Source organism: Xyrauchen texanus, chromosome 7 (genome assembly GCF_025860055.1).
Source record: "Xyrauchen texanus isolate HMW12.3.18 chromosome 7, RBS_HiC_50CHRs, whole genome shotgun sequence".
NCBI lineage: Eukaryota > Metazoa > Chordata > Actinopteri > Cypriniformes > Catostomidae > Xyrauchen > Xyrauchen texanus.
Genome location: NC_068282.1, coordinates 6,056,539 through 6,188,348, shown reverse-complemented (window position 1 = coordinate 6,188,348; position 131,810 = coordinate 6,056,539). Strand labels below are relative to the sequence as shown.

Sequence of the window (131,810 nt, the reverse complement as noted above, 5' to 3'; positions counted from 1 at the left end):
TTACACTGGTGCCGAATTCCGGAAAGGAGGAGGCGAGAACCGGCTTGACAATATAAATAATATAAAACTCAACCAAAAAGACAAACACTCACACAGGTGTCGGACAGCTGTCCGTAAATCTCTCTCTCTGTCGCACTGGCGTTCTCGGTCGGCCCATATCCCTCTCGTGTGGAATCACGACCTGGCCCCGCCCTCCGCTCTGCCACAGCCCCATTCACTTCCAATGTAAGTGCCTCATTGTAACAGTTTTGTTTTTTTAAAGAAAAGGAGTGACAAGTCAAAATAAGTGGTAATCAACATTATGCCACAAATTCAAAATATTTCAATATTTGTGTATTTATATCATGAATAACAGTTAAATAACAAGGGAGCAGTTCATCTAGATAAGCGAAATTCTGAGAACGGCATTTCATTTTTTGGAAGAGGTTAGATGAGAGAAGAGGTTGAAGAGAGATGGAAGCGGAACCCTCAGATTCACTGACTATTTCTCTTGCGAGCACGCTGGGTCTCTGTGTGCAGTTTCAGGTGTGATCCTATTATGATATCTTGACACATGTATGACCAGCCCTAGGTAAAACATGGGGCACTGCAGAACGCCTTTATTATCCTCAGCTTTAACAATTATCTTTTTCGATTTCTTTCCAATGTGGCATACACGTGCAGTACTGCACAAACATTTCCAGGTGTCACTGAAACTGGATTCTCTCATAACATTGGCAAGCCACCCTGTGGGTATATTTATTTTGTCCTTTACATTGTGTTTTATTGTGTTTATTGTAGTATGCCAGGCGTGTTCGCTCCTTACACTTGACTAAAATGGGAGCTGAGGAGGCAGAATTTACATTAGAACTTATAGCTTGTTGAAAGATGAGTACTATGTCCCATAGCACTGATGTATAACACATTGTAAGGACGCAGGCGAGAATATTTCAGGCCCAGATCCGGTTTATTTGGTTGATGGAGTGGCAAATCACACAAGTCATGCTTAGTGTAATAAACGTTATTTATTGTTGTTCAATTATAGCCTTTAGGGGCCCAAGAATAGAAGGGAAGTAGATTTCCAACACAAAAATGGGTTCCGCTGGGAATAACATGGCTCAGTATCAACTGGCAAATGAAACCGAGTGGTGCTTGTATTGGGATTTCTAGAGAATACAGGTATGTTTTGTTATAACTTATTGCATTTGGCCAAAGAATGAAACCTAAGCCTGGTGGGTAAACATACAGTTATGCCATGTAAAACAATGCCACAGCGTTAGGCATTGAACCACCTGACGTTCGTGTACACAGTGATGTCATTTCCTGTGTATAAAATGTGTGTGCACCCCACGTAGAGTATGAGTTGAAATATATTATATTGTAAATTCCTGCTTAAAAATGCTGCCAGCAAATGGGTCAGTTACTCAACCTGCCTTTGTCAGGCATAGTTCATTCTGTCATCATTTACTCATCTTCATGTTGTACAAAACCCATTCTTCCATGGAACATGTATAAAATGTGTATTAAAAATTATGAATATAACTTAAATAGTAAAAGTTCCTGGCAGCATTTGTCTACACAATGAAAGTGAATTTAGAAGGGGGCTGTTAAAATCCAATTGAGAATCATAAACGTACCATAAAATTAATCCATATGACTTGTGCATTATATTCTAAGTCTTCTGAAGCCATATAATAGCTTTTTGTGAGGAACAGACTGAAATTGATGTACTGTAGCCTTGCAATCTCATTCACACTTTGGCTATTCAAACTTCACTGCGAAAAAGTATTATCTTATGGAGTATTTTTGTCTTATATACTGTTTAAAATGTCTTAATATCCTTGAAACAAGAAAAATGGCATGAGATATTGCATCTTGTTTTTAGCCAAATCTAAATGCTTAAAACAATAAAAAGAAAAGTAAACTTGTTTACCCTTTTTTTCTTACCCCATTGGCAAATATTTTGGTCCCATTTTATATTAGGTGTCTTTTAACTACTATTTGCTAACATCAAAATGCATACAATACAATTGAATTACTGTGTAACTTCATGTTGCTATGCAAAATTCTCACAAGTTTCACATTTGCTGCTACTGAGGTTGAGGTACAAGTAGGTTTAGGGGTAGGGTTTAAGTTAGGGTTTAGTGTAAGGGTTGGGGTAGGTTTTGGATAAGGGTTAAGGAAGAAGATTAACAGTGTAACAACAGTTGTAATTAAATGCAGGTACTTTAAATGTAAGTATGATGCAACAACACGTATGTACATAATAAGTATAGTGTATCAATTGCTTAAAGGGATAATTCACCCAAAAATGAAAATTCTCTAATAATTTACTTACCTTCATGCCATCCCAGATGTGTCTAACTTTCTTTCTTCTGAACACAAACAAAGATTTTTAGAAGAATATCTCAGCTCTGTTGGTCCTTACGATGCAAGTGAATGGTGATCAGACCTTTCAAGCTCCAAAAATCACATAAAGGAAAAATAGAAGTAATCCATACAATTTCAGTGGTTAAATCCATATCTTCAGAAGTGATATGAGAGGTGTGGGTGAGAAACCATTCACATCTGAAAGTGAAAGTTAAAGCAGATATTTAGAGTAAAAAAGGACTTAAATATTGATCTGTTTCTCACCCACACCTAACTTTTATGTTTCCTTTATGTGATTTTTGGAGCTACAAATTTCTGATCACCCATTCACTTGCATTGTAAGGACCAACAGAGCTGAGATATTCTTCTAAAAATCTTTGTTTGTGTTCTGCTGAAGAAAGAAAGTCATACACATCTGGGATGGCATGAGGGTGAGTAAATGATACTATATCCCTGTAGTTGAACATTTATTTATGCATTTCCAGTTATGCATATGCAGTTGAAGACACCTAATAGAATGTGAGTCCAATATTATAGGCAAATAGTCAGCAGATATTTGACCATTTTGCAATTATCGTTTACCATGTTCGCTTGGCTGATTAGCAAGTGTGTCAGTAGATTTGACAATGGATAGTCAACATTTTCTGCCTGCAAATTTGAGGAAATAGTCCATAAAATGAGTGTTTATTTCACTTTAGAAATTTTGTGTACATCTAATTTGCTTTTGTTAAATTGTATTATGTTTATCAGCATTTACAACGGCCTTTGGCCATCCAGCTCTATAGATATCGGCATATCGGCCATGTGTAATTGGCAAAAATGTATGGGTGCTGATCGTTTTATTGCTTAAACCATTTATGACCTTACCCCGATAAAAGAAAGCATTTACTGCATTTACATGACCACACACATTGTCGGATTAAGCACAATCGATGTAAGATTTTGCATTTACCATATTTGAATACACTCAACCTTGAATGTACTCCCTGATTTGCAGTGAATAACGTCTTATATTTTGGTATGTTACTCACAAAAACATATTAAATGGCTTCAGAAGACTTGGAATATAGTCGTTTTATGGTGGTTTTCTGTAATTTTTGGAGCTGTACTGACCAAGTTCCCAATAATTTTCATCATATAAGAAGTTTGTGCACATCTCTTTTTGTGGTCCATGGAAGAAGGAAAGGTTCAGAATGATGACAGAGTAAATGCTGACAGAATATACATTTTTGGATGAACTATCCCTTTAACTGCATTCGTTGACTGAATCATATATGTGCTGCACGCCTCAATGTGATTTAAGACTGATATTAGAGTGGAGTAATACAAGTCAAATTAATATTTCAAAACTGTACAGAGCACAGGCGCAAAAGTCTGGATCTCGTATGTCCTTTGGAAGCTTTCCAGTCTTAAATTCATGGCTAAACAAATGAATAGATACAGAATAGTGAGGGAACTTGAACTTGTGTCCGGCAAAAACATAGAGGCACTTCTGTTCAGCAGGTTGAACAGAGATTGATGGATTATAATGACTTCTACGCACAATTTTGATTTGGCATCAGGTAGATGTCATTATTTAGGTCTTCAGAAGTGTTGAAAAATAATATTTGCAGGGTCTCGGCTGTAAGTGTGCCTTCACACTGTGTCTTTATACCTGGGCATCATTCTTTTCCTTCCCTGCCCCGCATCTGTTTAAAGACCCGTAATCAGAGCTTTCGGAAAGCGCAGGCAATTCCAATCGAGGCTTTTCCAGTGCTAACACAAACATGTCCTTAACTTCTCCTGTTATGATTGGCCATCATATTTCAACTGGTCACACACACCGGTATAAGGGTAGTGTGTTTGTGACGCACAAGCTTGGTATCTGGCAAACACACTGACACACAGTAGTTTGGTGTCATCTTAGTACCTGAACACACACAAAAAGAGATTTCATCAGGGCACTCTTATTTGTTTTTATTTTTTTTACCTTTATTTTACCAGGAAGTCTCATTGAGATGAAAATCTCTTTTACAAGAGAGACCTGGCCAAGGTAGCAGCCATACATAAACACAACATATAAAAAAAAAAAATAAATAAATAAAATGTTATACATATATACATACATACATACATACATACCTACAATCATGTAAAACAAAAAATAAGAAATCATTCAAACACAATGGCCTCTCAAGAAAAACAAGCACATGTCTCCTTTACCACATTCTGTATGATGCTCTTAAATTTATCAATTGATATACACGTTTCTAGTTTAAGATCTTTTTGCAAATTATTCCATGCCCAGGGTGCAAAGTATGAAAATGCATTTTTTTCCCAGATCTGTCAAAACCCTGGGAACATTAAAAAGTAACCACTTGGAGGAATATAGCTGATAACTAGCAGAACTGAGACAGAGGAGAGAACAGAGGTAAGCTGGAAGTTTACCTAGCATGGCTTTATATATAAAAATATACCAGTGTTGTTTTCTACGGGTAGTCAGTGCTGTCCAACCCACCATATCATAAAGAATGCAATGGTGAGTGAGGGACTTTGCATTTGTAATAAAGCGTAGAGACGCATGATATACTGAATCAAGGCTCCGTAAGATGGAGGAGGCTGCGTGCATATATAATATGTCACCATAATCAATCACAGACATAAAAGTAGCTTCCACAAGTTTTTTTTTGGCATTGAAAGTAAAACTAGATTTATTTCTAAAATAAAAGCCAATCTTCACTTTGAGCTTCCTAACTAGATTAGCAATATGTACATTAAATAAAAGTTTGTCGTCTATCCATATACCCAAGTACTTGTACGTGGGTACCCTTTCAATGGATTTACCATCAGACGTAAAAATGCTAAGATCATCAAGCAACTGTAGGCGAGCTTTTGAAAAGACCATGAAATTTGTTTTCTGAGGATTTAAAATCAATTTTAAATTAAGCAGAGCAGTTTGTAATGACAGAAATGCAGTCTGAAGCTCTTGCACAGCCTGTGCTATGGAAGGAGCATGTGTATAAATGACAGTGTCATCAGCATAAAAGTGTACTTTTGCTTGAACATCCTTACCTAAATCATTTATAAAAATAGAGAACAGAATAGGTCCCAAAATAGACCCCTGGGGACCCTGTTCGATATCTCAAGAAACTCAGATTTGTGGCCCTCTGCATGGACACACTGAGTCCGATCTACAAAATAGTTTCTAAACCATTTAACAGCATTAGGACAGAAACCAGCATTCCTAAGTTTGTTCAGCAACAATTCATGATCTACAGAATCAAACGCCTTGGCTAGATCTACAAATAAAGCAGCGCAATGCTGTTTTCTGTCCAAGGCACAGATAAGATCATTTATTACCACCATAGCAGCAGTAATAGTACTGTGGCTAGTTCTAAACCCAGATTGAAAATTGTTTAAAATATTATTATCAAATAAAAACTGTTTTACCTGTAAATTTACCTGGGATTCAAGGATCTTAGCCAGGATTGAGAGTTTGGAGATCGGACGGTAATTGTTTAGCTCTGAGGGGTCCCCACCTTTAAATAATGGGAGAACATAAGCAGCTTTCCAGATTTGGGGTATTGAATTGGACATAAGACTCAAATTAAAAATGTGAGTAATAGACTCAGCAATAACATCTGCCGCCACCTTTAAGAGATAAGGATCCAGATTGTCAGGACCTGCTGATTTTTTGTGGTCAATGCCTTTCAGAGCTTTACAAACTTGCGCAACTGAAATAGTTTTAAAATCAAACAAATCCAGATTTCTATCAGTTTCAATGGTTGCAGAACATGGGACAGGTGCATTTACATTTGAGCTGTCAAATGCAGACCCAACACAGATAAAGTGTTTGTTTAACTGACTGACCATATCAGCTTTATCCTTTATTTCATCTGATCCAACCAGAATGTGTTCAGGGAGGCTTGAGGCAACATGTGTACCTGACATAGATTTAATTACTTTCCAGAATTTTGAGGGGTTATTTAGATTCTCTGTAACTGTCTTCAAATAAAACGCTGATTTGGAATTTCTTATCATCAAGGTGCACTTGTTCCTTAGGGTTCTAAACGCAATCCAATCAGCAGCGGAGTTTGAAAATCTAGCTTGGGCCCAAGCTAGATTCTCTGAGAGAATGTCTGAGAACCAAGGATTTTCCCTACCACTGATCCTAAACTTTTTAATGGGAACATGGTTATTAGAGAGAGACAGAAAAATTGAGTGAAAATATTCCCATGCCAATTCAACGTCTGGAATCAGAGTTACTCTGTTAATATCACTATGATATAAATCATGCATGAAGGCCTGCTCTTGAAAACCTTTAAAATATCTTTTAAAAATGAACCGGGGTTTTACCTTGGGAATTTTTGTATTCCTAACACAAGCAATTGCACAATGATCACTAACATCATTGCAAAATATTCCAGTTGAGGTGTATTTGTGAGATGTATTTGTTATAATTAAATCAAGCAGGGTAGATTTATGTTGTGCTTTAGGATTTAGCCTTGTTGGAGCATTAATGAGTTGCACTAGGTTTAATGAATCACACAGTTCTTTAAAATAATCTGACGTCCCTGAAAGCCAGTTCCAATTTAGATCACCCATAAGGATGAATTCAGAGTCATTTAATTCATGTAAAATATCTGAAATAGATTCGAAAGCATCCTTTGCGGCAGACGGGGGTCTATAGCAACCAACAACAGTGATGTAAGAATCCTTTGATACGCCTACTTTGATGGCCAAGACCTCAAACTGTTTAGCTTTAGTAATTGACAGAGTTACAGAGCTAATGAGCTTGGATTTGACATACATGGCAACCCCACCTCCTTTACCCAACCGATCAGTTCTATAGATTTGTAACCATCAATCAGTTCTATAGATTTGTAACCATCAATAAGAATTAAGTCATCAGTTACAGATTTCTTAAGCCAAGTTTCTGATAGAACCATTACATCTGCATTTGTCGTATTTACCCAGATCTTGATCATATCCATTTTAGGGACCAAACTTCTAACATTTAAATGTATGAAACCAAGGCCTGATCGACTTTTGAAATCTGAGGGAGTAGGTAGACATTGCACAGAGGTAGTAGGCCCAGGATTTGGCTGAACATTTCCAGATAACAACAATAAAAGCATCACTATACATCGCAGTTTTAGTTTAACAGGAGATGAATTATCAGAACCGCTGTTACCTGCAAACTGTGAAAAAAAGTCCTCTTTAACAAAAAAAATAGTCAGATAACAGCATTAGAGTCTGAAGATACAGGACTTCTTTGACTTGCCCTTCAGAGTAGTAAATCTTCAGTTGATGAAATGGACTGATTGTCTGATGATGTGTCTCAAGAATTCTCGTCTGAAAAATTGAGAGTTGCCTGGAGTGTAACAAGTACGACAAAGAGTCACTCTCCACATTGTGCCCAGTTGGTACATTTAGACCCGGATTACAATGAATAAGCATCAGAATTATAAAGAAATACATGATATCAACTTATCTGCAGTTTTATTGCAAACAGACGAGGTAGCAGTGTGGAATCTCAGATTGAAACAGTGGCTGTGGGCAGATCTACAGACCAGGAGAAGTGCAGTCGCTACACCTCACCCAGGGTCCACAGTCTTGACAGTCAGTATGCTACTAGGCCTTACAATCCAAACCCCAGCAGCAGGAGCGAGTCCCCATGTAGAAGATCCACAAAGTGTTATGTCCTTCCTTTGAGCTGTACAGCAGCAGGTGGATTCCAGGTAGGTCTAGGCCTCAAACAGACCAAACTTCCAGAGTTCTGTGACAATCCAAAGGCATCTAATAAAAAATGTACCATCCAAAGATCCAAGCTGAAGGAGAGTTGTTTTTCTTGGAAATGTCCACTCATTCAGGCCCAAATGACATAAAATATCTTGCATAAAAACATAAGAACTCAGATCTCACATACTAACACACAAACAATTGACTGCCTTGGCTGCCATCTTGGATTTCTGCCGTGAAATCATGAAATAATGATAGGTAGACAAACGTGTGTGTGTGTGTGTATGTGCCACATAAAGCGCAATAAAGCCATTAAAGGCACAATTAGTGATTTTTTTCCTGATATTGTGCTAGTGATATGTCTTGTACTAACACTAACACCTAGTGGTGTGGATTCAACATCATTCAAATGCAAATGTTTCAGTTATGGGGCACTAAGAATATTTGGTAATGCCTTTTGGACTGGTCAACGCCCCTGCTGTCTTCCAGGGGCTCATGAACGACTAACTTAGAAATATGGTCGATTGGTTCATGTTTGTTTATCTAGACGATATTCTACCAGAATATCCAGGAACATGTGGAGCATATCAGGCAGGTGCTCCAGTGACTGTATGAGTATCGTCTTTTCATCAAGGCAGAGTAGTGAGCTTTTCATATACAGTCGGTTCCTGGGATTCATCGTTACATCTGAGGGAGTGTGCATGGCTCCAACTAAGGTAAAGACTGTTTCCGATAGGCCAACCCCAGATTCTCGCAAGGCCTTGCAGAGGTGCCTGGTGTTTGCCCATTTTTATATTTGTGGTTTATTAGGAATTTCAGTCAGCTTGTCACACCTTTGACGGATCTCACCTCCACACGCACTGATTTTTGTTGGTCCCTGGTAGCCGAGGGTGCTTTTTAAAAATTAAAGAAACGGTTTTGTACCACATCTATTCTAATTACTTCCAATCCCGCAAATCAGTTCATGGTGGAGGTGGATGCATCCGAGTGCTTTTTTCCGCATTGTTTAACACCATATGAACGGAATTACGATGTCGGCAACCGAGAATTATTGGCTGTCCGGTTGGCCATGGGTGAGTAGCGACACTGGTTAGAGTGATTGGGGGTACAATTTCATGGTCTGGATAGATCATAAGAACCTAGAGTATATTTGTAGCAACAAATGCCTCAACTCTAGGCAGGCCCGCTGGGCATTATTTTCCACATGCTTTAATTTCATGCTGTCATATTGCCTGGGCTCTAAACACATCAAGCCTGACTCTCTCTGTCAATGTTTTGAAGTCGAGACCTCCACTGCTCCCACTGGATACCATTCTACCCTCCATTCGCATGGTGGGCATTGTATCCTGAGAGGTGGAGGCCAAAGTCTGCATGGTGCTATGCAACACCACGTCTACAGCCATGTGTCCAGCAGGACAGTTATTTGTTCCGCGATCAGTCTGGACTCATGTCCTACAGTGGGTTCACTCATCTAACGTTGCATGTTGTCTTGGGGTGACTCATACCCAGACGCTCATTAGACAACGATTCTGGTGGCCAGTACAGGATGAATGTCTCTTCATTGCAGCTTGCACCATTTGCACGACTAACAAAACATCCTCTGAAGCCCCAGTTGGGCTCCTCCAACCGCTGCCATTCCCTTCGAGACCCTGGTCGCACATAGCCATGGATTTTGTAACTGGGCCCCCACCCCCACCCCATGGCAACACAGTTGTTTTGACTGTAGTGGACCAGTTCGCGAAGGTGGCTCACTTTATTCCCCTCCCCAAATTACCTACAGCGGTAGCATTCATTAATCATGTCTTCCGCATTAATGGCCTCCCAGTCGACGTGGTTTCTGACAGAGGCCCCCAATTCCATCCCAAAAGAAATGGGCAAGATGAGCGGGTGAATCAGGAGCTGGAGAAAGCTCTGCGTTATGTGGCCTCCTGTAATACGTCTACTTGTAGCGATCATTTAGTATGGGTTGAGTACACACATAGCTTCTTGCAGTCGTCATCTACGGGTTTATTGCCCTTCCAGTAGTGTCACGGTTCTGGTAAGCCCACAGGTTTGTTTTGTTGTTTTGTCATTTTCTCTGCCTCGTGTTTTGCAGGCACGCTTCGACTGGCATGATCAGCGTTTCCATGGGAGTGTTCTTTGTTCTCTGGGCGGTGTCGATCATGCCACTGATTGCTTGTCGAGCAACACCTGTTCGAGCCTTATTGCACTCCCTACATATGCCCTTATGCTTCTCTGTTTCTTATGCTGAGTACTAACATCACTATTCTTGTCTAGCTGGTCCTGTCTTGTCACTCTATTGGTTTGCCTGTGTGGTTCAGGTAGTTGTTTGCTTTCAGTTTTCACTGAATTCAGCCTGGCAATCCACAGGGGATTTCCACTCTATGCCCGTGTGCTGGGGATCTACTCTTCTGTTGTTGCTCGCATTATCTGCTGGACATCTCTCTCATCACCAAGCTTCTAAGGAGGATTCTGCCAAGCTCCTCCTGACATCCATGATGCACACACTCCGCTGATGAACACACTACTCTCTACTCTGCACGGTAGCACATTACTGACTATATAAATAAACATTTTTGGAACTGTTACCTCTGCTCCTGGGTCATTCTGTCCAGCATCTACATGTTACACAAACACTTTGTTAGTATTTGGTAGCATTGCCTTTAAATTGTTTAACTTGTGTCAAATGTTTTGGGTAGCCTTCCACAAGCTTCTCACAATAAGTTGCTGGAATTCTGGCCCATTCATCCAGTCAGAACTGGTGTAACTGAGTCAGGTTTGTAGGCCTCCTTGCTTGCAAATGCTTTTTCAGTTCTGCCCACAAATTGTCTGTTGATTGAGGTCAGGTATTTTTGATGGCCACTCCAATACCTTGACTTTGTTGTCCTTAAGCCATTTTGCTTGGTGGTATGTTTAAGTAATTGTCCATTTGGAAGACCCATTTAAGACCAAGCTTAAATTTCCTGGCGGATGTCTTGTGATGTTGCTTTAATACATCCACATAATTTTCCTTCCTCAGAATGCCATCTGTTTTGTGAAGTGCACCAGTCACTCCTGCAGTAAAGCACCCCCACATCATGATGCTACCACCCCCATGCTTCATGGTTGGGATGGTGTTCTTCGGCTTGCAAGCCTCACCATTTTTCCTCCAAACATAAAGATGGTCATTATGGCCAAACAGTTACATTTTTTGTTTCATTAGACCAGAGGACATTTCTCCGAAAAGTAAGATCTTTGTTCCCATGTGCAATTGCAAACTGTAGTCTTGCATTTGTATGGCAGTTTTGTAGCAGTGGCTTCTTCCTTGCTGAGCAGAATTTCAGATTATGTTGATATAGGACTTGTTTTACTGTGGATATAGATACTTGTCTACCTGTTTCCTCCAGCATCTTCACAAGGTAATATGGTGTTATTCTGGGATTGATTTGCAATTTTCCACAATTTTTTTCTGAGGTCTTGGCTGATATCTTTTGATTTTCCAATGATGTCAAGCAAAGAGGCTCTGAGTTTGAAGGTAGGCCTGAACATACACCCACAGGTACACCTCCAATTCAGTAAACATCCTATCAGAAGCTAATTGTCTAATTGTCTAAAGTCTCGACATAACTTTTAGGAATTTTCCAAGATGCTTAAAGGCACAGTTAACTTAGTTAATTTAATTAATGTAAACTTCTGACCCACTGGAATTGTGATATAGTCAATTAAAAGTAAAACAATCTGACTGTAAAATATTACTTTTGTTTTACAGATTGTCATGCACAAAGTAGATGTCTTAAACTACTTGCCAAAACTATAGTTTGCTAATACTAAATTTGTGGAGTGGTTAAAAAATTTGTTTTATGACTTCAGCCTGTGTATGTAAAAAAAGTGTATGTAAACTTCTGACTTCAAATGTATACCTTTACATACAAACTGAGTGTGTTCAGTGTCACAGCTCGATTCTGTTGCATTATTGATTTTTCTGGGCATTTTTGCATTTTCTTGCTTTCTTTTACGCTGTATCAGAAACAGGTGCCATACTTCAAAGCCACTCCAGTGGTCCCCGTTGAATGAGTCGAGTAAGAGATCTTAATAAGTGTGTTTTTATCTACTTCATCTGTACCCGGCCGTGAACTGCTGCTATCTGGGGGAATAAATCATGTAAGAAATCAACTTTTGTTCATCGTGGTTTTCTGCAACGTGGCTTCGACTAACATGCTGACAGTTTCTGCATCTGGCACCAAATCTTAAATTCACTCATGGTAGAGCAGGGCCCCAGGCTGCACACACACACACACACACACACACACACACACACACACACACACACTACAAGATTCTGCTGACATTCTTACCCATTACCCGTCATTAAGAAAACAGTGCTCTCTCTCTCTCACTGCAAGGTGCTAGGCAAACATGCCGGCCCTGAAATATGAAAATATCTGCACTCTCCAAAGCAATTTTCTTCAGCACAGCTTTGCACTAAAGAAAGAAAGAAAGAAAACATTCTCGGATGTTTCTCCTGGGAAAAAAGACCCCAGTAATCTCACATGTGTCTCCTCTTGAGTTTCAGAAGAGATCTCAACAACATCTCAAACTGTGCTTTGCCAAGATACCAAAATCTGCAATCATTCAGATATTTTAATATGGTTTACATTTTATTTTACAGTGTCCATGTTACAGTGTAATTACACAAGTAAGTATTGAGTAATATTCATTCACAACATGTCCAGTCAACCATATGTTTATGGTTAGGGTTTGGTTTAGGGTTTTTGCTTGTAATTATGCATAATTTACTGTTATTACTGTAGCCATTACATGTAATATGTGTAAGAAGGACACTGTAAAATAAAGTGTTACCTTAAAATGTTAACATTACTTATTCACTTTATAAAAGACCAAATTATCCACAAAAATAATTTTCAGTATTACTTTATAATAAAGTTTCATTTGTTAACATTATTAAATGCATTAGGTATCATAAACTAACAATGAACAATATATTTGAATAAAAAGACAGCTTTAGCTTTGAATGCTAGTGTACTCTTAAAAGTTGACAGATATGAACTTATAGCAGATATTCACACTTATATTCTCCTCTGGGAAAATGAACCAAAAATATTGATGACTCATCCTGTACTACACAGATTTTTGTCCAATCAAATGTTTTGTAACTTATTATGGTCCCTCCCCTTAAAATCACCTGCAATCAACTAGCAACTAGTGTTCCTATAGTCACACTGTCTGATTTTAACACATTTCGGGGATTGTAAAGGATTTCTCATTGAAGGGCAAGAGAAATCAATATTATTCCACAAATACAGTAATTTGAGCTTAACTTGTATTGAACCCAGAATATTCCTTAAAAGCCTATTGTGGGTCAAGCAATTGAATAAGTCCAACCATAACTTCCAGTTTCATCAAGATATACGTCATCACAGGAAAGAAATCTGTGCCCATCAAACCATTTTATGGAGTCTGAGAGAAATCTAATTTGTGAATTTTTTTTTCTGATGGGTGGGCGAACATGGTTACAACTGGTTTCGTTTTAAGATAAGGTCATTTAGGGATGCTGAGCAGTCTTGACGTTAAGTACATTCTTACGCACTATCAAAGGCGAGCATGAGGTGTCTTCAACAAGGATCACAGGAAAAGATTCCTCTAATTAGCTGACTCATGACTCAAACCTGATGCCATCACCACATGTACAACACATATAGTAAACACTCTCTTTGTATACAGCCACACAAACACACAGCATGGCAACCATTCTCCAAGACATTTAGAACAAACAACAACAACAACAACAGTAGTGTATTCCTGAAGGATGATTCAGAGGGTAGTGTTCAAGGTAAGGTCTGGATGATCTATATCTTCCTCTGACTTTAGAGGTCTATGTAGTAAGGAAAAATCACAAATGAGATCTTGAATATCTCAGTTGTTTCTCCTAGACAAATGAGATGAAACGGCAACATGGTCACAAATCAACATATTGCTTCCAGACCATTTCAATTTCACGTACCCTGAAATCAACCCCATTCAGCCGAATTACTGACAAGCGGCATTCCCCATTAGAAATTTCAGAATAATTTCAGACGTGATCAAACCTTTTCCTCTAGCCCTACAATAGCATGATACAAGGGCAACAACCGAGACATGGGTTATGGTCCCATTAGAACCAGGAAGTAATTGTGTTCACATAATCAATTGTTAGTGTGATTCGTCAGTTGTATTTTTGCTCTAAATGTACATTTTGACAGTTATGTTTAGGGATGAGGTTTGGTTTAAGGGATTGGGTTAATAAAATATGCATTCTTGTTGACTGTATTACATCATTCATAACAAAAAAGAAAAAAAAACCTTGCTTTTGGTGCCACTCTGTGGACATTTCACCTGGAAACCTGAGAATATAGCTGCAGGCATTACTCCAAAAAGGGGCGGGAGCTCCAAACCAGCATTAACGAAATAGGGAGCCCTTACCTAACCCTTTCCTTAGCCATGAGTGGAAGTGGCGCCCCCTTTTGGAGTTTGCGCAACCTCCTTTGTGGGTAACCACGCCCCCTTCTAGAGTAACCCCGCCCTTTTTTGGCCTGCAGCTATACCTACTTGCAGCAATTGGAGCTCTCACATTCCCCATACATTCAACAACATTTACATCTTTGCCCTCTGGGGGCAGTGATTTGAATTTTGGTAAGCACAGACCAATTTCAGCGGCAGAACTTTCGGCCTACTGATGACGAATTCTGGAAATGGTGATCGAATGGAGACTTCTGCTTCTCTGATGTTTTTTTTGGGGTTTTTTTGAGAGTCAAAATATGTGTCTCCTCTACAGTTTAATGATAGCTTTCAACTGTGTCTCTTACTGTGCTCAAATTTGCCAAGATACCAAAGTCTGTAATCAAAAGTCAGGGATCTCAATATGAACTCAAACATTCCTAATTAATTATATCAGACCAAAGTATCTAAACTATGCTAGCCACATTAAATGTATAGTTCTATACTCTTACTTTGTCAACAATTGAGATTTTAAGGAGAAACATCTGAAAACTGCTTAAAGTCTCCTGAACCCGTTCCTCTGCATCTTTGTGAGATATATATGCATGTTTATTTTTATACAGTATATGGTGCACGGACCATACTAATGGTCATTTACAGTATTTGTAATATTTGAGTGGTATTCTAGAATTTGGCTACAATAGAAGAATTTCTATCACACTGCTAATTTTACAGATGCTTAAGGTTTATTTTCAATCTGCATTGAATTTAATGGACAAAATAGATGAAGCAATAGTTGAAAAATACAGGTTTCATGTTTAACAAGCATAATTCGTTGCTGGACATCTGCTCATAAAACAAATTCTTGTGTCTAGTCATCATTTACTCAATATTTTTTTTAATGCTTTCCTAGCCCACAGAAAGTTTCCATTACCAGTCAGAAAGTACAGATAGTTTGTACATAAATAGTCACAGAAATTAGTAAAACAGGAAATGTGATTGAAACATAATTCCAGAATATCTTATTCCTATTAAGAACGGGTAAAGCCATTTTGAAATGCATGTAATAAATCAAGCTCTTTACCATGTCAAGCTTCATTTGTTATTATTAGTAGACAACAATCAAATCATAAAACAAGTCATTTATAATCGGTTATGACTTTCACTTGCTTCTTTCTTTTTCCACTCAGGATTATGATTGTGAGTCTCTTTGATATTCTGCTTCATATGAATATTGTCCTATGGAATGGAAGGACCATGGGGATTTTTTGTACCTGTTTTATCATCCACCAGACCAAAATTGTATGTCAGTTTGTCTTAAAATAAAAAATATTCACACTTTTCACCATCTCTTATTTGCACATGATATGTAATTAGATATGTTTTGGATTGTTGGTGAAGGATCTAAGCGTCAGTCCTGACATGCCATAGAGAGGGTTGTGAACACAGTTTGCTCCAGACTCCTGGAGTTCAGAGAGCACAGTCCTCAGTCTCCCACTAAGAGATCCACTGGCCAGTAGCCAATAACTCTATCCTGACTGTCTCAACTTCACCAACAAAAACCAGATGAAGACTGGTAAAACAAAGCTGTGAGCCAGCACAGGAAAGAGAGAGAGATGCGCATGCGCTGCAATTTTGGGATTGGCACTGAAAATCTTGCCCTCCGCCAGCTTTCAAATCTCATTTGCACTTGTGCACGTTCAAACATGGCACATTCAAGGTTTGACGTCAAAGGATTCCAAACATTTCTCGTACTGATCCTCAATGTTGGTGAAGCTATTTTTAAATGGTAACTTGCCAAGCTAGAAGCTACACAACATTTTAAGTAGTTCAACCACTTTTACTCTTTTGAAAAACTAGATAGCTACACTACAAGCTACTAACAAAAATTAGCTAACAACAGTAATCTACATTAGGTCAGGAGGGGGGGTTTCACGGTCCCCTTCTGTATATCACGTCCCTCTTCGGCATATCGCGGCACCGTTTTGCTGACCACTTCAGCTTATTGCAGCCTCCTTCATCATATTGCCAGCTTGTTTCGTGGCCGGCCCACCGGGAAAAGTCCCAGTTCTCCCGATGGCCAGTCTGCCTCTGCAATGGAGGGTAATTTTTAAATATAGAACTTGTATTATTCATAATTTCATCACAAACATATTTTTGTGCCCAAATAAAGAGCGAGTTTACATGCACATCAGTGTGCTGATGACTTCCAAAAATCGTCTTGTTCAAAAAGTCAGACAATGCAAGAAAAACACATTTACATGAGACTTGAAATCATTAAATTATTCTTTGCTTTTGGTGTCAAAATCTAAACACTTGCACACACTGGACATGCCAATAAAAACGTGTTTACATGCAATCCGAAATCTTGGTAATGGGCAAAAATCTATTACACTTTAAAAACCTTTACCGGCATTCTCATTGACATAAAACTACTCGCACGCTACTGACTTAGCTATCATTTGATTTCAGAAGACTTGGAATATATCGCACAACACTTTTATGGGACTTTTTGACCTTTTTGGTCCTCTTGCTCTGTATGCAGGTGTTAGGAATATGAGAGATGTGTATTTAGGGGTGTTGTTGAAGTAAAACCTGAGGTGTCACAGCAACACAATTGATGTCTTTGTTTGGTTGGCATGATTTCAGTGACTATATGAATCTTTGCTGTGAAAAACTGTGCTGTGTGTGTGAGAGAGAAAGGGAGGCAGTAAGCAGAGAGGTTGATGGAGTAGCACCCTAAAAGAAAGGACTCCTTTCACACAGAAGTTGAGTTAAGTAGTAAAGAGAGAACAGAGCCGCAGTGCTGACTGAAAACACCTGAAGCTGGCACGTGTAGCTTCAGTTTCTAAGTGATAATGTCCACAGGTTGGTGCCAAAAGCAAGTTGTTTTTTTAGATGTAGGTAATGTATTATAGTCAGCAGGAATGCATATATAGTGCATTTTTTCACATTTTGTTATGTTGCAGCCTTATGCTAAAATACTTCATCAATCTACTTTCCATTCTCCATAATGACAAAGCAAAAAAAAATATTTTTGATAACTTTGCAAATTTATTACAATTAAAAAACTTAAATATCACATTGATATTTTCAGTATTCAGACCCTTAACTCAGTACTTAGTTGAAGCACCTTTGGCAGCGATTAAAGCCTCAAGTCTAATTGAGTATGATGTGACAAGCTTTGCACACCTGGATTTGAGGATTTTCTGCCATTCTGCTCTGCAAGCTCTGTCAGGTTGGATGGGGACCGTTGGTGGACAAACATTTTCAGGTCTCTCCAGAGATGTTCGATTGGGTTCAAGTCCGGGCTCTGGCTGGGCCACTCAAGGACATTCACAGAGTTGTCCCTAAGCCACTCTTGCATTGTCTTGGCTGTGTGCTTAGGGTCATTGTCCTGTTGGAAATGTGAACCTTTGACCCAGTCTGAGGTCCTGAGTGCTCTGGACCAGGATCACAATGTATTTTGCTGCATTCAGCTTTCCTTCAACCCTGACCAATCCCCCAGTCCCTGCCTCTGAAAAACACTCCCACAGCATTGTGCTACCACCACCATGCTTCACCGATTAGATGGTATTTTGCAGGTGATGAGTGGTGCCTGGTTTCCTCCAGACATGACGCTTGGAAGTGAGGCCAAACAGTTAAATCTTCATTCCATAAGACCAGAGAATCTTCACAGTCTGAGAGTCCTTTAGGTGCTTTTTAATGTGTCTTGCACAAAGGAGAGGCTTCCGTATGGCCACTCTGCCATAAAGCCCAGATCGGTGGAGTGTTTCAGTGATGGTTGTCCTTCTGCAAGCTTCTCCCGTCTCCACACATGATCCCTGGAGCTCAACCAGAGTGACCATCAGGTTCTTTGTCACCTCTTTAACCAAGGCCCTTCGCCCCTGATTGCTCATTTGGGCCAGACGGCCAGCTCTAGAAAGAGTTATGGTTGTTCCATATTCTTCCATTTAAGAATTATTGAGGCCACTGTGCTCTTGAGAACCTTCAATGCAGCCAAATTTTGTTGTAGCCTTCCCCAGATCTGTGCCTCAACACAATCTTGTCTTTGAACCCCGCAGGCAGTTCCTTTGACCTCATTTGAATGCATTTTCAGCTGTGAGCCCTCATGTCCAATCAATAGAATTTGCCACAGATGGACTCCAATCAAATTGTAGAAACATTTCAAAGATGATCCAGAGAAATGCTCCCAACCCTATACTGTCTGAGTGGAGTAAAAATGTAAGCTTAGAGGGAAAATGCACTAGGAGAAAGGTATTTAGCTTTGAATTGATACAAAATATTTTTAAGGCATTTTAAGCAGTCACATTTGAAAGCAGTTCCATATAGACAGCATAATTATGTGAATTTAAGTGAAAAAGGTGACTTTAAATATACTTATGTTTAATTCAATACTATGAAAACATGACTGTTTTTACCTAGTGTTTCTGAAGTCACACCGCAGTAAACCATACTTCTGGGTTCTTTCAAGTAGCAGATTTCAATGGTGGAAATAGGCAGCGCTGCAGTTTTAAACGTGTGAGGATGTGCATTCACCAACATGTTACATGTCCGACATAATCATACAGGCCCACTGAACCAAGTTTAAAATAGTTTTTACGAGATATCATAAAATAACCCAGATAATTTCCTTACTGTAAACCTTAGATATTCCTTCATAATAACTTTTATTAACAATAACAGACATTGCATTCTATAAAGCTTAAAATATTATTAACACACTTCTAAAGCCTAAGACTGTGGGCACTTACAAATAAAAACTACCATCAGACAAACTGTTTTAACTGCTTAAATTATTAACCCACATACAATAAATACTAATATTGTACTTCAATATGATCATATTGCATGTCGAAACTTAATAATAGCCATTTTTGATTGAACACTATTATTTACAGCATTTAAAAAATAAATGCAAAGACATCATTTTAGCAGCATGACATACATTTGATTCACATATCCTTTCACAAACCGTAGTCCATGCATTGATGTGGTAAAGATAAGTCCAGTTCCTCCTGTTATATAGTATATGGTCTTGATCACCTAAGATCAACTTTAGATCATATTTGACCTCATATCTGTGCAGTCTCTAGGCACGATCAGGATTTCAAGCTCGATTATTAATTGAGCTTGAAATCAAGATTGTTCCTAGAGACTGAAATGACAAGATTTGCAATGAAAAAGGTAGTTACATTCTCTGTAACTGTCTGTTCTCACCCATAACCAACTGGATCACTTCTGAATACATTGATTAAACCACTGGAGTTATATGGATTTCTTTAATGCTGACTTTATCTCCTTTTGGGAGCTTGAAAGGCCTGATTACAATTCATTGCATTGTATGGACCTACAGTGCTGAGATTTTCTTCTAAAAATCTTAGTTTGGGTTCTGCAGAAGAAAGAAAGTCATACACACCTGTGATAGCATGAGGGTGAGTAAATGATGAGTGGATTTTCCTGTTTGGGTGAACTATCCCTTTAATATTTGATGAGGTAAAGAGCAAAATGTGTCCATTTGCTTTTAATAAAAGCACACCTTTTGAAACAGCTCTTTGAGTAGAGTTGACAGAAATTTGGATTTGAAAGAAGAACAGATGTAGGCCTGAGAAAAAGCACATATTCCATTGTGTCATTTCAGTCAGCCATAGTGTAGTTCAAGCAAACTATACACAATATGCCGCAATTGGACCATAGGATTCTCTTAAGTAACTTAAGTAACATGGTATCATGTAAATACCATGTTACATAAATAGGTAATCATTCAGTACCATAGTATATATAAGAGTACCATGGTATTACCATTTGAAACCATCACAATTCTATGGTACAATCACGATAAGGGTCATAAGGTCTTCATAAGGGTCAATCAATGAAGTGATTTGTCAGTTGCAGTGTAGATGGTGTTTTGGGCACTTTCTTTACTCACAAATTCCCCAAAAAACTAAAACTTTCCTTGCTTTTACCAAGCTCCATCAGTCGAGGAATTAGAAACATTGGCTTTCTGTCTGCAAGCGAGAGAGAGAGAGAGAGAGAGAGAGAGAGAGACAGAGAGAAATAAATCTTCTGGTTTTTCATTTGTCCTTCTGCCAGCAAAAAACAGTTCCAGCTGTACTCTCTTTAGCTCTTTCCTAATCAGGTTTAAGCTAATTATGAACTTAGATCAAATTCTATAAACAAACACGGCGCTCAAATCACTTACTTACAATGTCAGAATACGGTTTCTATAGGTTGAAAGAGGGACTGTATAGCCACCTGCCCCCCACCCAATGCAAACCATAAAAATGGAAAAGTTCCCTTCCTTCCTTGATTCAAATCAAGGGGGGAATTCACCAAGAATAAATTGTGCCTGCTCAAAGCGGCATTTATTTGCATGCACTGTTGTATTGCCTCTTAAATAAATTAGTAAAATCAGGTAACAGTACAAATGCGGCCTCAAAAACAGTACTGAATGCAGTTTGCATTTAGCAATTTCTGATATGTCAGTTCCTTAGAGTTGGTTTGTGTAGGATGCAGAAGATTACTGCGATCTGGAAAACTTTTCTTGGACTGTACAGCATCGCTCCACTACTGTGATCCAGACACCTGATTTGTCTCTTTAAACACACTTGTCTACACCACAAATGTGGGTATATCTTTGTGCAAGTTATTATAATTAGGTTTGTAAATGCACAATTTCAGTTAGTGTTTGAACATAATACTCATGGAGATGAGAAAGCAAAGATTATAAATATCATCGTTTTTTGGAGAATAAAGGTGATGATAATGATGAAGAAAAGAAAACACAAAGCGTATGTCCTCTGTCATTCTGTAATTCATTACAGATTCTGCAACTGACATTTTGCCTGGAACGGAGGAATGTGGAGTTGAAACAGTAAAATAAACTATCTTAGCATTGGTTTTCACTTGTCCTTTAGAGTCATTTATATAGCTTAGGTTAGAATCACTGTATTGGGACTGGCAGTAAGTTTAGAAATGACTAACAGCACTTGGCATTCCATCTGGGTTAAATGATGTGGACTGCCCACTATGTTCCAATTATCATCTTTCTTAACAATTACCAATATTTTACAAGAACCGCTCTCCAACAAAACTTAAAGGATGACTTTGGGTATGTATCTACTGTTCAAAGACAAGAAAAAGCCTACTTTAAGAAAAGGAAAACCTAGCCTGATGCCAGCACCTGTGAAAAGTAATACTTGATGCTGTAGATGTTTTTTAATGCAAAATTAACCCAGTACATGCACACTTGCACGTCTATTCTATGAACAACTGTTTGGTGGATAATTCCTACATATATGTAATACATTGTCATATGTCTTAATATAATACAGTATATTAGATATAAATATTAAACTCAATTTTTAATGGTGCTGTGCCTTTTTCTCTATATCAGCTTAATATGAAGAGACAACTATAGGTAAGCAATACAAAATGTTGTTATACTAGTTGCACAGTCATGTGACAAAACAACATGGAGCCAACCAAAGGGGAGTTTGTCTTTGGGAGAATGTCAACAAGACGGAATCTGGTAAAAACCTCATTAAGTTTTTACACTGAAACCTGTTTGAGTCAAAAGAGTCTCTAGTTTCATACGATATATATAAACTATATATCTGCAATATAAACTAATGTGTACTTTGGTGCATGATACTGTGCATATCATCACATTGATAATCAATGGGTTTATCCAAAAGCTGAAAAATGTTGCTTTCAGAAGCTTTATATGTAGTTAGGATGAAAATAATGTGCATTTCTAATTGTTCTGTGACCAGTGCAGAAAGACAGCACACTGGAGGTCATTATTCACTAAATAGGGACCAAGGGAGCGTTCTATAGCTCTCTATGCAGTTAAGTGCATTCAATCCAAACTTCCTAATTAAAGACCAGTTTCAGGCTTCAGATGATGTTTGGATCAATCAACATGTTTGGCAGACATGGGAAAATGGTAATCAGTACATAGATTCTGAATTTATAATGTATGATTTAATTTTTACATGGTTGGCATTGATTGGATGATGCTGGCAATTACTTTGAATCATAATAAAGTATGCTAATTTCTAACATAATAACTTAATTTAAGCGGTAACTTAGTCCCGCTGTCCACATATGTAGACACCCATTTTTGAGAATTTTTTTTTTTTTTTTTTTGCATGTTTATTAGGTGCTTCTAGTTACAAATCAAAAAGGGAAATTGAAAACTCACACAGCAGTCATGCTTGTGTCTCAGGAGGTTAAATATGAAATCATATTTGTTAGTTCTTTTATGACAATATCACAATTAAGCATAAGCAATTATAAGGAATTTATAGAGTATCCTTGGTTCAATACAATTTAGCTCAACCGACAGCATTAATAGCATGATGTAGATTACCACAGTCAATATTTTTGACCCTTCCCTTCCCTTCCCTTCCCTTCCTTCCCTCATTTATTTAAAAATCGCGGTTACAGTTTAGTATTTACAATGGAAGTGAATGGACACAAGATGTAAACATTATATGTGTTAGCATGATTTAAATATGATAAAATCTCTGTTCTATGTAATTTTAGTGATATTGGGTTTGACGGTGTTGGGACAAAGTTGTATTATTGGATATAACTTTACACCGATAAGGTTATTAAGCAATTCTATCACATTAAAATAATGTTAGCACATATAATGTTTACATCCTGTGGCTATACTTTTGAAACAGTGTGTATTTTAATGTTAATGAACTGTCCACATTCACTTCCATTGTAAATGCCTAAGTCTAAACATGATTTTTGCATAGTCTTTTTTATTTATTAATTTATTAACAAGTATGTGCCAATATATGCCTCAAATGCTGTCCATTGAGCTTAACTTGTATTGAACCCTTAACATTCCTTCAATCCAAGAAATTGTAGCTCTATATCTTTTAGCTCTTTATCCATCCTGTTAGGTTCCATACTATTATGCGTCTTTTAGTTTTCTCAATTATTTGCGTGTAGTTGTGTGTAAATAATCACATTAATGTGAATGAGGTATGTTTCTGAGCTTGGACAGAGTGTATCTTAAAGTCTGTTTTACCCTTTTATGCTTCCAAAATAACAACACCAGCATATTCATTTTGGGAAATGTTACTGAGTTAAAAATGTACTGCATAACAGGAATGACCCTGGAGTCTGGAATGTCTTTTACTCGGTGTTGAAAAAGCCATCACTCTCAATAGAAGCAGATTTGCAAGGAAACAGGCCTAAAAACCCCACCACAAGCTGTCACACGTGACTTTGTGATGGTCTAAAAGGAAGCCTTTAAATATTAATCTCATTCTGCTGTCAAACACAATTTACAATACTTCAGACAATGCAAGGTAAACGAACAAGGGTTCTTGCAAAATATTCCATAATTAATTCAAGAATACACATTTTTTGGAGAAAAACAACTTGTCATGATAGCAGCTGATGTGAATTTCTGTTCAATCACAAATGCGCTCAGCATTTGGAAAGGAAACAGTTTAAAAGATTAGTTAAAACAAAGACTCAGTTGCCCAATTAAGTAACTTGAAGAAATTGGTTAACCTCTTAAACAATTAAGAGACTCATTTAAATGCACATAATTTTCTGATTAAATGTATACTCAGTGGTTTTGTTATTTTATCTTTTCTTTTTTTGCTAATTGATAAACCTTTTAACAGAAAGACATTAGTAGTATTTTTGTATAAATACAATATGTTCAGAACCGATTCCTAAAAAATGACTCTAATGTGCCGGATCTTTTGAATCTACAGTGAGAAAGACACAGCGCATCCAGTATAGTCCGATTCCCAAATTAATCAATCTAATGAGCCGTAGGGCTGAAAAGATTAGTCGACGTGATCGACAACTCCAACAATAAAAAACTGTTGACAAAAATTATCTGATGGACACTCTGGCGGGTGTGCTCGCCCCTCGCACATGTTTGCTGCAGCTAGATTGTAACATGATGGCTCGTGATATATTGAATCATAATATACAGTATGTGTCACGGTGTGTATCTTATTGTGTAGAAAATTGACAATACACAGCTCTATTAAGAAGAGAGAGTTTGTTTCTGTGAGTTAAATATGGATCGGAGTGAACAAAAAGATGAGAGAGTGTAGTCTTAGTCCATTATACTCTGCAACAAAATACGTTTTTGAGTAGTCTTTTTTGGCTTGTTTTCCAAAATAATATTTAAAACTCCTTTAAAATGACGTTCATTTACTTTAGGAGCTATACTGCAGATGAAAATGTGCAAACAAGATATTTTTACCTGAGAAGCAACATATAATATATTTAGACTTGCTTTCAGGGATCTTGAATATGAGTATATTTTTCTATAATGCACTGGCAGAAGTGTGAACAAGCGAAGATGCATTCTCTGAAAGTTTCTCAAATAAATGTATCTTGTTTTAAGGATTTTTAGATCATTTTAAATGGAAAACCATACAAAAACTCTTGATAACAAAAGGATTTTTTGCAGTGAATATTTTTTTATTGAATTATACTTAATAAAATAACAGGTTTTTTCCCCTTAAAATTCACTGAATGTCATTTAGATGTATATTTAAAAGATGATTTTGTCCTCTTAATTGTTAATACAGCCTTTTGAAGCTGGTTCCAATTAATGAATAAAAAAACTTACAGCATGTAGTGAGGTTCCTGAACAAATTACTCTTATAAGTCGGTTGTTTTGAATCTACAGCGTGACCAGAGTTGTCTGAATCACTAACAATTTATCCTAATTTGCCTGTTCTTTTGAATCTATTGCATGAAACACACAGCACATTCAGTGTAGTCGGATTCCCGAACAAATGATTCTAATGAGCCGTTTTTTTAATCTACAGCACATAACATACAGACTTCCTAGTACTTGACGCATGCTCAGAGCCTTAGATGGCGCAAGATATATGGTGAAAAATGTGTTACATTTTGGTCTGTTCTCACCCAAAACTGATTGGATCACTTCAGAAGACATGGATTATACCACTGGAATCTTGTGGATTACTTTTATGCTGCCTTAATATGCTTTTTCGAGCTTCAAAATGTATTTCATTGTATGTACCTACAGAGCTAAGATACTCTTCTAAAAATGTTTGTGTTCAGCAGAAGAAATAAAGTCATACACATCTGGGATGGCATGAGGTTGAGTAATTAATGAGAGAGTTTTCATTTTTGGGTGAACTATCCCTTTAAGAGGAATCAGAACCGGAATCCCAATTCCTTACGATTCCCATCCCTATTCATGAGCATGTTGCCACTTGCCACGTGTTGCTCCACTCTGACACACAACTCAACACGAACAACTCAACCCCCAAAACAGCTTTACACCCAAACCTTCAGGCAGCCTCTATTCGAACTCTACGATTCTCGCCAAAGCAAAAACGAAATGCTATAAAACAAAATTTAGCCTTGTCATGATGTCATAGTCCCTCTACTCATTTTAACTTATCAGCTCTTGTTTTAATGACTCAGTAGAGGCTGAGCACGCTTACGTTGGGCCAATAAATCCAGTTTGGAGGAATTTTGATTGCCTTTTTTGACCACATTCCTTTCTTTTTTACTTTGCAGAGTACCTCACTGTAAGAACCAACCACATCGGGCTTCAGGGAGAGTCATGCACCTCTGAACGCATCTGAACACAGACTTTAAAACAGTGGTGACCTTGGAATCAACCTAATCCTAATCAAAAATTTAATTAAATTAAATAAAATAAAAGAGCCATCAAGAGTTCCTTCATATGGCATCGCAAACTACTAAGACTTCATGAAATCAGATGGAGGTTTGTGGCTTTTAGTCCATGTGATAGTTAGTAAGTAAAGCTTCATTTATAAATCACAGTAATAAAACAGTATTTACAAAGTGCTTTGTCATAGCAAATGCTATAATGAAAACTTCTTTCTCGTCCAGGAAAACGGACCAAAAACATTTATGACTCATGATGCACTACTGTTGCTTGTCCAGTCAAATCCACTAAGGAATGAAAATGTCCTTCCCCACAACCAACTAGCAAGTACCAAATCAAGGTATATGGCTGTGATTTAACTAAAGCCTATTGGCTATAGATAATAAATAAATAAATAAAAATAACAGGGACAAGTTATTCAGTATGTCACACTCAAAGTGAACAAAACTTATGATTGTTGTCTGGAAGATGATAAGCAAGTGAAATAAACACATACATTTACATTTAAGAAGGATCGTGAGTCATACCCTGTGGCAGGGCGGAGGGTGTTGCCAGGTTGTGATTATACACACCCGGTCCCTTATCAGGCTAATTAAGCCTCTGAGAGGGATAAAGGCCAATGGCAGACAGTGGTGCGACGAGAGAGAGATAGTTTACGGTCATGTCCGTCATGTGCGTGTTTGTCTTTTGGTTTAAGTTATTCAGTAAAATATTATTTATATTGCCAAGCCGGTTCTCGCCTCCTCCTTCCCATTGCAGGAGGGATGCCCGTCGCGGAGTCCTCGACACTGCCGTCCACCCAGGGGAGCGCTGCTGCTATCCACCGGGGGAGGGAGTAGACCGACCGCCCGGACGCGGTGAACGGCCGCCATCTGCGAGGCGAGCGGGGACTGGACTCCCTGACCGCCTGGAGCGATGGAGCCGCTGCCGGGGGCGGAGGAGAGCCCTGCCATCCCCTAGAAACGCAGAGGGGTCGAAGGAAGACCGCCGTCCACGAGGGGAGGAGGGAAGTGTTCCCCCGACCGCCTGGAGCGGTAGGGCCGCTGCCAGGTGCGGAGGAGTGTCCCCACGAGTCACCGAGAATGCGGAGGGGCGTTCTGACCACCGGGGGTCGTGAGTCTGACTCCGGTCCGCCTGGGGAGAAGCGGCTGTCGTCCGCCTGAGAGGGTGGAGAAGTGATCGAGGACAATGCGACGGTGTATCGGAGAACCGGCGAGTAGGTTTTTTTTTTTTTTTTTTATCTCTCTCTCCTCTCTCTCTCTCTCTCTCTCTCACTGCCGCTCTGCGTTGGCCTTTAAATTAAAATTTTAATTTTATTGTTTTTTTGGGGTTGTACTACACTGTTACAGGAAGTACCCCCCCCCCACCCCCCCATTTGAATTATTGTGAATCGTTGTGCTTTTCCATAGTGGGACAGCTGAATTAGCTACTTGTTATGGGGAGAGTTGTACACTGGAAAAAAATTAAATATAGTAGAAAAGATTAAGTACTTTCTACATTGAATAATTATGTTTAAGCATGAACTTTTAAATATTAAGTAAATATTACATTTGTACTTAAATTTAAACATGTCCAAATGAATGCTGTAGCTTTTAATGAAATATTATTCTTTATTGTTATATTAGCAATGAATCATCATGTGTTAATCTTAAAGTAGAAAACCTTGTCATATTTATTAGCTAATTTGAGTAAATTTCACAGGAAAAGTCAATTTTATTTAACTTTTCGAAGCTGCTGTTTCCAGCATAAAACGGGCTTTAAGAATGTTTTTACTGTCTGCAATGTAATAACAACTGTATTTATTGTTGATTTTGTTGTTATGTTTGGTAACTTCTTGTTTTGAGAAGTCTTAATTTCATTTTCTACTCTAAATTACCCTTTAATGAAAAAAAAGTTAATTGTTACCATCATCGTGTTTTGAAGTGTCAAGGTCTGTGTGCTCACCAGTAATAAAAAGTGATATTGTCTAATAGACTATATAACATGTATTAAGCTTTCCTTTGTTAGGCTTTTCCAATATCATGTAATATACTGTATGATTGACCATGTGTTTATAAGGAAAGTTTTAAATGTGAAATGTTCACTAAATTTGACTACGTTTATTTAAGTATCATGTACATCAGATTTCTATGTAAAAACAACTTTTTAAGTAAAATGTTCTCACTTTAATCAGTATCAAGTTATGACATTAACTAGATTTTACTTAATTTTATTTGCAGTATTTTTATTGAATGCTGCTAGGAGAAACCACAGGATGAGTTTAATATCTGGTTTAATGAGGGCTGAAATGGCTGCTATGCCCATTTACATTCGCAAAAATTAAAAAAAAAACATAGCTGCATGGAAACCCAGCAATAAAAGCCACTGAGGCTGCAAAAACACCAGTCTCAGAGATTGTGCTTATTTACAGTAGACCACCTGCTGGACATGATATGAATACACATATAGTTGAATAAAAAAATTGGTACTGTGATCTAAGTTTTGATACAGTACCACAAAAAACAAGTATAGCAATATAGCGGAATATGTTTGGATTGGCACAGCGCTAGTAAGCACGACTCACATTTCCATTAGAAAATGTACAAACCCTGGAGTCACGAGTTTGAATCCAGGGCGTGCTGAGTGACTCCAGCCAGGTCTCCATAGCAACCAAATTGGCCCGGTGGCTAGGGAGGGTAGAATCACATGGGGTAACCTCCTCGTGGTCACTAAATTGTGGTTCTCGCTCTTGGTGGGGCGTGTGGCGAGTTGTGCGTGGGTGCCGCAGAGAATAGCATGAAGCCTCCACGCGCACTATGTCTCCGCAGTAATTCGCTCAACAAGCCACGTGATAAGATGCATGGATTGACGGTCTCAGACGCAGAGGCAACTGAGATTCGTCCTCTGCCATCCGGATTGAGGCGAGTCACTACATCACCACCAGGACATACAGCATGTTGGGAATTGGGCATTCCAAATTGGGGAGAAAAGGGGATGGAATTTTTTTTACAAACATAGTTAGCAGACGTTGGTTGGTTTGGGCTGTGCTCAGTAGTGGGCAAATATTCTGACTAGTAAGCATTTCTTTAGAAAGACTCTTTTAAGCTTTCTGCAGACGGTTCCCCATCATAATTTTTGAACAAGCCAAGCAAAGAAAACAAAACGTCAAAACCACAATTTATTGCTGCTGCCATTTAAAAGCTTCCTCTGTTCTCGCCAGCCATAGCTCTGAGTTTTCTCTCAACATTTGGTTCTGGATGGCAGGATAGTGAGGTATCTCTCTCTAGTCTAGTGAGCAGCCATTTGTGTTGCTGTAATGTTTCATTTATGAGCCCTTTATCCCGTACCCCGTCTGACATCACTCACTAGTTGAGCTTTACTGTACCTATGCGTCGTTTACACAAGTGTGCCGTTTTATTAGCAGAAGCTCTATTAGATGAGAACAAATTCTCCATGGGCTTTATGGTGTTTGGGGTGATGTTTAGAAGCTGTTCGGACAAAAATATGGGGATTTGTTATATAACCATGCAAGAAATTTCAACAGAAGAAAGAACAGCACAAGCAGTTTAAATGCGAGTTGCCTGAAGGTTTACGTGAGCTATTCAATAACTCACCACATTGTTAGTAGCCTATTTAGAGGGAGTGCTCTCTTCTTTTGGTGTTTAAATGACCATTCAGGGTATGAAACGGGGTTCTGGTACTTAAAGGGGGGTATCAAATTGCCCCTAAAATGGCCTGCTTAATGTCCTCCACTGAAACAGCATTGTCCCACGTTAGCGTAACATTAGCATTGCATTTGGGAGCTTTTTGCTGCCACTGTAAAGAGTCAAATGGGACACGCAATGAAATACAGGCAGCGGTCATAAAACAGCAACTAAACAAGGAGCCAGTGAGTAGCGTAGGCCTCCTACAGTGCTACAGGGAGCAAAGTGCAACTCAGATGCCCACAGCCAAACCAGAGCATGTCTACAAACTGTAAACAGATGCGGGCAAATGTATACTGTGTTTAAAGCGGTTGAGAGTAAGCACTGATTTGGGATTGTTTATTTTAAGGCATGGGAACAATATTGAGATAACGTGGTAGGACGGTAGCACTACTTAAATCGCTTATGCTGTTATTATTTGTAGGTTGCTTTGGAAAAAGGCTTCTGACAAATTAATAAATGTAAATGTTGTAAATGTTTCTATCACACAAAATAGTAACACAAAAACTGGAGAGAAAGCACAAATCTGGGTTCCAGTGAGGGACTTAGAATGGAAGCGAATGGGGCCAATCTGTAAACATTAAAATACAAACTGTTTCAAAAGTATAGCCACAAGATGAAAACAATACAGGATGTGAACATGATTTTAGTGTGATAAACTAACCTTTTCTGAGTAGCATTATATTAAATGTACAACTTAGTTGCCATGAAGACTGTAAAGGGATTTATGGAATGGCGGAGGCGAGAACCAGCTTAACAATATAAATAATATTTAATAATAAACTGAACCAAAAAGACACAAACACACACACACAGGTGTCGGACAGCTGCCCGTGAATCTCTCTCTCTCTCTTGCACTGCCCTCTCCAGTCAGCCCTTATCCCTCTCGGGCTAATCAGCCTGATTAGGGGCCGGGTGTGCGGAATCACGACCCGGCCCCGCCCTCCGCCCCACCACAAAGACATAATGCCGAAACACTATAATCCCAGTAAACGATGATTTAAACAACTTTACATGAGTTTTAACAGAGAAATTAATGTAAGTGCTTTATAAGATGAAAAGCTTCACATTTCTGACTTTAAACCATCCAAAAAATGGGCCCATTCACTTCCATTGTAAGTCCCTTTTTGTAACCTAGATTTCTTTTAAAACGGACGAGTCAAAATTATTCAACTTTATGCTCAAATGCTGTTGATTGAGCTAAATTTGTATTAAACCCAGAACACTCCTTTAATAAAAGATCTTCTGCAAACCCTGTAAGAAGCTTCAGAATGGTTCTTTTATTTTATTTAATAATTTTTTTAAGACAGTGGTGTCTAAAACAAAATTACCACAGTTTTATTATTGTTACAATAACCGAGTTAACAATGGCATTTTGTCGGAAACTATGCTTCACATTTTTGTAAGGGGAAGCCTTTGACATTGTAGTGAAATATCCCATACAATGGAAGCATGGCCTCCGATAGAATACCATAGTTACTAGAGCTATTGTTACTACTGTAAAACCATAATCAATTATAATGGGATCAGTTCTTCAAACAGTAAGATGCCATCAGATTCTGCCATTTAGTTTAATGGTAACACTTTACAAGTTCCATTCGTTAACATTAGTTAATGCATTAGGTACATGAGCTAACAATGAACAATATATTTTTGACAACATTTATTAATCTTTGATAATGTTAGTTAATAAAAATACAATTGGTCATTGTTAGTTCATGTTAGTTCATGGTGCTGTACAGTGCGTCTTAATTTATGAATCCTAAAGGAGAAAACCGTGTCAAATTTATTTGCTAATTTGAGTAAATTGAGTAAAAAAGTACATTTTAATAAACTTTTCAAAGCTCGTGTTTCCAGCATGCACCCGGGTTGAATTATTAATGAGCGTAGATTATTTAAGACGTTTTTATTGTTGATTTTGTTGTTTCGTTTGATAACTTCTTGTTTTGTGAAGTCTGAAGTTCATTTTCTACTCAAAATGTTCTGTTCACGATCAAAAAGATTATCTGCTGATTGATATTGGCATTTTTTTTGTGCGCCAAGTGTTCAGGTCCGCGTTCGCAGATCTGGATCTTGCTTCTATCGCTATTAAAGCAAGGTGATGTTGTCTAATAGACTTCAAAGCATGCATTAAACTTCTTTGAAGCCACCAAGAATTGTGTGTAGTCTTTACTTGAAAATATGGTCTGCTAAAGTTACAATACTTCTTTGAAGAAATTGTTTACTAGACTTTTTTTAAGTAAACCTCATTCCATTTTTTTTTTTCAGTGAACAAAAGGCATTGCAGTGCGGCCTGGGTAACTACCACCTCTGAAGTCGAGAGTTCGAATCCAGGGTGTGCTGAGTGATTCCAGCCAGTTCTCCTAAGCAACAAAATTGGCCCGGTTGCTAGGGAGCGTATAGTCACATGGGGTAACCTCCTCGTGGTCACGATTAGTGGTTCTCGCTCTCAATGGGGTGCATGGTAAGTTGTGCTTGGATCACGGAGAGTAGCATGAGCCTCCACATGCTGTGGGTCTCCGCGGTGTCATGCACAGCGAGCCACGTGATAAGATGCGCAGATTGAATGTCTCAGAAGCGGAGGCAACTGAGACTTGTCCTCCGCCACTCGGATTGAGGTGAGTGACCACACCACCACAAGGACCTACTAAGTAGTGGGAATGGGGCATTCAAAATTGGGAGAAAAGGGGATAAAAAAAGACATTTCAGTGAGAAAAGTTTACCATAATATATGAATATTGCATTCTGAAACTTTGTCATTTTGTTTAACTTCTTATATTGATGACAGTAGCGGCTATGCCAATAAACCACAGGTTTATTGTAGTAACAATACATGTAGCCAATTAGGTGTAAACTATGGTTGACATGTTAAATTTAGCTTAATAAATCATATCTCCATTAGATAATAGAAACAAATCTTATTTCAAGACATTATTGGAATTAGTGGTAATAAGCTGAATGATTTATAGATATTTCCAGAGCTGATAAATTGTTGAGAGTTTCATTAGCCACACGCCTCTCAACAGCACTTACACCTCGTGCAATACATTCGCTTTAACAAATAGGCCTGTTTTGCTTCACAATTAGTGCTGAGTGAGTGTTGCTCAGCTTCGGGCAACGAGTCAGATCTGCCGGTCTCTCGGAGCCTCTTAAACCCTGTGCAGCATTCGCTGGGTTATTATTGTGTTACCAAATACATGAAAGATATGAGGTCAGTGCTGCATGTTGTGTGCAGGCCCCGCAGCGGCTGCCAAACAAAACATGCACGGCCGTGCCACCGTTTAGTCCACATTAAGCGACGCACACAAACACATTCCCGCCAGTGCTGTCGAGTCGCATTTGTGAGGTTTTCAGCATCTCGGCTTTCAGCGCCGAACTCTGTTAATTGATTCTCTGTAGAGTAATTGTGTGATATACAATTTCGGGGCGAGATGTCGAAGTAATTGGTTGTGTTGGAGCGGCTGTTGGCAGCCGCATCGTACTTTCAGGGAGATGTGTGTGTGAGAGAAAAGTGTTTTACATGTTGAAATACCCTAATCATCGTTTTGAAAATTAGCTTGCAGAGGATCGTGCAACTGGAAAATGTTAGAATCACGAAATTCATTCTTGAATGAAGAATTAAAGGGAAAGTTCACCCAAAAATGAAAATCCTCTCATCATTTATGATGCCATCCCAGATGCCATCCCAGATGTGTATGACTTTCTTTCTTCAGCTGAACACAAACAAAGATTTTTAGAAGAATATCTCAGCTCTGTAGGTCCATAGATTGCAAGTGAATGGTGGCCAGAACTTTGAAGGTCCAAAAAGCATATGAAGGCAGCATAAAGTAATCCATAGGACTCCAGTGGTTAAATCCATCAGAAACCATCTTCAGAAGCGATATAATAGGTGTGGGTGAGCAACAGATTTAAGTCCTTTTTTACTAGAAATTCTCCCTGCCCCGTAGGTGGCGATATGCACAAAGAACGAGAATCAACAAAAAAGAAAAGAAGAATGTGAAAGTAAAGATTTATAGTAAAAAAAGCTATCATAACACTTCTGAAGACATGGATTTAAGTCCTAGGTATACTTCCATTTTGACACGAATGCGTACTGTGTACAGTCGAACGCAAGCCTGTCAAAGTATACTCCATATAACTGTGCACACATATACACAGACACTTTCTGTATAGGATTTTAGACCCATAAAGATGTCTTTTTATTCCTTCAGACTGGAGTTACAAATGCAGAACTCCTCACATATGCGCTCTTGACTCGCTTATCAACTGTTGTTGTTTTTACTTTCATCTCTTGATGTTTAGCATTAATTACATATTCTTCTAGTGGTTCTTCGTGACAACAATGGCTCAAAATATAAGTGTTGCCACCTTGTGGACCCACTAAAATCAGGCTGTGCTTTCAGTGCTAGATCACTCTGTTGATGATGTTCTGTACGCGGACGTTATGCGTTTTTATCTGACCGAAGCATACTTTGGGCATTTAAATACTAGAGTCATATGGATTACTTTTATGCTACCTTTATATGCTTATTGGACCATCAAAGATTTGGTCACCATTCACTTGCATTGTATGGACCTATAGTGGAGACATTCCTCCTATATCCCTTTAACCTTATTTGTCCAAATATCTGTTACATTAAAATGCCTGTTCACTTAATTATTTAATGGCTATATGTGTTTGAAATGTGAGCTGGTAGGTATAGTATTGTTGGATAACTGTCAAAGGTATAATCTATCATAAGCGCCATTGCATTTAATATAAATATCAAGGGTTCTAATTGCTGCACTTGTTGGTTGTTGCTCATTTATTAAGAAAATGTTTAGCCTGAAGTTTTGCATTTAACCTCTTTGACATGTCAGTTATCATTAAATGTGTCAATTCAATTTAGGATATAATTGAGTCGGATACAATTAAATTGGAAATGCACATATGATAATGTTAAATTCAGCACCCAAACTGTATTATTAGAGGGATGCAGTGGCGGCTGCTGGTCTTTCAAAGAGGGGAAGCTCATTTTCGGCCTACATTATAAACTTATTTACCCTATTTTTTGCACTAAATCAATCTTAGGTGTTGATCTGCCCTGCTGTTTAATTCTAATTTTTTCCTCGTAAGGAAGACTTTCAAATGGCTTCGCCAAAATCAGGTCGACAATATTAGCACCGTCTGCCATCGTGCGCAGTTTCACCCGTACGACGCTAGCCTAGCCTACTGTATGAATGAATGAACGAACGAACGAACGAACGCTCTAAAACAAAATATATTAAACTTGGTAAAACTGAAACAAGGAATGTGGTGTATAATTGTGTGAAATGTATTATGCAAATTGACTAGCAATTTCGCCAAACAAATATAAAGAAATAGGTTGCAGCAGTTTGTCTTTCGACTACACTTGAGAAATCCGCGATGGGACTGAGCGCGAAATAGCTTCAGTGACTTCTTATAGTACAGATTCGCTGTCAATCAAAAGGAGATGCAGTCTTTCGACAGATCCTCCAATCATCACGCGGAAGCCCGGAGTCCGGGCCAGCCCACTCCTCATTCACCCCCAGAGACGCTGAGCGTCCGTGGGCGGGACATAATCGCAGCATTTATCCAATGACCGTCTATTTTCGGAGCACTGAAAAAAACTGTTCAGAGCAGCCCCATTGAAGTCAATGGACGCTCGGCTTCAACAGGGAAATGCACTGACGCTACGGGAATGTATGAGAAGTAAATCGAGTCAGCCGACCTGCTATATGTAATGTAGCTGATTCTGAACGACCTCGTCTTCGAGATGAACGTGTTCTAACGCATTTTTAATCAATAAATTGTTTACACAATAGTACATATTTGACCATTATTTTTTTGACATTATAGGGGAAGCTGAGCTTCCCTTGCAGTCTTAAAGAAATCCCCACTGGAGGGATGTGATAATTGTAACATATTATGTCAGTATACAGTATACATTTAATGTATATATACTAATGTACACGCCACCAGACAAAATGTAAACATATTGTCTTTGGACTTTTTTGGATTGGCCTTTTTTTTTAAAAAATTAATTTATTGCTAATATTGCTATAATCTTTCAATTACTACTTTTGGGTAATCTAATCTGATAACAGCTCCATCAAACAACATGTCGAACAATCAAAAAATAAAAAAAAGCCACCAGTCAAGATCAGTACCGAGATCTTGTGTGTCCTTGAATTTCACACAGCATTTGTGAAAATCTTCCTCTGTCTAATTGTAATCTATTTCCAGAATTCTTCCTAAATCATAATCTCAATTCAAGTCACCGGGCCAAATATAGTCTTGATTCATTTTGCGGGTTGATAAGAAGCAAAACGTTGCATTTGTACCACTTCTAAAAATAATTTGTCTCAATGCCACATAGTTGAGTGATACCCTTATATACTCACTTGGGAAACTGGGTGGACCTGAATGACCTTTTGCTGTGAACTGAAACCCATAGCACTCCAAGATTCAACAAGGCATGTTGTGAGTAGCTCTAGTGTCAATACTGGCCCTGCCAAACATCCTCGCCATAACTTTGGCCAACCTTACACAGCATGCCGAGTTCCGAGATTTGACTTTCAAGAGAGCGTTGGGATTTGTTGCCAGTGTTTTGCTGTTTATGATTCCCAGCGGCGATTGTTTTTGAGAGCTATAAAATAATGCAAATTTGAAGTCGACCAATTAAAAAAGCATTAGGGCCTGTGCTAACCCCTCGTCACCTCACACCAACAGTTGGAGAGATTCTTGGTGTTTCTCGCCCTTTCCAAATTCCACTTTCCACTTTTCTTGTGTTGTACATTTGAGATTACAAATGTTTCTCATCATAATCTCACATAAAAATTTAATAACTTGCTAAAGGGATAGTTTACCCAAAAATGAAAGTTCTGTCATCATTTACTTACCCTCATGCTGTTCCAAACCTGTATGGCTTTCTTTGTTCTGTGGAGAACAAAAGGAGATTTCAGGCAGTATGTAAGGAACTGATAGCCTTTGTCCACATTCATTTTCATTATATGGGAAATAGAGCAGTGACAATATAATATGTATTCCCTCCCTGTCCTCTAACGGTCTCCTTGGGAATGACTAGAGTGTAAGTAAATGATGACTGAATGTTAACTTCTAGGTGAAATATCCCTTAAATGTATACCTGATGTCATTTTACTAATGCTAACTACAGGCAGTTTATAAAATACACATTTTATTTAATGCTCTAAAAAGACTTCTCTAGCCCTGTTATTCATTGATGCTGAAGCAATATCATTAAACAATATTGATATATGTGATCCATTTCATAATTTGCGCATATCACGTTTGTACCAGCACATTTAAATTAGTGTTATAACAGCTTCGGAACAAGTTTATCCAGCTGTAGTTTGTTATGCTAATTTGTTAGCACAGCTGTCAAGAACAAGCTGTTCGTCTTCAACACTTGTTTGATTGTTTACATCAGTGGTGACAAAAAAGAATCCATTTGAAAGCATTTTTAGCATGAAATCTGCAACCCCACTGAACTCAGGAAATCTTTGCTTGTGGGTACACCTCCACCCTACCTTGCTCGGCTGTACCCCTCAACTCTAGAGCCACTTTATGGTGGGGGTTTATTTTTCTAAGATTAAACTTTACACACAGGGCAGCTAATTAGGCCCGAGTTTGTTGTTTCACCAACTTCTGCGTCTCTTGAGTGAAATATAATGATATGTGCTAACCCTTCAACTTCACATGTGCTGAGTTCTTTCTTTTTATGATATGGACAACTAGACTTTATGGAGAGGTTTTCTATTTCCCATAGGCTATGGCAAAAATATCTATTTTTGGATGTTTTTTCAACGTATTTTAAAATATAGAAACATTGCCCATAAATATATCTTGATAAGGTATTGTTATTGTTTAAAATATTAAATGTTTTAATATACAGTATTTTTGTCTATTTTTCCTTATTTTATTATTATTATTATTATTATTTTGTATATTTAAAATCAAAATATATAAAGTAAATATTGTCCTGAACATATTTAAAAAATAATGTCAAGAAGAGTAAAAAATTGCGGTAACACTACAGTAAGGTTCTATTTATTAACATTAGTTAATGTGTTAGATAGCCTGATCTTTTTTGTGTACAGTACATTTATCAAAATACTATTATTCATTGTTTGTTCATGTTAGTTCATAGTGCATTAACTAATGTTAACATTTACAACTTGTAAATAAAAACAAAAATAGTAGTATAATAGAAATATACATTAACAACATTAATAAATGCTGTAATTGTTTATTGCTAGTTCATGTTAACTATTGTGTTAAGTAATGTAAATGAATACAACCTTATTGTAAAGTTTTGCCAAAATTGTTTTGTTGGTACATTATCACTATATTTGCATATTTATTCATTAGGGAGTTGCTAAAGCAACCTACAGTACATTTTATATATTTTATCAGTATTTGTGTTTCCTGGAAATTGAACCAATGACACTGGTGTCTCTGAGTAGGCTATATTTTGTAATATATTTTTAAATTTAAATGTTTAATTCAATTTTTAAAATATACACAGATGAGCCAAAACAATATGGCAGAAGGATGCACTATGGGAAGAAGGCAGGCGGCAGAGGGAGTGTGATGCTCCGAGTAACGTTCTGCTGGGAAACCCTGGGTCCAGCCATTCACGTGGACATCAAATTGGCATGTGCCACCTACCTAAACATTGTTGCAGACCAGTTACACTCCTTCATGGCAGTGGTACTCCCTGATGGCAGTGGCCTCTTTCAGCAGGATAATGCGCCTTTCCATACTGCATACATTGTTCGGGAATGGTTTAAAGAACAGGATGAAGAGTTCAAGGCATTGCCCTGGCCTCCAAATTTCTCAGATCTCAATCCGGTTGAGCACCTTTAGGATGTGCTGGACCAATAAGTCAGATTCACATGTCTTGGTGCCAGATACCACAGGACACCTTCAGGGATCTTGTAGAGGCCATGCCTAGACAGGTTGGCATTGTTTTGGCAGCGCACTGAGGACCAACAGCATATTAGGCAGGTGGTCATAATATTTTGGCTCACCTGTGTATTTCTTTTAGTCATAATGTTTACAACAGATATATTTTGGCAAGGAAAAATGACAAAAGTGATTGGTGTGGTATCCTTGCTGATTGAGCTTTCAGGGTTTCAAGATAATTGCAGCTGTATGAAAAGCCAAATAAAAAAAAATGGAAGTGCACTCCGGACAAGTCAACATTTATAAAAACATGGTGTTCTCTTAAAGCAGACCAAGCTGAAGCAACAGCCTCTTCATGCTTTCATGACTCGTAACTGACTGTGGATACCGTATATTTACATATATTTTGCAGTTCCTGTGTGGTCTGTAAACATTATAGCACAAATGATGCGTTTCTGGGCAATTCAGGACTAAAATAGTGGAGTTAGAAATTTAGAAATATAGAAAAAATGCTTTTTATAGCCTATGTTTCAATTCATTGACTTTGTTGAATGCATTACTGTGTGTTCTATATGGCTGTATAAATAACGTTTGAGCGATAAATAGATGTGCCACATGACCTCGCTTAAAGGTGTAATTTTCTTCAATGTTACAATTTCCTGTCACAGAAACGTTGACTCATATAATGGCGTGAGTTTGGGGCGGGACTATCTGTTTTCCGACCAATGGAAAACAGGGATTTAGCAAACCTGTTTGAAACAGTCATTATATTTGCAAGTCTGTTTTGTGACATTAGTAGCACTGAAAGTACTTGACTTTTACTGCCAAGTTTTAAAATCGACTAAAGGCAGAAACAAGCTAACTTCCGTCTTAACTACTGATATTTGTTGTGTGTGATTCGTTTTTTCCTTGCCTTGTTTCCAACCTTGTCTCCATTCTTTCCTTCATGCCAAATTGACATACCGACAAAATGGTACACACATACAGCACACACTTGACACACTCCGACTCGCTTTCTTTCTTGCTCACACACACAAACCCATGGAATGCCTGAGCAGGATGGCCACCGCACATGGACCGACACCCCTTATTTATAGCTTTCTTTCCCAAAGTTTTTCTCACAGGAACGGGACCGGAGCAGGAATCGAATGTTTCCTCTCCTGTCTTCATCAATCACTCCTTATTAATCCAAACAAGCAGGAGAAAGCAGCCCATAGCTTCACTCGAGGAAAAAGGCCCATTTTGTTTTCTGAAAGAAAATTTTTTCTCATTGAGTCAAGCCAGGATTGAATGACCTCTCTTAAGCAATAGTTGCTTTAAGAGAAGTTAAGGTATAATACTGTGACGGATATGGCAATCCAGGTGAGCAATTGCTGGATAACATTTATGACAAAATGGGCAAAGAGTCAGAATATTATTGGGTTTTTGGTAGCACTTTATAATAAGGTTACATTTGTTAACATTAGTTAATGCATTAGTTATCATGAACTAACAATGAAAAATATATATTTTTACAGTATTTATGGATCTTTGTTAATAAATGACAGTTCATAGTTCATATTAGTTCATAGAGCATTAACTAATGTTAACTTGTACAACTTTTGATTTTAAAAATGTGTTTGTATGTGTTGAATATGAGTGATATTAGATGCAGTCAGCTAATCAGCCATTTTTTTTTACTAACATTTCATTTTGTTAACTAATCTTAACAAATGGAACTTTATTGTAAAGTGTTACCGGGTGTTTTCATAGCTTCATACTGTGAGTCCCACATTTGGTTTTCAACCACTGAAAATGAGTAAAATGTTATACATTTCAAATGAAGACACATTGACAGCCCCCATATCTCTAGGATTTAACCATATAGAGCTTCAAAAATGAAGATACAATAGGAAAGTTAGTTCTGAACCAGAATTTAAAAGAATATTATGATATTTTTAATATTTCTAGAGTTATGGGCACTCCAAAAATTAGCTTTTTCCAATTTTGGACTGACACCATTGGCATATAATGCAACAAGATGTGCTTAAGTCAACTGATTTTAGAAATACACCTATCTATCTCTGTGTAAAAATAAAGCAATGAGGCTTCCACCTCTCTATGTTTTTTTAACTCATAGTTTTTTTCAAAATCTCAGGCGAAAATGGTCATTTTGTCCCCCTCTTCAAAATTATGGATTACTTAAAATATTGGCTTTCATAATGATTTCTGTTTATCACCAGTAACAAAACAATATAAAAAAAAAATGTTAGAGCCGGGACCATCTGGTTGAGTTGAAACAAAATAACCTTATAGAGACTTTAAGGTTGGTTCTTTTGACTTGGACCATGGGCGGGGCTTCCAGTGCTTAAGTCACTGATGTTTTCCATAAATCCCATAATGTTTCATCTTGAAGTGATGTCAGAAGTAGTGCTTTACTTTAATATTTTAACAATACTCCATATGACTCCAGTGGTTTAATCCATGTCTTCTGAAGCAATCTGATTGGTTTTGGGTGAGAACAGACCATAACTCCTTTTCACTGTACGTCTTGCCATTGCAGTCTATAAGCACAATCATGATTTCAAACTCGATTGCTTTTCCTAGTGCTTGATGCATGCGCAGAGCGCTAGATGGTGCTACAGGAAGTGTAATCAAGCTTGAAATCCTGATTGCCAAGGAGACTGCTGATGTCAAGATATATAGTGAAAAATGTGCTATATTTTGGTCTGTTCTCAGCCAAAACCAATTTCTTCAAAAGACATATATTAAACCACTGGAGTCTTTTGGATTACTTTTCTGCTACCTTTCTGTTGTTTTTGGAGCTTAAAAATTTTGGTCACCATTCTTTTGCATAGTGAGGACCTGCGGAGCTGAAATATTCATAAAATATTTGTTTGTGTTCAGCAGATTATATAAAGTTATATTAATCTGGAATGAGGGTGAGTAAATGATGTGGGAAGTTTCATTTTTGGGTGAACAATCACTTTAAGCCACGAGCCAGGACATTTGCAGAACTCTTTTATTAAGACAAGGTGTCGTGAACCTCTTAAACTTTGGAAAAACTAGCTGCTATTCCTTTCTCATAAGCACCTTTTTTAGCCTATTTAAAGCCTGCTATAACGACCGATGGATCAGTGATATAAAACTGTCAATTGTAAACAATGTGCATCGAACAACAGAAAGCAGAACTTTTTTTGTGTGACCAAAGTTAGTGGGACATTTTTAGTTTTACTTTCAGTTTTAAAATTGTACTATATAAGTGGCATCTCACAGATGTATAATTTAATGTAGTCTATTATATTTCTATATTTCATCAAAGGATGGCCCCATATGTTGACTTGGACCACTAAGCAACCACCAAAAAAACACTAGCAACATGCTTCAAACTACTCAGAACAACTTAGCAATCACATAGCAATGCCCTGGCAACAAGCCACAAATATCGGCATGTTCTGCATAGGCAATAACAAATCAAATTTCGTGTCACGAGTTCGAATCCAGGGCGTGCTGAGTGGCTCCAGCCAGGTCACGATTAGTGATTCGCGCTCTCAATGGGGTGCGTGGTAAGTTGTGCGTGAATTCTGGAGAGTAGGATGAGTCTCCACATGCTGTGAGTCTCCGTGGTGTCATGCACGGCGAGCCACGTGATAAGATATGTGGATTGATGGTCTCAGAAGCGGAGACAACTGAGACTTGTCCTCTGCCACCCGGATTGAGGACAGTAACCGTCCCACTATGAGGACCTACTGAGAAAAAGAGGATAAATAATAATAATAATAATAAGTGTAATAAAAAGTGTGTAATTTCTGGTCCACTTGCACACATTACCCCTTTTTTCATTGGTCAGATAGTTGCTATGTTGCTCTGGCCAGAATGCTCAAACAAACAGAGCAAAGTTTTGAAAGCACCACAGTATATTACTTATAGTTGTCTCTGTATTTTAAGATGAAATAGGTTAGCTACAATACCACCTTGTATGGCACCCCTTCTCTTCCTCTCATGCTGTCTGCTGAAGGCGTAAACACACTAGATAAATATTTCATTGGTAAAAATGGTGACATTCTCCTTCCTGGTGACATTAAAGTTAAAACGTCACAGCTTTGAGGAAGAACCTCTCTCATGGCATAAACAGTCATTCAGAAAGCTATGCAAAGATAACTAAAACATTACCTCACCTACACCCTGCTGTGAAAACTTCCCTAGTTCAAAGTGCTCCAGTGTTTTTGGTACATTTTTGTATGTGCCATACAGAGGGAGCTCCATGTTTCATTTTTCTTAATCGATCATGCAGAAGGGGCATTACCTATTTTTGTGATTTTTGGATATGGCCAGGCAGGAAGTCGCCTCGATGCCCGGATGGCTTTGAACAATTTGTGGACGCAGCAATGCGTAGCCTTGCTTACTTTGTGGCCCGGGAACTGTGAAGTAAGGTACTTATTCAACATTAATCTTCTGAGCAGACTTGGGCAACCCATTCGTCATCTTGGATGATTGGAATTCTCTGTTTAGCAGTCTGCCAGCTGAATGCCACTGTCTGACATTGGCAAGCTGTTCACCAGACGCTGTCAGGCTACTCTGTAGTTCATGCTTAAGTTTGTAATGAAGCTGTGTTGTCAAATTAGAATGGCAAAAATGGGCCCAAAGCTTTGCATAGAAGATTTAGAAGAGTGTTAAAATGAAAAATATTTGGACGATATGGCCTTTTTCATGGACGATGCTGATACCAATATCTAAAGAGCGGGGTTATCGTTGACCTATACAATGCCATGATATACAAAATACAACTTCAATGGATAGTTAACCTAACAGCCACTATAAAGTATAGTTAACATAGTTAAGATAATGGCCACATTAAAGTAATCAATATGACTCCAGAGATTAAACCCATATCTTTAAAAGTGATATGATAGGTGTGGGTTAGAAACAGATCAATATTTATGTACTTTTTTTACTAAAATCTCCACTTTCACTTTCACATTTTTTCACACAGAAAGTGAAAGTGGAGATTTATGTTAAATCTGTTTCTCACTCACACCTATTATATCACATCCAAAGATATGGATATAACCACTGGAGTCGTATGGATTACTTTTATGTGGCTATTTTGTGATTTTTGGAGCTTCAAATGTCTAGTCACTATTCATTTGCATTGTAATGAACAACAAATCTGATATTCTAAATCTGGGATGGCATGAGGGTGAGTAACTGATGAAAGAATTTTCATTTTGGGTGAACTATTTCTTTAATAATGACAAATGAGATGTACAAAAAAAATTCTGAGATTACAAACACTGATTTTATACAATATTTACTATATATATACAGTATATATATATATATATATATATATATATATATATATATATATATATATATATATATTACTGTATACATACTTTACAACCTTAGGCAGGTGGTTTTAATGTTGTGGCTGATCGATGTATATATATATATATATATATATATATATATATATATATATATATATATATATATATATACACACACACACACACACAAACATCACCTACCGAACACAATTTATGCCTCTGTTCACCAATGTAGCATTTAATATGATCAAAACATTGTAAATTATTATTAGTGCTTAAAATAACTCTGAAATTTATAGGCTATATGTTTTTAAATTGCCCCATTTTCAAAAACATTACAAATGTCTTTACTGTGTTTAATTTTTCTGTTATTATGAATTGCTACTCGTAAATCCTAAATTGATGGTTGATAACAGCCTGTGCGCTTCCCACTTCTCAAGTGTGGAACCTGGGCGTTATCTTTGATGCTTAGCTGACACTTGATGCACATATTAAAAATATTTCTAAAACTGCCTTTTACCACCTTAGAAACATTGACCGGCTTAGGCCCTTCCTCTCTCAGGCGAATGCAGAAAGGCTTATCCATTCCTTTATTACCTCTAGGCTGGACTACTGTAATGCCCTCTTTTCAGGTCTACCAGCAAAATCCATAAATAGGCTTCAGTATATTCAGAACTCTGCTGCTTGTGTTCTTACTTACACTTCTCTATGTCAACACATTAGCCCTGTGCTCTTGCAGTTGCATTGGATTCCCATCAATGCATGTATTGATTTTCAAACTCTAACGTATAGCAGTTCATGGGATAGCACCAGTGTATCTTTGACACATTGTTGCACTTTATACTCCCTTTCATCCTCTCCATTCTGCTAACTCACTTGCTCTTCAGCAGCCCTCCAGCAAACTTAAATCTATGGGGGAAAGAGCTTTCTCCTTCAGCTGTGGAATGCTCTTCCTTTTTCCATTAGAAATGCCCCCTGGATTGTTTGAAGAATTTGCTTAAGACTTATTTGTTTGAGGGAGTCTTTTATGAACTTGATTGTTTTGTTTTTATGTTTATATTTTAATATTGTAGCACTTTGAGTGTAAGAAAGTCGCATTATAAATAAATGTATTATTATTACTAACTTTTATAACGAATTGTCATCATGCATCGGAACTATATTCCACACGTCTGCTTTCCACACGGACGTTTTTAATGGCGGGACAGATTCTTTTGACATTGCTGTGAAGGGGGAGGGACGAACACAAACAGTTACACAACGTGTTGGAAAATATTTATTACTGATTCTAGCCTTACAGTCACAATACTTTATTATTGTGACTTTAAGCGGAATCATGTATCGGCGACCGCTGCAGTCCGCCGTTAGACATATATTAAATGCGTCAGCATCGAGAGCTGTCCTCGGAAAGGTAGGTTATACCCACATAAAGCTGATAATATCACTTAAGTGGCTTTTATTGTGGTTATTTTAAGTTTATCCTGATTTATTTAAGTGATAACTGGCTTTATATGGTGGTTTAGATGCATGATTTACATCGTGAAAGTCCTGTTTTTTGAAATTGTACAACATAATGATAGGCAACAGTCCTATACATTCTGACCTATATACATCAGAGGTATGTTCTGTAAATATGTATGTGATAACTGTACATGTTTTTTTTTTTTTTTTTTTACTGTATATCTCACTTGGTTGCTGTAAATGATGCTTGATTATGCATGATTAAGTATATATATATTTTTTTTATTAATATTGCTATGGCAAGCTGTCACAATGTTGTGCCATAAATCTTTAAAGCCTGAATCATACCTATAATGTAAATTGGTATTTCATAACATTTGCATCCTTTCACACATCTTAATCAGTTTGTTTAGTAGTCACATTAAGTTCAATTCAGGGATACATAGGAGTCTGAACCACCATTTGTTTCATTTCAATGACTATAAACTAGATTGGAAAACACTTGTCATGTTTTTGTTTCCCTAGGCCATTGAACAAGATGTGTGTCAGATCAGGGCTTCAGTGGCTTGCCGGATGACCGCAGACGTCTCCAATCTCTCACAATGCCGAGCTCTTCACAGCACGAGCGGGGTGTGTGCCCGTTAGTGTTTGATGACTTTTGACCTTTTCAGAGCAGTATGGCTGGGCTGACCTCAATACCAGTTGTTGTTGTTTTTAAAGGCATTCATAAGGAATGCATGTAGTTGGGCACAATTAATATTTTTGGAAAAACAAGCTCAAAATAAGGGACTTGCCTCAACCAAAATATACAAAAATTCCATTAATAGTTTTTTCCTCATGTGGGGTAATTTTCAGAATAGAAATTATAACAAGCGAACAATACAATTAGCCTATATTCAATTGTAAATGGTCTGCACTTATATAGTGCCTTTTTATTAACCTTAGAGGTTACCAAAGCGCTTTACACTGTGTTCCATTCACACACACATTCACACTCATACACCAATGGCGGCAGAGCTGCCATACAAGGCGCTAGCCTGCCATTGGAAGCAACTTTGGGTTCAGTGTCTTGCCCAAGGACACTTCGGCATGTGGAGTCAACCCTGCAATTAGCGGCCAACCCACTCTACCACCTGAGCCACAGCCGCTCATACATTACATTATTAAATAATGTCTTTTCAATAAATATATCCTTAATATTAAATAACCCCATACCCCCCCCCCCCACCCAAAGGCCCATAGGTATACAAAGACATATAGGTTTACAGATTGCATTATGAGTCACAGCAGTAGTATTCATTTTATTCATAGTTGAAGAAAAAACACTGAATAGTTCACCCAAAAATGAAAATTTGCTGATAATATATTCACCCTCAGGTCATCCAAGATGTACATGACCTTCTCTCTTCATCAGAACAGGATTTAAGATTTTTAGGATTTCAGCTTCATCCAATGCAAGTGAATGGACACCAATTTTTGACGGTCCAGAAAGCCCACTTAGTCAGCATCAAAGTAACCACAAGGCTCCAGTCGATCAAGTAATGTCTCCTGAAGTGAATCGATACATTTGCGTGAAAAACTAATCGCTAATTAAAACTTTATTAACCTAAAAACAAATCACTTCCTGTAAACACTCAATGCCTCTCTGTGTTCTTGCGTGATGTCGTCACATATGCGCTTCCACGTGAAAATTCAGAAGTTCTGCTCTGTTTACCACTTTAAAGTTAAAGAGTTTTAATTAGTGATTTGTTTTCACAAAAACGTATTGATTAACTTCATAAGACATTACTTGATCGGCTGGAGTTATGTGGATTACTTTGATGCTGCCTAAATATGCTTTTTGGACCATCAAAAATTGGTGTGCATTCAATTGCATTGGATGAAGCTATAAACGGGATACTTTCCTAAAAATCTTAAATCCTTTTCTCATGAAGAAAGAAGGTCATATACATCTTGGATGGCCTGAGGTGAGTAAATTATCAGCAAATTAAAATTTTGGGGTGAACTATTCCTTTAAGGTCCTTATTTATAAAAAAAAGTGATACAAAGTCATAGATGCTGCAATATACACTGATCAGCCACAACTTTAGAACCACTGACAGATGAAGTGAATAACATTTATTATCTCGTTACAATGGCACCTGTCAAGGGGTGGGATAAATTAGGCAGCAAGTGAACTGTCAGTTCTGGAATTTCATGTGTTGGAAGCAGGAAAAATGGGCAAGCGTAAGGATCTGAGCAACTTTGACAAGGGCCAAATTGTGATGGCTAGATGACTGGGTCAGAGGATCTCCAAAATGTCAGGTCTTGTGGGATGTTCCCAGTATTCAGTGGTTAGTGCCTACCAAAAGTGGTCCAAAGAAGGACAACCATTGAACCGGCGACAGGGTCATGGGCACCCAGGGCTCATTGATGCACGTGGGGAGCGAAGGCTAGCCCGTCTGGTCCGATCCCGTAGAAGAGCTACTGTTGCACAAATTGCTGAAAAACGTAATGCTGGCCATGATAGAACGGTGTCAGAACACAAAGTGCAATACAGCTTGCTGCGTATGTTGCTGTGTAGCCGCAGACCTGTTAGGTGCTCATGCTGACCCCTGTTCACTGCTGAAAACGTCTACAATGGGCACATGACCATCAGAACTGGACTGTGGAGCACTGGAAGAAGGTGGCCTGGTCTGATATGAGGTTTTCTTTTTTTTTTCATTTGGATGGCTGGGTGCATGTGTAACTGTAGAAGAGATGGCAACAGAGTGCACTAAGGGAAGAATGCAGGGCGTGTGATGATCTGGGCAATGTTCTCCTGGGAAACCTCGGGTCCTGGCATTTATGTAGGCATTTACTTTGACACGTACCACCTACCTAAAGATTGTTGCAGACCACGTACACCCCTTCATGGCAACGGTATTCCCTGATGGCAGTGGCCTCTTTCAGCAGGATAATTCGCCCTGATACACTTCAAAAATTGTTCAGGTATGGTTTTAGGAATATGATAATGAGTTTAAGGTGTTGACTTGACCTCCAATTTCCCAAGATCTCTATCTGATTGAGCATCTATGGGATGTGCTATGGAACAACAATTCTGATCCATGGAGGCCCAACCTCTGCAAATTATAGGACTTAAAGGATCTGCTGCTAACGTCTTGGTGCCAGATACCACAGGACAGCTTCAGAGGTCTTGTGGAGTCCATTCCTCGACCGGTCAGAGCTGTTTTGGTGGCACAAGGGGGACCTACATGATATTAGGCAGGTGGTTTTAATGTGGCTGATCGGTGTGTATATATTTTGTGAAGAGAACCCACATAAGATTAAAAGCAAAAATGCAGCAATATGGAATACATAATGATGTAGTATGTTCCTGGAAAGATCAAAAAGTTTTTAAAAAGGAAATGCTAGGCAGTGATGTAGCAATATCTTATACATCTTAAGAGAATTCATATGAGAAAAGATGTTTCCGTTTTTAAGACATTTTATGCAAATAAATTGCACGTCCTCAATGCTGGATCAGGATTTCTTCCTGAAGTTACTTCATAGTTTTATGTTGGTGGTCAAAACAGATTTCTGTGCTTCAGTGCCAACAATTGCATTGGTTTTGGTGATGGCAGTAGCTCCCAACACGTGATCCTAATCTCATATTTTACTGGTCTGCTTTTTCCAAAAGCATTGTAAGCTTAAGTAGATCGTAGAAACTTTTGGCGCCAACGGTCTCTGCGATCAACTTAAGCTTGCAATGCTTTTGGGAAATGCAGCTCTGGTCATTTCATTGCTGGGTTGAATGGGGAAAAAAATAGACACACCAAAAATAAAAAATAAAACCTTGATTTGTTGGCATGCAAATGTTTGCTCTCAGTGAGAATGGCTTTATAGGAGTTGATTGTTTCTAATCAATATCTTCATAGTGCTAGAGATCGTGATTTGGTGAGAAAATGCCTTTATATGCCTTATATGCCTTATCTGTCTGTGTATATCTTCATTTTGCTCTAGATGCCCATATGTGTATGCCATTGTTTTATATAGCCCTAATAGCAAATGTTTTCCATAATCTTCTTCCAGCTCTGTACGGTTAAAGAGACCCCACAGGCCACAGAAGAAGAGGTGGGGGCCTTCACCAAACTGATTGAGGCCATAGGCTTCACCGGACCACTCAAATACAACAAATGGGTAAACTTCAACTCCTGTACATTTATTTTGAAGGAAAAGTTCAGCCACAAATGAACATTCTGTCATTATTTACTCATGTCTTTACAAAACTTTGTCATTTTTGAATGTATCACTCTTTGGTTGTATGGAAAAGAGCATTTTATATACACTCACCTAAAGGATTATTAGGAACACCTGTTCAATTTCTCATTAATGCAATTATCTAATCAACCAATCACATGGCAGTTGCTTCAATGCATATAGGGGTGTGGTCCTGGTCAAGACAATCTCCTGAACTCCAAACTGAATGTCAGAATGGGAAAGAAAGGTGATTTAAGCAATTTTGAGCGTGGCATGGTTGTTGGTGCCAGACGGGCCGGTCTGAGTATTTCACAATCTGCTCAGTTACTGGGATTTTCATGCACAACCATTTCTAGGGTTTACAAAGAATGGTGTGAAAAGGGAAAAACATCCAGTATGCGGATGTTCTGTGGGCGAAAATGCCTTGTTGATGCTAGAGTTCAGAGGAAAATGGGCCTGATTCAAGCTGATAGAAGAGCAGCTTTGCCTGAAATAACCACTCGTTACAACCGAGGTATGCAGCAAAGCATTTGTGAAGCCACAACACGCACAACCTTGAGGCGGATTGGCTACAACAGCAGAAGACCCCACCGGGTACCACTTATCTCCACTACAAATAGGAAAAAGAGGCTACAATTTGCAAGAGCTCACCAAAATTGGACAGTTGAAGACTGGAAAAATGTTGCCTGGTCTGATGAGTCTTGATTTCTGTTGAGACATTCAGATGGTAGAGTCAGAATTTGGCGTAAACAGAATGAGAACATTGATCCATCATGCCTTGTTACCACTGTGCAGGCTGGTGGTGGTGTAATGTTGTGGGGGATGTTTTCTTGGCACACTTTAGGCCCCTTAGTGCCAATTGGGCATCGTTTAAATGCCACGGGCTACCTGAGCATTGTTTCTGACCATGTCCATCCCTTTATGGCCACCATGTACCCATCCTCTGATGGCTACTTCCAGCAGGATAATGCACCATGTCACAAAGCTCGAATCATTTCAAATTAGTTTCTTGAACATGACAATGAGTTCACTGTACTAAAATGGCCCCCACAGTCACCAGATCTCAACCCAATAGAGCATCTTTGGGATGTGGTGGAACGGGAGCTTCGTGCCCTGGATGTGCATCCCACAAATCTCCATCAACTGCAGGATGCTATCCTATCAATATGGGCCAACATTTCTAAAGAATGCTTTCAGCACCTTATTGAATCAATGCCATGTAGAATTAAGGCAGTTCTGAAGGCGAAAGGGGGTCAAACACAGTATTAGTATGGTGTTCCTAATAATCCTTTAGGTGAGTGTGTGTATATATATATATATATATATATATATATATATATATATATATATATATATTTATAAAATATATTTTTTTATTTAAAGAAGCTTCATACTGCTCTTTTCCATACAATCAAAGAGTGACATATTCAAAAAGGACCATGTCAGAGACATGGTGCTTTAGGTAGTTCTTATGACATACAAGAGCTATTGGATCACGGAGACCTAGCATCAAGTCTTTCCTGAGTCATGTCCTCATCCAACTCTCCCCTCTTACCCTCAACGTCCTGTCTCTCCTAACTTGTGCTCAATATTCCAACGCTATTAAAGCTGGATGGTAGCCTGGTGTGATGAAAATTAACTTATATGTGCATTTGCATTATTCAGACTTGCAACAAACAAAATTCAGGAAGCATTGGGATAGGGTTGATGTCAGTCTCTCCAAGCGATATTGGTTCTTGTGTGTTTCATTACCAATAGTGACCATCCAAGTCTGAATATGCAGAGGTGTAAATTAGATTTTGGAACTATGGAACATTTTCAGACTTGCCGTGCATCAGTCGTTTGGGCTACTTTTATGGTGCAATTATAATTCTTTTTTTGTCCATTTTGGAGCTGAAAGACCTTTGTCATTATATTGTTATTGTATCAAAACATTTGTCGTCCTGAGGGGCAAATAGGGATGCACCGATGCATTGTCTGCCTATATGTATCGGCCAATTATTGACCAAATGAAAACCATTGGCATATCAGTAATAAGCATGAAAATACAGATTGGGAAAAAACTAAATAAATAAGTGTTCCAGTGTAACCTGGAATTTTGCTCTGCAGTTTTCCAGTCATTGAAAAGTCATGCAAAATTAGAAAAATACCTAAATGTCCTGGAAAATAATATTTGTCCTTTTAAAATATTTCAGTGTAATAAAACAATTTGACTGTTCCGTTACATGTACAAAACAATTGTAACAATCGGGACTCCGAATAGGAGTCAATTACACAATTTCGTATAATTGTATCACTGCCGGCGGCTGCGCATTGTGAAACAACATCACCGGTTAATGGTGCTTACACCCTCATGATTATTACAGCAGCGGCTAATCGTGTGCTTGGCTATAGCAGCGCGTGCACAGTGAGAAGCGGCACTTGTGAAACTTCTCATTCTTAAACAAACTGAATGGCCTTGTACATGTACCGGCTGACTGAATGAGGGGGGCATGTTGTTAATTTACGTCAGCATAGGCATGTGAGTCTACCTTGTTCATCAGGTAGAGAAAAGGACAGAAGAGCTTTTAATGTGTAAAAGTGACTGATGTTTATACATGTTGAATTTTTTCACATGTCTTGCTTCAGTGCTGCCAAATACATTAAAGTCTATGGAGTGAATAGCTCCAACTTCACACGAAAGTGTTTTTGCCTCACTGAATGTCTTTGAGAGTACAATGCTACAATAAATATTTTAAAATTATCCAAATTTATGAAGAGATATTGAATATCTCATAATTTATTTTAATTACCTTATTGTTTCAGAGTATCCAGAGACCCCAGTTATTTAACTACAGTAATTGCATAAAAAAAAAGAAAACAATAAGACCTAAACGAGTCCTCTTTTTCGCCGCTCCGTGACACTTTCTGTAACGCTTGTCATGTGAAGAGCAAAGCGCCGCTTGACTCTGTCTTCTATTCTAGTCATAAAAATAGCATTAGCAATAAAAATGCAGAATGTCACAGAATATGACCTATTTGGATGAAAATTTATATTTGAATATACAATTAATCAAATTAAAATTTGTATATGTCCTAGTTTGATAATTAAACTAAAGTGTCTGATTTAATTGAATAAATAAATAATCAGCAAGTGATGCAAGCTTCCAAATGAATGTCTAGATCTGGAGGTGAGAAACATCCATCAAAAACACCAAAATAAAAGCTTGATTTTTGGATAAATGGACTTGTTTTATATTAAATATAACACTTAAAAAATATAATGGAAATTTGTGCCTTGAAATGAGTCGGGACCCTGATTAATTAGTAACACACTTTGTAAAAACTCTGTGAATTCAAATGCATGATCCAGAAATAATAACCACAATATGTAGAAGGTTTGGCAATCCTAAGAACATTTCATATTTCATTTTTATTCTGTCTTGTTCTTACATTTAATGCAGAAAAATGCCATAAATGGCGCACTTTCCTACATCATGTAGCCTATAGGAAAGAATGAAACAAACCAGCAGACTTTGACTTTTGAGGTATTGAAAATTAGATATACTTTAAATGATTTTTTTGGAACAGCGAAAAGCATTTGTACCTCTTTATATAACAGTGATCTGATGACAAAATAAGTTAAGTGGCAAAATATCAGTATTGTTATCGGTTATCCCTTGAGGAAATTGGTTTATTCAGCTGACACTTTTGAAAATATTTTGTAACTAATTCGAACCAGTCTTTATCGAAATAGATTTGAAAAATATTTCTTAGTTTTTTTTCACAATTTGGTTTTGCCATAAAAATTGCCATGGAAGGTGGCATGACTTTAAATCACAAATATACAAACACACTTTGCTGGGATGATTTTAAAAACATCTACCAGGGCCAAACTTTTTGTAATCCGAGCTGACCATTCATACTGGATACTTCATTCATACTTGAGCATGTCTGTCCTATTATGTGGCATATGCTTGGCATGCTAGACCAGATTGAAAACATGCAAACTGTGGTGTCTTGATTGATTTCATCCTTTCTTTCTTTTGGTCACACCGGATGGAGTGGCTTTTTGATCATGTGTGTCACAAATGTCTCTCTCTTCTTTTGCAGAAAATTAAGATAGCTGCTTTGCGCATGTACACATGCTGCGTTGAAAGAATCAACTATGACGAATTCTTTGAAAGTAAGTATTTTTTCTGAGTGCGAGAAGTTTAGGTATCTTTCACAGTGGACAAAGAGTGGGAAAAGAAAGCAGATTTGCATTTGCTGAATATATTTTTAGTGTTTGCAAGTTATCAAAAGAGTTAGTTGGAAGATTTAGGTTTGGCGATAAGCCGCATAAGATCCGTTTTGCCACTCTAATGACACTCGGCACATTTGTTTTCACTCAACTGTTTATGGGAATCAACAAACAACTCAACACCATTTTTTTATGTGAAGGTAACTGAATGATTATTTAAACATATGAAACTAGATATGCAAATAATGGTAAGAAGACCAATCGTAATTCACTATGCAAATATTACGGTTACGTCATCGCTGTATTACATTTTAAATGCTAAACATTCTGTTAATGTTTGTCAGCAGGATATTTTCAAATTTAAAGTCTCCATGAAATCACAGAGAGTTTTGTGGCATTTAGTCCATGTTTGTTAGCATTGAAGCCATCTATATGCTAGTGTACTCCTGAATGACAAAAATACATTTTAGCAGATTTGAAATTTAGAATTTAAAATTAGAACCAAATATATTGATGACTCATCTTGCACTACACAGTTTTGTCCAATCAAATGCTCTCTAGAATATGAATGCTCCTCTTTACCAGCTGTAGACTAGAAAGTGGAAATCTTTGGTTCATGGCTGTACATAAACTGAATCCTATTGGCTATTTAAAAATAAAGGGACAAGCCTATCTATAAGTTGTCTTCCACCGACATGGTTTGGGTTTCTGGGCGAATTCTCGAACTGTTCCGCATGTTTCCACCTCAGAAAAGGCCATTCAATGGCAGAAAAAAAGTTTCGCACCAAAAGCTTGCTGGTCTCTACGCAAGAACCGACTACGTCGGGGCGGATGGCGTGATCATGTTTAGTCACCATGTAAAGTTTTCCAAAACAACAACAGTAGCTACCATCTGCAGCAAGAAGTACTTCATTACTCTATATCACAAACATATCAGACATCAAAGGCTTTGGGGAAACACTGGGGAAACAAGCACTCTACTCACAAAATCGTCTTCTACAGAGATCCAAGATAAAGAGAAAGATTGCAAAGGAAAAAAAGAGTCTAAGAGGAGTTATGATTATGCACGCATGTGTTTGGTGTCCTTTGCAGCTGATCTCAGTTATTTATTGGATTTGCCAACTTTGTTAGCTTTCTGTACAGTCTTCTCATCTTATTTTGTGCATTGTTTTGTTCAGTAAGGGGATTTTTCCAGCTAGTCACTTAGGATGATTGCTGCTATCTGTTTGGTGGGATTCTCAATCAAAACATAAACATAATATTATATGCTTTGTCAAAATTCTACACCATCTTCTACACCAATTTTAATAACGGTTTCACTGTTACAGTTTATAGTACTTGGCTATTCTATTGAGGTCACGTATTGCTCTCCTCAGTCCGGGTGGCAGGGGAAGACTCCCAGCTGCCTCTGCATCAGAGACTTCAACCCACACATCTTATCACGTGGCTTGTTGAGTGCATTGCCACAGAGACATAGCGTGTGTGGAGGCTTCACGCATCCACCGCGTCATCTATGCTCAACTCACCACGAGCCCCACCAAGAATGAACCACATTATAGCGACCATGAGGAAGTTACCCCATGTGACTCTACCCTCCTTAGCAACCGGGCCAATTTGGTTGCTTAGGAGACCTGGCTGGAGTCACTCAGCACGCCATGTTTGTTTATGTTTAAGGTATTCACATAAAGTGACCATGTATTCACTTAACTCGTGACATCACCGTTCGGATTTGAAGAAAAGCGTGGCGGATTTACGATGGGCTCCAGATTGCCCCGGCCATGAACCAGCCAAGCACATGCTCGGCAATTTCAGTGGATTTCTAGATATGTCCTGACCAAATGTCCTGTTTCAAAAGGAAATGCATCAACACAGGAGAGAAAACTGCACTTGTTAAGCAATTTCATGGTGTCTTTAAATCTTAAATTAAAAAGCATAACGTTTACAAAAGAACTAAAGTAGATAGCACACCTAATGTTGAATTTATCTGCAAAACGACATTTAAATAGAGTCTGAATTTTTTATTTTTTTTATCAAAATAATAGACCTGCCACTGTCTAGTATGTTGTTAATTTGTTAATATCAAACAACAATAAAAAGAAAAACGCTTACTGCTCTTGGCTGGATAACTTTAGTAGCTTTAAAAATTATGAATTATAATCATACAGTGAAGACCAGTGATTTAAGTAGTTTTAGGCTACTTGGCTTTTGTTCTTTTGTTATTACAGTATTTGTTCCATTGCTTGTAATTTGTTACGTTTCTTACTTTATTGCAAGCTGTTCAATTGTCTTGAATAATTGCTACAAAACTTGAAACTAGTAGTATTTTTTTTGTCGATATTTGTATTGAGATTTATCAAATTGTTTTCAAATGTAACATTATATATTATAATGGACATATACCATTGTTTATCAGAATCTAATTGAATCAGGAAATCTGAATTTATACCCAGCCCTATGTCGAGCAGAATTAATTGCAAAAGTTTAAAAATTAGAGTTAAGAGTTTAGAACAAACCCTTAACCAGAATATGCATTATCAGTACAGCCGTGGCCAAAAGTGTTGGCAGTGGCAAATTTTGTTTCGCAAAGTTTACTGCTTCAGTTGTGTGGTGTTGATTTACATTGGTTCTAGATTATTGTGAAGAGTGATCATATGCATTTTAAATAAATGCAAAAAGCTTCATTGGCCAAATTTTTTTTACTTTGGCCCTGGCACAAAATGACCAGCTAACATAATTTCACTAATCATATCAGCAGCACCTGGGAAAGTGTGAACGAGTACTAATCAGGTGAAATCACTCTATCGTTCTGATTGGATTATAAGAGTAGATTGATTGCTATAAAAGGAGGGAAGGACTGCTTTCAATCATTGTGTTCTTGTTCACAATGGTTACCTCTAAAGAAAGACGTGCAGCCATCATTGCATCAAAATGGCCTCACATGCAAGGAAATTGCTGCAAAGAATATTGCACCTGAAATAACTATTTACCAGATCATCAAGAACTTCAAGGAGTGAACCTCCAACCTCCAGAGAAGTCAGCTATGGAATCGTGTCACCACCAGTGCAGAGCTTGCTCAATATTGGCAGCAGGTTGGTGTGAGTTCATGTGCTCGCACAGTGAGGTGAAGACTTTTGGACAATGGCCTGGTGTCAAGAAGGGCAGCAAAGAAACCACTTATCTCCAAGTAAAACATCAAGAACAGACTGAAATTCTGCAGGAAGTACAAGGATTGGACAGCAGAAGACTGGTGCAAAGTTATTTTCTCTGATGAAGCCCCCTTCCGACTGTTTGGGACATCTGGAAAATCGATAGTTCGGAGAAGAAAAGGTGAACGCTACCATGAGTCCTGTGTCATGCCAACAGTGAAGCATCCTGAGACCATCCAAGTGTGGGTTTGCTTTTCATCCAAGGGAGTGGGCTCTCTCACAATTCTGCCCAAAATCACTGCCATGAATAAAAAATGGTATCAAAACATCCTGGAAGAGCAACTTCTTCCAACGATCCAGGAGCAATTTGGTGATAATCCGTGCATTTTCCAGCATGATGGAGCACCATGTCTCAAGGCAAGAGTGATAATGAAGTGGCTCGGAGATCATTACATCGAAATTTTATATCCGTGGCCAGGCAACTCCCCTGATCTTAATCCCATAGAGAACCTGTGGTCAATCCTCAAAAGCCGAGTGGACAAGCAGAAGCCCACAAATTGTGATCAACTCCTATCAGTCAGGATTTGGCCCAGAAGCTGATATCCAGCATGCCAGAGCGAATTGCAGAGGTTATGAAGAACAAGAGTAAACACTGTAAATATTGACTCTTTGCATATATTGAATGTTTTTGCCAATAAAAGCCTTTAATATATATTAAATGCTTATCATTGTTTTCCAGTATACCATAGAAACATTAGAAACAGCCACGGCTGTACAGTGCTGCCTTGCAAGCACTGTAAAAAGAATACGTTTTTTTACATCTATCATGCATTATAGCAGCATGGTCTTATGAGTCTTATGTCATGCTCATTTAAATTCTTTGAAAAACTCCTAAACACCCCTCACTTTGGCCGAATCGTTGAAATGAGTGTAAAGGGACCTTTTCAGCAGCACCTGAAAGATTTATGTGCACTTTACAGCTGTGTTATGTTGTTTTCTTAAGCTGAGAAAAAAAACAGGTGTAAACCCAATAGCGGTTTTGGAATCGGAGACCAAGTTTGCATTGGTTTGACTAGATGTTGTGTTTTCTCATTCTCTCTCTTTCTCCCAGAATGCTCTCTCCCAGACACGCTCAACTCCTGGTTTTTGGTGGCACAGCTCCACGTTTGGTGAGTTTTTTGGCATTTTTACCTTTAGAATGGTGATGCTGTGCTATGCAAACTCTTTTGGGAAGTATCGCTTGCCATGCTGTGTAACTCTAAATCCTTAAAGAAATAGTTCACCCAAAAATGAAAATTCTCTCATTATTCCCTTACACTGATGCTATCACAGATGTGTATGAATGGCTTTCTTCAGCAGAACACAAATTAAGATTTTTAGAAGAAGATAGATCTCTGTCAGGTCCTTATAATGGATTTACATGGATGCCAGCGCTTTGACTGTCCAAAAGTCACATTTAGGCAGCATAAAAATAATCCATTCGACTCCGGTCGATCAGTGATTGTCAACACTGCGATTACGGCTGCCACGATTATGTAATCGTGAAAACTGATAATTACAGCATTCAAATTAAGTCTCCTCCTGTTGCGTCAATGGTTTCTATTTACAAAGTGTTTTGGCAGCGGTTGAGTATTCTTACCAATCACTAACATGAAACGGCAATGGCCAATCAGAGGCGCTTAGATTAGTCCTCCGTCCTATCAGCAAAGACAACTGATCCTAATGCGCAAGCTTTAACCCGTCTTAATGCCCAGATGCTTGCTTTATGTTCTAGCTCTGTTCGCGTGGCACACGAAAATGAATACTGAAGAAACATCACCTGACAATAGAAAAGAAGCTGTAGAACAAGAGCGAAAAGCACTTTGTAATTATTTTGGATTCATTACACGTTGCACCGCTTGAACGTAGATTTTAAATGCACTGCAAATGAGCAACAGGACAAGACGCAGTGTAAATAATTGAGTTGTTGTGCTGACTAGACAGCTTTATTTTTATTGAGAGCATTCGCAAAAGTGCAGAACATTGTGCGGAGCATCACTGAGCTTCGCGTCTAAACGCAAGTCTCAAATGATATGGCTTGAATGCCATTTTTCAGGAATCATTGTTTTCGCATCTGCTCTAAGACCCATTATCCACACAGCTGGTATTGGTAGATTTAACATTTTCTTGAATCACACAAACTCTCTGATCGCAAACATGAACAAGATCACCGTTGAAGATCTAACGGGATGAATGGGCACACTTCTCGCCACCAAAGGGCATCTGTTACTGAACAGATTAACTTAGTGAAATTAAATCGGCTGTTAATAAGTTTGAATGTTGAATATGCCATCATACTGTCAAGCTAATTGTCTAAAAAATTGGCTTGACGTTATTTTATGGAATTTTCCAACCTGCTTAAACAGTTATCATAGTGTATGTAAACTTCTGACTCGCTAGAATTGTGATATAGTAAAGTGAACTATTAAAAAAAGAATTACTTCTATTATGCACAAAGTAGATGTCGTAAATGATTTGCCAAAACTATACTTTGCTAATATTACATCTGTGGATTGATAAAAAATGTTTTTTAATGAATTAAAGTCATTTAGAATTGAATTACCTAAATGTATGTAAACTTCTAACTGCAACTATCAAAAAAAATTTAGATCAATATATTTCAATATATTGTCTTATTATGCATGAAGTATTGAATAACAATATTAATTACTTCATATATTAATAAATATTTGTTTTTGCTCTAAAAATGACTTTTTCCTTCATCCATACAGTACGTTTAATGCAATAAGATATTTAATATAAATTTATAGATAAATCAAGATGTTTTCCACTGACCATTCTTCAATAAACTCAAGTGAGATATTTATTTAATTTTAATTTGTATGCGCCGATATAAGTAATTACCGATAATGGCAATATTTACCTATATGTATTTTACTAAACTATTTTAATAATAGTAATAGATGATACACAATAACTTCTGTAAAACATTTTGAGACATGATATTTTGAATCGATTCTTTGCATCAAAATGGACAGTTTGAACTGATTTCGTGGAAATTAATCAACTAATGCTTACGTTTATTAATAATAGTGTTCATAAATAATTGTTTATTAATGTGTTTGATTTTTACATAAATTAATGCTTATTAATTATGATGTTCATTAATGATGTTTTGAATATAATTATATTCATGAACAATTATGTTTGGATGTTTATTAATAGTGACGTTTATCATATTAATCGTGTATCGATTAATTTAATTGAAACAAAGTTTGAACTGATTCATGCAAATTAAATCGACACACAACAGACAATAACTTATGCTGTTAATGGTACTGGAAATGTGTGTAAAAATGAATAAAGGTTTGAATAATTTGCGGAATGTTACAGCTCAATGACTTTGACATTTTTCATTTGTCTTCTTCACCTGTCATTGTCCTCATCGATGGCATTTGCTGATGTAATGTATGTTTATGAACAGGTGATTGATTGATTAGGCTTATGAAAAGACGGAATGTGTGATGTCATCAGAAAGAGACAGATGATTAATGATAGCAGTTTGGAGCCAGCACTCGGTACACATCCAGTTAAAGGCGCTTTGTGTTTGCGTGTGCAGCCCTGCGTGTACGCGATGACTAACTGTGCTTTTGCAGAGTGACATGGACTGGGAAAACTCAGTCAAACTCACAAATGCACAATCTCGCTAACACTCACACCTTCTTATCGCCTACATCAGTTATTTACCAAAAACAGTAGATTTCTGCAATCATATAAAGTTCTGTTTTAAATCAAACTAAAAGGGATAGTTATCCCCGAAATGAAAATTCTGCCATCATTTACTCACCATCATGACATTCCAAAACCATTTGACTCTTAATTAATATCCTTTTGTGTTCCGCTGAACAAAGAAACGTCATATGGGTTTGGAACATTATGAAGGTGAGTAAATAATAACAGCATTTTATGGTGAAATATCCATTTTATTGTCCAAGTTACTTTTTGGGACCACTGATTTGTATTCAGCTGATGATCACAGTAGAATGGATCTCTGAAGTTTCCTGGTTACACACATTGTGACCTAATGTTACACACGTACTCCTTTCACCCTCTTGTTTAAAGAGCAACTGCTCTGTGTTAAGTAAGCACTCTGCTCTTCTCTCATAGGATGTGTCTTGTCCGGATGCGACAGGAAGGCAGAGCTGGGAAGTACATGTGCCGTTACATAGTCCACTCCATGTGGGAAGACGTGGAGCAGAGGAGCAAGATTATGGGGGTAAGAGAGAGTGAGAGTGTTGTATTTACTGCCTCTTAAAAGATCTTGCCATTTTATATTTTTACTTGGACTGTCATTGATAAAAACAAAATTTAATCAAATTAATTACATGATATGCTAATTAATTTATAGAATGCATTGCAACTAATCACATATGTCAATTAGTTCTGAATTAGACCCACCCATATAAAGGTAATTCAATATATAACAAACAAAATGATCTAAAAATGTTATATATAGTGTAAATAAATATACTGTGTGTGTGTGTAATACATATATATATATATATATATATTACATTACACCTTTCAGCCACAACATTAAACCACCTGTCTAATATTGTTGAGGTCTCTCACCCATCTCAACCCGCTTCTCAGAATAGCATAATGAGATTCTATTCTTCTCACCATAATTGTACAGAGTGGTTATCTGAGTTACCATAGACTTTGTCAGTTCAAACCAGTCTGGCCATTCTCTGTTGACCTCTCTCATCAACAAGGCGTTTCCATCTGTAGAACTGGATGTTTTTGGCACCATTCTGAGTAAATTGAGACTGAGACTGTTGTGTGAGAAAATCAGTGGAGATCAGCTGTTACAGAAATATTCAAACCAGCCTGTCTGGCACCATATATACTTTATATATAAATATTATAACTCTCATTTAATGATATTGCATTATTGTGGCCATAAAAAAAAAAATAGAGAAAAGCATTAATAAGAGAATAGAAAAAGTGGCCTTAGAGGTCAATATTTATCACTGGCCTACAGTCTGCTGTTATCAATTTTGCAGTTGAGTCTTTCAGTCTTTAGTCAGATGGACGCTTTGAGCTCACTGCGGTTGCATCGAGTTTCATTGTCTTTAGCCATGTACGCCTTGCTTTTAGGATGCTGTGTCAAGTTAAATGTAGTTTGAAACTTTAAAAACGTCTCGACTCCTGCATGGGTGCATGATTCATTTTTTTAACGCAGTATTTATTTCTTTATATTTTTTAGTGAATTAACGTGTTAAATCTGCAGCCTTAGTTACACACGCTGGTACCTGTCATATGCTACACGTTGCAATCCACATTACTGATGTATACATCGGCCAGGATGATTAATCTGTAATGTTTGGCCATTTTGAGATTAAAGGCATTGGAAGGAAACCATGCCCACGTGGATTATTAACAAAAGGGTTTGCTCTTTGAGTGAATTTTGTGTTTTATTTTTATGTAGCATTTATTTTCGGCATTTTTATGTGTGCATTGACCCTCAAATGTATTTGAACACTTATGCCACACTTAAAAATCTATGAAAATCAGTGTATTACGTAACAAAATATCAAAGCAGGTGGCATTTAATTTCAAGGCAGAAAGCACAAGTGAACTTTAAGCAAAACATTTCACAAAAAGAAGATTGTTATAAAACAATAGGTATACTGTTCAAAATGAAAACAAACAGTATTTGGACACTTTCTGGTTGTTGAACTTGAACTACACCTGTGGTTGCACTGCTTGGACACCTGTGTGAACATAAGGGGAACTGACTTCATACATCAACTAAAAATCAACTTTACAGCAACTGGTTAAAAGTTATGCAAAAATGGCTCAGAAAAGGGAAGTTAGTTCTTCACATTTTTAATGATATTCATGGAGGAAGGTCTAGTCTGTTGTTTGGATATGTTGAAAAACGAGGAAGTTATAAGGATATACAGTGAAATACTGCCCCACACACACACACCCTCGGTGTATAGGATGTAATGACTACGCTCTACAGACTGTGGCGGCATTTGGAGCCGAGCTCTCCAGCGGAGTAGCAAAAGGTGTTTAAATCTCCATGAGGTCAGTAAAGATGACATGCTTCTGCTGTGTGTGCGCGCGCGTGCGCTTGTGCGCGCGTGAATGTGTGTTTGTTTGTTTGAGAGGAAGCCAGCACAAGGCGCCTGAGGGAAACTGCTGTCAAAAAGGGTGGGAACAGACCTCAGCCCAGCTGTGAAAACACTGATCTCTCTCTCTCTCTCCAATATCCCAACACTTCTCTTTCTTGACATCCCCCAATTATTCTGCTCTCTGTCTTAATCATAATAGTAGGAATGAATTAAAGTTGGTGCATTATATAAAATTAAGCAACATTGTGAATATCGAAATTATTTCAGTGCACTTTTTTTAGTTCCCTAAAGACGTCATTAGTCTTACGACAGATGTTTTATGAGCGTCTCTGACATTTACTTCTGTAGCAAAAATGGCATCAGAGTTAAGTTTGATTTATTTCCACAAATCAGTTCAAACTGTCCATTCGTTTAGTGGCATCACTTAAAAACATTCACGGAAGTCTCCATGTGGCATTTTTCTCATATGTTTCTTTTTTTTAGGAAAACCTAGAGTATATTAGGTAAATATTTTAGTATTTACTGGAAAAACAGTTTGGGGAAAACGTGCCTTGATTCTTCTTAAATAGGTTTTTAATGTGTTTTAGTTCTTACGCATTTGGAATCTACTTGGCAACAACGGGTGTTTGTTTAAACAATGGTCCCTTTGATTGAAAAGTATTACCCTTTTAAGTAATTTTAAAGCAAATACATTAACATTTAGATATATACTCAATTTTGTCAAAGGATGAAAAATATTATCATTACACTTCTATCAGGAAGACTCGCAGACTTGAGTGAAATTTAAGGTGACATTTTTTTTTTATGAATATAAAACAGAAAAGTAATGTCTCTCCTGGGCGGCCCGAAGAAGTTGTACTCGGAACCGTCATATCCTGCCGGAGATAGGAGGCAGGGGCGAGAAGCCTTCCCCCGTGCAGGACAGGACTCAACTGGTGGTGGTGGGGTGGTGGAGGTTGCTGTGTTAGCACACTAAAACAGCAATGTGATAGATTGTGAGCAGACTTATAAAGCAATGGCTTACATGTGATTGGCTAGGAATTCCCAGCTAATGGTGCAATGATGTACGGCTGCTAGTCTTCCTGCTAGAACTACGCTGCGATTACATTTTTTTTTGCAAACCTTCATTGTGAGAGTGTTTGCATGTGTAATTAGTTCTTAGGTACAATTTTGTTTGGAGCAGCTTTTGGACAGATGGAGATGTTTTTGGACACTAGGATAAAATATATTTGTAATGCTATACATTTTGATTGCTTTGTCGTATCAACACAACCATTTTCTCAGATACAGTCAACATGATTGGGAACGAAACAAAAGCAGTTTTTCGGAGCCAACTTATTTACATATATGTCAAATAAGGAAAAAAAGTTTAAAATTGTTTTTTTTTTTGTGTGTGTTTTTTTCAGCAGTTTTTTAGGCTGAGAGTCTTTTGATGTATCATAATTTATATCATTAAAAAATGTGAAAAGTTTTCTTTTCAATGATACCAAACATTTGACCCTCCTTTTGTTTTTTGTTTTTGTCGAGTTCTAAGCCTTTAATTTTGAGTATGCTACTGAAACAGGAAATCTTAAATCTAATCTGAAAACAGGAACACCATCAGAGCTTAAAGTGGTAAAGTTCAACTTGATTCAAGGCTATGCATGTATATATTCTCTTATAAGACTTCTGCAGTGGCCTGGGTGTTGTATTGCATAACCTTGTGAACTGGTTAACATGAACTAGATCAAACCAGCAACAGTTAATCAGTCACTGCAAGCACATGGATATGCCAGCACATAAGAGAGTTGGAGCCGAGCCAAGCATTGACTGATTTCATTTGACCGTCATTTAGAGTATTAGCCATTTTGAGTCGTAGAGTACTGTGGGGAAAACTCTATGGTTTTACAATTTAGACTTGAGGATAGAGGAAGCTTTGTTCTGAAAAATATCTAAACGTTGATTTGACAAGTATACAGCAACAAAGTTGATGAAGTGTGTAATAGTTTTGCCGCTAGCGTCACCAAACATATTCCAACCTGCCTGACGTAGCAACTCAATGGCTCAACCAATGGCAGATAGGGGGATTGTTTTGGGGAACCTGATGGCACCATTTTTGCAGTTCCATTGATGGCAATGCAAGTGGTGCAGAAATAGCAGTCTTCACCTTTAACCCAGGTGTAGCCAGGTGAAGTTTAGTGTAAAATGCCTCTTTTTATATGACCTGTCTCCCATTGTATTGACACGAAGCCTCTGTGGAACTTATCCTTAAACAAGCCAGGAAAAGGTTTAATATTAAGAATATTTTAAGGTAGTGAGAGAATTTTTTTTACATTTTGATGGTAGGTTTTAGAGTACTACTATTCGAGTGCTTCAGTACTACACTTTAAATGTGTTTTCAATAAAATCAGCACCACTCTTATGCCATGTTGTGGCAAGGCTTTTTCCATTATGTAACTTTTCCCCCCTCTCTCTAAGCCCATAAATCAAAAATCTAAATTTTTATTGAGGGCTCTTAATATTATTCTCTCAATCTTATGAATTTGAGATTGAAATTGCAGTCATTTTTATTTAATAATATGCCTAAAATGTAAAGACAAAGTTATTCCCCTGTAGAACTACTTTTCTAGCAAACACCATCTTTAAAGTCTTAAAGCAAGACTCGAACTCTTTTTGCCTGCTTTAGGACTACGGCTAAACGTGAGAGCGTATTCATTTTGATTTAAACCTTGTTTATTAAAAGAAAAGGCACTTACAATGGCAGGGAATGGGGCCAGTCCATAAACATAAAAATACTTATTCTTTTAAATCATAAACACATAAACATTAGACATGATTGTAGTGCAGTAAAATCGCTTACAACCTTATCTGTGTGAAGTTATATCCAATATTGCAACTTCATTGTCATGATGACGTAATGGCGGTAAATCCTGTAATCCCAGTAAATTATTTTATCACACTGAAATAACATTTAACGCAAATAATGTTTGCGTCTTGTGGCTACACACCTTTCAAACGCTGTGTATTTTCACTTTCTTGTTCTGGCCCCATTCACTTTCATTGTACGCGCCGTAAGACATAACATGATTATTTTTGTATTTTTTTTTTAAACAAGGGACAAATCAAAATAATTTTTTAGGTTATCACATTATGCCACAATGCTGTTGATTGAACTGAATGCAGTGTTCCTTGAATGTTAACCTTTTAATACAGTTGGTTAATTCTTAGGAGACTGTGCCATCTGTATGCACCATGACTTATTGCTGACCTTTCAGAATTAATACGTTAACGCATGCAATTTACTTTAACACCTTAATTTTTCATAATTGCAAATAATGCATTTACCGTGAATAAAGCATAAACCAGCATATACACTGGTTTGAAGTGCAGAACCTTTGCGACGTGTCTGCCTGGAGTCATTACACTGACGCACACTTCACAACCCACACACTCCTTGCTTTATGTCAGTGATCAAATGATCGAGAAAGGAGCTTTTAACACTATTTGATGTACAAAACAAGCCCAGATGTGACTTGTGATAGAAATCAATTATTCATCAAGTATCAAGTATGGTGCAAATCTTAAATGTCAGCAGAATGCAGAATTAGACGTTTTTGTCAGCAAGCGCTTTTCATATGGTGTTCAATGTGCCGCTTGACATTGGCTTTGCCGCCCCGACGCGAATCATGAATGCGTCGTCACGATTACTATAGGAAAACGGATAGCCACAGCCTACCAGTAGATTAATATGTAGAGGATGAGAGTTTAAGGGATTTAATGCCCATTGCAATGAAAATGCAACCTATGTAGGGACTAATTCTTTCAATTAGTCAAACTCCCACTTAGACTTTGGGAAACGTTTATTGTTACTTGAATTGGTGCTATTTTAGTGCATTTCTGTCTTTTATACTGTGGAAGACTTTGTTTGGAAAATGTTAATAATGCATTATATTGTTACATATTGTGCCCTCTTTTAAGAGCACAAGTGTTATGCGTCAACGCAGTGCCTTAAATCAGTTTTGGTAGTTTTGGTATTTTCATGCAAGCATACGTTAAGTCCAGGCACAAGTGGGTTTGGCAAAATCATGTGCGCAACACGCAAAAGGCTATTCCAAATGCAATTGAATTCTGAGGTTCTTCTCCGGTTATTCCAGTTTCTGCAGCCTATTATATAGTCCATTCTTTCAAGCACCAACCATATATACAAAGACAGCACATTCATAAGAAGTTGGTAGTGTAAATGGGCTGTATGCAATTAATTAAAAGATTAGAAATATGGACTTCCGTTCTTTCACGCATTAACTGCGTCCTTGATGAATGCCAGGTATATTTCATTGACAGTGACACATGCTCCTTTTACAGTGCCTCTGGAAAGTATTCACTTCACTTTTTCCACATTTTGTTATGTTACAGCATTATTCCAGAATGGATTAAATTCATTATTTTCCTCACAATTCTGCAAACAGTACCCCATAATGACAATGTGTAAGTAGTTTGAAAAATAAAAAAAACTATCACATGTACATACGTATTCACAGCCTTTGCCATGACACTCAAAATTGAGCTCAGGTGCATCCTGTTTCCACTGATCATCATTGAGATGTTTCTACAACATGTTTGGAGGCCACCTGTGGTAAATTCAGTTGATTGGGCATGATTTGGAAAGGCACACACCTGTCTATATAAGGTCCCACAGTTAACAGTGCATGTCCGAGCACAAACCAAGCCATGAAGTCAGAGAAATTGTCTGTAGACTTCCGAGACAGGATTGTATCGAGGCACAGATCTGGAGAAGGGTACAAATACATTTCTGCAGCATTGAAGGTCCCAATGAGCACAGTGGCCTCCATCCGTAAATGGAAGAAGTTTGGATCCACTAGAACTCTTCCTATAGCTGTCCGCCCGGCCAAACTGAGCGATCAGGGGAGAAGGGCCTTAGTCAGGGAGGTGACCAAGAACCCGATGGTCACTCTGACAGAGCTCCAGCGTTTCTCAGTGGAGAGAGGTGAACCTTCCAGAAGATCAACCATCTCTGCAGCACTCCACCAATCAGGCCTGTATGGTAGAGTGGCCAGACGGAAACAACTCTTCAGTAAAAGGCACATGACAGCCTGCCTGGAGTTTGCCAAAAGACACCTGAAGAACTCTCAGACCATGAGAGACAAAATTCTCTGGTCTGATGAAACAAAGATTGAACTATTTGGCCTGAAGGGCAAGTGTCATGTCTGGAGAAAACCAGGCACCGCTAATCACCTGCCCAATACCATCCTTACAGTGAAGCATGGTGGTGGCAGCATCATGTTGTGGGGATGTTTTTGTGGAGATTAGTCAGGATAGAGGGAAAGATGAATGCAACAATGTACAGAGACATCCTTGATGAAAACCTGCTCCAGAGCGCTCTGGACCTCAGACTGGGGCGAAGGTTCATCTTCCAACAGGACAACGACCCTAAGCACACAGCCAAGATAACAAAGGAGTGGCTACGGGACAACTCTGTGAATGTCCTTGTGTGGCCCAGCCAGAGCCCAGACTTGAACCCGATTGAACATCTCTGGAGAGATCTGAAAATGGCTGTGCACCGACACTCCCCATCCGACCTGATGGAGCTTGAGAGGTCCTGCAAAGAAGAATAGGAGAAACTGCCCAAAAAAAGGTGTGCCAAGCTTGTAGCATCATACTCAAAAATACTTGAGGCTGTAATTGGTGCCAAAGGTGCTTCAACAAAGTATTGAGCAAAGGCTGTGAATACTTATGTACATGTGAATAAAAAATAAAAAAAAATGTTTTTGTCGTTTTTTTACTTTTAACAAATTTGGAAAGATTTCAAACAAACCACTTTCACGCTGTCATTATGGGGTATTGTTTGTAGAATTTTTAGAAAAATAATTAATTTAATCCATTTTGGAATAAAGCTGTAACAACAAAATGTGGAAAAAGTGAAGCGCTGTGAATACTGTCCGGATGCACTGTATATGAATGGAAAACGCGGAAGTATTATTAATCATTTTCATCTGCTGAGACTCAAATAATGGCTAGCATTAACAGTGATTGTATCAGAATGCACTTTCAATACAATTTTGATTTTAAAAAAAGAAATGCATTTATTGAAACAAACAAATTAAACAAAATGTTTAAATTCAAATTACACTTCAAACTAAATGAAAATATCATCAAAATAACAAAGTGGTCAGAAAAAATCATACGAAATCCAAAAATGTTACATGGTCCAACCTCTTCCCTTTTGCAGGAACATAAAAATCACAAAAAACATTTTTTATAAATTATATCATAAATACAATTTTAAATATAAACAATGATAATAATTGAAAAATAAGCCATGATCTTTAGATAGTTTAACACAATCTCATAATTATAAATTTTTCTCAAAACTGCTACAACCGTGATTGTCAGGTACTTCGAATATTGTTCCACTATATTTTAAGATTTTGGACGTTATCCATTTCCCATTGAAATGTCTTAACTCTTAGCTCTAAATTCATAGGAAAATAGCTAATTGTGCTTTGCACCACTTCATTTACATATACATATTTACGCTTACACCCACAGTAGCGCAAACACTCCCGCCCTTGCCCATTTGCACCTTGCACTGGCATGAAAATTGCGCTTCGATTAGCGCTCTCACAAAAATTGGATAAGATGTTGCGCATGGTCATAGCGCATTGCACCGCGCTTTGTGCACTCACAAAAATAGACCATTGTTTTGTTTTCTTTCCTAAGTTGAAAAAAATGCATTTTGGCAGGAAAAGATGCACCAAGTATTGTCAAATTTGAGCACTTGAGCAAAAAATGTATCAACTGACAGCAAAACTTATTACTGATATAATTAACAGTATACTAAACTTAAAAATTATTTTTATTTCTTTTTTATGTTTGTTTTACATTAGAATAACAGCTAACTTGTATGCTGCCATGCATCACTTTTACAATTGAATACTCTTATAACTCTTATGCAGAAAAATTACAGTAATACATTTTTACTGGAAAAAAATATTGTAATTGGCAATAAATAATGTGATATTCGGGAGCTAAAGCTGTTATTATATATTTTTGCAATGATCTTCAACCCTGTAACAATCAACCACAGAACATTTTAAATGAAACAGGGTTGAGACAGAGAAATGTCATGGGTTATTAGTATAATAATGTCATTTGTGGTTATGGCCCTGGATCTTTGGCCATGCGGTGCGAAAGTATGTGGCGCAAATGGCAAAGTTTCCTTCAGAAAAACAAAAGTCCCATTTATGTACAGTACTGTGCAAACGTTTTTGGTAGTTTTCAAAATATCATGCCATTAATAGTTTTCATTTATACATGCAAAGTGCAGTTAACATAAAAAAACGAAATCAATATTTTGTGTGAACACCCTATGCATTTAAACTGGCTCCAATTCTCCCAGGTACACTTGTGCACAGTTTACGTATGTTAGCAGATAAGTTCCAAGCATCTTAGAGATCTTCATTCTATGTATTTAGGCTGTCTCAATTGCTTTTATATCTTTTTGTAATCCCAATCTGAATCAATGATGTTGAGAACACTCTGTAGGGGCCATACAATCTGTTGCAGCACTCCTTGTTCTACTTCTGTTCTATTCTGTTTGCAAGAGGAATGTTTGAAAATCTAAAATTGATATTTATTATTGAAACGCTAAAGGTGCGTACACGCTGAGCGACTAACGGAAGCGACAGCCAATAGGAGAGAAGACGGGAGAGCTCACGTGATCCTTTTCTCACTCTCTCAGCTCCTGCATTAACGGAAAGATGGATGAAAGGCTAATTCTTGCTGTTAGAAATTTTCCAGTGCTCTATGATATGTTTCTTCCCACGTACAAGGACATTTTTAAGAAAAATACTGCGTGGAAAGATGTATCTGAGAACGCGGGAATTTTGTGGTCCCAGACAGACCGGCATTTGCATTTTCGCCACAGATAAACAGCCGCTATGGCAAACAGCACGCCTTGTTTCTCATTCATCTTTGATATAAAGCATTTTATGTATTGATTCCATTTATATTTAGTCTTTTCACTCCAAAATGTTTGTTTTTAGTGGCAAGAAAAGAGATTCGCTGTCAACAGCAATGGAATGACATCCGTGAATGTCATTTATAAACGTTACTAGGCAACCAGTAGTGGGAACGCCCACTAGCAACTTCACCGCCAGCCGCTGGCAGTGTGTACGCACCTTAATGCAGAAGAGATCAAATAACCATCTTAAGACAAATGTTTTTGTGAAACATCTAATGTGCCTGATGGCTGCTTAACATGATAATGACAAACTTTAAGCACTTAAATAAACATGCCCGGCCATCCACTATGTCTAACGATTCAGATCAGAACTCATTTGCATATTTTATGAAATGAAACATGCATGAAATGGAATAGATGTTTAACTTTTGACTTTTCACTGATCTTAGGAACTCTCCCGTCATGTGTATGAAGTTGCCTCCGTGTTTGCTGAGCACGTATGTTTGTGCGATGTGATTTTGTATGAGATGTGAGTGGTGTGCGTTTTGGCTCCGAGATCATTTTGGACTGAAGACATCTGACCCCTCGGTCCTGGCAAATGCCATCGAGTGGCACTGCAGAAAAATGACCTCATTTTCCATCACAGTCACTCTGCTCTTATTGGCTTGCTTTCTCGCTGTCTCTCCTGCAGAGCAGGGTCAGTAACATTTTGCATATTAGCAACAAGGCAACGTAGGCCCTGATTCTTTCATTTTACAGTGGTCCCAAATTTTTGGCACTTAAAGGGTTTGTTCGCCCAAAAATGAAAATGATCTAATTTACTCATCTTCATTACATCTTAGATGGGTATGGCTTTCTTTCTTCCGCAGAACACAAATGAAGGTTTTTAGAAGAAAATCTCTGCTCTGTAGGTCCTTACAATGCAACTGAATGGTGATCAGGCCTTTGAAGCTCCAAAAAGGAGAATAAGTCAGCATAAAGGTAATCCAAAAGACTCCAGTGGCTTAATCAATGTCTTCTGAAGCGATCCAGTTGGTTTTGGGTAAGAACAGACCAAAATGTAACTACTTTTTCACTGTACATCTTGATGGCAGTCTACTCGGCAATCGTGATTTCAAGGTCGATTACACTTCCTATAGTGCCATCTAGCGCTTTGCACATGCATCAATTCACTGGCATTGTATGAACGTACAGAGATGAGACATTCTTCTAAAAAGTCTTTTTTTTTTGTGTTCAGCAGAAAGAAAAAATTAATATACACCTGGGATTGCATGAGGGTTAGTAAATGATGGGAGATTTTTCATTTTGGGTAAACTATCCCTTTAAGCTAGATTCATTTACAAAATATCAAATGAAACAATTGTACAAATAAAATATCATCCAATGGGGTTTGAGTTTGGGGTGGGAATATCTGTTTTCTAACAATAGAAGATGGGAGGAGTGTTTGGGGAAACTTGTTTGAAAGTTGCAATTTCGTTTGGTGATGCAAATTACACACTTCACCTATAATATTTTCGGCTTAGGTCAAAAATCCAACAATTTTGGTACTTGCTGTTTGTGCAGCTTAGTTTCAATAGATGGTCCTTTTCGACTGAGGATGAAGTTTTCAGTTTTTTAGCTATGTTTTTACATTGAACTAAGAAAATTCAATTTGTGACTATATTACCCCTTTAAATTTGTCATAGCACCATTAATTCATAACAAAGTGATAATGGAATTACCCTGAATGCCAACAGCTTGTATTTGCAAATGTAACCGAGAACGTCAACTCTGTAAAGACTGGCACATATGCATATATTCTGACCTGATGTGGAAGTCTGTTTTCACAGGTCAGAATTGAGGAGGTATTTCCCTTCACCGTTATTTTTTAAGCTGTGAAATATCGTGTGTAAACGGTGTGTAATCAGTGCGTCTGGCAGGTTTATAACGGGTCCGTCCTGTTTTATCAGGGTACGGTTACAGCACTGGAAATGGACGGACCCCCGCTCACTCAGTCCTCGCCACGGTTAGGTTACTTCTCCTAATTGTGCTAAAATACTTGTCATTTGTGCCATGTTAGACCAGCCCCCCTTGAACTTTCTTCCACACACACTCACTTTTGAGTATGCCGGGGCGTGTGTGTGATTCAGCTAGTTTTTCTAAGCCTTAGTAAAAACAGTAAAGTGAGATATGACACTAATTTGGCAGGGAAGGGTTGAGATTTTGCCTCTCCAGCAGTTTTGGTCCCTTGGCCTGATTAGTGCAGGGATTAAATGTCCACGCCAGGTTTTAGTGTCCTGGGTCAGAACACGGGAAAGGAGGATGGAAGGACAAAGATGGATTGGTGAGAAAGGTCAGGGTGGATGCTTGGAGGAAAACATAAAGAAGGAGCAGGTGAAGAAAGAGAGAGGTAGGCTATGCAAGTCACGAATGTTGGGTGTTAGCATTCTACATATTTTGCAATAATGGCAGATTCCAAACAGGTTTCCTAAATAAGCTGTATTAAATATGGTATATTAGGGCTGTCAATTTAATGTGTTAATTCGGTGTGATTATTTAAAAAAAATAACATGTTAAAAAGTAACGCAATTCAACCTGTTTTCTCCAGGGGGCAGTAACAGTAGGTGTACATTGACGTGTCCTTAGATAAGCCCCTATAATAAATCTTAATAAAACTAATTGACAAATTAAATTGCAAAATTGATCTATGTTTTGGATGCCAGGAATGTATTCGTAGCTTTCACTGACATGGTGTAAACTGTAGACTTTTGGCGCCCTTGTATTTGTGTTCACGTACTTGCGTAGAATATGTTGTGGTCCTTAAGGAGAAACACGGAATGTAGAGAGAGCGTGCAGAGAAGACGAGGAGGGTAGAAGAGTTAAAACACAGCCAGATGACATTGATTATTTGCAGGTCTGTGTAATTATGCACAGGTGCTTTACAGCCCCATGCATACATGAACACACACACAATGACCCAATGCACTCCAAGCATGCCGAACACCCAACATACAAGACTTCAGAATAAACAGACTTGTTTTGACAATCTCCCTACCCAAAACCTCCTAAGGGCTGGTGTCTGTGGCCAATATGTGCGTATGTGTGTTTAGAATCAGCACCTGGGCTCTTCAAATCCATTCCTGCTTTTGTTTTCAGGGTTAATATTGTTGCGTTATTGTCCACATGTTGCAAATTAACCTCCAAAGACAATTCCAGCTCTGACTGAATGCATTACTGTGATCTCAGAGACTCAAATTGTTCCATCACCTGTTAGCATACAAATGATGTCTCTAAAATTAAGTGAAAGGTCATGGGGAAGAATCACCACTCACATTTTATTAATGTTCATTAACCAAACATGATCCTACTTTTCAATTTCTGGTTGATCTGAATGTATTGAGGTTAATTGTAATGGTCAACAGTTATGGGTTTCTTTTTTTACATTCACATTTCACAACACATTTTACATTAGCCTGGATAAATATATCACAATGATGTTTATTTTTATTTAATTATTTTTTTTTATTTGGCCATTACATTTCTAAAAGGTCACATTCCCAGTGGGTCAGAAGTTTACATATACTTTGTTAGTATTTGGTAGCATTGCCTTTAAATGATTTAACTTGGGTAAAATATTTTGGGTAGCCTTCCACAAGCTTCTCACAATAAGGTGCTGGAATTTTGGCCCATTCCTCCAGACAGAACTGGTGTAACTGACCGAGATTTAACTTACCGGCTGAAGTCTTGTGATGTTGCTTCAATACATACAGATCATTTTAATTCATCAAGATGCCATCTATTTTGTGAAGTGCACCAGTCCCTTCTGCAGCAAAGCACCCCCACAACATGATGCTGCCACCCCCATGCTTCATGGTTGGGATGGTGTTCTTCAGCTTGCAAGCCTCACCCTTTTTCCTCTAAACATAACAATGCTCATTATGGCCAAACAGTTCAATTTTTGCTATATCGGACCATAGGACATTTCTCCAAAAAGGAAGGTCTTTGTCCCATGTGCACTTGCAAAGAGTCCAAACTAGTCTGGCTTTTTATGGCGGTTTTGGAGCAGTGGCTTCTTCCTTGCTGAGCAGCTTTTCAGGTTATGTCGATATAGGACTTACTGTGGATATAGATACTTGTCTACCGGTTTCCTCCATCATCTTCCTTTGCTCCTTTGGTCCTTTGCTGTTGTTCTAGGATTGATTTGCACTTTTCGTGCCAAACTATGTTCATCTCTAGGAGACAGAACACATCTCCTTCCTGAGCGGTATGATGGCTGTATGGTTTATACTTGAGTGCTATTGTTGTACAGATGAACGTGGTACCTTCAGGCTTTTGGAAGTTGCGCCGAAGGATGAACCAGACTGATGGAGGTCCACAATTTATTTATAAATGTATTATTTATCATTCCGTGTGCTCTTGGATTGCTCTGTCGGTTACAAATCTCACACCACAAGAGGGCGATAGATTTTTTTTTTTTTGGTGTGACCATGAAACCAGTGCTGTGTCCAAATACGGTATGTTATAGATCCATGTCCGAAACCAGGAAAATGCTGCCTTTGGAGGCAGGATAAAAATAAGGTGCTTTTCAAACGGTTCAGAGACCAGTTCCTTAAGAGTTCCATTCATTCAAATCAGTCTGTTAAGCCATTAACAGATTAGGCAGTAAGTCAGCTGAAAATCAAAAATGAAAAACAAAACTAAAAAACATTCGCTCTCACACATAGAAACATTCCAAGTCTTCTGAAAAGATACAATCACTTTAAATAATGACAGAATTTTATTTTTGGGTGAACAATTCCTTTAACAACATCATGCATCCACAACACCAACCAGTGCATTGAGTTTTAATGGCAAGATTTTTAGGTAAGAGAAGCAGTTTCATTGTTTCACTTTATTTTCACAGATTGATGCCATTCAAAGGAAAGAGAGTATGAAGGCGATGACAGAAACGTTCTATGCTGCTATTTTTGGATATGATGAGGTAAGACTGATTGAATAGCATTGATTGAAACTAGTCAATTTCACCAGTTCTTCCCATCTTGGCATACAATATACAAAGGTTGCTCTGGAGTCTTACGTGTTTTTGTATGTCTGTATGTTTTAGGGAATTCTGTCAGACGATTGCGTTCTTGCAGCAGCTCTCTGGAGGAACCTGTTCAACAGACAGTGTGAAGATCCTAGACAGCTTGAGCTCATGGTCGAATACGTCCGCAAACAGGTTTGTGTGCGAGTGTGTGTATGTATGGATAGGCAAAGGAAAGTGTCCAGTTCTGTACTCCTATGCAAACACTGAAATGGGTTCATACAGCACACACTTCCTCACACTAATAAACATGTTCAAGTGCTGTGCGTCACCCCTCCGTCATTCGCATCAACTGGCACCTTCCTCCATCTTCCATGCTATAATGTGACATTCATTGGGTAGGAAGTCACCATATACTGTTTTAGTAAAGAGTGTTCCCTCCCAGTCACCCCTGCTCGAGCCCCTCTTCAGATTGGCTCCAACCCACACACATAAACACACCCACAAACTGAGATTTTGGCTCAGTGTTAATGCAAAGAAAACTGGGTTCTTTGTCACTTTTGGGTCAAACACTGTCATTTAGAAACACACACCTTAAACAACTCACAAATGCTGTTCCAGATCCTTAAAATTCAGTTTTTATAATTCAGTTATTTGCGTTTATTCCTGTTTTACATAACATTTATTGACCAAGATTAATCATTGTCGTGAATCTTTGGTCGTTTCTATGAGTGCACACCTTACCTTCCAGCGAGACTGGCGTAAACACAAACAGGAACTGTTGACGGGCCAGTGTTGTCACGCAAGTGTGTGTCAATAGTTCCAGCTGTGGTAACAAGCTTTTCTTTTCATTGAGACTTTTAGCTTTTAAGTCAGTCATTGAAATATTATAATATATAATACATGAAATACTGTCTAAATAGTTCACTGTTCGAAATGGATAATTTAATCACGGATATCATCTCTTTCCAATAGCAGCCAATAGTGCAACAGTCGAGTTCTGTAATTCAAAATCCTATTCATTTTCTCCAGAGACTAATTGATTTTTAACAATAACTTCTAAAGCTTTAAAGACAGACATACCATGAGCTATAAGGTTGTTATTAGATGCTATATGCTTCTGTTGAAGCTTTCAGTCTGTATTATTTCAACTTCATTTTAAAAATTTAGATGAATGACTACACAACCTACAGCATAGAAAATTCCACCAGTCAGAGAATTAAAAATAAATAAAAGCACAGCAGCGACCGCACACATTCATGACATTATTTCGACCAAGTTGGTCTGCATGCACTCAAACTGGTTATGATTTTTTATATATATGAATATTTCTCAATTAACTTAAATTATATTGATTCTATACTTGCAATCAACAACTACAAATCAGTAGTTTTATATATTTCCATTTATTTTTTGTTTGATTACATCATTCGCAATGCTTCATGGGATTGCAGCTCATTCCCTTATTAAGTACGCGTCCAAGTACTAAGGCTGGGTATCGTTATTTTTTTTTTGATTCCGATACCTTGACTTCAATACCGGTTCCTACTTTTTTGATACCAATTTTATGAAATCCTTTTTAACAAGATTACATACATTAACTAAAAAAAACTTTGGTTTAATTTTTTCAGTTTTACTTTTTTTACAGACTCAAAAACTCATCTCTTGAGCCTTCTGGCCTCATCATGCCAGGGTCGGCACGGGCAGAGGCTATAACATTTAATGTGAAGAGGAAAAATAAAACAAGAAAGCTGAACTGTTAATTCAGTCATAATTATAGCATTTTTAGCATCGATTTAGCTAGCTGTCTATAGCCATACATCCAAACAATATCTAAATTTATGTAGGTCCCAGTTTATAGGACTATGTCACTGCGAAAAGAAACGTTAATTTAACAAGTACACAAGCATGTACCACTACAAGTTAGCCGATTTTGTTTGTTGGTTTATTTGCTAAACGTTAACCTTACCTGTCGGAGTCACAGTCATAGCGCCACTGCATTCATCAGTCGAAGACGGAGCAACTTTCTGCTCTTAAGTTTATTCCGTGCATTGTCAAGTGCTTCATCAGATTTGTCACGTTGCCGGTCTTGGCAGCAATTATCTCGTCACAAATATTGCATCGCACGCTGTTGACATCGAGCCTGGTGAAATGTAGCCACACTTTTGATCTTTTCTACATCTTTTCCATCTATGGGGGTTGAGACGCATGCACACTACAGTCTCAAGTGTGAGCCGCATCTCTTGGCGTAACTGGCATAAACTAGTGATTTTCCTTGATGCCTAAACACAGCCAATCACCAGCATGAGATTAACCTCTTATGTATCGAAATTTGGTACCGAACAAGAAGACATTTTTCGGTACATGATTGTTTAGAGGCAATTCGGTCAGTGCCTAAAGTGTATCAATCTCGATACCCAGCCCTACTAAGTACATTAAAGGAATATTCCGTTCAATACAAGTTAAGCTCAGTTGAGAGCATTTGTGGCATAATGTTGAAAATACTACAAAAATTATTTCATCCTTTTCTTTAAAAAAAAAAAAAAAAAAAAAATCTGGGTTACAGTGAGGTACTTGCAATGAATGTGAATTGGGCCAATTTTTGTTTAAATGCACAAATGTGAAGCATGTAATTTTATAAAAAGCACTTGCATTAATTCTTCTGTTAAAACACATGTATTATTTGAGCTGTAAAGTTGTTTAAATCATAATTTTTACTGTTGTTTTAGGGTTTGTTGATGTTGTCGTCATGGCAACAAAGTTGTAAAATTGGCTATAAATTTACACAGAAAAGGTTACGTGATTTTATCACACTGAATTCATGTTGTGGCTATACATTTGAATATTTGAGTATTTTAGTGTTTACGGATTGCTCCGGTTTCCCCCACAAGTCCAAAAACATGCAGGTTAAGTGAATTGGAGACTCTAAATTGCCTCGTATGTGTGTGATTGACAGGGGGTTGCACCATGAAGGGCATCCGGTTTAAAACTTGTGCCAAATCAAATATATATATATATATATATATATATATATATATATATATATATATATATATATATATATGCATATGCGGACTATCACGAAGCGGACCCTGCACCTACGCGGGACAAACACTAGGAAAGAGAGAGAGTGTTTACGGATTGCCCATTCACTTCCATTGTAAGTGCTTCACAGACTTTTGCTCTTTTTTTTTCTTTTTTTTTTTTTTTAAAGAAAAGTAGGGGCAAGTTAAAATAAAACCATTTTGGTCATCAGTATTATGCCACAAATGCTGTCGATTGCGCTTAACTTGTATTGAAAAGGAATATTCCTTTTAAGTACAAAGACGTTTTGTAGCTTTTTTTAAAAATACAATGCAATGCTGTGACTTACCTTGGAGCTGGTTGGTTTGGCTCATTGGTTAAAACTCTCTTATGGAGGATTTTATGAAACCCCAATGGAAAAAACGAATGGGGGACAAACCTTTCCGGAACCAAGACGTTTGAATAAGCATGCACTGTTGCGCTCTATACCAATATGGTCACCGATACATTATGCATCTTTAATGAATTCATCAGGGTATTAATTTACAACTTTTTCAGACATGTTTATGTATCAATGCATGAAAACCTGTAACAGAGGGCAGAGTTCAGCTACACACCCCATCTACCTGTCATCATTTAACCTACCAAAGACATGAAACCAACAAAACACAATGAGCATTCTGCATTAGTGCCGAGCCCATGAGCTCATTACAGGTGCTGGCAGGAATTTATTACAAACCAGAGTGTTTGTGCGAGGTGTGTGTTATTTGCAACTGTGCCGGTGCCTGTAGGCATTCTGTGAAAAAGAAAAACAACAAATAAGCGACATCTTAAGCCATAAGTATCATGGGCCTGCTTAGTTCGGGATGGAGGGAGAAAGAGAAAGAGAGTTGGAATGAGTAAGTGCGAAGTTGAAAAGAAATGAAAACAGCCACAGGTGCAGCACATGAGCCATAGCAGCGACTGATGACAGAGCATAGAGAAGGGACACCATCACCATGGCTACAATGGGACTTTTCTGATGAATTCACATGCCGCAGTGTGTGCGTGTTCGCATATGTGCACTGGGGCCTGACTGCATCATTCTTCAATGCTAATTACCCTCGACAAACACCCGTGAGCTCTGACATCATCGCGTGTGCTTAAATTAGTCTAGATTTTAACGGCATTAAGTAGGGTCAGCAGGCAAATTTAGTTTGGCAACCTGAGATGTGGACAGTATGGCTCGACTCAAAAAGCGTAGAATGAAAATTTTACGTCATTATTTACATCCACTGATGTTGTACCAAAACCGTATGACTGACTGACTTCAGTGGAACACAAAATGAGATGTTATACCTCAAGTTTTTTATTTCAATGAAAGTGAATGGTGAATGAGACTAATATACTGCCTAACATCTCCCATTCTACACATGAATATGAACGCATCTTGTTGCGTTGTGAAAAAAATATTTGTATTTAGAATTGTGTTTATTTAGTGAAAAACACGGCTTTATTATTTTACATTTTATTTAAAAAAAAAAAATTATGGTTTAAATTCTTGATTAAACATTGTGAATTGATTTTGCAACAATTGCTATTTGCCACACCTGGAGTTGCGAGTTCGAATCCAGGGTGTGCTGAGTGACTTCAGCCAGGTCTCCCAAGAATCCAAATTGGCCCGGTTGCTAGGAAGGGTAGAGTCACTGGGGGTAACCTCCTCATGGTTGGGATTAGTGGTTCTCGCTCTCAATGGGGCGCATGGTTAGTTGTGTGTGGATCGCGCAGAGTAGCATATGGGGGGATTCGGCCAGGACTCCGGGGTTACACCCCTACTCTTTACGAGAAGTGTCCTGGGATTTGTAATGACCACAGAGAGTCAGGACTTCGGTGTAACATCTCATCCGAAGGACAGTGCCTTTTTACAGTATAGTGTCCCTGTCACTATACTGGGGCATTAGGACCCACATAGACCGTAGGGTGAGCACCCCCTGCTGGCCTCCCTAATACCACTTTCAGCAGCAACCTTGGTTTTCCCCAGGAGGTCTCCCATGTAGGTACTGGCCAGGCTGAACCCTGCTTAGCTTTAGTGGGCAAACAGGCAAGAGCTGCAGGGTGATATGGCTGCCGGTATCTTTTCGGAAACAATGTCTGCTTACCAATCTTGTCTATTGTTGAGGAGTTATACTCTAGTTTAAACTATTTAATGAAGATATAAAAGCAATTTTATTTGGTTGTTTTTTTAACCATCACTTACATGCAACACAGAATACAATATTAACAGTAATTGAGGCAAGATGTTTCACTTTCTTGCGTTAAACTGCAGCATTTTTGCGCTTGTGGTACATACTGTTCAACTCGCAAAAGCTTATCGCTTTCAGCGTTCAAAGACTACTGTGTAAAATTAACTTCATCATCTGGACATTCAGTTGCTTCTTGAGTAATCACTCCTAATGATTTCACATGCGAAGACTAGCCATTGCTCCTTCAGGTAAGCCTGTTTCATATTGTATCTGCGGGGGCGAGACGTGCAGCTGTGTGGCTTTAACGGCAGGGTCACGTTGAGCTTTGACAGCTCACAGAACTGCGGCTTGATTCAGTAAATAAAGTTCTCTGGTTTCCTTATGAGTTCTGTTACTGGTAATAATAGCCATAAACTATAAAATGTTTATCAGAAGTGAGGGCACTGAGAACAATTAAAAACTTGATCTTTATGAAATCTAAATGAGTGAGTAGATAAATGGTTTAGAGTGCATTTTTTTAATAAGTTCAGCATTTCCCAAGTGGCAATACAGGGCTCAATTTCTCTCCCGACGTGCAGCACCACAGCACGTGTGTCCAGCGAGCATTTGAAAACTTTGTCATCTTTTCAAGTTCTGTTGAATTGCTGATGTGATATCATGTTTTTCAAATCTAAAGTGAAACGCTGTACCACAGCTGACACAGTCTTTGTGTCCGTGGACCACTTCCTTATTTGCTTTATTTTCAATTTGTCAATTCGATTAGTCAATTTTGCAATCGAATATTTTTTTTAATCGCATTAAATCGAGTAATCGTGACAGCGACAGAGTGTGAATTGAAAACGATGAGGAATTTGTTGTCATTTGACGCAGTCATGTGATCTATTCAACCCAAAACAATCAAGATGGCGGTTCATGTTGTAGCGGCTTTGTTGTCCCTGCTATCAACTTTGACAGTGTTGTTAAAGATAAGTGTTACTTTGTACAAACTTCACATTGCGCTCCTTGAAAGGCAACAGGAAGTTTACTCCGAATTGCTGTCCGGAAGGGTGGAATACGATGACAACTGCGTTTCAGAACGTACATGAAAATGATGTAGGGCAATCATTGTCGTTTTCTCTCGCAGACGCAATTAGGGGGTTTAAGCATTTTTAGACGTTTCAGTGTGGACAAGCAACTTTTGGGAAATTGTTTGAAAAAAGCGGTGTGAACAAAGAGAGCTTCATAAATGAAAACGCTGTTTTTAAAATGTATCTTTCTCTTCTAAATGCCATAATCCATTTTTCTTATTTTCCTCTTGCAGAAAGTCGTGGAAACATTCTAGTGGATTTTTTTTTTCTTCTGTTGTAGCAAATGGGAATGCAAAAAAAAAGTACCTCTATAAAAGTTTCCCGCTATTGTTGACTTATGCGCTCCAAACTCGGAAATCTGAAAAGTGTTTATTATGGCTCCTGTATTTGAACAAAGATCAAACCCATTTCAAAGAGCAAATAAATAAATATCGAGAGATAATTTTTCAGCTATATTGCAAGCCATAAACTCCCTTTCATGAAACGTTCATCAGTCTTTTAACAGTTCCCAAGACACTGTTGTTGTCCTGCACTGGTAAGCACAGCTGTCTTCACTGTGCTATAGTTTTAATTAGTTTGCCTGTTTAAAACACTGGGAGGTGAATTCATTGAGGTTTGTCTTTTTATAGCACTGTTATAAAAATGATGTAAATAATGGCTGGTTTTGATCAAACTGGTTGTGAGGTTCTGTATGTAGTGCATTCAGATCACACGTGTATTTGATGCATTCCCTCTTATAAGGGAGTTGTCACAGCTAGTTGTCACAGTTTTCCTTTAGTAGATATATTTCTGTAGTTAAGTCCATTTCTGTATAGGCACATTCTGGAAGTCTTTTAAGAACATTTTTACTGTTATTGCACTGAAAAAAGATGAAGTTGATTTAACACACTTGTATTGCTGGGACTGTTTCCACACTATATGGGGTAAGTTGTCATAATGGGAACCTGCGTTTTATTTACTGGTTCATTCCATGTTAACACAATCATATATCTTAGGATCAACATTTAGTTTTTTTTATTTTTATCTTTTTTTAAGTGGTGAAATAAATACATATATTATATAAAGCCCAAAATATTCCATGCCGTAAATAATAATGAAAGCCCAAAATAGTAACTGCTAAGTAATAGGTTATTTTGTATAAAGAGGTCATAATTTCAGTTTTCGCTTATGATTTGAAGCAAAACTAAAGGTTAAAAGAAACACTAACCTTCGAAAGGTGAAATTGTACTTGGGACCTTTTTTTTTTTTGTGCAAACTAGCTTCACACCATGTGACCCACATTTGGTTTTTGACCATTTAAAATGTGGAAGTTTAAACTATTCACGCATGAAGCCACATTGAGAGCCCCATATGTCTGGAATTATACCAGATAGGGCCTTAAAAATGAAGTTGCTAAAAGGGAAGCTTTTTCTGACCCAAAATCTAAAAGGATATTAATATAGCTTCAATACTTCTGGAGTTATAGGCACTCCAACTTTAGAAAAACAACACAATTAAGGCATTTTATTCTACCTGTATTTTTGCTCCAAACCATATTCAAAAATGTTCCCACCTCAATCTTTTTTATGACATAATAAATGTTATCTTAAGTTTAAAAAAAAAAAAAAAAACAAATGTATAAAACAATTCAGGAATCCACAAAAATGTAACGGGCAGCAGACACAAATATCAAACTAGTGAATTATTCCAAATATACTGATATTTAATGAGCATTAAAAATGTACAACATATTGCCCAAATACAAATGTGACAACTTGCCTTGACCTGATGTGTATAAAACATACAGTGCCTGTTTAAAAGTTTAAATGTAACCATTATATAGTTCACCCTTGCTTGATTATATCTGTGATATTTATTTTGTTCACTTGTTTATCCAACAGCTAATATACAAATATGATGATATGATGGAAAGAATTCAATAATAGGATTAAACATCCTAATTAAAGACAGTTTTGAACTATGTGTTTGAAACCATCATATAAACACTGCTAGCATTTATGCAATTGGACTTTTAACTCAAAACCTGAGATATTGTGCCCACTGTGACAACAAGCCCTGGTGTCCCCTGCAGATTATACAGATGTTCTTTTCTCCAACACAGATGCAGTTCATTGACGCTCTGGATGGAGAAGACCTTCTCTTAACAGGAGAAGTGAAATGGCGCCCCCTGGTGGAGGAAAATGCAAAGAGCATCCTGAAAGTTGCCACGCCAACCTACAACGATGCTGGCCTCTAAGAGCCTACGCCTAAGGAAACGACATTACATAGAGATGCCAATGAGGAAGCAGCACTCGCCTGATTAGCCACAGCCACATCTAATCTTCCTCTCTCTCACTTTCTCAGCCTGACCTTCCCTGACTTTCTCCACTGGTTAGTCCGTTTTCCACGTCAACACAGTGTTGGGAATTAAAACACAGGTGCACACACAAACGCAAACACGCATTTGTTCTCATGTGTATTGAGAGTATTAAGGACTCATCAAAATGGTTTTTCACTGTTTTTTTCTCAATATATAGACTATTATTGTATTTATATATATATATGTATATATATGTAACTCCTTACTGCTGCAATGCCAATATTTGTAGGATAAATACCCTGGCTTTTTCACTTTACCTCTCAACATTTTCAGTGCGGGCATGTTTTTTTTATTTTTAAGTTGTACTCTCAATGTGTTGGAGGATGTGTTTGAATGTGAGTGTTTTTGTCAGAGTTTGTCAACCAATAAAAGCACTTCTAGAGTAATGAACTCAGGAACTCTCTTTGTGTATTTCTGTTTCATTTTGTCCATTCAATCTGACTGAGCTCTGTAGGAATTTCTCTTCAGGCTATTTTCATTCTATATTCGAATGACGAATGAACAAGTAATATTGGTCACAATTTTTAACATCCCTTTTTACTCAATATTTATCAGACTGCCAAAATTGAAATAAAAATGGTGAGGTGGTGGTGGCGGCGTAGTGGGCTAAAGCACATAACTGGTAATCAGAAGAGATATATATATGGTGGCAAGAAAAAGTATGTGAACCCTTTGGGATTAGCTGGTTTTCAGCATTAATTGGTCATAAAATGTGATCTCAACTTCATCAAGTCCCAAGTAATGACAAACACAATGTGCTTAAGATAAAAACACAATTATAATCTTTCATGTCTTTATTGAACACATTATGGTTTTACTTGAATGTTTAGGGTCATTATCCTGTTGCATCACCCAACTTCTAATGAGCTTTAGATGTGCACAGCCACCCTGACCTTTCATGTAAGATATCTTGATAAGCTTTGGAATAAATATTTCCATTGATGATTGCAAGCAATCCAGGACCCAAAGCACCACCAAATCATGATACTCCCTCCACCGTAATTCACCGTTAGAATGATGTTTTCATGTTGGTATGCAGTTTCCCATTTTTTTTTTTCTTCCCAATCAATTGAGATTTAGTTTCATCTGTCCACAGAACATTTTCCCAGTAGCATTGTGGAGTGTCAGTGTGGTCTTTGGCAAACTTCAGGCACGCAGTAATGTTTTTGTTGTAAAGCAGTGGCTTCCTTTGTAGTGTCCTGCCATGGAAACCCTGCCTGTTTAATGATTACCTTATATTAGACTCATGAACTGATGTTAACAGTTCCAATAATTTCGTCAAGTCTTTATCTGTCAATTTAGGATTCTTTTTACATCATTGAGCTTTATGCGTTGTGCCCTCATCTTAGCCGGACGGCCACTTCTAGAGAGAGAAGCCACGGTACTAAATCGTCTCCATTTATAGACAATTTGTCTAACTGTGGACATGTGACTATCTAAGCTCTTCTAGATAACTTCGTAACACTTTCCAGCTTTATGCAAAGCAACAATTCTTGATCTGAGGTCTTCTGACATGTTTTTTGCCAGGCATTGCCCACCTCAGCAGATGCTTCTTGTGAATAGCAAACTCAAAATGTTTGAGTGCTTTTTATAAGTCAAAGTAACTCTAACCCACACCTCCAATCTCGTTTCATTAACTGAATGGTAGGTTTGCCAACTCCTGACTCTAATTGGCTTTTGTTGACATGATAAACCTAGTGGTTCACATACTTTCTCCAACCTACACTGTGAATGTTTGAATTATGTATTAAATATGTTCAAGAACAATGCAATATTTGTGTGTTTTTACAAATTTTTAATAAATGCAGGTCATTCCAAAAGGGTTCACATACTTTTTCTTGCCACTGTATCTGTGTTGGCCACATCCACTAAAGTCTGAAAAAAAAAACATTTGCTTTCAGGCCATGTCCATACTAATCTTTTTGTTTGAAAACGCATTGATTTCGCTACGTTTAAGCCTCTCCACACTGGAACAACGTTTACCAACTGAAAACGGAGCATCTCAAAAACACCCCATTATCGCATACTTTGGAAAATGGTGATGCTAGTAAACTTTCAAACCACGTCCACACTCATCCGTTTTCAGTTTATTAACATCATTGTTATCCGAAATATGCATTAATTGAGAGCATTTTCTAAACACCGTTTTCGGATTAAAGCACTGTGTCCAGTGTGGATAAGAGGTGTAAACCTAGCTAAATGTATGTGTTTTCAAACAACAGAAGTGTGGACATGGACTTAGCAACAGAAGATTGATAGTTGTGGGTCAATCGTAGGGCCAGAGATTGTTTAGGGCCACTGTCGTAGGGCCACTGAGCCCATCTGCTCTGCGTTCATCTCTGGAAGTTTGTCCAAAAACCCTTGTCTATATCTTAAAAGTTAGGATGTTATAACCAAAAACTGGGTTATAAAAACTATTTAGTTTTAGATACTTAAATTGGCATTTACCTTTGGTAAATATGAGCAAAGAAGGCTGTGAAAAAATAAAAACTGCATTGTTTATCCTTTTGATTTTTAATTCAAAATAAGTCACAAAAATCTAACCTACAATTGAAACAATTCAATACTTTTTGCAACCTCCCTTTGTCAAGATCTCAGTCTTCTCTTAGAATGCCTAAAGAGGCTGGAGAGCACCTTACAAGGATCTGAGACCATTCGTCCATACAGAATCTCTTAAGATCCTTCAAATTCAGAGGTCCATGTTGGTGGACTCTCCTCTACAGTTCATCCCACACATTTTCTATGGGGTTCAGGTCAGGGGACTGGGATGGCGATGGCAGAACCTTGATTTTGTGGTCAGTGAACCATTTTTGTGTTGATTTTGGATCATTGTCCTGCTGGAAGATCCAACCACAGCCCATTGTAAGCTTTCTGGCAGAGGCAGCCAGGTTTTGATTCTTTATCTTCTGGTATTTGATAGAGTCTGTGATGCCATGTATTTGAACAACGTGTCCAGGACCTCTGGCAGAAAAACAGCCCCACAACATTCAAGATGCAGCACCACATTTAACAGTAGGCATTGGATGGTACTTCACCTCTTTGTGCACCAAACCCGTCTCTGGTGTTTGCTACCAATAAGCGCTTTTTTGGTTCATCTGACCATAGAACCTGGGCGCATTTGAAGTTTCAGTAGTGTCTGGTAAACTGAAGATGCTTGAGTTTGTTGTTGGATGAGAGCAGATGCTTTGTCATTCTTGAAACCCTCCCAAACATTGTGGTGATGTAGGTAATGTCTGGTTTTTTTTTTTTGTTATTTTAATTTTGACTTTGTAACCCCAAGACCCCAAACTAATTTCTGCAGTTCTCCATCTGTGATTCTTGGAGATTCTTTGGCCACTTGAACCTACCTCCTCTCTGTGCGTGGAGACAATATAGACACACATCCTGTTCTAGGCCGATTCTTAAGATCTCTTGTTGATTGGAATTTGTTAATTATTGCCCTGGTGGTGGAAATGGGCATTTTCAATGCTATGGCTATTTTCTTTTAGCCACTTCCCATTTTGTGAATCTCAACAACCTTTTGCCTCACATCAGAACTATATTCTGTAGTCTAACCCAATGCGATTGATGATTAAGGGAATTTGGCCTATGTGTTACATCATATTTATACCCCCTGTGAAACAGGAAGTCATAACTGAACAATTTCATGTTCCTAGTCACCCAGGTACAGAAACAAAATGTAAAATATGAATGGGAATATACGTTGGATATATTTTACTCGTACTAATTTCTAGGGGTGCCAATAATTGTGGCCAACGTGTTTTGGAGAAAAATATGTATTTAATAATTTGATATTTCCCCTTTTTCAATTGTTTTACTTCAATTAAAGGTTAGATTTTTGTGAATTTTTTGGAATGAAAGATCAAAAAGATAAACCATGCAGATTATGTTTCACAGCATTCTTTGCTCATATTTACCGAGGGTGCCAATATTTTTGGCCACCACTGTAAGCGGTCTATGCTGCCAATAAAGGAAGTTCTAATATAGCATATCATTGTGAAAATGGTGCATTCCTTTAAAAATTAAAAAATTAAAACACAGAAAATGAATATTCACTAGAGAAACATTCTTTTTTTAGACAACAGGGGGCGCTCAAATTTGCCAGAAATGTTGTTGTGCATTTGATATGATTTGAACAAAAAAACCTCACCAATTCAGTGTTTTAGGGGGAAACAATCCCATAACAGTATTTGGTGGTACTAATCAAGACTATTACTATTTGAAAACCCCTTAACAAGAAGTATTTAACATAACTTGACCTGCAAATTTGCTCTACAGTTATACAAGATGAGTCAAATTGTGCAGTTTGCTGGAGAGAGGTGTGCTGTTACTTTTCAAAGCTAGCATCATGGGCGATTCTAGGATTTACATTTTTGCCTGGTGGATGATAAAACAGGTGAGAAAAATCCTATAGACTTATACTGAATGAAGGACTTTAGCCAAATCTAGAGACGTGGAGGTAGGTTTGGCAACCAAGCACATGCAGTGGTGGATTTAGGCATGGACGACATGGGCAGTCACCCAGAGTGGCATCTTGCGGCAGGGGCGGCACAGGGCGGCCCCACCTCCGTTCAACAGCTTTGGGGGCATTTAGAATCATGTGTATAGAATTGGTGTGTGTGTGTATATATATGCACACCGATCAGCCACAACATTAAAACTACCTGCCTAATATTGTGTAGGTCCCCCTCATGCTGCCAAAACTGCCAAACCGTATCTCAGAATAGCATTCTGAGATTGTATTCTTCTCACCATGTGGAAACAATTTTGATCTCAATGATTTGTACCGTGGCATGATTGTTGGTTCCAGATGGGCTGTAACTGCTGATCTCCTGGGATTTTCGACAGTCTCTAGATTGGTGCCAAATACAAAAAACATATATATATATATGTATATGTGTTGACTCATTGGACCAAAAAACATGGTTCCACTGTTCTACTTTCCATCTACGCTGAGAATGAGCCCAGAGATATCGGCAGTGCTTCTTGACAGTGTTGATGTACGGCTTCTCCTTTACATAGTAAAGTCTTAACTTGCATCTGTGGATACAGCGCTGAATGGTGTTGACTAACAAAGGTTTACTGAAGTTATCCCAAGCCCATGTTCATGATATCATTACAGATGAATAATGTTTTTTAAGACCGTGACGTCTGAGGGATCGGAGGTCATGCTTATTCAAAAGTGTTTTTTGTCTTGCCCTTTACACACCAAGATTTGACCAGAATCCTTGAATCTTTTAACTGTTGTGCACTGTAGAGGGTGAAATGCCCCAGATTCTTCCAATATGTCTTTAGGGAACATTGTTCTCAAAGTGCTGGATTATTTGCTGAAGCATCTGTTGGCAAATTGACAAGTCAGTTATTTCAACTGTTATTCAGTTATTTCTTTTTTTTGTTAGTAGTGTTAAATTGCTGCTGTTTCAACTTCTTTGGGGCGAGTTGCAATCATCTGTTTTTAAATGACTGTACATAAAAAATAATGAAATTCACAAGCTAAAACATCATATAATGTGTAGTTGTCGTGTTTTCATTATAGCAAAGGGTGAAAATTATTTACAAATCACTACTTTTTGTTTTTATTAGCATTTTTCTTACTGTCCCAACTTTTTTGGAATTGGTGTTGTATAAATGTGAATACCAACTAATAAATATAAAACAAACCAATAAATTGAGTAAGTTACATTTTCACGTTCGAACGAGGGGTCAGTTGTCAGGTTTGAGAAAGTGTATCAGTAGTAAAAGGATTGGCTTAAAAATGACTGGCTTAATATTATTTAATCAGTCAGTCAATTTATTGGCCAAGTAAGATACACTTACATGGAATTTGTCTTGGTACATTGTTCCACAACATAGACACATAGATACTGTACATAAAGTATACAATACAACTAATAAACTAATACCATCCCTATTCTGATCACTGTTTGCTGATCGTTAGTTGGTCAGGCGTGTTGACATGTCAATGTGTCATCCAGTGTCATGTGTCAATGATTGTCTATCTGTCTATCTCTTAACAGTGTTTAGATATCGATGTATTTAAGTATTTACATTCAAGTATATTACCTTCAAATTTCTAGGCTTATTTACCGAAGGTTTTTTCCTTCTTTAGTTTCATGTTAGAGTTTTGCAATTCAGAAGCCAATCCCAAATTCAGGGCTATTTACAGGAACAGTCGTAAAACAGATGAGTCAATGGAGGGTGATAACGCGCATAAGGATGTTATTTAATCTCTCTGAACTCCTTTTCCTGCTCACATGATGTGCTTGTCATTTTCCTGTCACCCTAAGGGCTGCTCAAAGTCTTTTGTGTGCTCAGCAGCTGAGACCTGAGTGATTAAAGGGATATTTCACCCAATGAAAATGAAATTATATTTTTTTACCTATTTGACCTATATGATTTCCTTTTGTGTTCCATGGACAAGTCATACTGGTTTGGAGCAACATGAGGTTGAGTAAATAATGACAGATTTTCATTTGTGGGTGTGCTGTTCCTTTAAGTATAAGTTGAGTTGAGGACTGTTCTGATCAGTAAATGACTTACTTCCTCAAAGCTTCTGTAGTTTTTCTTGACTAACCTGGATAAACATGTGGATGTCGTGTGACCTGTAACAACCAAAACAAGTGACAAACGAAACAAGTGAAAAACATGCAGTTAAACTAGATTGTTCTCTGGGAAGACTTATGACACTTTAGATGCACTTGCTTTGTTCTGAATAATTTCGTAACTTCTCTTGAGTTTCAATGACTTGCAGAATTCCCCAACTAACTTGTGGACAATGAACCTAAAGCCCTTTGTTTTTACGTAAGGAATTGGTTTAAATAATTTTAAGCAAGACTCTCTTATAGGCATTTTTCTTCTGAGAACTCAACAAAACTGACCTACTTCATGCTTGGTAGGCCTAAAGACAGCATCTGTTTTTTTTTTTTGGGGGGTATTATTAGTGGTGCTTGTTCCATAGATTTACTTTAAAGGAGGGACCCAAATCATATTTTGCATATCACTACCTACTGGGCTGTTATGCAATTATTATTTATTTATTCTTTTCCTCTGCTTTATCCCTTCTTTTTTTCTCCTCCCTGCTCAGTAGGTAGGGATATGTACGAATAATGTCACAAAAAACTCTGTCCTCCTGTGAAAGTGCATAAATATTGATCTGTTTCTCACCCACACCTATCATATCACTTCTGAAGACATGGATTTAACCACTGGAGTCATGTAGATTTGCATTTATATGCTTCAATGTTCTCGCCACTACTGAGTTGCATTGTATAGACCTACAGAGCTGAGATATTCTTCTAAAAATCTGTTTGTGTTCAGTAGAAGAAAGCAATACACATCTGTGATGGCATGAATAAATGATGAGAGAGTCTTGACCCTCTGACCTATCTCAGCTAAACTCCGCCTTTGACATTGACCCTGCATAAGTCCCAAGTTAGCCTTATTTGGCCCAAGGTTAATTGGCCAGGGCACTTGGCCGTTGGCCCCAAGGAAGCCCCGGAAGTGACAGTGGAAATGCAACTGGGCCTTGCACACACTAGCATGCCCATATTTGGCCCGATAGTGAAAATGCGGCTATCCACCTTTTTCATAGGGGTCTTACTGGGGAAACGAATGTGGGTGGGAATTCCATCGGAAGTTGTTCTACAGTACAGAGAGCTACAATTTTTTAAAAGACAGGCTTTAGGTAAGAAATAGTACAGTGGTCGACCAGCAAGACTTTTACATGTTCCTGTTTTTTACATGGTTAATTTGCTGCATTTGTATTCTTCAAATGCCATCTGACTGTGTGATGGGAAAATGTAAGTGCTGAAGCTTCTCAACCTAAAGAGAATAGCACAGTTTACACTCGTATTAAAGGGATAGTTCACCCACAAAGGAAAATTCTATCATCATTTACTTACCCTTTTGTTGTTCCAAACCCATTTGACTTACTCTCTTCTGTGAAACACAAAAGGAGAAATTGCAATGAATGTCCCTGTCTTTTCAATACAATAGCAGTGGATAGTGACTCACTTTAAAGCTTAAAAAAGGACCCAAAGATATCGTAAAACTAGTCCATGTAACTCGTGCATCATATTCCAAGCCATGATTAATTTTATCCATGAGTGAAAGTGTCCATAAACAAGGCGGTTCCCAAGATTAAGCAAGTAGTATTTGGCTGGTCATGTGATTCTAAAATGGCAGCCCCCACGAGGAGACCCTCTCCATGTAGAATAAAACAGCTTTTATAAGGTTACTGAAATGACTGGAGTCTTCATCTCATGTGAGTAGTCATGATTATATATATTTGTTTCAAAATGACTATTCATTTCTTAAAGAGTAAAACTTTTTTTAATGAGGAAAAAGTTACTGAGTGCACCTTTAACTGTGGACATGTCCCATTGAAAGTCCACAGACTTCATTTTGAACTGTATTTATTGTGTTAACAATTACTGAGAAACACTCACAGTGTTCTTCAACACTTTTTGAAACATCTGCCTGTATTTACGCTTTTGTTTATTTATCTGTTAATGAAGGTTATTTAAGTGGTTAAGGAAGACCGTTGTTTTTGGCAGCAGTGTGTTTGGAGGTTATCTGCTGAGATAAAGTGTTCATAGTCAACAGTCAAGTCATGTTTATTTGTATAGCGCTTTTCTCAACCCATATCGTTTCAACTTTACAGCTTTACAGGAAATCGTGCATTAACAAAAAATGAAACTGTAAGTCTTAGAGTGATCATTGTGTAATTTGATTGTAAATTGTGTATAAAAATTAAACAATTGTTTTTAGAACCCCTGTGAGCAAGCTGAAGGTGACTGTGGCAAGAGTTACAGGGACCACATGCTTCAGTGACTGTCTTCTGTTGACCTTTTCTTGGCTGTAGACATGAAGGACCTTTGAATCTTATTTATGGTGGATTACTCTCAACCCTTGAAGCACTGAGCAGTTAAAGCATTAGACTTCATGAAACAAAGGTCTAGAGTGTGAAAACTGCTGTGCTCGGTGGTGTTTCATGGTTAGTTGTCCTCATGTCTTGGCATGAGATTAATTTAGTAAACATGATTTATATAGATTAGGAGCATGCATTACTTGAAATGATGACTGAAAAGCATGAATATTAGTTAATGATTGTTAGTTTGATTCATTAGTTACATTAGATTTAATTATGTTATGAAAATAAAACACAATTTCTATAATTATTAGTTGTGCATTCAGATTATTGGTCAATGAATATTGGATTTTCAGTGACTGATTCTTATATTTGCAAAATTCTCCATTTATTATGATGTCCATTAGGGCTGCAGGAAGTCTACCATTGGCGATTGTTTTATTTTATTTTATTCGGGGGGGTCAGTGCCCCAATAATGCAACTGTCGTTGTTTATATATTTTTTATCAATACTTTATTATGAGATACCTTGCAATTGCGTGACTTTGAGCATGTCATAATCAGAAAAAAACTTAATTCCCCCCTCCGTAGTACAAGTTGGTTTCACCCAACTAGTGTCACACAATCCCCTCTAGCGTAGATGCTGGTGTCACCTGCTACTTTTCTCAGGGCCGGCTAGGATGGGCCAATCAAAGTCGTTTATTATTATTGAACGAGGATTTTTTAAAATGCTTTTATAGATTATGCAGAGGAGGATTTCCATTCACAGGTATGAATTCTTGCAATTATCAGTTTTTATTTAAAATAACTACCCAGTGTAAAATATCTCCAAAGGGATGTAAAAAAAACATTCTGAGATTTAAATGCAGATGCATGGAGGATTTGGTTTTCAGAGCGTCAAGCGCCCCTACAAGAATAAAACTTTGTGTCTCACAAGACAGTCAGTGGCTGACAACATGTGTAATTTCGGTCTGTAGGTTTGTTACTCTTTCGTATGAATTTAGAAAACATGAAATATGTCACATGAGCCATATGTGCAGTCAGTGAAGATGTTAAAGGCGTCCATAGAAATGATCAGTTGTTTGAGCGTGTAAGAACTGTAATTTTCGGAATGTTTGATACATACCTGCCAACTATCCTGATTTTACCGTGTTTCTCCTGTTTTTCCACCCCTCCTCCCGCTGTACTCCCGATTTACAATTTCTACCAATTAACTCGTGTTTTCTCACATCCGCACTTCGCTCATGAGAATGTAATATGACCTCCAGGTAGGGTTGGTTGCACCTGCCCGTAAAATACAAGATCGACCCATATTTAAATATGAAATGACGCTATTTGTCCTGTAAACTGGTCAGATGGCGTCATGGCAAAAGTGTTCCAGATCATTAATTTAACATCGATATAAGGTGGACATTTTTCATACGTTGAGTAAGGGGTCATCTGAAAAGTCCACACATTGAGCTGAAATCTGCTAAAACTGTGAAGGGTGTGGTAAGGGACAGTCTGAAAAGTCCTCACATTGTGATAAAACGGTGGATATTTTTATTGAAAAATGAAGGTTAAATGTTCATTAAGATGTACAGAATTACGCATTACAGATGAAGGAAAAAAAAGAAATAATAAAAAACACAACATAAAAATACATATAAACACATATGTATATATAAATAAGACAAAGAAGATATAAGACAAAAAAAAATATTAATAAATTTTAAGTCATGGGTCAGGAAATTCGCAGCATATAAGAAAGGATATACACTTTTTATTATGAATAGCTCAAAAAGCATTTAGTGTTAAAACTGTCAAGGATGGGGTAAGGGACCATCTGAATACACATCTTGGTATTATTCATCTTCAAAGTGGTATTATTGATCGGTACCGCCATTCCCTATATGCATATTATATGCGTGGTGCACCTACTCCCTACGGGGGCACCATCTTACCCTAGGGGGGCACCAGAAACTCCACCGGCTGCCGTTCCTCACACATGCGATCCATGAACCAACAATTTTTCAGGTTTTGGCAGGTATGGTTTGATATTATACACAATTTTCTATTCGTGCATTAATTTGAACTGTTATTATGCACTTTGTAAAGTGTTGTAATGAAACATTATGACCCACCAACAACCTACAGTACATTTGAATAAACTTGAACTTGGAGCAAATCTGTTTGGGAAAACAATTGGCCAGGTGTGCTTGCTTAAATCTTGATCTTGCTGAAACTAGTGAGACATGCCCTTGCTGTGGGCTATTATCTGTCTTATAACTTCAGAGCCAACAGAGTTTGACATCAACTCTTCAAGCAGATTAACGGTTTTGTATGTACTTGTTAACATTTGAATATTTTGACAGTTGGAGTTTGACAGTTGGAATTTGAACATTCTTCAATCCAACCTTTTTCTACGTCCCGTGATGCTTAGCGAAAAATATGGGCGTTACTTCTATTGTCAAGTTGACACAGCTGTTGTTGCGGCAGACGTCCACTCATTCTTTCGTTGTGGTGTTGGGATTTTTAGGAGAGCGTGTATGATTTCTTATGCACATCAATCACTATATCAGTGTCTTACTGTATGCTAATACACTGTAAATAAATAAAATAAAATCATAAAAGCAAAGAAAGCACAAACAAAACCGTCTCACAGTTTTAGGCTCACTGAGATTTAAAGTACAAATGCAACATTTTGAGCAAAATTATTGGTTGTTTTAGTGGAGTACCTGTGTTAGTTCAGCTTCAGATGTGTGTGCTTGTCATCTTGTCACCCTCCATGTTCAAATCAGACAGACACACTGAGGAAGAGCTGTGAATTTCTCATACTTGCGTATGTAATTGCTTTTTCAAGTTTTCCGATCGGACTGTTTTAAATCCGCACTTAAGTTTAAACTTTTATTCAGCGGGTGATTGACTGGTGAGAGGTGGTACTTTGCTGATGTCCGGGACACATCAAGATGCCGTTTTAAACTTCAAATGCATTGAAGTTTTTGACTACCTCTGTTTGTGTTTTTTGTGATCCAATCACAAAACATTTTGCGCCCCGTTTACAATTATATTTAGCGCTGACCTTTGCGATCAGATCATCCGAAATGCATCTAATTAACAGCTGTAAACAGGGTCTTAAAATGACTGCAGCCAGAACTAGGGAATGCTGTAGAACAACTTCCGATGGAAGTCCCACCCACATTCATTTCCCCAGTAAGACCCCTAGGAAAAAGTTGGATAGCCGCATTTCCACTATCGGGCCAAATGTGGGCGTGCTAGTGTGTGCCAGGCCCAGTTGCATTTCCACTGTCACTTCTGGGGCTTCCTTGGGGCCAACGGCCAAGCGCCCTGGCCAATTAACCTTGGGCCAGATAAGGCTAACTTGGGACTTATGCAGGGTCAATGTCAAAGGCGGAGTTTAGCTGAGATAGGTCAGAGGGTCAGCACTCCTTTCCCAATATTTCATATCTAGCTACCAGCTCACCTCAACGGAGAATGGAGAATCATAAGTACTGGTCAATAGACAAAATCAGGGCTCTTCTGAATATTTGGGCTGATGAAAATGTGCAATGTCAGATCAACGGCATCTGGCAAAACAAAGACGTGCTTAAGTGTATTGTAGCTGAACTTGCCAATTTGTGTATCCAGCTCGCAACGGTGCAGCTTCTCGAACAGCAGACGATCAAAAATTGGGAACTATAGACTTACATTAATGGAATGTTCAAATTGACCAATGGAAGAGTTTATGGCAAATTTGCCATGAACTCTCGATTTTTCGTATGGGCGAGCATTGCATTTAACAATTTGAACATTCCTTGCCGCAAATTCACCACTGATCATTTTCAAATGCTTTGCAGCAAATTGTCCATTGTTGCCAAATGTTCACCTCTACCACTTAAGAGCTGCACTGTCTCTCACTGTGCCTATTGTCCTGTTCATTGTTTGAAATTTCTTGTACTGTCCCATACTTCTTGCACATGTTTGCACGTGCACTTTATATAGGTATTTTATTTAGTGTTGTGTAGTCTCATGTGGTTCTGTTTTTGTCCTTTGTTGTTTTTATGTAGCACCATGGTCCTGGAGGAATGTTGTCTCGTTTCGCTGTGTACTGTACTAACTGTATATGGTTGAAACGACAATAAAAACCACTTGACTTGACTTGACTTGATATTTGTGGCAAATCAAAAGCTAATTTTCATGTGAAAATAATGAGCGGCAAATTTGCTGCAATTTTGCATCTAGTTTCGATTTTTTGTAAGGATTGTTATTCAAACTCCAATTGCCAATTTATTTATTTATTTTTTAACACAAAAGGCCTTTAATCTTCTATTAAACATCAAAGTTTGTCTTGACAAACTTGACTTATTTAGTTAAAAATGATTTTGTAAATATCCAGAGAGTGAACCAGTAAAGATGAGAAAAGTTATTTGTCACATTATCTTCTTATGCCAATTTAAGGGGAATAAAATTTCTTTCAAAAATGCAGACAGAATAGGCAAATAAATTTTTCTGAAGAAAAAGTAACTGGTTCAAGTCAATGTATAACTCGCTGCCACACTGTTAGGTGCTCTTGAGTGTTGTCAAGGCATTGCTAGGTGGGTGCTAGATGATTACTTTGAGACCAAGTTAATGTAATGCACCCCCAAGTCTATTTTATATTCTCAATGAGTGCTTACGTGCACACCAATACGTTGATAAATACCAAAAATCAGCGTATTCAAAACAAAATTAAAAATACATTGTAAAAACGTACATTTGCATGAGATTTGAAATTATCAGATTATTCTCAGCATCTGATGTCCAAATGTTACCAAATGACTGGGTCCCACCGTATAAGTCTATGGGTATTTTTCGCCCGTTTTCTAATCCAACAGGGAAATACTTAAGCCACAAAGTTTAAGTTAATCTATCATTCAAATCGTTTGCGATGGGGTATGTGTCGAAATGCAATATTTAAAAAAGTAGTAATAGCTTAAGCATGCACCACAACTTAATATTATTCACAATAATAAGCAAATTTCATATGCTATATCACAATGCAATATAATGTTATAATTCATCAATATGACGAAAACTACCTGCAATCAGTTTATTCAAAGTAATCCAACAACTGTGGATTTACATGACATTTAAAAACATCAGATGATCAAAATGTAAAGTCACGCATAGCTACAACATTTGCAAACATTGGATAAGTGTTATATAAACTCTTTAGTGATCAATTTTTATATTGACACAGTCGGAGGCTTTTTTATGAGAATTAGACATGAGCATCTCGACAAACCTGCTTTGTCAGTTCTAATGAGATGCAGTCATTGCTTCGCATATTAGTATAAATCAACAGCAATTTTTCAATTCATTTGCTTTGTGTAATAGCATGAGTCATAAAGTCATTGTAAACTTCCTCTCACTTTCAGCTGCTTTTACTTTCAGCAAACTTAACATGTGTAAATATTTGTATGAACATAAAAAGATTCAACAACTAAAACATAAACTGAACAAGTTTCACAGACATGTGACTAACAGAAATTGAATAATGTGTCCCTGAACAAAGGGTGGGGGGGGGGGGGACTGTTACTTTTCAAAATCAAAAGTAACAGTCAGTATATAGTGTGGCCACCAGCTGCATTAAATACTGCAGTGCATCTCCTCCTCATGGACTGCACCAGATTTGCCAGTTCTTGCTGTGAGATGTCACCCCTCACTTCCACCAAGGCACTTGAAAGTTCCCAGACATTTCTTGGGGGAATGGTCCTAGCCCTCACCCTCCTACCCAACAGGTCCCAGACGTGCTCGATGGGATTGCAATCCGGGCTCTTTGCTGGCCATGGCAGAACAATGACATTCCTGTCTTTCAGGAAATCACACTGAAAACAAGCAGTATGGCGGGTGGTGTTATCATGCTGGTGGGTCATGTCAGGATGAGCCTGCAGGAAGGGTTCCACATGATGTCTTCCGATACGCACAGCGTTGAGATTGCCTGCAATGACAACAAGCTCAGTCCGATGATGCTGTGACACACCGCCCCAGACCATGACGGACCCTCCACCTCCAAATTAGTCCCACTCCAGAGTGCAGGCCTCAGTGTAAAGTTCATTCCTTCGACGATAAATGCGAGTCAAGACCATCAAGTCAAGTCATTTTTATTTGTTTAGCACCTTTCACAACACACATCGTTTCAAAGCAGCTTTGCAGAAGATCAAGCATTAACCGAAGATAAAACTGTAATATCTATAATGTCTTAGGTCATCATTGTGTAGTTTGATAAAATACGATTTGAATTATGTTTAAAAATAAGTAATTAAATAATAATTTTATTTATAACCCCAGTGAGCAAGCCGAAGGTGACTGTGGCAAGGAACACAAAACTCCATATGTTGGTTAATGGAGAAAAATAACCTTGGGAGAAACCAGACTCACTGTGGGGGCCAGTTCCCCTCTGGCTAACATCATGAATATAATGTCAATATTACTTATGTATAGTGCAAGTCACGGTTTAATCATTTTAATGTGTAAGTGTTAATGTGTCATGAACTGTAAGATTAATGACTAATGTCTTTGAAGTCCATCCTGGATTAACTGCAGAAGTTCACATAGATGCAATTGTCCTTGTTATTTGGCTGATGAAGTGTTTTGTTGGCACTTAATTGATAGTCTATGTATTCCATTATAAGAGTGTAGTCCATCATTAGACAGAGGTGATGCAGGCAGAGATCAGTGAGGTGTATCACAGTTCAACCTGGCAGGTAATTTCAGTGAGGTCCATCCTAAGTCCAAGGTTCAGGCAATGGTTTATGATGTATCCCATGAATTTATGGTTGGAGTTGGCATCAGTTCATCCTCTGAAGTCCATCGTAATATACTGAAGTGATGTTTGACTGGCAACGACTGCTATTAGTCATCATCACACAGCTAAACGTAGCAGTGGAGTCCAACACGAAGCAGGAATGGAGCTGAATCCAGCCGGTTCTGGTGACCTCAGGATTGGAGTCCTGAGGTTGAGACAGGGAAACAAATAAAATATTAGCATAGACGCCATTCAATTTATTGCAGAGTTATAGATCATGATCACTGTTTCTGGTTCTGGCAGACCTTACTAAATCAGCCTAATTGTGAGTTGAAGGATAAATTAGGTGTATGCCTGGCTAAATAAATGAGTCTGTAGTCTAGAATTAAACTGAGTGAGTGTGTCTGCATCTCGAATAGTGTTAGGGAGACTATTACATAGTTTAGGATCTACCTCCTTTTGTGGATTTTGATATTCTAGGAACTATTAACAGGCCAGAATTTGGTGATCGTAATGAACGTGATGGAATATAGCATGGTAGAAGGTCACTTAAGTACTACAGAGGTAGACCATTCAAAGCTTTGTATGTAATTAACAGAATTTTAAAATGAATACGAAATTTAACAGGTAGAAAATGTAACGATGATAAAATGGGGCTAATATGATCATATTTCTTGGTTCTCGTCAGCACTCTGGCTGCTGCATTTTGAACAAATTGAAGTTTATTTATTGATCTTGCTGGACATCCCCCTGTAATGCATTTCAATAAACTAGTCTAGAGGTCATGAACACATGTAGTTTTTCGGTAGTAGCAACAGAGAGCATGTGTCGTAATTTAGCAATATTTCTGTAGTGGAAGAATGGTGTTCTACAAACATTGGTAATTTGATTTTCAAAGGACAGATTGATATAAAATGTATTTAAAGTTATTCACTGTAAAAGATGATGTAACAGTACATCCATCTAGAGTCAAATTATATTTTAGTTGCTTATTTTTAGAGGTTTTTGGTCCAATAATTAGTACCTCTGTTTTTTCAGAATTGAGTAGAAAGAAATTTCATTGATACACTGCTAATTTGGAGAATTGTGAAATCTCATCAGGTTTTGAAGAAATATAAAGTTGGGTATCATCGGCATAACAGTGGAAACTTATTGCCACGATTCCTGATAATATCTCCCTGGGGAAGCATATACAAGGAGAAAAGCAGAGGCCCTAAAACTGATCCCTGTGGCACTCTATACTTTTGTTTGGTTTGACAATTCCTCATTTACATAGACAAAGTGGTATCGGTCTGCTAAATAGGACCTAAACCATGATAATGCAACTCCACAGATGCCAACATAATTCTCTAGCCTATTCAAGAGAATGTCGTGATCTATCGTGTGGAATGCAGCACTAAGATCTAAAAGCACTAGAGGAGAAATGCAGCCATGATCAGATGATAAGAGCAAGTCATTTGTAACTCTGATAAGTGCAGTCTCTATACTGTGATGAGGCCTAAATCCTGACTGAAATTGTTCATATATACTATTTCTCTGTAGAAATTAATATATATTTGGGAGGATACTACCTTTTCTAATATTTTCAACATAAATGGGAGATTTGAAATCGGTATATAATTAGCCAATTAACTTGTCAAGTTGTGGCTTCTTAATAAGTGGTTTGATAACTGCCATTTTAAAGTTTCTTGGGACATGTCCTAAGGATGGTGAAGAGTTAATAATATTAAGAAGATGTTCTGAGATTACAGGGAATACCTCTTTTAAGAGCTTAGTTGGTATTGGATCTAACAAACATGTTGTGGCTTTTGATGTTTCGATAAGTTTTGTTAGCTCTTCATGAATTATGACAGCGAAGGATTGAAGTTGCACATGAGGAAAATTATGAGACACTGTTTTCTGAGGTGCTATGACAGATGATTGCATAATTTCATTTTTAATTACTTTTAAATAATTTTGATTATTTAAATTGTATCAGTAAAGAAATTCATGACATCATTACTCTTGTGCTGTGATGGAATATCTGTCCCTGTTGAGGATTTATTCCTAACCAATTTAGCTACAGTACTGAATAAACACCTAGGATTGTTGTGGTTATTTTCTAGGAGTTTACTAAGCTGATCTGGCAGCTTTTAGTGCCTGTCTGTAGCTACAGACACTATCCTTCCAAGCAATGCTAATCTTCTATTCTTCCACTTGCAATCCATTTTACAAGCTGCTGTCTTGAAAGTATGAGTGTGATCATTGTACATGGTTCAGGGCTTTTTCTTTAATTGTTTTTAATCAAAGGAGGGCGACACTATCAAGAGTGCTAGAGATGACTGTATTTATATTTTCTGTTATTTCATCAAGTTCTTCTAGGCTTTGGGGTTTACTGAGTGTATGAGATAGATCTGGAAGATTATTATGAAGCTATCTTTAGTGGTCGAAAGAATAGTTCCACCTGAACGATAGCGTGGTGTAGATTGCGTAACATTGGCTGATCGCAGCATACAAGAGACGAGGTAATGATCCCAGATGTTATCACTCTGCGGCAGAATTTCTATATTATCAACATCAACAATAATTATGGCGATGAATTGGTCCTGTTACATTTTTTCTGACTCCAAGAAAGTTGAGAATATCGATAAATGCTAATCCCAATGTGTCATTTTCATTATCTATGTGAAAGTTGAAGTCACCAACAATTAAAGCTCTATCTACGATAACTACAAGATCTGATGAAAAATTTGCAAATTCACCAAGGAAATCAGAATAAGGCCCGGGTGATCTATATATTGTAGCAAGGGTAAAAAAAAAGTTTTTTTTATTTATATCTGACAGTGTCACATTAAGCATTATTAATTCAAAAGACTTAAATGTATATCCTGTCCTCTGAGTAACACCAAAAACTTCACTATAAATTGTAGCAACATCTCTTCCTTGACCATTCAGACGAGGCTCATGTTTATAACAATACCCTGGGGAGTAGATTCATTTAAACTAATATATTAATCCGGTTTAAGCCAGGTTTTAGTCAAACAGAGCACATCCAAACTATGATCTGTAATCATTTAATTTACAATTAGTGCTTGGGTACAAAGAGATCTAATGTTTAGTAGCCCTATCTTTATATGATGTTTATCTTAAAATGTTTTGTTTTGTTCAAGTTTGACCTTAATCAAAATTTTGTAGTTTATGTGACCTAAGTGACGTCTCAAGGCAGCTAGTAGACTTTTGGATTAACCTGTTTGTCTGCTTCCTGACCTGGGCCCTAGTTAGTCAAATACTATCATTATTAAGACTATGAGACAAATTACTAGAGGAGAGCAGCACCTTCCCTGGAGGGATGGAGTCCATCTCTCTTTAGCAGGTCAGGTCTACCCCAAAAACTCTTCCAATTGTCTGACATCACTCAGACATCCAGCCATTCAGTGACACTAATCTACTATAAACCTCATTACCACGACGAGCAGCGAGGGGGCCAGAGCATATTACAGTGTCTGACATTGTTTTTGCAAACTCACACACCTCTTGCCCATTATCTTTAGTGATTTCCGAATAGCGAAGCCGGACATCATTAGTGCTGACAAGAATAACAAGTTTAGAAAATCTACGTTTAACATTAGCCAGCACTTGTAAATTTGATTTGATGTCAGACGCTCTGTAACACGAAATGCATTTAACAATAGTATAGTTCCACCTTATTGTTAAATAAATAATATTTAACAATATTTCCACGTTCCTTACAATAGAATCACCAATAACAAGGGCTCTTTCAACATGATTCTCAGTGGGTGCATCACTGAGTGGGGAGCATCAATTGGAAACCCTAACAGGAACAGAAGAGTGGTGTCACTTTGCTGAGCGAGTATGCCGCTGAGACATCACCCAATCACCTTGCTGCGGGGGCTCTACAGCCGGAACCAAATTGAGTGTTTTGCTCTCTGTACTGCCTGCATCCGAAAAACAGTATCTACTGTCTTCTCTTTCTCACTGACCTCCACTAGCGTTCGGATGCGTGTCTCTAACTCATTAACCTTCTCCATCAGCCTGACTAATTCCTTACATTTATCACATGTGAATCCCTCACTGCTGATGGAAGAGGCTATTATAAACATGTGACATGCAATGCAGGAAGAAATAACATGAGCGGATGCCATGACTTACCACAGTTGTTTGTAGTTGTTGGTTGTTCCTGAGCAGTTAGGGTTTGAGCTCGATGTGAATCCCTTATGCAAATGTTTGTTGTTGTTGGTTGTTCTTGATAAGCGGTGCTTTGAGATCGATGCAGTAATCCATGTAACACAGAGGAGACAAATGGATGCACATGGAAAATGCATGCAGTTGACTCGCGATAGGTGAATAATGCGGGGGAATACATGATGTGTGCTGAAAAATGTCTGATGTTAAGGATTAAAGCCTGAAAACAGATATATAAGCAATACTTATATCACCACCCCTAGTGAGACAAAATTGTGCCTCGTCAGTGTAGAGCCCATTTGGCCAGTCCTGTCTGATCCAGCGAAGGTGGGTTTGTGCCCATAGGCAACATGGTTGCCGGTGATGTCTGGTGATGCCTTACAACAGGCCTACAAGCCCTCAGTCCAGCCTCGCTCAGCCTATTACAGACAGTCTGAGAACTGATGGAAGGATTGTGCTTTCCTGGTGTAACTCGGGCAGTTGTTGTTGCCATCCTGAACCTGTCCTGCAGGTGTGATATGCAGATGTACCAATCCTGTGCAGGTGTTGTTGCATGTGGTCTTCCACTGTGAGGATGATCAGCTGTCCTTCCTGTCTCCCTTTAGTGCTGTCTTAGGTGTCTCACAGTACGGACATGGCCACATCTGCAGTCCTCTTGCCTCCATGCAGCATACCTAAGGCACGTTCACACAGATGAGCAGGGACCCTGGTCATCTTTCTTTTGGTGTTTTTCAGAGTCAGTAGAAAGGTCTCTTTAGTGTCCTAAGTTTTTATAACTGTGACCTTAATTGTCTGTAAGCTGTTAGTTTCTGAATGACCATTCTATAGGTGCATGTTCACTATTTGTTTATGTTTCATTGAACAAGCATGGAAAACATTGTTTAATCCATTTACAATCAAGATCTGTAAAGTTATTTGGATTTTTACAAAATTATCTTTAAAATACAGTGTCCTGAATAAGGGACATTCTTTTTTGCTGAGTTTATATCATACTTGTGTTACTTGGTTTATCCAAATTTCGTTATTGATATTGATGAAATGGTTTTATGAACATTGCCATTATCAGAAATGCCCTTATTTAATAGTGATATGCTTTTTTTCAGATGTAATATTACTTAGATTTTTCAGGTTTTACTCTTTTTACAATTAATGGGAACAAAAACAAGATTAAAAACAAAAGGCCCCTGGCCTATCAAGCAGCTGTGCTTATTTGTATAGCCTAAATATGTGGGCCTTCCAAAGCAGTAACTATGTGTGAATGCTTTCTATAACTAACAGCTCAAACTAAGATTGAAATGTGAGTTTAAAAATATCCATTCAGTACTTTAAACAAGGAAAATACTGGTGTTGCGCTTGCATTTGTTTCCCCTTTGTAAAACACATGTCATGGAAAAGCTATGATTCATGTAACTGGCCAGGCTTTAGGGTGGCTGCTACCTTACAGAGAAAGACAGGAAGTCCTAAAATAACACGATGCAGGACAATAAAGACAAAAACATGAAAACAACTAGTGTCATTTTAAGAGGGTTGAGAAGACTGTGCTGTTGTTACAAATATTATAAAGAATTGTATTTAACTAAATGTTTTCAGTGTTTTAATGTGAACATTATATGAAATCCAACAGGGTCATTTTAAAAGGGTTGAGAAGACTGTGCTGTTGTTACAATTATTATAAAGTTTTGGTATTTAACTAAAGGTTTTCAGTGTTTTAATGCGAACATTATATGCTTGTGCCCTCAGAACAGTGACGTACATCTGAAATGGAACATTTGTTTTAGACATCTAATTTGGAGACTGCAAAGACCTGCCCTACAAGTATGTTTGCTTTCTTTGTCGTTTTTTGCTTCATGATCATCTTTACACATCACTCATGTAAATTAATCACACAAGTGACATCCTTTGCACTTTATTTACTATTCAAATGAGGCAGACATGGTTCACAAAAAGAGAACTGGCATATCAGGCAGATCACATGAGTGGTTACTGTTGCCCAGGTTAAAGAACTTGGCCAAATCTTCATATTTTCCCAAAGCAGTCAATAATATTTGCTGAGACATTTAAATTCAATTGTTACTCCTAGGTTTTTCATGAGGCATTTAGGGTGGGCAATAGGTTCTCTAGTTTCGCAGTCCAACCAGGTAAGAGTGGGCCATCCGACCGGAGTGGGGGGGAATCCAAAATTTCTGAGGGGCACAAGAAAAATCTAGGGGAGCAAAGCCCCCCTAGCCCTCCCCCTTAGACCGTGCAAAATGATTAAAAGGCATAACACGTAGAGTTTTCTGATTGGCTTAAAAAGGGCAGACACTCACTATTATATCTCAGAACACCTATTTCAGTCAGCCCGTTTACATGCACTTTAAAGGTTAATTTGTCTTTTTATAATGTCACATAAACGCTCTAGTCGTTAGACTGAAATCACATAATTTTTGAAGTCGGACTACCAGACAATGCGATTGTAGCTCGGCTTCGCCCAGCATGTTTACAGGGTAATAGGACAACAAATGGCCTCTGCGTTGTGCGCATAAATTATGCTGCATTCGAGCCGGTAACTGTCAGTGTAAGTTCAAGATGACACAAAGACAAAAGTTACTGAGTGCAACTTTAACCCGATGTATTTAACAGCCTTTCTTCAAATATTCCATTGTGCATTGTGTTATTGTGGGCTGACAGATGAAGACTAACTCGATTATAACTGTGCTTGTAAACGTACTGTCAGGTAATAGGGACATTTTATGTGTATTGTTGTACCCAACCCAACCCCCCAAAAAATCACTTTCAGCACCCTAAAATGAGGTATGCATCTTGTAAATTGAGATTTGTCAGGACAGTTAGATTAGATTGGATCCTATTAGTGGACAACTCATAAGACTGTACAATGTGGATATATCCAGGCAAACTACAGCAATTCTAATCCGCTCTTATGTCTTAATAACTTTATCCGTCCAACAGTGCTAGAGGTGTCAAAGTGGGTAGGCATACACCATATTTAAATTGTTTGCCCGTTAAACTCCTTGGAGGGACAGTAGGGCTTGTTTTCTATGGAGTTAAACTTGTGCCACAATTCTAAGTGCACAAAATTATATTTTGAGAGCACAAAAAACCTTTCTGCGTGCGCAAGATAATATTTTAAGCATGCAAAAAGGTATTTTGTACTCAGAGTGGGCCAAATTTAAGAATTCTGTGCAAATTCACATTCAAATTAACTTTATTCAAGTGTAAAATTGATTGTTTGATGAGTTCAAGAACATTCCAAATAACGTTTTGTGCACTTAAATTATCATCTTGCAGGTGCAGACCATTTTTTTGTACTCAAAATATCATCTTGCATCAGCAAAATAACTTTTTGTGCACGCAATTTCATCTTGTGCATGCAGACAATTTTTTGTGCACTCAAAATATCATCTTGTGGATGCAGAATTTTTTTGGTTTTTCGCTCAAAATATCATCTTGCGTGTGCAAAATAACTTTTTGTGCACTCAAAATATAATTTTGCGCATGCCGAATTGTGGCACATATATAACTCCATAGTTTTCGTTCCACGTCACGTGAGAGGGAGGTGGAGCCACTGGCTAATCGCTGCAGGTGAGCATCTACACGCACACACACGCACACTCACGCACACTCACACAGAGACACAGGTGCGGTGCAAAGCGTTTAGTTTCATAACAATACTCGACCAAGCTCCCGGGAATAGTGCATTCAAACTAAGATGACTGGAAACAAGGTCTGTTGAGACCCTTCGGAATATACTACCAATAACAAATGTAACAAGCTTTTTGTGAACTCCTACTTAGCTGAAGAAACATTTGTCGCTGAAATGACCAGCTCAGAGCCTTGGCGCGCAGCGAACCATACGCGAAAACCACTCGGCAAGCTCGCCAGCAGACTGGAGGAGGTGAAGAACCCTTGGAGACATGGATCGGCACTCGAACTGAGCCACAATGAAACCGCACGGCTCGCCACGGACGCGCTCTTGGAACAGGGGGAAAATGAATATAGAAAAGTCCTAAATGAAGAAAGAGAAGTGAACTTTCTCTCCTCGCTGGAAATACGCTATATCACCGAAAATGTGGCCAAGACCTGCAGCACGGACAGCGGCACTAATGGAGTGGACATGGAGGATGGAGACACGGTGTCCGAACTCACTTCGGGGACTTACTTTCCCATGATGTCCGAAGAGGAGCCTCCGATTTTGGAGTTGGGCTGGCCCGATGTCTCCAACCGAACTGGCCCCACAGAGACGCAGATATACTTTCAGAGGGACAAGTCCCAAAATGTCAAAGATCTCATTCGATCTCTCATCAGTAAAGCAAAGAAGGTAAGAACAACAGAAACCAAATCCTACACAAGAAAAATGATCAACAAATGACGTTTTGACAGTGGCACAACTTTTGGCAACAGAGTTATGATATATATATATATATATATATATATGTATATGCAACATGATTGAAGTTCTGTGTCTGCTTTTATCAAAGGAGTATTTTCCAGTCGCATTACGTCACATGTAAACAGAAGACATTTTAGTTTGTATTTAGACTGTTTCAATGAATTTGGTAAACTACATTAAAGCACGAATAATTAGACTCATATAATATCGAATTATAAACTATAATCCACTAAGTATTTGGACTAGTGGTCGACCTATATGTGATTTTTCAAGGGCCGATACGGTATCTAGTGAGCAGGATGACCGATTTAAACGCCGATAAACAAATTGAAGTGAAACAAACACTTAGTTCATGCAATGTTTACTCAAATGTGCATATACTCCTCAAGAGAAAACATTGAAAACGGTGTTGTCTATCCATTGACAAATCTTTTGGTAGATGTTGGAACTGACAAAAGGGAATGCTATCCGGCCAAGTGAGCACGGTTATCGTCGGATCCCGATAATCGCAAAATGGCCAAATATTAATCGTCAACTAAGCCACATTTAAAACTGTATGAATGTCATTTCAGTACATAACAACATATCAAATCAAATGGCATTTGTTTTAAAAACCATATGGCACAAGCAAACTTCAAGGAAAATATTGCACACACATGCGTTTTCAAAGTTTCAAATGGTAAAACAATAGATATACTTGGAGAAAATAAAAACAAGTATTTGGGCATTTTATGGTTGTCAAACATAGTAGAACATGTCCTAAATGACAAAGGTCTGATTAGTAAAGAGAAGAGAGTAAGAACAACTGTGTGTGTGTGAATATAAAAATGTGTTTGAATGATGTTTTGTCCGTGACAGATCAATGGCTGCTGTTGTACTTCCTTGTGGTCTCCATATTTCTTCCCTGACACAGTATTGCATTTCTGAGACAACATAATACTATATAATACTATTATGATTTAGACACACTGGATTGTTACAGTGCAATGCAATGACATTCATACATGCTTAAAGGCCAATGACATTTTTTCAGATCTATTAAGTTATTCAGAAGTACATTAAAAATGCGGTTCACACAAAACAATTACTTGAATACACCTCTAATTTGATGAACATTCTTCCAATTTCTGAGTTCAACGTCATCTTGATTGTTTAAAAAAAAAAAGAAATCTGATATTTGGACATTTTTATGGAAAGGCACATTTTATTCAGGTCAAATGGAGTAACCCTAAGAAAACTTCTTGATATTTGTGACTCAAATTCATAATATTTGTTTTATATATATATTTATATATATATATATAAAACATTAAAAAAAACTAATTTACATTAATGATTAAGTTATGTATACATGTGTTCAATGTGCACACGAAGTAGGCTATTTTAATACATTGAAAACCCTAATAAGTTGACTTTACTCAATTGATTCAGTTTACTTATTCCCTCAATTTAATTGAGCAATGGCATCTCCAAAACCTGTCATCAAGTTCACTTAACTTGGTGATCATATAGAATGAACTTAACTATTTAAGTTAGGGTAACTACACTGCTTAGCCAAAAAAGTTGCATGCTCTAATATTTAGTTGGACAATATTTAGCTTTGATTTCGGCGCGTATTTGTCATGGCATTGTTTCGACAACCTTATGCAACATCACAACACTTATTCCCGCTCAAAATTTTTTCCCACCAAGACTTGGATTAATTTTTGGCGTAAGATCTTGTATTGAGGACGGGAGTGTCGAACCACACCCTTAAATTCTTCTCCAGCACATCCAAAAGACTTTTAATGGGGTTATGGTCCGGACTCTGTTGTGGCCATTCATGTGTGAAAATGAATTCCTCATGCTGCCTGAACCACTCCTTCACAATTTGAATCCATTGAATCTTGGCATTGTCGTCCTGTAATATGCCTGTGTCACCAGTAGGGCTGTCATGATTATGAAATTTGGCTGAACAACAATAATTGTTATTTGTCTCTTTAAGGGTCTTCACGATTATTTGTCATATAATTGTTATTTTTCTTAATGTGTGCTTTTTCTGCACGTGTGCTTCATACACCTTATGAAGTCATATTTACATTATATTTCATATTTGCTTTAAAAACTTTTGAATTACATGTATATTTTGGTCAACTATAGTTTTGATAAATTGTTTTTTGAACTCATATATTTTACATGATTTATTTTTATAATATATATATTTATATATTAATTATATTTATATATTATTTTGTTATGTGCAATAGAAAATATTTCTGTCCTAATTTCTTCACTTTCAAACTTTATTTTAATGCGCTGATTAAGCTCACGTGCCCTTATTTCTCATGAAGCAAAACCTTGGAGATTTTATTTCATCATTTCATCACTCCATAGAAATAGAGTAAGTGTGCTTCTCCTCTGTGTCACTGCGTGTATGAAACATTTGCCATTACACGATCGTTTAAAGTGAAACCGGAGTGTTTTGAGTTCACTCTCATAGTCTATCCATGTTCGTTTATATTTTTGCGTGAGTTTGGCAAACAGCCACTTGTGTTTTTGATTCAGAGTGCTTGAGAAGCTCTTCGCGTGCTCTTCCGGACTGGAGCTGGTTGTTGTCCATGGTGCAGCTCAGTGACACTCAAGAGTTTTACTGAATGACACATAAATACACCTAAATGACACATAAATACACAATGGCATTCATACAGTATATTCACTTAAAATTCCCTTATTTGGGCATTATACTGTGATTGGAATTAGAATGCCCAATAACCACGGTTGTCTCCAACCTGTAGCAATTTAATAATCAGTACAGGCCTAGCTGCCAGTGAAGAAACAAATCCATTGATGGGATAACCTTGTCATTCAGTACATTCAGATAGTCAGCTGACTTCATTTTATTGCCACATAATGTTGCTGAGCCAAGACCTGACAAACTGAAGCAACCCCAGATCGTAAAACTGCCTCCAGAGTTAATAACAGCTATTTAAATGCCCTCAAATGTCCCCTTTGACCAAGTAAACATAATTAAATAATTCAAGCACAAGGCATTATGGGTATTCTCCATAGCCTCAGTTTTATACTCAACAGTTTGAACACTTAATATCTTAAATTTATAAGATTTTTCTTTTAGGAAAAATAAGTTCAATGAACAAATATATTTGAGTTATGAGCCCAAAACGTAACATTTCAAGTAGTTTAAGACAACTCGATTTGTCCAGTAATAAGTAAGAGTTTACAATGTTACTTCATGGTTGCACTACTTCATCAATACATTTATTTTGTTGGAAATGCTATGAATATCTTGAAACCAACACTGACACACAGATTACATTTCTACTAACTTGACATGTTTTTTTTTTTTCAATCTAAATAATGTGTATATAAATTATGCATTTAGATACGAGAACTGTTGTAACTGTTACCTTAAACATTTGCAAAAGTGTAATGGTTGTATTACAGAGACCACTTACATTTTTAAGTTATTTAGTGAAATGAAACCTATTTGAAGATTGCAGCGAGATGTGATGCATACCCTAACAACTTCTCTATGTAATACAGGTTATCGCTATAGTCATGGATATATTTACTGATGTGGACTTGTTTTGTGACTTAATGGAGGCCTGCAACAAGCGCCGGGTTCCAGTTTATATTCTACTGGACGAGAAGAATCTCTGCCATTTTTTGAGTATGTGCACAGAACTCGACATCCAGAATTCACACCTGAATGTAAGTCAAGTATATGAGCATTGAGTATGGTGCAATATTTTTCAATGAACTTACACCAATCAGCCATTCTGAGATGCTATTCTTCTCAATATAATTGCACAGAGCGGTTATCTGAGTTACCGTAGACTTTGTCAGTTTGAACCAGTCTGGCCGTTCTCTGTTGACATCTCTCATCAACAAGGAGTTTCCGTCCACAGAACTGGATGTTTTTTGTTTTTGGAAACATTCTGAGTAAATTCTAGAGACTGTTGTGTGTGAAAATCCCAGGAGATCAGCAGTTACAGAAACACTCAAACCAGCCCATCTGGCACCAACAGTCATCCATGCAATTATCTAAACAGCCAATTGTGTGGCTGCAGTGCAGTGAATAAAATCATGCAGATACAGGTCAGGATCTTGTTAATGTTCACATCAACCATCAGAATGGTGGGGAAATGTGATCTTCCTGATTTAGACCGTGGCATGATTGTTGGTGCCAGGTGGGCTGGTTTGCGTATTTCTGTAACTGCTGATCTCCTGGGATTTTCACACACAACAGTCTCTAGAATTTACTCAGAATGTTGCCAAAAACAAAAAACGTCCATTGAGCGGCAGTTCTGTGTACGGAAATGTCTTGTTGATGAGAGAGGTCAACAGAGAATGGTCAGACTGGTTCAAACTGACAAAGTCTATGGTAACTCAGATAACCCCTCTGTACAATAGTGGTGAGAAGAATATAATCTCAGAATGCTATTTTAAGATGCTGGTTGGTGCTGTTTTGGCAGCACGAAGGGGACATACACAACATTAGGCAGGTGGTTTTAATGTTGTGGCTGATGTGTGTTCTGCTCTACCAAATATGTCTGAAGTGATGTGTGTTGTGAGAGAATTTCAATGTAAAAAATAATCGTATTCCACCTTAAAATGCAGGGACAACTAGAAGTAAACCATTTGTTTGTTGATTTCACCTAAAAGTGAAACACTAGCTCTGTGTGTATCAGGTCATTCAGAATAAATGCAGTTGTCAATTAAATAAACACACCTTTCATTTTCAGGCCTTTATTTTGTTGGCTGGCCAAAACACAAATGCGTTTTTTTGTATTCAGTTTGTTAGTATTATTATTACTGTTGGTGTTACTATTGTTATTACCCCTTGTTACAGTGTAAAAAGGACTTTACTTGTAGATTTTATTTTAAGTTTACTCAAAGCCCACTCTTATCTAATTGTTTTACTCTAATGATCAAGTGACGTTCAATTAATGTCATTTTACTTCTTTCAGAATATGCGGATAAGAAGTGTAAGTGGTGACACATATTGCACCAAAAGTGGGAAGAAATTCACGGGTCAAATTCAGGAGAAATTCATGATCATTGACTGTGAGGAAGTCATAGCTGGATCGTATAGGTAGGATATTCATGTTTTATCTATTTTTTTTATTCATGTATTATGTAATTCAGCATGTTCATGAGTTTTTCCCCGTAGTAAAGATGGTTAAAATATCATAATTGCTACAGTTCAATTTAACTATGGTAAAATCATAATAAATTAATATAAGAGCCCCTTCAAACAGTGTAAGAAGCTTTCAGAATCTTTCATTTTGTTACATTTTCTATGATGACAGTGTTGTCTAATACCATGTTATTATAACTATGGTTACTATGGTACATTTTAGTTAAAAGGGGAGGGAGGTTACAAAATGTCTATGATATGGCATATTCATTAACAATGTAAAAACATTATAGCTCATTTTGTCTTGCGGCACTAACATGCCTCATGCAGGATTTTTCACAGCGATTACGCCAACAGACGCAGCGCCAATGTTTTTACAAGTGAAATTCTTTTGTGCTTTAAATTATTCATGTTGACATGCCAAGGGCTTATCTCATTTCAGCTATATCACTCTGTATTATGTTAAACATTTAAGCATATGGCAGCGTTTTGGCAGCTCTGCCGGGGAGATGACGGGGCTTTAGCTGCACCTCATGCGCCTCAGCAGACATCTGTATACTCGAGCAGCTTAGCAATGAAAACATGATGACTCTGCATTTCTCAGGCACACTTTGTCCTTTTGCATTAGCATTAGCCTCAGCTCTGTTACAGTTGACAGCTTTTAGACTATGGTAACTGAAATTATGGAATATACTGCTGAATTATAAAAGCAATATGTTATTTTTTGATGATTTTGCTTATTTGAGAAGTAAGACACAAATATCTGAGGCACAGTGTGGGCATGTTTAGCTTTTGCATTAGCCTCAGCTCTGTTATTGTTATGAATTGAATGGGAGACCAGGGTAGGGTTGCACCAGCTGTGCGTATGTTCTCACAAAAGTTCACACTAAGGGCTTAGTAACTACTAGTTAGTTTGTAACTAAGTCAGTGCTTAATTTGGTTGCACCACCTGTTCTTAAAGCAAGACTTAACTAGAAGGTTGTAATATCTCTGTAAATTGATGTGTAGATCCAAAAAGCAGCCTTCATGCAGAGATTTGTTCCTTTATTTGGAATGCCCAATTTCCAATGCGCTTTTACGTCCTTGTGGTCGTGTAGTGGTGCGACTCAATCCGGGTGGCGGTGGACGAATCCCAGTTGACACAGCACGTGTGGAGGCTTCACGGCATCCACGCTCAACTCGCCATGTGTCCCACCAAGAACTAATTATAGCGACCACGAGGAGGTTACCCCATGTGAATCTACCCTCCCTAGCCACCGGGCCAATTTGGTTGCTTAGGAGACCTGGCTGGAGTCACTCAGCACACCCTGGGATTCGAACTAGCGAACTCCAGGGGTGGCAGCCAGCAGCTTTACCACTGAGCTACCCAGGACTAACTATATTTGTTAACAATACTTTAATAGCATGTTAATCTCGGTTAATGGCAATTTCAACATTTAGGCTACTAATATATTGTAAAAATTAAAAGTTGGATATGTTAACATTATTTAATGCAAAATGAATTAACATAAATTAACAATTAAGTATTATGTTTTTATAAATTAACTTAAACAAAGATTAATAAATGCTGTTTAAAAATATAGTTTATTGTTAGCTCGTGATATTCAGTGTATTAACAAATGGAAACTTATTGTAACGTGTTACCATTATTTTAAATGGTTTTGAGTCCTTATTACTAGAATGATCAACTTCAACTAGATAATTTATGAAATAACGTTCATTACATATTTTAAAGATTCAATACTTCAGTTCAGTCACACAGTTGCTTTTTATATCAGAACTAGAGTAACAATTACCCCAAACCTCACAGCAATAAAAACAAAATCTTGTACAATCTTGTTAGATCTGTCGTTCATAATTTTTAACCAACAACCTAGCAATGAAATAGATATGTAATACAAAGGCATCACAACTATACCCCAAATTCAGTTTTTGTTGTTGAATTAATTTCTTACAAAGTAAAACAATCATGCTTCTTTTTCTTAGCCAGAGAAAGAACTCTACACAGCATAAATAAGTGCCATTACTCTTGATTGTGATTGAAGATATTTTGTGTGTTACCCCCGGTCTCCCCTGTTGTTTAATTAAGACCATTTTAATGTTATCTTTTGATAGTTAGACTTATTTTGGAGCTTTTACATGCTAACAATCTATCTAAGACTTGGATTATAAAGATAGGCTCATCTGGTCTAGTTATGAAGATTAGAAATTGTTAAGATGAACAGGTTTGTAAAGGAGTTGTCTTGTTATTTCAGGGTTAGTGTGATCGATAGTAGCCTGTTAGTACACACTGAGTGTAGATAGTGGGTGAGGCTCACACTTTTGTTTGACAAGAAGTGCATACAGTTCAAAGAGAAATTGCTTGCAAACACAATTATGTCAACCTAACATTTTAAGTAAAGTAAAGACGCTGACTACCACCCCTAGAGTCGTGAGTTTGAATCCAGGGTGTGCTGAGTGACTCCAACTAGGTCTCCTAAGCAATTGGCCTGGATGCTAGGGAGGGTAGATATATATATATATATATAGGCTATAATGTGGTTCTCGCTCTCAGTGGGGCGCATGGTGTGTTGTGTCTGGATGCCACAGAGAATAGCGTGAACCCTCCACACACGCTGTCGCCGCGGTAACACGCTCAACAAGCCACATGATGAGATGTGCTGATTGACGGTCCCAGACGCGGAGGCAACTGAGATTCGTCCTGCACCACCCAGATTGAGGCGAGTCACTACGCCACCACGAGGACTTAAAAGCGCATTGGGAATTGGGCATTCTAAATTGGGGAGAAAAAGGGAAGGAAAAAAAACTAACATTTTCAACTTTTCAAGATAAGATTTAACAGAGAATAATGCATGCTGAGATGAAATTTACTTTCTTGCGAAGAAAGAAAAGGGGTTGCCTGTTTAACCTACAAACAATCTTTTATTTCAATAGTATGTAAGGCATTGGAGTCATAAACTGATGATATGTTTGAACATACATAAACACTTTGTTAGCATAAAACAGTGTAATTCATAAACTTGAACTGACAGCAGGATTATATGGTTTCTGTTTTCAACTTTTATAACCAACTTATTTAAAGTTTTATTCAGAGAATCAAGCACAATTTTCAGGTTGCATTTCAATTGTGAAACTAAGATGTTTTCTCTCTCTATTGCTCTAGTTTTACATGGCTCTCTGCTCAGGTCCATAGCAACATGCTAATGCAATTCTCCGGACACATTACTGACTGCTTCGATCGGGAATTCCGCTGCATGTATGCCAACTCTCAAATAATAGACCGTTTCCACAATCCAGATGAAGAAGGTCTACCTTGTTACCCTTACAACATGATGGCACCAAACTTGGGGCTGGACTTTCTCCCAGACTATAGCAGCAAAGAGCTAGTGTATTCCGAGAATTCCAGTAGCCAATCAAGTGGTAGCGTTTCCAGCATCAAAGCTGCTCCTCCAGGTATCAAATCTGTTTACAAAGTCACACGTGACAAAAAGACCCTAGAAAACTCACAAAAGAGTACTGACCGGAAAGGGGTCATAAGTCCAGGGCACAAATTGCCTCAAGGAAAACCGATTGGAAAAGGTTCTCCCATTGGTAGTCAGACTGTGGAACACCACTCTTTAGGATTAGATCAGTCTTCTGGTGTGGAATGGTCCAAGATGGGAGCAGCAGAGTACATCCGGTCAAACATTGCTGGACAAACATCTAAATTTCAGGCAATGGGTCTCTACAACTCTCCAAAACCTCCATCTCAACAGTCTCCACCTGAAAGCAAAATCTCCCCAAAACATCGCAGTCCCGTCACCAACCCCTTCTTCAGTAAGTTCACTGAAATCTTCACCCCTTCCACAAAGGACAAGGATCCCCATGCCTTCCAGAAGTTGCCCACACATACCTCTCCGTATGGTGGTCCGGATCTTTCTCAGAACGAGCCAGAGAGTATGCAGGGACCTCCTCCACCGAGTCCCATGCCAAAAGACAGACTGGGTCAGGATAAAGGGATTCATCGGCGTGACGAGAAACGCATGACTTTAGGTCATAGCAAATTGGACCTTGTGAACCAATACAACAAGATGAAATCCAAACAGGTATATAGTCGTTTTGAGCTAAAGAACAACATACCTCATTAACGTTGTGGCACTGTATGTACAGGCCATGATTGGTCAACCTTTCTCAAACTCTTTGTATATAGCTGTTCATGGGACAGAGCAAAGGGACAGTTCTTGCACTGTTGCAAGTTTCTTCCTACTTATGTGTGTGGAAAAGAGACCTCAAGAAGTTGGTGTCCAAATGTGGTGTTCTTGTGCATTTTGTAATTTTAATGGAAATGTAATTATTTTACCTGTTCTGAGTCTGCCTTTAAGGCATGTATGTGCACACATCTCGTATGTGGGTCAATGATGTAACATTAGCTTTTTTTGTCCAGACTATTAAGATCCATAGGTCTGTCCAGATCCTATCTCTGTGTGTTGAGAGTGTAAGTTGTTCTGTGTAATGTGTATCCAAAGACGAGATCCACGTGACCCATTTGTCATTGAATATTGTTTCTTTTAATCTGAAAATGTATTTTAAGCTGTTCTCTTAAGTAAAAAAAAGACATTTAATTCTAATTAAATGCATAGGACAGATGAGATAAAGCTGTTTGTGTCATCTCTCCTTAACCTGCGCTAATTTACAGATGCTTTTAAAGAAATGCTGTCTTAAAGAGAGAGTACCGGTTTTTAACACGTGTTCAACAATTCAGTGTAAATACCTGTAGACAAAAAATTATGTTATTAAACAAAAATGTAACAAAAATAATATATGGGGTATATTATCATATTTATTGATTGAATACATGGATTTGTTTATTTTTGGAATCTAAAATTTGACAAATTATGAAAAACTAATAAAATATAATTAGTAAAATTTATATTTTTATAATGTACCTTGTTATAAGGTCCCCTGTATAATTAACAGCATTAGCTAGGAGATCATTTCTTTCAAATGTAAACAAAAGGGACATTATACTCCTGTAAATCTAATCAAAATCAAACTGAGCGCTTGTGAATCAGAAACAAATCGGGAAATCTGTATCTATACCCAGTCCTAGTTCAAATAAATGTCTAAGTGGTGTAACGGTCTCATTAACTGCTGAAGTTATTTAAAAAAAAAAATGTGACATGAGTAGTGCAGAATAATCTTTCATTATTCCTTTAAACAAAATAGCAGTGAAACAATTTCATCTTAAAATATGATTCATATTTTAAAAACTTTTGTCCACCAAATCGAAGTCATGTGGTGTTACCAACATGTAGGTAGGTAAAGACCTCTTTAGACCCTCAAAACAAAAAGTTTTCAAATAAATAATTATTTTGTCATATCATTAAATATTAACAATTTGACATTTTTATGATAAGACATGACTAGTCATATGGTGTAACCCTAAGAAAACTTCTTGATTTTTTTTTTTGTTTACTGTTTAATTTGCATGTACTCTAATGTATGGGAAGTTTAATATAAGTAAAGTGTTTACATGCCTTTTACTTGATGGTTACACCAAATTACATTTTTAAAATCTATTTATTTCTTCTTTTTTTTTTGGTAGAAAATGTTTTGCATTATTTTTTTTTTCACAAAGTTGTGAAACCAACATGGATCCAAATGTTAAACATTTGTACAAACTTGGCACATGCTTTTTAAACTCTATTAAAAATGTAAATGGTCATTTACTCACCCTCATGGTGTGACAAACCCATGTGACTTTGTTTATTCTGTGGGGCACAAAAGGCAGAATGTATGAAACTGACAGTCTGTTATTCTGCATAAAGGCCTGTTCACACCAAACTGACGATTTTGCGAGACGAACCTTTAACGGAAGTCCTATTCACACAGAGTCTTGTTAAAGCATGAAATTAAAAACTATTTCACTCCTGTACAGTAGGTGGCAAAGTTTTCTTTTCTACAAACATTTACACCAGTCTCCTCCCTACATCTTCAGTTTAAGAGATTAATATACTGAACGCTGTTTAAGCATTTATTTACCCAATTCGGCATAACTGATTCATTACGTTCTTTCCATGGTGTTGATGCATTTTGAGGAGTGTGTAATCTGTATTTTTTAAGCGAGTGAGATGAGAAAAGATAATTGTTGCATGATATGTATTTAATAGTATCTTCCAAACAGCCCAACTTCTCTTATTTTAATGCCTGGATAATATAACACAAGGCACAGGGATATAAATACACGTGGAATAATGTACATTGAGAATAACAGTATTGGATAAAATATGGTGCATTTATTAAAAATAATATAAAAATACTGGCTCACTGACTTTTCTTTATTTAAATTATTGCAATAATTTGTTATATTATCCTTGCAATAAAATAGCAGTGTGGCTCTGCGATTTGTTTGTCTAAAACATTGCATGTGACAGATCTTTTTATGGGATTTTACTACGAGCTTGGTGCAAATGAATTGCTGAAACTCGCTGCTTGTTTTAATTCCATGAGAATATATCGAACACAGTGATGTACATATTAAATAATGCGCATTAAGACAAAACACCATAAGCAGACTTTCAAAAACAGACTAGATTTATGTTTGCATTACCAAGGGTTCATGAACTGCAACTTTTTATTTTTAAGTATATAATTTTCTGGTGTGTTTCTGCTGGTGTTTGCTAGTTGATTAGCGCCACCAACACACTGGATTGAGCAGCTGTAGTGACTGACAAAAATCTCATTGGTCCATCAGTTTTCAATGCAATCCGATAAAACACAATCAGATCACTCTACGTAAAAAAAAATGTGGATTGTCAGAGGACGATTTGTCGGACTCATTATGAATAGCAGCATCGGAATCCACTGTTACGTACAAAAGCTCGTTCGAAACTAACATTCGTACCAAAAATAAACAGGTTTGGTGTGAATAGGCCTTAACATCTTTCGAGTTCCATAGAATGCATACTGACAGAATTACAAAATTTTGGGTGAACTATCCTTTTATTTGGTGTTTATGTTCTGTGTATAAAACCCTGGTATATTTAAAATATATATATTTTAATAGGGAATTGTTTTAATTGCTTTTCCGTCCATCACTTAAGATAGTAAAGCAGATGGTGTTAATTTCCAATATGTAGCCACTCTGTCTGCCACTAAGTATTACCCTTGGATACCATCATTTAGGAGGTTACATTTGTGTAGTCTTCCAATTGTTCTCATGTATTTGTACTAGAATGTGATTCTTGTGTCACTGAAGATTTCCATTTAGAGAATGTGCTTTGGGTAGTGCTGCGTTTAGCTGCTTAAATATTTAAGTACTGTATTACTTCAGTAAAGCCTGGACTCACTGTATCAGGCAGACGGAGGACTCTGATGCTATACAAGCTAATTGCAAGGCAACATTATTTGTATGCATGTATATAAAAAAGTCTTAAGATTTTCCACCTTTTGCCGCATTAACCTTGTAGAAACGAATCTAGCAAATTTGTGAGTAGAAGTGTTTGTGTCAGCCCACATTGTGCCTCTGAATGCTAACTTGCGTTTGGATTGGTTGTCACTTTTTATGCATGTTTTGGCATTGGTTCTGACTTGGTGTTGACTAAAGGATAGGGTATATTTAGTTTGAGCATGGCCTAGTGCTCACCCTTCAAAGTATACTCTTTTGACCGCAAACTCACATAGATGTGTTCGACGCAAATGTACTATGTCTACTTTGTGATACTCTTTCAGCACAATCAGTATCAGGCACACTGTGCTTGTGTATACAAATTGTACAAATGTGCCTGGAATTGTTCCTGGCAGGCAGCAGAGGCCCTAACCCTGCCCCCATCCCTAATCCTAACCATAGACCCTGTAAGGCTGAGTAGCCTTCCAGGAACAACTCTGAGCACCTTTCTCCCATTGCTGAGACGTTTATGCACACAGAAATCTGAAAGTATACTCTGGCCTTAAGGCACTCTTGAATATTTCCTTGTAGATATCGTGTTTTTACACAGATTCTAGAAACTCTCCCTGTCCTCCATTGATTGCTCAAACAGTTTGTCCCGCCCTAAACGTTTTACATTTTTGCCTCAGAGCCACATGTTACATTTTTAGGTGAAGTGAACTTACAAATAAATTACATGTAGTTGGCTCTGAATGTTAGGTTGGGATACAAGAATATATTTTACCAAAATTCCACACAACAGCTTTATATGCTTTTTGTCGGAAATACTGTGAAAAGGTAATCTAGAAAAGGGGACAATCCACCCTTCAGATTATCTCCATGTTAAAGTTCAACTGTAAAACTGAAAATAACTAAAGACAGAGTGAGAAATGGATAAGCAACTGTTAAGAGGAAAGAATACTGATGGATAAGGTTTTGGATTTTATATATAATTGAAAATGTATTTTAATTGATTGTTTAAAATATTTCCATGAATACACTTTTGTTGAACAAGCCGATAAACGCAGACCCGCCTACACAACACATGAACATGCACGCAGCTATTAGACATTACTAGTGCATGACTAGTAAATAAGTCCGGTGCCTACAATAGTTTTTGTTTGTTTTTTATTCTAATCATTTGCAGTTTTTTTCTGTTAATCATTTTTTCTTCATAGTGCTTTTGTTAGTGAAATTTTGTTAATTTTGTCTTTTTTTGCTATATATGTGAAATTTATGGATGTGTACAGATGCAAATCAAAATGATAAAATGTGATCTATTAACAACTTTTTTGGGAGTTTAAAATGTTTATGCAGTGTGTAACATTTTTACAACTGCAAATCTTTACATGAAACATGTAAGTTTTTCTAACATTAAAACAATAAAGTTTATTTTCTTCCTTTTTCAAACCAGATTTTTTATAACCGAAGTAACAAACATTCCAGTATACTTTAACAGGAGAAAATGCAAATGAAAGTTCAAGTAGGAATGTTAGTAACATAGGATTTATCCGTTGCATCCCAGGATCTCAGCTGTTTTCAAAATTGTGTAGTTTGTACAGTGTTAGTTTTACCAAAACTTTGTGGTGAAATGTGACAATGCTACATCGCAGTTTTTAATGTATAATGGCAATAATCCAACACCCTCCCCTCCAATAATCTTTTCTCTCAAGTAGTATTGAGAAGTCGGATTCACTTTGAATGGGTTAATTCAGATGGTTTGTTGTGCACTCAAAAAAGGATCTTTGCTGCTGGTTTCATTTACTTACATCAAATTAACGAAAGCAACACAATTCTAGAACATTTTGTCACAGCTTGATTTCACTGCATTCCATCCATTTAAATTTGTAATATTAAAGTTTACTTAATCCATTTTAGTTGGGACTACATTAATATTTTTGTGGTGTTAATGTAGCATTGATAAAACTGGGCAGTGGATTCCAATTTGCCAGCATGCTTTGCATGTGATTCGATAGGGAGTAAATGTTCAAATTAAGTGTTTTGTTTTGTGTTTTATGCATAATGAATATTAAGGGACATACTTGTTAGTGTTTAATGTTTTGTTATATTGATATTTAGAAGAATTTGTTATTTTTTAGTTTTGGGGGTTCCCATTACGAAGAAGAGTGGAGATGAGGACAGGTAGATGTCGCACATGAAATTGATTGCCACTTTGTTGAGAAAATGCTGTGCTAACCATAGCATAGTTACTAAACTACACTCTGTTGTGCTTCCAACCAGCATGCATTTTAGATTGCTAGCATTGACTTTTACTAGTTAGTAAATAAAGAAATAAGAGATTTATTTAAGTTTCATTGACATATGAGGGCCTGGGTAGCTCAGCGAGTATTGACGCTGACCAGGCACGTGCACACATAGACATCAAAGGGGGCTTGCGTGTGTGTGTGTGTGTGAGAGAGAGAGAGAGTGATATACAATATGTTTGTTTGTTTTTTTTGTGCAAAGATTGCAAAGTTATGAGGTGGAGAAGGAGAGACCAGCTCAATGCATATGTCTATGAATATAGTACAAAGTAGAATATATTTCTAAGGCAGGTGACCATAACAGTGCAAGCGGCATCAGGAGGTAGAAGTTATGTGGAAAGAAATGTGCAAGGGAATGTGCAAAAAAAATAAAAGTAGTCCGAGTGGGATGTAGTGTTCAGCGCCTGAGTTTAGAGTTCAGTAGGCTGACAGCTGAGAGAAAGAAACTGTTCCTGAGTCTGCTGGTGCAAGAGCGAAGCCTCCTATATTGTCTCCCAGATGGGAGAGGTGTCTTTGATAATGCTTCTCTCCCTCCTTAGGCAGTGTTTGATGTGAATGTCTTTGATGGAGGGTAGCTGAACACCAGTGATGTATTGGGCAGTTTTCACCACCCGCTGGAGTGCCTCCTGGTCTGAGACAGTGCAGTTGCCATACTACACTGTGATGCAGTTTTTTAGGATACATTCAATAGTGCAGCGGTAAAAGTTCAGCAGGATTTGGTGGGACAGGTGAGCTTTCCTTAGCTTCCTAAGGAAGTAAAGGTGCTTTTGCGCCTTTTTGATCAGAGTGGAGGTGTTGTAGGTCCAGGAAAGATCCCCAGAGATATGGACACCCAGGAACTTGAAGATTGTCACATGCTCCACTTCGTCCCCATCAATGTAGATGGGACTGTGTGTGTGTGTGTGTGTGTGGCCCTTCCTTGTCCCCCAATATTCCACAACCAGCTCCTTGGTCTTCTGGGTGTTGAGTGTGAGATTGTTGTTGGCACACCACACTGCCAGGTTCTGTACCTCTTCCTTGTAGGTCATCTCATCATCACCGCTGATCAGGCCTACCACCATGGTGTCATCTGCAAACTTGATTATGGAGTTGGAGCCATACTCAGGTATGCAGTCAAGGGTGAAGAGGGAGTAGAGGATTGGACTGAGCACACAGCCCTGTGGTGCACCAGTGTTCAAAGTGAGGGTGGAGGATTTGTGGTTGCTTATCCTAACAGACTGTGGTCTGATAAAGAGAATGTCCAAGGTCCAGTTGCAGAGGGAGGGGCTGATGCCAAGATCGGTGAGCTTGGAAATCAGCTTGGATGGGATCACAGTATTGACGGCAGAACTGAAATCAATGAATAGCATCCTGACATATGTGTTGTTTTTGTCCAAGTGTGTCAGGGCAGGGTGAAGAGCTGAGGCGATAGCATCCTCAGTGACCTGTTGGGTTTGGCAAAGTGATATGGGTCCAGTGTTGGGGGAAAGTATGTTTTCAGGTGGGAGAGGACCAGCCTCTCAAAACACTTTGCTATGATGGGAGTAAGAGCAATGGGGCATAAGTCATTGAGGGCCACTGCAGCAGCATGTTTTGGTACTGGTATAAAGGTGGCAGTTAAGTTAGCTAAAGTTTAGTTAAGGCAATATATCATTGGCATACAGGCTAATGTACTACACTTAATGGAGACACTGCAGGTGAAATACAGTAACATTTGTGTCTAACAATGTCATCACAATCGCAACATTGATATGCAAATTAGGCGTTAACTAATTAAAATGCGCTAATTTGCATACATTTGACAAGGCACTGCAGGTGAATAGGATTAACAAAATAACTAAAGCATATCACCCATAAAGCATATGGTGTATTACAATAACACCAAAATAATTCAAACAATGTATTGTCTTGTGCAACATAAACAAATTATTAGTGAAACTATGTCCCTCTCCTTGGTGCAGTCATTTATTCTAAATGTATACTTGAAACTAGTAGCATAGAAAACATGCACATTGTGGTATAGTTTCCTTTGCTGTTGCCTGCTCTTATGATAAACATTGTGAATACTAAAGAAGACTGTGGCCTTTGTGTAAACTGATTATTTTGTAGAAATCTGTTGAGTATGAAACAATTGCGTGAGGGAATTAAAATAAATTGGTAAGGAAGTCAGAGTTGTGTTAATATATTTAACGTTTTGTTTAAAAAAATAATAATAATAATTACAAGAAGTGCTCTTTTTTCACTTGAGCCCCTGCCCCCAAAATGTCTGCACATTGACTCCAGCCAGGTCTCCCAAGCAATCAAATTGGCCCAGTTGCTAGGGAGGGTAGAGTCACATGGGGTAACCTCCTCGTGGTCACGATTAGCGGTTCTCGCTCTCAATGGGTCGCGTGGTAAGTTATGCATGGTTCGCGGAGAGTAGGATGAGTCTCCACATGCTGTGAGTCTCCGCTGTGTCATGCACAGTGAGCCATGTGATAAGATGCGTGGATTGACTGTCTCAGAAGCGGAGGCAACTGAGATTTGTCCTCCGCCACTCGGATTGAGGTGAGTAACCACACCACCACGAGGACCTACTAAGTACTGAGAATTGGGCATTCCAAATTGGGAGAAAAGGGGAGAAAATTATTTTTAAAAAAATAATAATTTAATTAAAAAGTTACATTGACACGTCTTATGTTGTTGGGTTTCCCCAATTCAACTAGGTTATTTCTAAACAAAATGTTTGTGTTGAGAGTACATAGTAATTTTATGCTAAGAAATCTAATTTCAAACATGTGGAAACACTGTCCACGATTGAATCAAGTTCAGCCAAATATCTATTTATTTTAGTGTAGTGAACTGGTTCATTCAGATAGTTTGAAATGTAGATTTGGTGTTAAATTTAGTTTGAATTAGTTTTAAGTTCAAGTTTGATTATCACCCTAATTGACATCCTCACCATTTTTGTGCCTGAAAATGAAATAACTCAATGTAGCTAGCTAGTTATTGTTAGTAAGTAACAATTGTAGCTACAATAGCTTAACTTAAGTTTAACTCCTATTGTGAGTTGCTTGTAGCTTGGCCAGCTGTATTTTCAAAGTAGCTTACACAGCTCTGGGCTTAACGCAAAAAAGTCAAAGGTAGTCATCTGGTTTATGACTTATGGAAAAGCACTTGCTTTACTAGAACATCTGCATTCCTTGTAAGCACATGCTGTGTACAATAGTGTCAATTTCTGTATGATCCTGTATAGAACAATTCACATTCTTCTTATGACAGCTGTAAATGTCATCTTTTTCAACCGCCATCACTTTATTTGAAAACAGGTGTTTCACCTGCTCTAGATCTTCTTCCTAAGTTTCCATAAACCTTGGACCTAATAGCATACAATTTCATGTCAGTGAGGCATTTATACAAATGGCGTTGACTGGTAATGTGTCTTTGTGTACTAGTAAACGGTCTGAGGTGGCTAAATACTGTCTTTAATGTCTTTGTCCCATACAAATGTGTGTAGGATCTACTGTATTTGCATGCTTCAAACCACTGACCTGCTTTGTTTTCTGTTAAGTGGGACAGAGAGGGTAACTCTACACCCATGGTCTTGTTTCAGCTACAGGTTCTCATCATTAACCATACTCAAAGTCAAAGAGACAAAGATGAGAGTGGCCATGTAGTGTTACAGCAAATGTCTAACCGCTAACACACCTGAGAGAACTCCTGTAGACCACAGTTTTAAACAATTCATTTCCATGACTTATCTAGAGGTTGTGATAATTGGAAATGTTGGCCCTATTCTATATTAGGTGTCTTGAACTATTATGCACTAGCATTAAAATATATACAATAAAATGTATTTATTGTGTAACTACATGTTCTGCAAAATTCTCACAAGACTCACATTTGATGCTGTTGAGGTATGGATATGGGTAGAGTTAGGGGTTAGGGTAAGGATTGTGGTAGGGTTAGGGGATAAGGTTAACCAGTGGTGGATTTAGTTATGGGCAGCACGGAAATAAATGCAAGTACAATGCATCAACACATACTGTATGTACAAGAAATGAGTGCATTGTATCATATGCTGAAGTACATAGTAATTAAAGACACTTAATGAAATCGGTTGCCATTTTTTATGTTCTTCCATTGGTAACTTTGTTTTACATTATGTAAAATGTTTTCATGAAACTTTTCTTGGAACAGTTCTCCAAAGGGCATAAAACACAAAGACCTGTATGAATACTGCTCCACAGCTTTTTAATAGTGTCATTGGACTGGATTCATCCTTCAGCCTGATTTACTGTTGAGTTGAGCCAAGCCACATTGATTTGTGGTGACGGAGTTGTTTTCATATTTGTTTTCTTTACCAGATCTCCTCCCTTTTTCTTAGAACATTGTTTTTCAATGGGTCACAACAAATACATTATCCTATTGTTAGGGTGGAATGATTTCCTCTACCTTTATCCATACAAAAGTTTCAAAAGCAAATGTGCTTGACATTTTCAATAACAGAATGACATCGGTATTAGCTGTATGTTAACTGGAGGCGGTTGCCAAAAACAAAAAAACAAGTAAATAATTGCTTTTACTTAGAAAGTTACTTCATTTTTGCTTCAGTAGTTTTCAATTTAGGGCCATAACCACAATACAGAAGTTGGTCTGGGTTTTTCCAATAAGCTATTTTTAAACTTAAAAAAATATATATATATTAATAACTCTTTAAATAACTTCTCCAATATCACCTTTTTCTTCTGAACTTAATCCCGAGCTTACAAACATTTTCAGTGTTGAAAATATACTGTAGCTGTAAACATGTTTTTTCTTGATGCTTCCCTCCCAGTGTTGACAACCATCCATGACAAAGGCCTTTCTTTCAAAGTTCCTCTATAGCAGCTTCATCAAAGCCACAAGAGTGTGGGTGAGTCAGAGCTCGCCATTTTCATTTCCAGCGACTGCATTCTCTTCCATAATACAGTACAATTGTTACAGTCAAGGCCGTAGATTTGGCTGGAACAATGTGGGGGTTGCAGCATGAAAAATGTACTTGTTTCCATTGAATATGGTATCAATATTGGGGGCGGGGGGGTTGTTGTCCTTGCTTGCCCCCCGGTTACAGTCGAACAGTTCGAAAAGAGTCCTCTAAAATTTTGCTAGGATAAAACTTTTCTTTGAGTGTTTTCTGCAAAATTTTAATTGAAAGGACAGGGTTGTTGGTATTTTAAGACCAATTTTTGTTGAAGTATGTGGCTGAGCCTGTTTTTTGAAAGGTTGCCAAATATCTTAGTGTTTAAACAGTGAGCCGCTGTCTGCGAGAGAGCTAATCGGCTTTGGGTAGAAATGAATGAATGTGCTCATTCATTTATGTCTGATATCTGCCAAGATGATTCATTTGTTCTGAGATTCAGTGTCCTTTCATTTTCCAAAGCTTTGAATAGTTTGAACAATTTGAATAGTAGATGCATTAATATTTGGAACAAATTGCGTTCAAGTAGCCTAAAAACAACTTTCAATTGAGAAGAATTCTATTTGCTATAATTATTGTTGACATATTACTGTTGACATTCTCTTTAAAGTTGAAGTGTGCAAAGCAGCTTAAAATGGAATTGCAAAAATAATAAGCAGGTTTTCCGAACACCTCCTATCTTCCATGAAATCTGTCAAGAATATCGCGGTTACAGTAAGGCACTTACAATGGAAGTGAATGGGGCCGGTACATAAACAGTAAAATACACATTGTTTTAAAAGTTTGCCACAGGATGAAAACATTATATATGTTTATATGATTTTTGTTTGATAAAATCGCTTACTAACATTGTTTTGCATTACGTTATATCCAATATTACAACTTTGTTGCCATAACAATGAAAACCTATTGGATACAACTTTAGGTTAGTAAGTGATTTTATCACACTAAAATCATGTTAACGTGTATAATGTTTATGTCTTGTGGCTATACTTTTAAAAGAATGTGTAGTTTCTTGATTATGTACTGGCCCCATTCACTTTCATTGTAAGTAACTTACTGTTCTTATGTGATTTTTGCTTTTTTGAAGGAGGTTGAAATGATTTTTTGTGGTAATCAGCATTATGCAACAAATTATGTCAATTGAGCTTCACTTGTATTAGACCCAGAACATTCTTTTAAGATTTGCATTGTGCAATTATTATAATCAACACTTAATCTCCTGCAATTCTCATTAGTGTAATGCAACAAATCTATTTTTTCAATAAATAAAAAAGAAAAATTGTTATACCATACGTCACATACGATGGTAGTTGTACTTTTTAATGTAATACCGTAAAATCAAATAAAAAGAATACTTTTATTTTAATTTATTGAAAACAAAATAGAATTTCTTAAATGTTCTTTTGATTCTGGTGTGAAATACTGTATGACCCTGACATGTTTTCATGAGATTCACCTATAGAGATATTTAGCAGTTGGTGGTTTACAGGTAATATGCCACCATCACTGTTTAATCACAGTTGAAAACTGGAAACTCTTTGTAGAGGTGCGGCTGAAACTGGCTGTTCTGTGACTTGTTCATTCTTGACTTATATATTGTAAATCTTCATGTCATAGTCAGCATTTGTTGTCGTTGAATCCATGACAGACCCAGAAATATGTTATAGATTAACTTAAGGTGCATGTGATGCCATAAAATCCATTATTTCCACTCCTGAAAGTATATTATGTAGACATTTCTTTGACATAACCACTTTGTCATTTAATGTGTTTCACAAGGGTGGCGCTGTTGCCGTATTTGTGTGTCAAATGTGCTCTTGTGTCCTTTAACCTTTCACTGCAGCGCCATCTTTGATTTTTGGCGGGATATATAGTCTCATTGGCTCCTTCATCTTTCATAGGCATATTGAATTGTTGATCTTTTGATTACTTGTATGTGATATTCAATCCTAAATTCCAAATCGGGATTTATAAAGGCTTAAAGTGACGTGAAAATGTTCTTAAACAAAATGCCAACTTGAAAATCACGTGTTTTTTGTGTTCAGTGCTCATGCACCGGTACGTCATTTAGTATTACCAGTTATAGCCTGTATGCCTCATGTAATATTCCTTATTAACGGACTACTCGTTGTCTGTTATTGTTTTCTGTGTGCATGCCAATGAGAAAGTAATTTTTGGGCTGACAAGATAATCGGTTACAATCCTTCAAAGAAATTAAATTGATTCAATATAGAATGTGAGTGAAAGCACCGCAACTATCTCAAGAATGGCATAACCATTTTCATCAGTTCATCAGCCTCATGTTTGCTATTGTTGATGGCATAAATTAAAATGTCTGAATTCCTAAAATGCAGAGTAATCAGTAGATTGAGCAGATGCAGACGGCATGCATAAATCAAACTTGGTCAATGATTATTACTCATGCATAATAATCACTCATGATAATTAACTGTTATGGAAGAAGACTAAAAGTGCATGCATGCATGCTCTGTTTTTTGTTTTTTTTCTTCGAGAATTTTTTTTCTTCGTCAGATACAAGCAAGCCATGGGTTTTTGTATTCTGTCCTCCAATATTAGGATATTTGAAAATATGTTGAAAAATGATGTAAATATGACATCTTTATAAATTTTGTGAGAATTGGAGAGCAATTTACTGATAGTTTACAGTAGGCGGCGCTGTTGGATTTCATACCCCTTATGTTGGGTTATAAATTAAAATATTTATATTACAACAACACTGATACACTTTTCACTTTCAATCTATGGTGATATTTAAAAATGACCATATTTTATATTTAATTTAATTCATTTCTCTAACCATGATTTATAATGTAGGTTTTGTGATATTGCACAACTTTTTGATTTACAGATTTGAATGACAGAGACACATCAACACAATCTGTTTGCAATGAACCATGGG

At 37.6% G+C, this 131,810-nt stretch overlaps 2 protein-coding genes across 2 annotated transcripts; both read left to right on the top strand.

Moving 5' to 3' along the window:
* The first annotated feature begins 45,336 nt into the window (after positions 1-45,336).
* LOC127646624 (ubiquinol-cytochrome-c reductase complex assembly factor 1) lies at positions 45,337-85,348 on the top strand. Its single transcript, XM_052130383.1, has 9 exons — positions 45,337-45,544; positions 46,120-46,224; positions 49,645-49,752; positions 53,905-53,977; positions 58,292-58,349; positions 61,348-61,456; positions 76,166-76,243; positions 76,367-76,480; positions 84,700-85,348. The coding sequence occupies exons 1-9, from the start codon at positions 45,470-45,472 to the stop codon at positions 84,832-84,834; spliced, it is 855 nt and encodes a 284-aa protein (XP_051986343.1). The 5' UTR covers positions 45,337-45,469; the 3' UTR covers positions 84,835-85,348.
* A 23,038-nt stretch (positions 85,349-108,386) lies between these two features.
* Positions 108,387-123,048, top strand: LOC127646159 (protein FAM83C-like). Its single transcript, XM_052129625.1, has 4 exons — positions 108,387-109,091; positions 112,704-112,871; positions 114,131-114,255; positions 117,464-123,048. Exons 1-4 carry the CDS (start codon positions 108,591-108,593, stop codon positions 118,425-118,427), a joined length of 1,758 nt encoding a protein of 585 aa, XP_051985585.1. The 5' UTR covers positions 108,387-108,590; the 3' UTR covers positions 118,428-123,048.
* Positions 123,049-131,810: the final 8,762 nt, after the last annotated feature.

Excerpts from the sequence above, each read along its gene's own strand:
- LOC127646624 (XM_052130383.1), top strand. The coding sequence starts at position 45,470 with ATGTATCGGCGACCGCTGCAGTCCGCCGTTAGACATATATTAAATGCG. Across the intron at positions 45,545-46,119 it reads CGAGAGCTGTCCTCGGAAAG|GCCATTGAACAAGATGTGTG; the intron begins GTAGGTTATACC and ends TTGTTTCCCTAG. Across the intron at positions 49,753-53,904 it reads CACTCAAATACAACAAATGG|AAAATTAAGATAGCTGCTTT; the intron begins GTAAACTTCAAC and ends CTTCTTTTGCAG.
- LOC127646159 (XM_052129625.1), top strand. The coding sequence starts at position 108,591 with ATGACCAGCTCAGAGCCTTGGCGCGCAGCGAACCATACGCGAAAACCA. Across the intron at positions 109,092-112,703 it reads TCATCAGTAAAGCAAAGAAG|GTTATCGCTATAGTCATGGA; the intron begins GTAAGAACAACA and ends TATGTAATACAG. Across the intron at positions 114,256-117,463 it reads GTCATAGCTGGATCGTATAG|TTTTACATGGCTCTCTGCTC; the intron begins GTAGGATATTCA and ends CTATTGCTCTAG.